The sequence below is a fragment of the Rhinolophus hipposideros genome (assembly GCF_964194185.1).
Source record: "Rhinolophus hipposideros genome assembly, chromosome: 12".
NCBI classification, from domain to species: domain Eukaryota; kingdom Metazoa; phylum Chordata; class Mammalia; order Chiroptera; family Rhinolophidae; genus Rhinolophus; species Rhinolophus hipposideros.
This window is the reverse complement of record NC_138058.1, coordinates 60,629,732-60,770,794: the sequence shown is the minus strand read 5'-3', so window position 1 is coordinate 60,770,794 and position 141,063 is coordinate 60,629,732. Positions and strand designations below refer to the sequence as shown.

Here is a 141,063-nt window from a genome sequence, read left to right as displayed (position 1 = left end):
AAGATCATGACCTTATTTGGAAGTAGGGTAGTTGTAGATGTAAGTTGTAGTTAAGATGAGGTCATACTGGAGTAGAATAGGTCCTTAATTCAATACAGCTATGTCCTTAGAAGAAGAGGAAACGGAGACAAACAGGGAGGAGACCATGTGACAATGGAGTTGAGACTGGAGTGACGCTCTTCTAAGCCAAGGAATGCCAAGCATTGGTGATGACACAGAAGCTAAGAGAAAGGCATGGAACATATTTTCCCCTATAGCCTTGGGAGAGTATGGCTCTGCCAAACACCTTGATTTCTAGACTTCTAGCTTCTAGAACTGTGAGAGAATAAATATCTGTTGTTTCAAGCCCCTAGTTTGTGGTAATTTGTTACAGTAGCCCTAGGATACTAATATAATAAGTAAATACCTTCTTCCATTAAGCTGAAATAAAGGGACTGTTAAGACAGAGGATTGTAATGGTGGCACTAAATCTTCTATTTTGAGATTTGGATCTCTGGTATAATTTGATTTAACAAGTGTAATGTAGCTTGGGACTTTCTGAAAGCTTTCTTTTCTTTGCCTCTTAATGATTCTGCTTCCTATATGTTTACTATGCAGTGTCAATGTTCCTATTCAGCCCAGTGCTGGCCCTGCGACTGGGACAGGTTTTGCATCTGTATGGGATCCACTCTCCTGGCTCCAATTTAAATCTCCATAATTTATGCAAAGGTTGCGATAATCAGCTTAACTGCATCTTCTCCCACCTCAACGGACAAAGCAGACATCAATAGAAAACATATAGGCCAAAACAATTTACATCCTGGTTAGAAAATATAAAACTTGAGATCAAAGACTCGATGCAGTAGTTTGCATTAGTTTCCAGCAGACTCGGTCCAGTTGACTCTTCTCTTACTTTAATAAACCTTCCTTCTATATTTCTACCTCACTTGTGAATCCTTCACAGCCTGCGAGCAAGCAGACACAACAGGGCCCCCAAGAAAGGTGGGAATCTCCTGGTTGGCAGAAAGACACCCAAGCTACGTGCCAGAACCCTATCCCTGCTTTGGTCAGGAGTAGACCTTGTCTTTGTATATGGCCAAGGCCTGTGGCTACAGGGCCACTCACACCAAGTTCAGAAAAGTAATTGGACTCCTAAGGAGTCTCTGACCTACCACATCATGGCAGACTCTGTTTGGGTGTTCCCCCATTTCTTCCTCAACAAATAGAGGCTCAGTTGTCAGAGAAGATAACCCTATTTCCAGCTCAGGGAGAAGCCTGATTAGTCTTCTCCAGTAATCCTATTGTTTTCACCAGGGACTGGTTTAGAGATGGGCAAGTGAGGGAAACTCTGCTGGAGAGCTTTCTGCAAATGGTCTTCTCACTCTTATTGGAGGATTCCTCTTTCCCTCTGCACATTGTTACATCTCACAATGAAGTTGGGACTATAGCAAGCTTCGCATGACCAGGAGGAAGGCCAAGGTCAAAGCTGAAATGCTGAGGATGGACAAGCATACAAGTAACGTATTTCCCCGAAAATAAGAGCGAGTCTTATATTAATTTTTGCTCCAAAAGACGCATTAGGACGTATTTTCAGGGGATGTCTTATTTTTTCATGTACAACAATCTACATTTATTCAAATACAGTCATGTCATCTTCTTCTGGAACATTGTCACAACGTACTAAATGTGTCCGTCTGGCTGACGATTTTAACTGGGGCTTATTTTCGGGGTAGGTCTTATCGCCAGGGAAACATGGTAGGAAGACCGGTTAGAAGATTTTGCAGGTGAGAGATGAGGGTGTGGTGGCCAGAGTGGTGACTGTGGAGGTGGGGAGGGCTTGCTGGATTCAGGGTGTATTTTGAAGATAGTGCCCAACGGACTTGGAGGCTGGTTGTGAAAGACAAAGATGAGTCAGGGAAGACTCAAACATTTTTAGCTTGAGTACATGGACGGGTGGTGTTGCCATTTTCTGAGATGGGAAAGGCAATGGAAGGAACAGTTTTTGGCAGGAGCAGGAGTTCAGCTTTGAGCTAGGTTTAAGTTAAGTTCGAGGTGCCACATCCAAGTGGAAAAGTTGAATAGGCAGCTAGATATGTTTGGAGTACGGGAGAGAGGTCTACGCTGGAGCTCTAAATATGAGTTGCCAGCATACAGATAGTTATAAAGACTCGAGACTAAATGAAATCACTTATAGAGCGAGTAGAGAAAAGAGAAGAGACCTGAGGCCTGAGCCCTGAGGCAACACATAGGCTGAGAAGGAGAGACCCAGTGGATAAAAAGAGAAATAACCCCCAACAAATACATAAGAAAAAACACAAACACACCAACATGTAAGGTCAACATTCAATTTTTGACTCAATCACTGTTAATAATAATAATAGCTTACCATATGCCAGGCTCTGTGCTATGGTCTGTTATCTAATTTAACCTAGTAAAATTGCATTCGCAATTGAAAAATACCAATGAAACTGGTAAGGTACCCTTACACAAACCAAAAGAAATAAAAATGAAACTCTTTAGATGGGGCTGTGGGAAAATCGATGCCCTGAAGTGTGGCTGGTGGCACTTAAGCCGGAGTGGAATCTGGCAGCAATGTAACAAGGGCTCTGAACTCAGCACAGCTTTTGACCTTATATAAGGAGGAAAAAAGTCACTATCAATAAGCATAAAACTCTGGAAATGACCCAAGTCATTGTGAAACAGGCTATGATACATTACCATGAAAGAATGGCCATTTAAGCACCAAAAATGACAAGTATGTGGGTTGTGTTGATACAGGTAAAGTGATTTGTCTTAGTGATGGCTTCCTTTTGAGGACAGAATTCCAGCCAATTAGCTTAAATACAGGAAATTTTATTCTGAGAATACAGAGGTATCTGAGGGCTCCCAAGAGCAACAGACAGACTCGAGGCTCTCAAAGGACTGGGACGTGGACCTGGAAAGTCAGGAGGGACCAGGAAACGCATCTGAAGGGTAACAATAATTATCTCCTTCACCAAACTCTAGTCAGGCTCCTCTGAGCCCTTCCTCAACGAGGCCTCAACCTTGGCCTAGAAAGACTTGAACAAACACTGACATAGTTTCTAAGGGCTCGAGGCCACCTCCTTAGGATGACCCGATAAAGCCCCTGCCTGAGAAAGCTCAAGGCTGCCCAAGGAATCCACTGTTTGCTCCAGCAAACACCTGAAGGACCCCTGGTTCCCTGTCTCTGTGGGAGGGTAGGAGACCAACTTTGATAAGTTAGTTTTCTAACTTTGTGAGTTAGTTTTACACTTGGATAAGTTTTCGGACAAAAGCCAGAAAAATTGAAGTGATACATACAAGAGACATTTATCAAATTCCTTTTTTTTCCTGTAAAATTTCTTGTACCATAATTTTAAAAATACGTTTCTGAAGAGTTAGATACGGGTATAAAGGGAGAAATGTTCAACTATCATTGGGCTGTATATGAACAAGGAATTAGACCCAAATGGTGGAGTTGGAATAGTCAGACGAACTCAAAGAAGGCTGGTTGGCAGCTAATTTGAGGCTAGTAATTCTATATTTAGAGGGAAATTGTCCCTTATCACACATTACCAATTTCTGGTTCCCACAGTCCTTTGTGAAGGACTCCTAGCTAGCTTTCTCCATGAAGCTCAGTGTTAGTTATTTTGTTAATGGAACCACAGGAGGGCCAAGACACCTGTAAGGTAATAAACAGGTATGGGGATGAGGGAGTGCAGGCCCCTAAACAAGGCATTTTCACACCTTTTCTCCTCTGCCTGGAACATGTATTCCTTCTTCTCTTTGAAATTCCTGTACATCCTTCAAAGCCCGGATCAGATGATATTTCCTATATGGAGCCACCTCTAAACCGCTAGTCAGATTTAATACCTGCCCTGAGTTCCTATGGTCCATTTGATCCTGCTATTATGGAATTTATCTATTGTTTTATAATTAATAGTGTGCACATCTGTCTTTCTTCAAGGTGAGGGAATATGCTTAGCTATCTTTGGCTCTTAAGTATCAGTACAGTGCTTGGCAAATTGTAGGTGCTCAATAAATGCTTGATGACTAAATGAACCCCGTGTGTATTCATTCATTCATTCATTCATTCCTTAATTGGTAGGTAGGGAATCAATATCAGGACTCGTTTAGTCTGGTCTTTCCTGCCCAATGCAGCACCTCTCCACTTGGAGGACAGAGAGAAAAGCAAACAGGGTTCCCTTTTATATTTCCTGAGGAGAGACTTAAAAATAAGGCAGGAGGCAGAGAATGGAATGTGGGCAGCGAAAGGAGAAAAAGGACGTCAGATTCCTGCTCTTCCATGAGCTTCTTTCTCTAGACAATCCTATCATTCTTCCTGGCTTCCCAAATTGAGTCCTGCTCTGCAACCAGATAGCTAAAAGAGATGGAACCAGAAGGAGAAGGATTCATACATTTTTCTGTTGTGGGGTCTAGCTAAAAATACACACGTACTGGTTTCCTATTGCTGCTGTAACAAGTTACCAAAACTTAGTGGCTTAAAACAACAAGAAATGATTTTCTTAGAGTTCTAGATGTCAGATGTCCAAAATGAGTTGTACATCAAGGTCGTACCTCAAAGTTGTACAACCTAAGATCAAGGTTTGCCAGGCTCCCTCCTTCTGGGGGCTGGAGGGGAGAATTCATTGCCTTTCCAGCTTTTAGAAACCATCCCATTCCTTGGCTCGGGACTCACATCGCATTGCCTTTTTTCCTCTGCTTCCGTCATCCATTCCAATCCCTGCCTCCCTCTTATGACTCTTGAGACTACATCTGGGCCCACCCAGATAATCCAGGGTCATTTTCCCAGCTCAAGATCCTTAACTTAATCACACTTGCAAAGTCCCATTTCCCTTTTGTTATTTCAGGTAAGACTCACACGTGCCAAGGACGAGCATGCAGACATCTCAGGGGGACTCTTATTCAGCGGATTACAACATGCTACAGCCGACAGTCTTCAGCAGCAGCAGCACCACCACCACCACAGAAAGCCTCCCTCTCCCAAGAGCTCTTACCTGGTCTGTCAAGCCTCCTTAATAACGGTAGCAAATCAATGACATAACTGACTCATTGATCATGTATGTAATTTAACATTGCAAGAGAAAAAATGATATGACCAAAAACCAGCCCACTGAAAACAGCGAAGAGTCAAGTGCCACTGCTGAAAAGAGGAATACGTCCACGTACGGCTCACGCTCTATCAGGGAGAGCATCATTTATCATGGGCTGGAGAATATTAAATAGAACAATAAATTTAATAATTCAGGAAATTCTAATGCATGGTGGTAATTTCAGAGATAGGAGTCTCCCTACCTGGAATTATCTTACTTGTTTACACATGTTTGTTTCCCACTGTACTCCCACATCAGAATGCCACTGCCATGAGAGCAGGAACCTGATGTGTCCTATGTCCCTAGGGTCCGGAACAAAGCTTAGAACAGAGTCAGTATCAATAAATGTCTGAATATATATATATATATATATTTTTAACTTTTATTTATTTTAAGCGTGTTTTTCCAGGACCCATCAGCTCCAAGTCAAGTAGTTGTTTCAATCTAGTTGTGGAGGGCGCAGCTCACAGTGGCCCCTGTGGGGATCGAACCAGCAACCTTGTTGTTAAGAGCACCACACTCTAACCAGTTGAGCTAACGAGCCACCTCTGAATATGTTTTTAAAAATATATACTACTAACTTTCCATGCATTAAAAAATAAATGAGAATGAAGGACCTCGCATTTGAGTTCCTCGGCACCAACAGAATTTGATTAAGTGAAAGAATAAGAAATAATTTTAATATGTAATGGGACGCGAGTTCACATTGTGAAGGGAAGAGATGTAATAGGAACAACTGTTCATGTTATTGTCCCTGCACAATTAAGAGAGCATAGCTTGATGTGAAGGTTATGAACACATACAGTGATGCCCTTCCTGTCAGGCTGGTGTGTCCCCTCGGTGTGAAATAGCCCCTCTGGCTGTGGGAGGGTGGGGCACTGCATCCCACGCCATTGCCCCGTCTGCCACCCTGACCCCTTCACATCAAGTGATCTCCTGTCCAGGAAGAGCACACCCCTGTGGCTCACATCTGGGGATGGGGTGGGGAGGTGTTGACACCACTTACTCACTTGGATGGTATTTCTGTTCTATTTCCTTTAGTTCAGTTTCTGTCTCCGCAAGCAGACCTGGCTTCCTCCCTGCAGTGGGGTTCCCAGTTCAGGAAGACGGAGTCACTGTGCCCGATGGCTTCTCCCTGAATTAAAGCATCTTGACTTCAACCATCACTGCTAGAAATGATTCTATGTTCGGCTTCTCTCACCAGCTGGACTCCTGGTCTGTGCTGTCTGGCACCACTCGCTGACACACATCAGCAACCAGACTGGTGACCACACAACTGCCCAAAGCATAACGTTTTTTTAAAAATGAGAGAGCTCTGAAATGAAAAAAAAAAAAAAGGAGGGTGATATGTGTAAGGAACACTCTCCTGTACCCAGCTAGTTTTCTTCCCTGCGAACATTTGTGTACACATGCAATTAAACACGCATGCTCCCCGCATGGCAGGCTGCCAAGTCTCCTGCTTATCTGATACCGGGCATCCTGCTCCAGCCTCTTTAGGAGACAGCGATCCACTCCTGGTCCTGATCTGGGTTCTGCCTCACCTTGTTCAACTGTGCAATAGATGCTGCAGTGTTTGCCTCTGCCTGTTCTTCCCAGGCCAGTCCAGTCCTGCCTGCTCATCCTGGCATGCCTGTTGCACTCCAGCTTGGCACAGCTTAGAGACTGTTGGCTCCAAACCAGGGCCTGTTCATCTGCCCCTCCCAAGCCCACACAAGAGAAAATGTGACCTCCCACCCCCAGCCATTCAGGGGATTGTAACACAGGGAACGTGGGCGCGGCCGTCACTGGCTCTGCTCTGGGCGAGTGTGTGAGCACTGGTCCGTACTGGCTGGCAGAGGATGGAGTCGGCCCGGCCTTGCATGGTTCGAACTGCAAGTTACCACAAGGCAGCTTTATGATGTCAAGAAGTCATGCAACCTCTTTGGGCCTCATTTTCCTCATTTATACCATAGAGATGATACCATAAAGCCTCACCATAAGGCGATGGGTGGGGGAAAAAAGAGGTCAATCTTGTAAAATGCAAGGGCGCCTGGTTGAGAAGTTAATGAAATGACTTGGATTCCCAGGCTTCTGCTGTGTGAGCCAAATCTTTGTGGTCTCAGCTGTGATTTGCTGCCCCCTGTGCAGCGTTTACTCTGGTTTAAATATTGACAGGGAGAAGTATAGGTCCTGCAGCTGGCTCAAGTTCTCAGGACAGCAGCAGTAATTCCAGGGATCTCCTCGTTACCTGGCACCCATGGTGTCTTTGGGATCCCAGGAAATTTGGCTGAAAGAATACTGAGGACACAGGGACTCACACTCTGCCTGCCCGCTTTCCCGGGGGGCTGCAGCCCTTCCCACTGGACTTGGTAAGAACTTTAGCTCATCCCATTTGAGAGCAGAGGCTGGGGGAAGGACAGGAACTAGAAGGCAAATCACACTACGTGATAACTGAAATTGCCTGATTGAAAAGTTTTACTTTAAAGCCTGTTCTCTGAGTGTCGTTGTGAGGATCAGGGTTAACACAGGAACTCGCGATAGTGCTTGGCATGGAGTATTTGTTCATGAAAGGATGCATTCGTTCCCCAAGGGTTCATTAAGCCCCTGCTATGTATTCTGGGTCCTAGGGCTACAGCAGTAAGTATGATCCATGTTGTTCCTGCCCATAGGAAGCTTATAGTTGAACAGAAATAACAGCTTGGAGCAGCACTTTAGAAGCACTGCTGTCATCATACTTTTTCTAAAACACCATCTTTTCCCAAAGACTTTAAAACACTTAAGATCTTATATGTATATTTTGGGACAGAATATTTGATCCCTTTCTCTAAAGAAGTGGTTCTCAACAGGGGTCAGTTTTGCTGCCCAGGGGACACTTGGCAATGTCTAAAGACATTTTGTTGTTGTAACCTGGAGGCCCGGGGCCTTGCTACTGGGATCTGGTGGGTGGGGGCCAGGGACGCTGCTAAACATCCTGTAAGGCACAGGACCGGCCCACAGCACAGACTCACCTGGCCTAAGGTTTCAATATGTCAAGGTGAGAAACCATGGTCCAGAGGGGACCTACTCGGTCCACACTCAGGTATTTTGGGGCAGCAAAGGGAGAAACATACCTCACCCGGACAAGTCTTAGAAACACTGGACCATCTGTGCTCTGCTCCATGACACTTGCCCGTGTTAGAGGAGGGGGCGCTGAGAAGGCTCTCAGGGCAGAGAGAATCCACCTGGGAGTCTGTTTTCAGAGGATTCAGCATTATAACTGCATTTGGTGAGTGTTATATTTGACTGATTCTCTTATAGAAATAAGTTTTCAAACAAAAAGCTCCTGGAAAAGACCTTGCATTTTTACCCTGGGGAAACCCTACCAAGACATGCAAATGAACCAAATTATATCAAGGCCACTGAACCCAAATTTTCAGTTCATTTGGTTTTCTTTCTATTTTTTTCTTCTTTTTTTAATTTATTTTTTAAAGATATATATTTTTATATATTTTTAAATATATATATTTTTATATATTTTTAAAGATATATATATAATATATATAATATATATATATAATATATATATTATTGGGAAGGGGGAACAGAACTTTATTATTGGGGAACAGTGTGTACCTCCAGGACTTTTTTCCAAGTCAAGTTGCTGTCCTTTCAATCTTAGTTGTGGAGGGTGCCATTCAGCTTCAAGTTGTTGTCCTTTCAGTCTTAGTTGTGGAGGGAGCAGCCCAGCTCCAGGTCCAGTTGCCGAGCCCACCATCCCTTGCGGGAGTCGAACGGGCAACCTTGTGGTTGACAGGATGCGCTCAACAAACTGAGCCATCCGGGAGCTCAGCGGCAGCTCAGCTCAAGGTGCTGTGTTCAATCTTAGTTGCAGTGGGAGGAGCCCACCATCCCTTGCAGGACTGGAGGAATTGAACTGGCAACCTTGTGGTTGAGAGCCCACTGGCCCATGTGGGAATCGAACCGGCAGCCTTAGGAGTTAGGAGCATGGAGCTCTAACCACCTGAGCCACCGAGCCAGGCCCCTCTTCCTTCCTTCCTTCCTTCCTTCCTTCCTTCCTTCCTTCCTTCCTTCCTTCCTTCCTTCCTTCCTTCCTTCCTTCCTTCCTTCCCTCCCTCCCTCCCTCCCTCCCTCCCTCCCTCCCTCCCTCCCTCCCTCCCTCCCTCCCTCCCTCCCTCCCTTCCTTCTTTCCTTCCTTCCTTCCTTTTTAAAGTGTTTTAAAAGGTTGTCTGGGCATAATTAATCCAATTTAACCTTTAGGGCAGCCCAGACTTCCAAAGTGACTGGGTTTTGATCTGATGGTTTTCTCACATATGTGCGGCGAAGCAATACAATTTTTGACAAACCAGAGGACGAGGAAGAGTAAGGCAAAATAAAATGAAGCTAGAAGGAGATAAAAAGAGGGAGAGAATAAGGAAGAGAAGGGGAAGAGGGAGGGAGAGGAGTGCGGGGAGAGACAGGGGGAGAGGGGGAGAGAGAGAGAGAGAGAGAGAGAGAGAGAGAGAGAGAGAGAGAGAGAGAGAGAGAGAATGAGAACACCAAAGGAATGTGTGTGTGTGTGGGGGGGGGGGGGTAACAAGCACAGAGTGGAAACAGCCAGTCTTAAGTCTCTCAGCTTCAAGAGCCCTGGTTTCCTGCTTCCACTTACCTCGTTGCCTTCTGCTTTGGCTGCGTTTGTTCCCAAGCGTCACCTTGGATTCTGGCCTTCTTCTCTTTCCTCCAGCCTCTGGGAGAGGTGGGAACTCCGGTCTCCCAGGTGGGCTCTGAAGCAGAATCCTATGTGGAAACAGCATATATCTCTGAAGGGAAGCGAGGATGTGTGTGTGAAATTCGACTATTTTGCCATTCCCACTCACCCTATCATAGTGGATTATCAGTACATACATACCGTTGTTGTTGATAAAACTTTAATATCCATTAGAGAGTACCAGACACAGGATGACTGAATCATGTCCCCATTCATGTGGGTTGGATTATGATTCAAACTATGATGTGAATCCTTTGAACTCTGTATTTCATGTCCCATTGGCTGAACTAGTTACATATTCCTTTTCTTAGAAATGAGATTTGATGTTAAAATTTGCCAACATCTGATCTGAAATGTGCAAACCATTTTTCCTAATACAGCATTTTACTTGGAACTTGCTGCAGGCCTTAAATGTGCTATTGCAGATTCTTTGACATAACCATGTCTGAGCCCGCCTGCAGATGTCATGCCTCTCTCATAAAGTCACCCGTGACAGAAGGTAACAACTTAATCAGAATCACTTGTAATACTTGTGGTTGACAGCACTTTGTGTTATATGAAGCATAATTCTTCACTCTTTTAAGAATTTTTGTTACTGGCTGATGCCAAGTGTTCTATAGCGTTTCCCTAATATACGTGTAAAGAAGAATTCCATAAAAGCTTCCTGAGATGATACTTCATTGCTCACACTTGCCCCTGACATATTGGCCTCCAGTGATGAAACTCTTCTTTACTTCAGAACTTCCTGGTATAAACTCATGTCTTGACCAAGACATTCCTTCTCTTGAATTTCTCCAACTTTGGTTTTGAGTTCAACTCTTAGAAATTCAGTGCAAGTTTCTTTTGGTTTCCCTACAGCATATTTAATAAACTCTCCATATGCCTGGCACGCAGCATGTGCTCAGTAAGCGTTCGTTAGATGGGAGAACAAGGAGGCCTTTGCAAAATGGTTGCCAATACATTATGCAACTGTCAGGCTGCAGTGTCTACTGAGGACTTTCCCTTGTTCTCTGTCTCTCATCTGGGCCTTTCCAGGACTGGGGGCTCTCTCACCAGGCCAGTTCTAAATAGGGTCATTGTGCTAGAGGAGGAAGCAGTATGGTCATCACCAGAAGCTTCCTGGGCAGCCCAGACATTCCTCAGTCAGCCAGCACATCTGCTCTGTTAGCGTTTGTCTCCAGGCCTGCAGGTCAGGCCGATTACAAGGAAGCCCAAGCTAGTGAGAGGAATGGAAATGATGGAGCCTGAAAATTCTTCACTCTTTGTTCTTCCGATGGGTGACAGGATCATTAGTCCAAATGAGATGCAGTCTCTTCCAGACTATATTTATAGTCTAATTGTCGAGCTTTTTTTCCCCTGAAGGACCTGGGATTCCTCCCTAGTCCATGGTAGTGCCAGAAGGGGAACAGAATCAAGCAGCCGCCGCAGCCATGGCAGGACACACTAGGCCCTTCTCAGAAGTTGGCATTGGTGTACCTGTGTCCAGGAGTCAAGAAATGGGGCTCCACCCAACGAGCTGTGTGACTGCAGAGGACCCTTATCCTGTCTGAATTTTGATGTTAAATAGGACGATAATCTCTATCTCATGGGAGAGTGATGCAGATGAAATGTGATAAATTGTGTAAAGCACTCTGAATTGTAAACGTGTGATACGAAGGTGTGCGTGGTGCCATAAACAATAGAAGAGCCCAGACCTCCCCCTTTACCAAGGGTCGACGCCCACTTGACCCGGACACGGCAGGCTCTATCCTACTTACGAAGTAAGTTTGTCATCACGGTCTCTCCTTTCCTCCTCTTTGGGACTGCTGTTTCCCAAACCTCAAGCTCATGCTTAATGCTCAATAAATATTTAATTGCTAATACTATTATTTGCAATTAAAATAGAGAAGTACTGATTCTGCAAACAGAAGCGATACACTGTATATTTGTCTAAATACACATATTTGCAAATAAATTGAAGAGGGGTGATCCTTAGAACATTTTTTTCATTCCCAAGTACACTTAAAAGTACATCATGTTGATATGCCTTTGTCTATCCTTTCAGTTACATATTTTTGAATTTAATAATTCTTACATAATTTGCAATTAGAGCATTTAATTAACTCTTCTCTCTTTCTGATTGGATTTTTAAAAACACTTCCCTCCCCTTCTTGTCTTTTGTCCCATTTCCCTACCTCTTACATGGAAAGAATTTTAAAATGCAAATGAAGAATTGTATTTAATCAAACATATATTTACTGGATACCCACTATACAGAACTGAAAAAGATTGAAATCTATGAGGTTTTCTTCTCCAACTCACCCCAACATAAAACTCATTACAATATACACACGGACTTGCCATTCGATACCCTGGGTCTCAGCGTTTTTAACTTCTTCTTCAACCTATTTAACACCTGCAATCCACAGTTACTGGATAATCATGTACTTTCCCTGCTTAGTAATGCATCCTTTCCCACCCTTCAATCCCTGCCAAGCTCTTTGCCTTGCAAAAGAGGATGGGCACTGACTTAAAATAATGAAGTTAAGGCTCAGCTTTGCGCTTCAAACTAAACTTTTAAAAAGTTCATAGTGAAACAACAGTCTTGAAAGCCAGGGTTTTTTGAGAAAGAAAGGGGTATTTCTTAGAAATTAAAAAACACACACACACAAAAACATATTTATGTCTGTGTATCTATTTCTATCTATCTTCGTATTCTGGATTTTTCAGAAGTCTTTAAGGATTTGGAAGTTATCAAGCTCATGGTGGCAGATACACCTTTTCCAAAATTCTTTCACTTGAAAGCTCAAATTTTACCACTGTTAATACTGTCAATTGTTTTTCTAAAGTGACAGGCTCACTTTGTTCATTTTTCAAGAAAATTCCCAAATCTGAATAACCAGTTTGTCTGTCAGTTGTACTCTTAAATGATTTTGCTTTTTTTTTTTTAACCTTTTAACCACCTTCACCCATTTCTTAAACACAAAAATGTGCAGCCAGTTCAGGTCAAATAACTGCACAATGCTTTTTCTAAAAATAACTACTATACTTCTGTATGCAGAAGTGTTTTATGTGTGAACTCTTCACTTTGCCACACATACTAAAATGAAAGATACCCAGGGATCAAGATTGAAAATGAATCATAGGCCTAAATGTAAAACACAAAACTATAAAACTTCTATAAAATAACAGGAGAAAATCTAGACGACTGGGCATGACATGACTTTTTAGATACAACACCAAAGGCACAATCCATGAAAGAAATGATTAACTGGACTTCATTAAAATTTTAAAAATCTGTTCTGAAAAAGACACTGTCAAGAGAATGAGATAAGCCACAAACTGGGAGAAAATATTTGCAAAAGACATATCTGACAAAGGATTGTTCTCCAAAATATACAAAGAATTTTAACTCAGTAATAAAAAAAAGAACACCTGATTTAAAAAATGGGCAAATAACTTAACAGCCACCTTACCATATATGTGGCAAATCAGCATATGAAAAATTTTCAGTATCACGTCATTGGGGAAATGCAAATTAAAACAATTAGATACCACTAAATATCTGTTAGAATGGCGAAAACCCAAACACACTAACACACCAAATGCTGGCAAGGATGTGAAGAAATAGGAACTCTCATTCATTGCTGGTGGAATGCAAAATGAAACAGCCTCTTTGGAAGATAGTTCGACAGTTTATACAAAACTAAACATACTCTTACCATACAATCCAGCAGTCACACTCCTTACTGTTTACCCAAATGAGTTGAAAATTTATGTCCACACAAAAACCAGCACATTGATGTTTATAGCAGTTTTATTCATAATTTCCCAAATTTGGAAGCAACCAAGATGCCTTTTAGTAGGTGAATGGATAAAACAAATTGTGGTACATCCAGACAATGGAATATTATGCGGCACCAGAAGACATGGGCTATCAAGCCATGAAAAGATATGAGGACACTTAACTGTATATTACTGAAAAAAGCCAATCTAAACAGGCTACACACTGTATGATTCCAATTACCAGATATTCTGGAAAAGGCAAAACTATGGAGACAATAAAAAGAACAGTGTTTGCTAGGGGTTAGGGTGGGATGAGAGGGATGAATATGGGAGCACAGAGAATTTTGGGGACAGTGAAACCATCTATGACACTATAATGGTGAATACATGTCATTATACATTTGTCAGAACCCATAGAAGGTACACCACCAATGTAAATATGCATTTTGGGTGATAACGATGTCAATGTAGATTGATTTTAACAAATATATCATCTGGTGTGGGATGTTGACAGTGGGGAAGGTTGTGAATATGTGGGAGCAGAAAATATGTTACCTTTTCATACTTTCCCTTCAATTTTGCTGTGAATCTAAAACTGCTCTAAAAATCTATATAAAAAGACACATGCATCGAAAACTGACAGAATTGCAAGGAGAGAAAATCTCCCCTTGTAGTTGGAAGATTTCAGTATTTCTCTCTCAATTAATTCCTAGAGCAAGTGGAAAAATCAGTAAAAATATGGAAGACACAAACAACTATCAACCAAGTTGACCTAATTGACATTTATGGCACACTACCCCAACAGCAGCAGAATACAAGTTTTTCTTCTCAAAAGCACACAATCATGGACTATAAAACAAATCTTAAAACATTTAGAAGGATTCAAGTCATGCAAAATATGTTCTCTGACTACAATGGAATTAAAATAGAAATCTATTTTATACACCTAAGATATCTGGTAAGTCTTCAAATATTTGGAAACTAGATAACATACCTCTAAATTACACACGGTTCAAAAGAAATCGAAATTGAAATTAGAAAGTATTTTGAACTGAAGATAAATGAAACAACATATCAGAATTGTTGGGATGCTACTAAACCAGTACTTATGGGGAGTTTATAGTACAAAATAATTGTATTAAAAAAGAATAAAGATGTCAAATTAATGACATCAGCCTCCACATTAAGACATTAGACAAAAAACAAATTAAACCTAAAATAAGCAAAACAAGAGAAACACAGTAATAAGTATTAGAGTGGAAATCAATGAATTAGAAAACAGAAAAGCAATAGAGAAAATCAAAGCCTCTAAAGCTAGTTTCATATTCTGAAGTCAATCAATGTAATTCATTATATTAACAAACCGAAAATTCCAATTCCTGATTCAAAAAACAAAAAAAACAACTCTCAGTGAGTCATAGTAGTAGGGAACTTCTTCAGCCTGATAAAGAGCATCTAGGACAAACCTTTAGTTAACATGAGACTGAATATGAAATACTAAATGCTTTCTTTGTATGATCAGGAACAATGTCCACTCTCACCACCTCTATTCAACATTGTACTAGAGTTCTAGCCAGTGCAGGTGAGAGAAATTACCCAGAATAAAACTACCTGTCTTTGGAGAAAACACTGTCTTCTATATAGAAGATCCAGTGGAATGTACAAAGAAGCCACTAAAACTAAAAAGTGAGTTTAACAAGTGATTTTAGCAAAATCAGTATAAAAATATAATTGAATGTTTATACATTTAATTTAAAAGTATACATTTGAATGTATAAATTAAATGTTTATACATTTAAAAGAAATTGAATTTAAAAAATTTTAAAAATTGTTACATTGTCATTTTAAAAAAAATTAAATGTAGGTTAAATCTGACAAAGACGTGAAATATCTATTTGCTGAAACCTACAAGACAATGCTGAAATGAAAAAATACATAAATAAGTGGAAACATGGATTAATGGCAAATACTAAGATCTCAAATTACTCCAAATTGATATATACCTTAAATACAATCCCAATCAAAATGTTGTATTGATAGGAACTGACCACTGATGCTATTAATTCATATGCAAAGGACCTAAAATAGCCTACCTAACATTGAAAATGAAGAACGAAGTTGGTGGACTAACACTACCTGGTTTTAAAATATTTATAAAGCCACAGTAATTAAGAGAATGTGGTACTGGTGCAAAGATACACAAATATGTACATTTCCACCAGCAATGCACAGGGGTTCCAATTTCTCTTCACATGGCCAACACTGTTATTTTCTTGTTTTTTTGGTAACAGCCTAATGGATGTGAAGTTCTCATTGTGGTTTTGATTTGCATTTCCCTAGTGATAAATGGTATTATCTTTTCATGTGCTTATTAGCCATCTGTATATATTTTTGGAGAAATGTCTATTCAAGTTCTTTACTATTAATTTTTAATTGGCTTTTCTTTTGTTGGTGAATTATAGTTCCTTATACATTCTGAATGCTGATTTCTTACATATGATTTGCGAATATTTTCTCCCATACTGTAGGTGTGGGTTGCTTTGTCACTGTTGATAGTCTTTTGATGCCAATGCTTTAATTTTTAATGAAATCCAATTTATCTGTACTTTCTTCTGTTGCGTATGCTTTTGGCATCATATCCAAAAAATCATTGTCAAATCAAATGAAATTTTCCTGTTTTCTTCTAAGAGTTTTCATATTTTTAGCTCTTGATGTTTAGATCTTTCGTCCATTTTGAGCTCATTTTTGTATATGGTCCAATTTCATTCTCTTGCATGTGGATATCAAGTTTTCCCAACATTTATTGAAAAGGCTGACCTTTTCTCATTGACTATTCTTGGCACCCTTGTCAAAAATCATCTAACCATATACACAAGGGTTTATTTCTAAGCTTTCTATTCTATTCCATTGGTTTATGTATCTGTTTTTGCCATTACCAGTTTTGATTACTATAGCTTTGTAGTATGGATTTCCTTTTCATTTTTGCAATACACACATTCTTTCTGGCTCATGTTGAGTTCTTTTAGTTCTCTTTATGAGTGTTGCCTGAAAAGACTGGCACTTTCTGCAGTGCCCAAATTTAGCCAGAACCCAGGGACACGGGAACATTCAACAAGAAGGTAAGGAAGTCATTCACACAGTGTCTGGTTTCTGGAAAAGAAAAGGCACATTCGCTAGAGTAAAACTGTATGCCTTTATTCAACGTAAAATGAGTCATTAAGATAAAGTACAGTTTGTCCATGTGCAGAAACATTATTATACATTCAATTTTGAAGAAGGTAGTTTTATACAACCAATTAAAGGAACAGTCTAAAAGTGAGAGGGTTAGACAATAGTGAGGAGGAGCTAAAAGGCAGAGTTTTATCTGTCAAAGTGCTAAGGCCTATGTGCACAAAGATTTCAAAGAGAACAAGAGCAACATAAGGTCATTCCTTCCGTTCTGATTTCTCTTGGTGCTGGTGAGTCTTAAGGTGTGATACAATGAGTCACTGAATTAAGATGGGTTCTTAAAAAATAGGTCATAGCACTTACGGCTAAGAGAAAAGTTTTTAATTTCCAGAATTTCATTTGTCATGTACTCTGGCTCTTTCATGGACTCCATATATTTCATGAATTCTCTAAGAACAAACGTGCCCTTTAATCAGTTTATTATCTATCAGAGAACAAATTGTCAGGTTCTTCCCAGCCCAGAATCCATCTTCGATGCAACAAGAGGGAAACCAAATTTGAGACTCTGGAAGAGTTTCCTTAATTTAAAACTTGTGCAGTGATTAAATAAAAGTTCAGCTGGTCACTACCGAAATCTTCAAACTGCTACTGTCTAAAAACCTAAAATGCAAAGAATTCCTGATTTAGAGACAAAGTCCAACTCCACTTCTAATCTCTAAGTATTTGGAAACATTAGACACTGGTCTTTGAAAAGAACCCAAGAAACCACACTTTATGTGTATGAAGTGTGTATGTACCACACTTTCCATAGGAAGAACCCAGGCTGTGTGTAAAATAATAGTTCTTAAGCATCTTCAGATATTTTGATAGCATTTAATACATCACTTTCTTATTGGGCTAATCTGAGTTTTCAGTATTTAAAAAGAGCGTCCATGATTAAAGTTAGTACAACTGTTGTCTGAAGTTAAATAGTGTTTATAAGCCAATGTCTACGTCACTTAACAGACATAGACAGGTACACAGACCTAAATCATGATCAGTGGCTAAGGCTGCCACTAAATTCAACAGAAAACAATTAGCCCACAAAATGTGTCAGATCAAATTCCATGTGCCACTCATGGCAATTTAACATCATGTTATCAGAACCCAAAACCTTAAAAAGAAAAATTCAGTTTATTTAAATTTATCTTAAATCCAATCATGGATTTATCTTTCTTCTCCCATAGACATTCTCTAGGTTTTGCAGTCAAGATGAAAATCAGATGTTTTTAAATACCTTGTGGCTTCTTTTGAGTTTCAAGTTACTCTTTAGAACCCACTATCTAGTCACAGCCGACCTTTGGCTCTCTTCCAGGTTGTCTGTCCTTCCTGTTACAAGGAAATCTTTCTAGGAGATTTCTTCTTTTAGATTAAGACTGAAAGTTCCATGGAGGTATAGATTCCTTAGTTTATACAGTCTCTAGAAAAGAAGCCCAATCTTCTGTTTGTCACCAAGTCCTAGGAAAATATATGATATCCACCTTTCTACTTCCCGGACAGCGATGAGGCCACATCACAGTGAAATACACCTAATGCCTCTAACTGAAAGGTGAATGTGGATATTTTTGGCATACAGAATTCCAGCTGCAAATCCAATAATCCAGGTTCAAGATAAATGGTAAGAAAAATTAATGAATAAACACTGACAAAACATAATGATTTACCCTTTTATATCTTTCTACCAGAGAATATCAAAGAATTAGGATTTAGGCCACTGAAAACGGCTCGAGTTCTGCAGAAACCTCTTTTAATTCAAGTTCACTGGTTTAGCGATAGAAAAAAAGCCGATTCTACAGTATTAGACAAAAGAACATTAATTTTATCCATTATGGAGACAAAACAGGGATACAACATCTCTTCAAGGATACACTTCTCTCTCACCAGACTACCAGATGAAGATCAAGATATGTTTTTTTTTCTTAATTCTTTTATCTTCTTTTGGGTTATTTACCCCCATTATTTGAAAGGGTTAAACATAAGATAAAGCATTTTTTACTGACATTCTGACCAGAATTAATGGAAAGGGATTGCTTTCAGCCTAATTCTGTCAATGTAGTATTACTAAGAGATTTCTTGAAATTTTTATTAACTGTAGATCTTCCAATGATGTTACCAAAAAGGTAAATTTTATTAACATGGCTCCTCAATTCCACATTGTTGTTTCAGGGGCAATGCCCTTTTTCTTCTTCATGGTTTGCCAGTGTCACCCAATGCCTCCAAACACTATTTCGTAACTCATTTACACTCAAACTTCCAACGTCTTGGGAAATACGTAGCATATATTACTCCGCAAGCTCTGAACTAGACACGTGCTGTATTACCACTTAAGCAAGACCTTTCACAACTTTACATGGATGCTTGTTTACCCGTGCAGAACCAGAACTTTAGAAAAGCACATAGGTGTTCAATAAATATTTGAATTAGTAAATAACATGATCTGTACAAAAATAGCTAGAAACATGCAAAATCTGATTCCTGACGACCATTTGTGGTCCAAAGTAGTGTCAAAACCAATGAACAGGTTTCTCAGGTTGTGATGTCAACAAAATTGGGGATTCAAGTTGAAGCTGTGTTCTGGTGTATTGCTCTCTCTCACCTGCAGCCCAACTATACCTTTAGGCTCCTGTCATTACCTGAATATGAATTTTACTTCCGGTGAGGTAGGAGGCCCATTTAAATAATGATAAATATATACCAGAAATGGGGTGGGGGAGGTCTTTGTAAATGGTCATCATGGACTGCTTCACCCACTTCAACACTTCACCTTCATTCCTATCTATAATATACAGGAATGACGAAGATGCAGATGTTCCCTGAGACTTAAGAAATTTCCTTTAGAAATAGTGTATTTTCAGTAAAGATTTAGAGTTCTGTTTTTTTGGACGGCGAAACTATCTTCACTATCTTTGGGCAACCACCGATGTTTGAGATTTCAATTTTTGAAAAATAGTAAGGTTGTCTTTTAAAAAGTATTCTATGTATCCTTATTAATTTCCAAAATATGCTATTTTTATCAGTGAAAATAACCACAGCTGAGCAATTTCAGGGAGAACTAGAATAAGTCAGTTTCATGGGTCATTAAGATACATTTTTGAAATTCTGACCTTATTTTCTTTCAGGTCATCAATAAATCTATATATTATTAATTTTTAAAGAATGGGCTATATACCTTTATTGCCAAGGACTATCCAGGTATCATTTTGCTTCATTAAGCTCATCCTAAAACCAAGTTTTTACAACCATAACGTTACTTCTCTTGGACATCAGGATTCCAGATTATCTCCTGGTATAGGACTATGGACAATTAGGCTCTTCTAACATCTGGCTCAGTCCTCATTTTCATCAATGCCCTCCCTGACACTAGGGAGATCGAAATCCAAGTCTGCCTAGCTCTTCTACTGTCCAGACCAGGGACGGAAAACTGGCTCTGAATCTCATTTCTCAGAGAGAAACTGGGAAACAGAAAAAGTGTTCTATTATCTTCATGAGATTATTTCTTCACATACCCTGGCCTGGAAGGCACTGGCAGTGAATGTCTGCTAATGAATTATTAACCACTGTGAAAAAAGGAAAACCTATTCCCCCCTGAGATATTTTCTTACCATTCTTTGTTCTACAAGCAAACAATGGGCACATGAAAAAAAAAAAGAATACACCATGGTTTTGTTTTGTTTTGTTTTACTTTCCCAGTGACTGACATTAGGTGGTTAGGAGACAAAACAGTTCAAAGGGGAAAACAGACAGACAGATTAAGAGAATTTAATTTTTACCAGAGTTCTGAAAGAAATATGTTACCCTGATTCTCATCAAATGACTCATTTTACCCCCTTCTATACAACCTGTGATAATCTTCCAGGAGTAATATAAGGCACCAACTGAGGGCCCTTAACCACACCACTCAGATATATGTTAGACCTCCAGATTCACCAAAAACTCCATGGTTTTTATTTTCACTTTAATTATCTTTTACTTAATAAAATGAAAAATAAGAATATATGAATACATACAATCTATATACATATATTTATTGCAAATACTTAAAATTCTTATGTAAAATGATTTCTCTATATTTGTGAAAAAATATGACTTTTTAAAATGGTGTTGACACCAACTTCTCTGTACATACCCTCAATTCCAACGTTAACAATTCCTTTAAAAAAGCAAAAGACACAAAAGGTTAGCATTTACCAAACCAGTCTGTACAAACCTTATAGCCAGAAGGAAAAAAAAATAGCTTGTGGTAAATAAGTCAATTTTCTTTTAAAATAAAAAATAAACTCCAAAACTATTCCCCTTATTGCATTTTTTTGGAAATAATCTGAGTGTCTTTAGAGTAACTTCCTTTGAAATCATTTGTGCCTTAACAGTGAGGTCCTACATTAAACATACCATATATGAGAAATTCAAAGTCTTTCACTGTCACTTTTTACATAGATATTAAAATATATATTACTTAAAATATATTACTGGAAAGCTATTTTTAAAATTGATCTTTAATAATTGTATCAAATGTAAAGCATTAAAAAAAATAAAGTAACCAAGAAATCTATGAAGCTCTTACTTCCAACTTTAGGAAATGTTTTACCTATTGTTTTCTTTCAACAGGCATGTAGATATTGAAACATGATAGGAAAGATCCCTGCCTATCATGTTTCTCAGAGTCTCTTTGGACTATTCTATAAATTGAGTGAAAACTACCCTGGCCAAGTTTTTTACTTAGCACATTGTTGTAAAGCAACGGGGAGACTTTTCCCTCCGAGCTGTGAAGTAAAACCTCCAGGTCATAGAGAAAACCACCCTGGCACTACTCACTGACCATGAGTTCTAGAAATAAATAGCAGTGTAATGACCAGAGAAGACCCCCTCATTTTAACAAATCATTTCATTCAAGAGTGTTTTAAAGACTCTAAGGCGGAGAAAGGCAATAATAAGCAATTAGGATAGTGACTGTCGAGTCATTAATATGTGTGAATTTATACCTTCACCTGGAAGGCGATGAGTTCTTCCCTTTATTTAAATCCAAATCAATTCCTGAAACATCTGCATCTGTGTGCCTTCCTAGCCCATGCAAATATGCTCCTCCCACACCAAGATGAATTTCACATTTGTCAGACCTTACCCTTTAAAATGTTACATGGTATACCACAGCTTCAATGTCTTGAGCACAGGAATTAAGGAATAAAAGTAGAGCAAACAACTCCAGGTTATTTGGCTTTATTTCCTATTTAATAGGATGGAGAATTTAAATTAAAATTCCTTAATATTTAAGATCCAGGGAACCTTTTCTATTGGAAAACTTAGAACATTCATAAGTGAGACTGAGATGATATATTGTTAATGCTATCTCCCCAAGGTGACCTGCAGTGGAAGGTCTCGGAAGAAGGCTCAAGAAGAATACCCTAGAGGCATAAGCATCAGGCACAACGCCTGACTAGTCACTGGAAACAGTGCAACTTAACACCATAAACATAAGCTTAGCACTTACTAGAAACATTTCAGATTGAATGGAAAGGTAATTTCGAAAACTTAAGATAAAAATTGCTTTAAAGGCATTAGAGTACCATTCTCTAATAATGTAAAGATTTCCTTCTTCCTACTGCTTCCTTTTCAAAAGGGCCAGTTCGTATTTTTTTTCCCGTTCAGCTCATAAGATTAACAACTTTCTACTTGAAACCATTGTTTTGAAACAAATCGATAAATGGATTCAATTTACTACTGACCTAAGAGAACCCAACTATTCTCTCATTTGATCAATATTTAGGCAGTGTACCTGGTTGACAATGTTTTAATGGGCAGTCACAAATGCAAAAATCTTATTAGCTATGTGTGATTTGTTAAGAAAATCTGGTGAATATTAATACTTAGAATCACCTGCAAGAGGCTGGGTCAAGATGAAGAGGCACGATATGGTTTGCTCTCTACATGGACTTGAAAAATCCCTGATGCTTTTACTCCTTTCCTGATTAGTCTGTCCATCCTCAGATTAAGGGAACCATGGAGGAGAAACTTTCTATGACAGGAAAGGTGCAAAGAAGAAAAATCACTTTAATCAATCCAAACTGGTGATTAACGTTTAGCATGGGGGCAGTTCTGCCACCCCCAACCACTTCCAGTATGCAGACCAGCCCTCAGTCCTGCCACTGAAGTGGAGAGTGTAGAAGCTGGGCATGGGAATTCTTAACCAGCAATGTCTTTTTAAGCGCCCCCTGGATTACCCAGGATACCAACAGTTTGGGAACAGACCCATGGTTTGTTTCCTACTGGTTCTTGGATGAAGAACTTAAACCTTATCGCTGGATCCTTTCAGGTTTCATGTCTCTTAGCTATGTGTGCTGGAAGAAAAAGGGAAGTTAGAAGGATATCTAACTGTCTTGGATGAAACTAGAACATAGATATTAATCCTAAATTTGCTTTGGGCCATACACACACAGAAAACCCCACAGAAAACTAAAAATAGTGAAGTAATAAGTTTCTTACAGAGCTTGAAAGCATTACAAGAGTGTATAACATAGACAATGGGAGGAGAGGGTAGCAGAATAGGAGCAAAGCAAAAATTACTGCCTACTTTCTCCTAATCTGGAATGTGACTTAATTAACAAGTGTACTCTGTTCTGCATGTTGTAAATATCACATCCTGAATATTAAGTACAACTATAAATGTACTAGGTCACAGTAGTTTTTACTTTTCACACTTGAAATTAGGAAACTTGAAATCAACATGCAAATGATGCACATTGACAATACCCAATTTTTAAATACCAAATTCTGGTAAATTATAGATTTATTTTAGTATTCTTTAACCATGACCTAATATATATACTCAAAAATTCCTTAGTCACTAGATACAGGATTGAAAACACAACAAAAAAGGAAACAAAAATAGATAAAACTTTGGGGTAATTCCTCTCCTTTCTAGATGCTCCCTTAGCCATTTATATCAGGCCTCTTTACATCAGAAATTTCTAGTACATAGGCAGCAGTAATCCAAAATAGGGGACATATTTTCTAAAACAGGGAAAGTGTATGACTTTTATTGCGTGTAGGTGTGTATTCAAAGTAATACATAATAAGATTACTCCATACCCCTCAAATGCCTGGGAGGTCAAAGCAGGTTTAACAGAGTGGGCAAATGTGGCATTAATGAGCCTTTCTACCTGCAGCAACAGCTGACTACAGAACATTAGGTAACAGTTTGGGACAGAAGAAAAAAGAGGCCACCTTGTTACTAATGTTGAAATCCTTTTCCAAAGTTCTTTATGTTCAGTTTACAAGTTTTTGCAGCTTTATCTCATTGCCCAACAAAACACTTAGTTCAAATCAACGCCATCAGTAACATTTTTCTGTTAGTTTTCTATGAGTATCTCAAAGCTGTAAGCTCCCATGAATGACTAGGTCGCTGGATATTACTTCTGACTGTTGTCCTGCCCAAGCTACGGTAACACAAGGGCCAGAGAATCATATCCATCATGGACCACCCGCACTCACTGTCTCAGGGCAGGGGAGTGAGATTAGGGAAGAGCAGGGATCCACAAACTGCAAGCAGAGTGCTTCGCAATCAGAGCTTTCAAAGTGTGAAGTATTAGCTGTGAAATTAATACCTTATTAAAAATTTGAACTTAAGAATGTTGCATCTAAGGTAAAGAGACTGAGTAAACCCTGAATCCAAATTATGCAAAGGCTGAATAATCCATATAAAGCCTACAGTCAGACGGTCAAAACAATCAGCATGAATGGTCACTTCTCATTTCTCCAGACCATTCCTTCACTCCTTCCTAGCTTCTTAGGAAAAGGCAGAAGGGAGACAAGCTTCCTTTCACCATGCATGGCATTACATTTTTCTCAGAGTCTGTGAAGTGGAACATAAATCTGAATCCAAAGTAATACATTATTACCTAAACATTTGGAAAAATGTTAGAACAAAATGTGACATATTTACATGATTTTGTAAGTGCAAACTTGTCACAAATTCACCAAGTCTTGCTTGACTCAGACTTACTATACAAGGTGCTCTTTCTCTAAAATGTAAGATCTGTACTCTGTATTCCTGATTTAATGAACATTTGTCTCTTAAGACAAGTGAAACCTTTTATCTCTGTGATTCTAAAAGAATGCAAAAAACACATCTTGTCAACCCTTCCTGTTTCCTTTCCAGTGTGTTGTTCTCTTCCCAGTCTCGTTACCGAACGACCAGGCAGGAAACACACAGTTTAGAGGGGCCAATGCAATCATCGTGGCAGAAGGCTCCACACCCCTTGCACATGATCATGGCTTTCAATCGGCAGTAACATTTCGAAGGCGTGTCCTCGATGCTGTTCTCCTCAGGAAAGGCCTGCACAGGAATAGTCTGGCCATGGCTGCCGGGATTCAGAGCTTGGCCAGCAGGGATGGTAGTGACAGTCACTGAAAAGGACATGACATCACCTACGTTGCTAGCTACCTGGCTGCAGTCAGGCATCCCTGGTACGGCCGCGTTATGGTCCATGTCAGAGGAGGTGGAGACGTTGATCATGCCCCGGTAGCTGGGCCCGACCTGGGTGGGGCTTCCATAGAGCTTTGGGGTTTGCAGTGGTGGGAGGAGGAGAGGCTGATGGGTGGGACTGTCTGCAGGGGGAAGAGCCGTGGAATTGAAAAGCTCAGGGCTGCTATGCATCGTCTTCCCTCTCGCTGCGTGAGCCATTTGCTTCTGTGCTGCCTGAATAAAATCTCTGGCTAGAGTCTTCTCATCAAATGTTTGGCCTCTAGTGAACAGATAATTCTCCTTGCTTAAAGTGGTTAGCTCGTGCACTGGTGTGTCTGCCATCACATTCTTTTTAGTTAAACAATCACTGGTGGACAGGGTTTCTCTACTGTGGGGTCCTGAACCGGCTTCACACTTGCCTGAACTCTGGGAAGCCTGGGGCTCCTGCTTCACCATGACAGATTCTTGCTCATCATCCGTGCTTTCCTCATCAGTATCTTCTTTACCACTGCTACTATCTCCGGTTACATTTTTACAGTCTGTATATCCCATTTTCAAGGCCTCATTGGGGCTATTCAGACAAAAGCGGTCTTCAGGGTTTACAGAATGGGTCCTCCTAAAGCTCTCTGAACCCCGGCCATAGGTGGAAATGTTAAGTAAGTAGTGACCTGCCATCGCAGGCTTTGATGTCCTTCTGCCAGCAAAACCCAGCATGAACCTCTGGCTTGTGGAGATGTTTTCTAACTGGAAACCTGAGTGAGTGAAGTTGAACTGGGAGGGCTGTACAAAGGACAGAACATTCTGCCTCTGCACATGAACCCTCTGGATGAGAGTCTGAAGGATCTGGTCTTGGGTTGCTTTACTTAGTCCTTCTTGGTGTTGGTGTGTGTCAATGCCAGAGTCCCTCAGCTCCTTAGCTGAAAAGAGCTGAAGGGGTCTCGGAACCTGGGGGAGATGCTTACTTTGCAAGGTTTTACCCAGCTGCTGTATTGCTGGATGAGACGGTCTCTCATGAACTTCCTCTCTGGTGCTGTTACCTGTTATGTTGGTGCTTGTGGGTGCTCCTGTCCCTATTTCCTCTTTTGCAGTCAGTGGAACAGTTTTCATTTCAGCTTTGGTGAGAGGTTTAGGCAGAATCTGCTCCATGGGCACATCTTTGCCCTGGAGCAGCTGAGTGACCAAAGGATTATTAGCCGGGATACTAGAGCTTGTCCTTGAAATGGGTCCATTTGTATTTGAAGAAGTTCCTGGAGTTTTAAGGCTAGAAGCTGCTGGCAAAGTGCTCGAGGATGGAGCCAATCCAGTAGGTGCTACAGTTACACTGACTTGGGGTATAGAAAGCTTTTCTAAAGTGGCTGCTATTAATAAAGATGTTAAAGGAGAGGATGTCATATCCAATGAAGCCCTAGCCGTTGTCTCTGCTGAGGCTGAAGGGTTTGGTGTATTTTTACTAGAACCTGCTTTGGGCTCAACTGTGCCATCAGCTGCAAAATGAACAGGTGAGGCACCTGAGATTAGAGCAGGTCCGGTTGGAGCAGAAGGAACTTTCTCCTGCCTGCACTGATTGGGCCCTTGCGGGTGGCTAAGAGAGGACACTGTGGCTGATGCCCTGGAGGGATTCAGTTTCTCATGACACAACTTCCCTAAAGCTGGTGGGGGTGCGTTAGTGTGAGCGGGCGAGGGGACACCTGTGCCTGCCCCACTGATGGCGGAGGCTGGAGGCACTGAGGGGGTTTGCTGTAGTTGTGCTCCAGAGACACGATGAGGCTGTGCTGGGCCTGTGGTCTTGCTCTCAGATTGGGGCTGAGTCTCTGAACCACAGGGTAAAAGCTCTCTCGTACCTCCCCTGCTTCCAGCTCCTGCCAGTTCCAGTGCGGGGCCCTTTCCAGGTTCACTGACTCTGTCTGAGTCTGGGTTCCCCCCTCTAGCAGTGTTCCTTTCACCACCCTCTCCTGGACCTTGGCCACCCCCTGGGCCAGGTCCTGGAATGGTCCCTCCCACGGAGGCGGCTGCAGCAGCTGCGGCTGCAGCGGCAGCTGCTGCCCTCTGTGCTTTGACCAGCTGGGCTTTTGCTTTGATGTCTGCAAGAGTTCTGGCTCCTGTTCTGTTAGGACTAGTGATGGAGACTGGAAAACGAGCCCTGGGAGAGACCTGCGATGTAGGAAACGGCATGGGGGAGATTCTGGAGACCGGGATCTGAAAAGAAGTGGGGGGGGGAAACCAACAGAGCTTAGTTTTCATTTACAAGAATAACAAAACTTCATTAACACATTTGGACAGTAGGGTGCACACTACAACACCTGTGACAAACATGGGATGTCTCTGGCTGAGAGACCAAACCATGGAGACAGCGATTCAATCAGGTTTCTAGGGTCCTTCCACCTCCTCTACTGGTGCCAAAGACTCTCCTCCCTCAGCACCCACTCTCCCCCCAAATCCTCACACCTCTTCTCCACTCTCTCCTAATGTCACAACAACGCACGGCTGCTTATTATTTAAGATACAGACCTTTCTGTGGTTACCTGCAGTTTAAAATGTGTATGTGAGAAAAGAGAAAAATACAAAGAAAGGACTGGCATATCACTACCATCTTTTACTTTTTAACTTTACTACCAAGATCCAGGGGAAAATTCTTGCTCTCTTCTGTTCTACGCACGCACGCACAGTTCAGCACATAGGCTGAATTATTTCACATTGGAGCGGCTTCTAGGTCACACTAGAAGACAGTACGTGATACACAGGTGTACCCCATTCTGCCCACCCTCATAAGGGAGGATGAATGTAACGTATATAATGTTTACTCCAATAATTCTCATCCCCAGCTAGCATTATACTTACCTGTGGAGCTTTTTAAAAATATATATGCTCTGAGTTCTACCCCAAAATTGACAAACTAGAACCTCTAGGGAAAAAAAACGCTTTTCTGAAAAGCTTCTTGTGAGATTCTGAGGCATCATCAGGTTTAAAACCATTGATTTTTCAGGTCATAAAATAATGTATCTTTAAGGAATGTGACTCTTGCTTGAAACAATACTTTGGAAGCTACTGGAGTTTTAGAACGCATCAAGGTCCAGATCCTTCCAGTAGTTGGTAGAGTTTAAAGGAGCAAATGATGTTCTAGGGCATTTAATTAAAAGAAAAACAAAATCAAGCCACTGAACACTAAGAAAATACATGTCATTTTTCTGGAACTTCTAATGAATAATAATGAAGTCCCTAGGGATTTTCATTTGCAATTGTCATTCCTCAAAAGGTGTAATCCTGAAAAAAACGATTCTGTCACTCAGATCTTAGAACCATGAGATTGTGTAACAGTTGTCAAAAAGTTCACGTATTTCACATCATGAGACACACCTATTATCTCTCTTAAAGCTGAATCTATTTTACATCCAATTGCACAGTCTTTTACAAGCTGCCCACAGTAAGAAAGAAGCAATTGTTGCCTCTTAGTAATGTCACCCAGAAGAGACCACTAACACGGGGGTGAGGGGAATCAATAAAACTAGAAAATTAAATACAAGACAATATAAGCATAGCTTTCAGGGCAATTGTACATAGGGACAAACAACCTCAAGAATAATCTTAAGAATAACAACACACCTAGCATAATAAATAATACCTATCACAATGGCTGAAAATCATTAGTAACAGGATAATCATTAAAAGTGGTTAAAATTAAGTTTTAACACTTAAAAAGAAGTTTTAGTTATTTATGTAAATAGCCCTGTTACCTGTTTATGTGGAATAAATGAGATATTATACTTTCTTTTTAAGAACACAACTACTTAAAGTTGTCTAGGCACTGACAACAATTGAACTTCCTGAGAAGCCCTACCCCTGTAAAGCAAATGAATTAAGATTCTTTTCTTTTTAAATTGTATACTGAATAGAAAATATACGTGTGTTGAAGTTTTTCATCTCCCTCTCTGTCTCTCTCTCTATATATATACACACACACACATGCACACATTATGTTATAGACATGTACACGTTATAACATATATATGCCCAATGTAATTTTTATATACATATGTATATGTGTAACATTTGTAATAAAATTCAAATTTTGTTTTTCTACTTCAATTTTGTTTACAGTAACAAATTAAGCTTTGTGCTCTTCTAAGAAAGTGGGATTTGAGATAGTATCTAAGGTAAAAAGCAACTTCTAGTAGAAAGTCTTTTGGTGGGGGATAAGAAAGAAGAAAATGTTAAATAATATTAACTTGGTCACAATGGATTTAGGTTTTCAGTGTTGAGCCTCTTTGGACAAGCTGAAAACAGATCGAATATGATGTAATTCAGCCTCTTTACAGATGAGGAATATAAATGATGGATATTAACCAGTGTCATTTATATACAGTAAAATCTAAACTGTACCTCAGCTCTCAAGTCTGGAGATAAGTTCTGATTGACATCCATTAAAGAAAGGTTTCTAACATTTCTTATAAGAATAGCAAAAATGATTATCATATAAATCAGAATCTTTGGTAAAGCATGACTAAGTATGTTAATGGTAGAAAAGTATCAAAAAAATAAGAAAAAAAGAGATTCCTAAGTGCTGAAACTATAAATCTTAAAAATAAAAAGTAATGAAGAATGTTATATTATTAGTAATAATCAAAAAGAGAAGGCACATGGTGCATGAAAAGGGTTGAGTACAAGCAACTGAATGTTTCCAAGGAACATTTCCTGATAGACCTAACTTTGGTTCATCTAAGTTTAACAAAAAAAGGGGGAAAAGTATTTCTATTTGGCTTATTTTTCTACTTATATTCTAATGTGAATGAATAAGACCTAGTGCCTGGACTCACAGTAGACACAATTGCATTAATAAATTCTATTAATAAAAAGTATCAATAAATGAATGAATGGATTGCAAACTGATATTAAGCACAGCCTAAGAATAAGCCTCTAGGTCAGAAGTAAAAATGTGTTTGGGCTCACAACTGGTTAGATGCAGTCTTTCTATACAAGATAGAAACACTGCTACAGGAATTTGAAAGATTTGACATGTAGCAATATAAAGTTAAAATGGAAGTCAATGACATAACCTAAGCAGCAGAGCTTAGCAAGGCTATTCCATCTCACCCACGTCTTTCAAGTAACCAGTGGTGACTCATGGTAGCCAGGCAAATTCCTTTAGAGGGGTGGAACTAAAGGTAGCTCTAAGACCCACAGAACATAAAATCAGTTATGGCAGTAAGAAAAGGGCCAAGCTTAATGGTAAATATCACGGCACTTGGTACAAAGATATGGTCTCTTGATCACACCAATGAATGGTCTCCTCACGTTTATCATTATACTTATTTTGTTACATGAGACAGAATATTTGCCATAACTGTCTTAAAAGACAAGAGTAGCCAACGGGGTAGGGAAGGGAGGTGGTTTACATTAGATATGCAAACACCAACAAAGACCTGTAGGAATACAATTCTAAATGGCTGTTTATTAATAATTTTATTCACAAGACCAGTTATATGCATATCAAATCTACACAACTGCTTCTGCATTAAGAAATACCACAAATTACTTGAAATTTGGTAGACATGACCAAAAATTTAGTGTTCAAGTCATCTCTTGTTTTCAGTTCTTCCTGTTCTCTTACCTTGAGAGGTGGTACTTTTCGCACCTGGATCTTGTCCCCTCTATTGAGAAAGGGCTGCGGCGAGACTGGAAATGGCTGCTGGTGCTGGCGAATCTCAGTGACACGCGGCCTTTTCTCCCAGCTCGTAGGGACCTCCTCTTGGGTGAGAGAAGACTTCCTCTTGAGGCTTTCTGGGCTGTGATCAACCAGAGTTGATGAAGCCTCTTTCATAGCGGTCTCCTGTGGACCTGCTTCTATGATGGGCTTCATTATTGATTTCTCCACTCCAGGACTCTTGGATTTGCTTGGAGATGTAACTAAAGCCTCTTGTCTCTCATTTTTGTTATGATTAGAAGCTGTAGTGAGATGACTCTTTTTCTCAGGCTCCTGTTCAGCAGAGGCAATGGGCTTCTGCTCTGACACATGCTCATCCTTTGGGCACTTGATGGGAAGAACGCTGCTAAGCTCATATGTATCGCTAGCTGAGGAAAGGAGGGGCTCCGTGGATTTCGAGTTTGGATACACCTTATCTTGGCTTTCTTGCTCTTCTTTTCTGACTGGTGATGGCATACACACTACTTCATCTTTAGACTCTAACTGGGGCATTACTGGGACTATACTGACAGGAGAGGCCTCTGAAGGAAGCATGGATTTTGGTTGCTCTGCTGGGCTTTTCTTTACTTTGGGATCGCTGGGTGAAGCTGTCAACTTCTTTGAATCCTCAAGGCTCAGGCCAGAACTAAAAGTGGAAGAAAGAAATATTCTAGATGAGAAATGGCACGTTATTGAAGGCATTATGAGATAATGGTATATGGCAAAGCCTTGAAGAACCTGACACATAGTAGGTATCCTTCATATATTGTTTTCACTATTATTATTTTTATTGTTATTATTATTAGTGAAGGTTCTGGAGCCAAAGTGCCTGGATTCAAATCCTGGCTCTGATACTGACTAGCCACATGAGATCCTAAATGACTAGCCTTCTGTATCTCAGTTTCTTCAATTGCACACTGAAGTAATCACTTCATAGTGTTGCTATGATAATTAACTAAGTTAATGCATGGAAAGTATTTAGAACAGTACCTAGCCTGTAATAAAAGTGCAATAATGCTAATTATTATTATTACTTCCTGTTATAAATAGGCCACACAGTCTAGAGATATGCATCACAGACTACCCACAAGGGAAGTGAAAGAAGGCTAAGACCCACGCCCCCTGAGATCGTGGGTGTGGACTACAATCAGCTCTGCTCTGCAGTACCTGTGGAAATCTAAGGGACCCAAGAAATCTAAGGGACCGTGAGGAGACAGTAGGAGACTTGGCTGTCAGTGCTCTGCAGAGGTTGAGAATTACAACTCTGATATTCAGAAAAGCCTGTTTAAGTTTCACATGGTAGAGCTCTAAACTTCTGGGATCGAGGGCCTCTGAGCTCTTCTTGAGCGAAGGTCGACTGGGACTTCCCTAGTGCAGCATGGCTAAGAGCTAAGCTAATCTGCAGGATCACTAGAGACTCCTCTTCATGTTTTACAATTTTGTGTAACAGGCAAAAACAAGATAGCTTTCTTTGGGGCCTTCAAATAATCAGTACTGCACCTGAGAGGGAAAGGCTAAGGATGAAACTGGATAGTAATCAAAAACAATCCATCTATAAAAATCTGGCAAAAAGTAAGAGCTGAAAAATGAAGGACCCACGAACTAATCAGGAGGGCATGAACAGTGTTTATGAAATAGGTGGTGTCTGTGATTATGGTCTAAATGTATACACACTATTTCTGTAGAAGAACTCAAAGCTCACACCAAGAATATAGAAAAATCAGTGTATGAGACTCTTAATCTCCACAGGAATCACCTCCTCAATGATCACGAAGTCAATGGACACTAGTTGGAGCTAAGGAAGAGGGCCAATAGTTCTCAAGTTGTGGTTATCGAGTCTCCTTAAGGGCTGCCATTAGGTATGCAGAAAAAGGGAGGGAGACTAACAAACAAGTAAGCCTCTGGGTGTTCAATCCTCTTTCAAACAGTACAGCTCCACTGTCACCTATTTAAATATCCCCCATAAGATTTCCTTTGGATTTTTTGTTAGAAAAAAACTGATTTAAACTACAGCCCCTTGAGAACAGGATTGATATCTTCTTTCAGCTATGTACATCTCCCAGAGTGTTTTCTACAGAGAAGAGGCTGTTTTAATGACACGTTAGATAGAACGGTCCACATTACAGAACTCTAGGATTCCTTGGTGATTCTGGTAAGTTATCGTATTGTGGGATAATTAACTACCGTAAAAAAATATACCAGGTGTGATCAAACAATATGATGAATGTTTAAATTTTTTAAAAAATGTAATACAGTGAAAGACACATAGATATTAATCCCCCTCAAGATACTCTTCCTCGCTTCAAACACACTTATCCCATCCTTCTTGCCACTTTCTGAAGCAGTTCTGGAAGTCCTCTTTCGTGAGTGTCTTTTGTTGCGCTGTCATGGCTGCCTCAATGTCCTGAATGGATTCAAAACATTTACCTTTCATGGTCATTTTGACTTTGGGAAGAACCAGAAGTCATACGGTGCCAGATCCGGTGAATAAGGTGGATGAGGACACACCGCAATGTTTTTATTTGACAGAAATTGCTGCACCAGAAATGATATGTGACATGGAGTGTTGTCATGATGGAGAATGATTTCGGGTACACTTTAAAACACACCTTCTCTCAACCATACCTCACACTCAACTGACTGCACCCGACAAGTTGAAACTTGTCACACACTGTCACTAAGGTTTGACGCACCATTTCCCGTATTGAAGATCCCTGTCTTTCCTTTGGGTAGCACTCGGCAGCAGCATTCACTGTATTTTTTGATCACAACAGAAAGGCTCCGTGTCACACATCACTTCTGGATCAGCAATTTCTGTTAAATAAAAACATTACGGTGTGTCCTCATCCACCTTGTTCACCAGATCTGGTATTGTGGACTTCTGGCTCTTTCCCAAAGTCAAAATGATTCAGGACATCAAGACAGCCACGGCAGTGAAACCGAAGACACTCACAAAAGAGACTTCCAGAACTGTTTCAGAAAGTGGTAAGCATGAAGGCATAAGTGTGTGTGAAGCAAGTATTTTGAGGGGGATTAATGGCAATGTGTCTTTTACTGTAATAATTTTTAAAATTTAAATATCCACTGTATTTTTTGATCACACCTCGTACAGAACTTCAGTATTCTTATATCTTATAGTTACTGGAAGAAGAGCCAGTCAATCTATTCAAAGAAAGGGACTCTAATTCAAGATAATGAAATCTTTTTTTTTTCCCTAAAGAAACCATCCCACCCACAATGGTAAAGTGTTAAGAATCAAGATTATAAGTAATCCAATTCTGTGTACCTGAGATACATAAAAAGAAAAAATTTTCTCAGTGAAGACTAATTGGTTAAAAAAAAATAAAAAAGGAAATCGGTGAAAAAATAGAATGGAAAACATGACATACTGGATTTTCTCAAAAGGCAGTAAGATGACACACCACATGACATGTAGGAATTAACATGTGATTTATAGAACCGATCTTGATATTACCTCTGACCATAGTAGCTTTCAAAGAATTGTTCTTTCCATGGCTCTACTTTTTTCTCCTTCTCAATCTCTTGTCGAATTCTCACCTGCATCTCAGGTGTAAACTCACCTACAATATAACCCCCCAAAAAACAAAAAGGATATTCAATAGAAATATGCTGTTTGCAACTTTTAACTATTTGTAAATCATGAAAGACTCGTGAAGGAGTCAGAATACTACCCTGTGAAAACAGAAATTTCCCCCAATTCCTCACTCTAAAAAGGGAGTACCACAGCGCCCTTAGGTGAAATAAAAAGACTTGCACACCACTCCATGCAGTTTTAGTGCTCACTGAGGTCCACTGGGCCTCTTTTTTGGGCTTTCCTAGTACAGCACCTCCCTCCTGCTCTAAACCTTATATTCCATACAGATTTCTTGTATCACTAACCTTGAATAAGTAATTGCTTTCCACTGGAAAAATACTCATGAGCTTTCAATAAATAATGCCACTAGGCATTTTATTATTTTAAAGCTGTTTCTCCAAGGCAACTTGTGTTTTAGGCCTTTTCTCTATACCTGCATAATGAACAGCTGTGGCCCTGATTAAAGGCATTTGAAGTTCCAGTAAAAACATAGGGAGTTATTTTGGAGTTGTCAGTTTTCTAAGTTTCCAAAAATTGTACCAGTCTAGTGCCCTAGCAACACGGAACTCAACATGCCAAAGACCCAGCTGCTCTGAATATGCCATTTATTTGCATATACTACCAACCACCTGAATCCTTCCCACTCCATCAGCAGAGAACAGTCAATGTGCTTGGTAGGCCATCTTCAAACTTGCGGCTCAGAAAGGTCACTCCCTTTTATGCTCTAATACCCAGGACACCAGGGAGTAAGAGGTGGAAATGGCAGACCTGAAGTTTAAGACCTCCTGGGAGTAAGAAGAGGAAAAGGAAAAGTTTTAGAGGACAGTGGAAATCAGTCCTGGGTATATGACAAGAAAAGGAGGAATTTGGCGGTCAGAATCCAATCCAGAACTTCTGCTCTTTTGTTGAGTGTACCGTGCATAACAGAATGAGGAATAAAAAGTACCAAACTCTGTTCACAGTGCAGTGTTCAAAGATTTTGCTACTCATAAAATATAATCAATCACATGACTATAGGTATAGCAGTGACTGCTTTTATATATATGTATATGTGTGTGTACATATACATATATATCACTAATGCTGAAAATAATCAAGGTATCTTTGTTGATAATACCTGCTTAAAAACAGTGGGGAGTTGAAGAGCATAAATCCTTTACCAAATTAATCTTCAAGAAAGGTAATGGTGATGCATGTGTTAAATGGTAATGGTAATGCATGTATTAAAGTGCATGTGTGATTTCAATTCTTTTGGAAAAAAAGGGATCTCTGCTCAAGGAAATCTTTAAGAAAGAGAAAGGACCAAAGTAATCAGCAAAAGATCCCTTCTACAAAGAATTTGTTTTAAAACAAAAATACGAAGGGAAAAGTGAACAATTGCAGCGAACAATATAGATATGAAGTAACTGGTCAATGAACTCTAATTGCAAATGATCTGACAAGCAGTAAGCAATGAATAGTATTCCTAATGTTCCCCTTATAAAGGTACTTATTTTGAAGCTCCTCACACTTGTTTGCAGCTATTCCTTGGCGTACCTTTATATGACTTTTCAAGTGTTAGTCTATTCCATGTGTACTGAAAAACAAATGTAACATAAGAAATCAAAATAATACAGCCAGTGGTTTTAATAATGGCTGCATGTTAGAATCACTTGGTGGAACTTAAAAAAATAACCACTGAAGCTTGGGCACCATCCTAGATCAATGAAAACAAACTCATGAGAATGGGACCTGGATGTCAGTAGTTCTAAAAACACTACAGGTGATTAAATGAGCAGCCAGGGTTAAGAAGCGCTAATAGTGATTGAGACTACATGCTGTGCAAATGCGATCAATAATTTTTTTATGGTTTATAATTTACCGTCAGTAAATTTGCTAGATCACAAGAAGAAACATGGCATACATGGCAAACCAGTGACCAGTCAGCAATTCTCAGTCATAATCTATATTTATTAAAACGCCCTGACTGCCATTGAACTATACACTTCAAATGGGTAAATTTTACAGTGCATAAAACATTTCTCAATAAAGCTGTTTTTTCAAAAAGTTCTCAGTGATTGTTTTCACTGTTAGTTTTATTGAGGTTGGGGAGTAATAAAGAGGTTAGTTATCTCACTGTTTACCAAACCATAATTCATAGCACCATAAAAATAACTCTAATTCTATATTCTGCTTATTAGGGAACTTATTGAAATTTCAATTCCTAGACATTAACCTAGAATTACTGAATCAGAAGCTTTAGGAATAGGGCCTAAACGTATTTATTTTTTAGCTTCCCAGATGACTTTAATCCCTAAATAAACATATTGTTGGCCTCCGTCTGGAGCCAAGCCCGGTTCTCACACTCCGGATGAAAAGTCCAGCAGTGTGTTTCACACAGGACAGCTAGGCAGCATCCTGTCCTTTGCCTTCCAAGAGAGTTCAAATGCCCAAGAAGGCGCAGGGGTCCTCAGAGTGGCTCCAAGTGGACACAAATGCGAGGAGACATAAGGGAGAACCCTTACCTTCTGAGAGTCTTTCCTTCCAGCCTTGTGCTGCTGAAGTGAAGAATTCATTGTTAAGGGCTGAGCCATTTAACTTCATCAGACCATCAGGACCAACCTGGGTCAAATAAGCCAAAGAAAACTTACAAAGAAAGCCAAATATATCATGTGGAATATGACTTTCTTTTTAGAAAAGAATGTATGTACATTATTTAATTTATAGAAACGTGACTTTATCATACCATGCTGCTTATTACGGACACCTCTATTTTATAATGTAATTTTTTTCTAAAGAATTACTTTTCTATACACGTCTTTTCCTTTCTTCCTTTCCTTTTAATTCCATTCCAATTGATTAATTATACTCAAAAAATCATCTGCAGACAAATAAATACATAAGTAAAAGGTTTTCTACTGAGAGGTTTATTATTTGTTTATAAAACTGACCAAGTTACATACACTGCTCTGAATCTTACTTGGCTCATGTAATACATTGTGTAAGTCTCTCCAAGTCAACTGGCATAATTTTAGTTCCCTTATAATAGCTGCCTATTACTTCATTGCATAATGTGCGTCAATTCATTTACTAATTTCCTAATCATAAGCATACACTTTGTTTCCAATGCTTTCCCACAGTCAACAAAGTTGCAATATGCACTCTGGTAAAATGAAATTATTAGTGCTTTTATCTCTATGGGATTGGTTCTGAGAGCAAAGAAATATTTGTGTGTAATTAGATATTTTCTAAAAAGGCTAAAACAATTCACATTTCTACTAGAAATTTATGAGCATACCTTTAACCCTGCAAACAATAGATGTTCATATATTATTTAAAGTTTGCCAATCTACTGGATTTGAAATGGTAAGAATTTCCCTTTATCCTGACTACTAGAGTTTTGTGCATCTTTTTGCATGTTTACTGAATATTTGCCATTTTGCAAAACGCCAATTCCTATCATTTGCTTATTTTTCTATGAAGTTGCTCAGCTGTATTATCAATCTGTGAGAATCCTTTATATTATTCATAGTAAAACTGTTTACATGTCAAATATATTTCATCCAATCTGTCTATTGATTTGTGATGTCATGAAGTCTCGCCAAAATGTTTTGGGTTTTTATTAAACTTTTTTGAAAAATTATTTATTTTAAGTGTGTTTTTCCAGGACCCATCGGTTCCAAGTCAAGTAGTTTTTTCAATCTAGTTGGGGAGAGTGCAGCTCACAGTGGCCCATGTGGGGATCGAACTGGCAACCTTGTCATTAAGCGCAGCACGCTCTAACCAACTGAGCTAAATAGCCACCCCGCAAAAATGTTTTAAGATTCTTCTTTGTAATAAGAGATTTTGGATTTTCTGTTTTGGTTTAAAACCACAAAATCTTATTTAAGGACATAAAACACAAGATCTGAAAAAACCTGGATGCAGAAACTTAATAAAATCACCATTCTTCCCAAAGTTAGTATCTACATTCCTATCAGAATCCATCTGCAGATTTTTTATTAATAAAATGATCTTAATGTTCATATGAAAAAAATTTAAAAATTGAGAGAGCGAACTGCCTTTACAATTGCACCTATAAAATACATACTGTAAAGGAATGAATAGAATATATAACAAAGATAGTATTTCAAACTGCAAGAAAAAGATGATTATATAAATATATAGGGCTGGAACAAGTGGCTATCCAGTACAAAATAAAGTTGAATCCCAATTTCAGGGCAATTCAAAAAATGCTAGATGGATCAAAAACCTAAATGTATGTTTTAAGTCAAAAAAAGTATTTTAAAGAAAATTTAGGTAACTACTAGGACATCCTGGGGATTGAGGAACTCTTCTCAACCCACATTATTTTCTAAATCTACCTGGGCCAACATTATTTTCCCCTGGCTCTAGAGGAGAAATTGGTAAACATTTTTTGTTCAGAGACAGACAACAAATATCTTAGGTTTTGCAGGCCATACGGCCTCTGTTGCAAGTATTTAACTTGAACATTGTAGCACGAAAGAAGCTACAGACCATATGTAAGCTAATAAGACTGCTGCTTGCCAATAAAACTTTATTTACAAAAATCAGGCAGTGGACTGAAATCAGCCAGAGGGCTTGAATTTGTTTAGAGAATTAACAGAGGGGTAACAGATTTCCCAATGAACACAGGTCATCCAATCTGTTTGAATATTCCAGTGATGCACAAGTCACTCCATTCCAGTTTAACAGCTCCAATTGTTTTCTAAAAAAAGTTATTTTAACCCCATATCTGCTTTCTGGGGAAACAAAGAAGTTATCCTCTTCTATATGATAGGCCTTCAAACAGATCTAAAGAAAGGTGTTTTAATCCACTCCCATCCCTTATTCTTTTCTCTGGTCTACATAATGTGTTTCTACTGTTCATTGCTGGGCACTCCATATACTTCCAATATGCTTTTGAATGTTTCATTCTAGTAATAACCAGAATTCTTTATAAACACTCCCAATTTCATCTGACAGTGAAGTTGTATTTATTTCATTTGAACTCCATACTCTCCATACATAAGGACAGTATTTCTAAGAGGACTGTGGGCTCCCTCCATAATAACCGGAAAAGAGAGGCCAAGTAACCTCCTATTAAGAATACCCCATAGCGGATGGGTGGCTCAGTTGATTAGAGCAAGGGCTCTGGGAAACAGGGCTGCCAGTTCGATTCCCACATGGGCCATTGAGCTGCGCCCTCCGCAACTAGAATGAAGTCAATCAGCTGCTGCTGAACTCCTGGATGGCTCAGTTGGTTGGAGCGCATCCTCTTAACCACAAAGTTGCCGGTTCAACTTTGCAAGAGATGAGGGGCTGTGACCCTGAAACTAACAATAGCAACTGGACTTGGAGCTGAGCTGCGCCGTCCACAACTAAGATCGAAAGGACAACTTGAGTTGGATGGAGCTGATGAGTCCTGGGAAAAACACACTACTGTTCCCCAATTAAAAAAAAAAGTCCTAGAAATACACACTGTTCCCCAATAAAGTCCTGTTCCCCTTTCCCAATAAAATCTTAAAAAAAAAAAAAAGAATAACCTCTCTATGAGAAGTCGAATAGATAATTTCTAAGGTCCCTTTTAATTCTAAAATTAGATGTGGCAATCCCTCCTGAGAGGTGAGGAACATTAGTCAAGACAGGTCTGAGGAACCTATACTACAGGCCTACCCACAGGCCCTCAGTTAGGTCCTATGTCATTATTACCAACCTAATAACCTGAGTCTTTTAAAAAGATGAGAGCAATCCCTAACAAGAAGTGTTCTAAACACTGCCAAAATATCAGTCTCTTAACTTGTTGTATACAAGAACTGGGCATCCAAAGACTAATTTCTCCGAGAAGTGATAAATCACGTGGGGAAAGCAGTCGCTGGAAAGGGTCAGTTTTACTTCTTTGTCCACATGGCTTATGGTGTACCTGACTTATTTGGACACCCTGGAAATGGAATATGACTGGCTTCCACACGTGCTGATTCACAGCCCTATAAAACTGACAGCAATATAGTGTAGTAGAAAGATGATTTTCAGAGTTAGAAGATTTGGTTTTGACTTTATTGTCAATTAGCTATAATGATTTGTGTAGCTTACTTATTCTCCATTAATCTTACCATAAACTAGGGAATATATTTAGCATTCTTACTGTAAACTAGGAAAAACAACTCTCTCTAATGTAGTTTCTAGGATGAGAGGTGGGCGGGGGGCTATCAGATTACTTAGAACATAGTAGGTTTTTGGAAATAATGAATAAAGAAAAAAATCGCAGACTTGAATAAACCTTAGAAAGTCACAATGGTCCTATGTTCCTCTTACAGAGGAGGAAATAGAAAATCGGGGGCGCGGGTGGGGGTACTTGCTCGTCACTCTTTGCTTGATGAAAGCCTCAGTCTCATACCTTTATCTTATTCCTGACCAAGCTAAAATCTCTCTGGCCCCCGCCTAGATTCTTCCCAAACCTTTGGTATTTCTTCTAGCTACCTGTTTTTAAAAAAGAACATAACTTATATTGAATTTTTTAAGTTCTTTATTATGAAAGCAAAATTTAACCAAAGAATGAATCACCTCAAAAAAATCCATTCTAAAACCCCTCTTTAATGTCTTAAACAATTCTTCCACCTAACTGTATTTACACTGTGGATACCTACATCTAATGTGACAGCTAGACAATTTTAGTCTAATCTTGACATTCTGACAAGAATTTTTTTCCTTTATAAGCCTTATAGGGCTAACCTATTAAGAACACTTACATAAAAATATTCTTATTTCTTGTTTAGTACCTTTGATACCACTTCTTTATAGGTACACATAAAAAGCTATTTAAAAAGTCTTAAGGAGTTCTAAAGGGGATGAGTGAAGGCAGCTTCAGAAGGGTTATAAAAATACTTGGCTTGAAATCCCGTACCTGTCGATCCACCTCTGGAAGTAGTGAAAGCAGTCGCTGTTGGCAATCTCCAGGAAGAACTGAAAAGGTGTGTTTGTTGATCAGTGCGCGAAGATTTGTATTAACCAGAATGGAGTCTGGTGTCTCAACATCAATTTCAGCACATTTCGTCCTTTTCATCTGTCCTATAAAAATATGAAAGAAAATTATTTAGGCCTCCTTCACATTCCTGTTTGTATCTAAACTACAGCTTGCTCTGTACTGCAAAAATACCCCGCAGTTATAAGTACTTTAAGTATCACATTGTGAAGAAGGTAACACTTAAGGTTCTTAGAAATTTCTTCTCAGACTAACAAAGGAAGTTTTGTTCATTCATAAAGGATAAAAGAATACACTTTATCTTCTGTGCAAAAATAGAACAAGGTCTGTGAATGTGAACTATTTGCAACACTAAAAGTGCATTTTGTGTCTGAGACTTCATTATTTCCCAAATAGAATTGAGGAAGTTTATGATAAATGACACATACACAAAATTTGACTGAAAAAAAAAAAGAAAAACGCAAATATATATATAAATCATACTGAGACCCTGTTTCTCTTCCCATGAGAAATTTTTTCATCAATCTGAATTTGCATTACCTAAAAATGTTATGACTGAATAGCTTAGCAGTTTCAGGAAATCTGTTCATAATTAGAAGGTTAAAGTCTTTCAAAAGACTGACAGATTTGAGTACACAAAGCTTTAAAATGTAAATGGAAAAAATATATATAAAAATAGAAGACTAACTCGGAAAAAAGATTTGCAAGCCACAAGAAAAAGATCACTATTCTTCATATTAGAAGTGAATTTATAAATCAATATGGAAAAGACAAATGTCACCAAGAGAAAAATGAGCAAAGGGAATTAACAGGCAATTCATAGTGGACTAACCAAAACAGATGCTAACGTGTTAATATTTAAAGAAATACCAGTTAAACCAATGATCATTTTTTTTGTCTATCAAAATGGCAAATATTGTAATATAGTGATGGGACGATGTAGGGAAAAAGCAAAACCAACTTTCAAATACTGCTGGGGGGCTTAAGTTAATATACTCTTATTAGAGGAAAATTTAACAATATACAGGAAAATTCTAATGTGCATAGGAATCTAGGACCCAGAAATTCTACATTTATAAATATTTGCACAAAGCGACACAATCCTAGATGTTGATAACCTCTGGCTACAGGCCAAACAAAAAGTACAAACAAAAGTAATCTCTCTTAAGAGGAAAGAATTTCCCTTAAATTAAACCCATAGAATGCCTACAAAATAAAATCCAGCACTATCTCACAAAGATTACCCTGACAAAGTAGAAGGCATGCCACCATGACAAAGTCAACAGAAACCAGACAGAAAAGATTAAGACCTAGAACTGCTGCTATCACTGAAACTGTCACATATATAGAATACAGAATAGCTATGTATAAAATGATGAAAGAAATAAAGTGTAATCATAAAGATGAGGAAAATTAGAAATAAAAACAAAGACTAAAAAAATGAGACTTCTACAAATGTAGAATAAAAATTGTTGAAATCAAATACTATGAATGGATTAAAGAGCAGTTCACACACTGTCAAAAGAGAAATTTTAACCTGGAACAGCCAAACAATTTATCCAGAATATAGGAAAGACAGATAAGATTAAATATTTTAAGAGCTTAAGCAGAAACATGAATCACAGAATGAGAAGATTTAATATATGCTTGATTGAAGACCCAGGAGGAGGAAAAACAGAGGATGGAAAAAGGGTATATTTAAAGAATTGATAGTACTACGTTTACCAGAACTGATGAAAATTATAAACCTAAAGATGTAGAAACATAACATATTCCAAGCAAGACAAAAAGAAATGCATGCTTAGACCTAGTTTAGTAAAACTGCTTATGAAAGACCAAGATAATAGCTTGAAAGTATCCATAAGGAAAGATTTCATTAAAAGGAACACAAAATAACAGCAAACTTCTGAACAACAAGGAAATCCAGAACAAAGTGTTCAATAATTATAAAATGTTGAGAGAAAACAACCATCAACTACTAATGATATGTACACCAAATTCTCCTTCAAACATAAACATGAAACAAAGACTTCTATAGAGATAAGCAAAAATTGAGAGCATTTACTACCAAGAGACCGGCTCTAAACAAAGTTCTTTAAAAATTATAATACAGGAAAAAAAAATCATTACAGAAAGATGGGCTGGGATATAATGGAGAAAGGTAGATAAATCTACATCAACATTGTTATATAAAACAATAGTATTGTAGTGTCTGATTTGTGAGATTAAAAACAAAGAACAAAAATGTCTGACAATATTATTTAAGTCCAGAAAAGATCAGTGCTAAGTTGTTATAAAGTACTCCTGGTATTCCAGAAAAAAATCAAGATGGTTACTTTTTTGCTAAGAGAGTAGATCTTAAAAGTTCTCAGCATTAGGAAAAAAATTTGTTTATGTGAGGTGATGAATGTTAACTAAATTTATTGTGGTGATCATTTCACACTATATACATATATATCAAATTATCATATGTACACTTAAAACTAATAAAATGTTACATGTACATTACAAATCAATAAAACTGGGGTGAGGGTTACTTTTAAGAATTAAACATGCATGATACCATCTAAAGAATCAACTCTAAAAGAATAGGAATAGAGGCAGCCAGACAGCTCAGTTGGTTAGAGCACAAGCTGTCAATAAGGTTGCCAGTTCAATTCCCACATGGGATGGAGGGCTGTGCCCTCTGCCACTAAACATTGAAAACAACAACTGGACTTGGAGTTGAGTTGCGCCCTCCACAACTAGATTGAAGGACAATGACTTGGAGCTGATGGGCCTTAGAGAAACGTACTGTTCCCCAATATTCCGCAATAAAATTTTAAAAAAATAATAAAAGAATAGGAATAGAATGTATACCAAACTCATCAGAGAGAAAAAAGGAAGAGGTAATTAAAATGGACATACCAAAAAGCTCAGTCAAGTAAAAGAAAAAAAATTTAACTGGAAAAATAAAAGGAAACAAGAAAAACAAGCAAGACAAAAATCAACAAATAACAAGACTGTAGAAATTAGTTCAAATAGATTAACAATTACAATAAATGTAAGTGGATAAAACTCACCAAATAAAAGAGATTGTCATATTAAATTTAAAATTTTTAAATTTTTTTTAGCTAGTTATATGCTCTGTAAAGAGATATACCAAAAGCAAAAGGAACTACAAATGAACAAAGATATACCAGGCAAAAACTACCAATAGGAAATCTGGTATACCTTTATTAATATCAAATGAAAACCACTTTAAGTAAAAAACCTATTCATTGATTAATAAGGTAAATAATGACAAAGCGTTCAATTCACCAGGAAGATTTTAAACATGAAAATATCTAATATAATATAGCTTCAAAATATGTGAAATAAAAACTGACAGAACAGGGAGAACTGGACAAAGACACTATTAGGATAGATTTCAAAACATCTCTGTCAATTATTAATAAATCAAGTACACCAAAAGCAGCCCAAAAAAGAAGAAAAAAAGCTCGTCTATTTTTCAGATTGACAAGTTTGATCCAATAAACACAGAATTTTGTGTTTTACAATTAGAGTAAACTTATAAAATTCATTACTATGATTCCAAAAAAGGATCTCAGTAAATTTAAATTAGTAGTAATAACAACAATGACCAATAACAGCCGCAGTAAACACTTATATAATACGGGCTTTCTGAGAGCCAGGCACTAAACACTACCATTTACTAACTCAATTATTTTTCACACAACCCAATGAAGTAGGAAACCATTTCAAAGATAAAGAAAGTGATGTCCAGGTATGGTAAGTAACTTGCTCAACATTACACTATAAAGTTCAAGGGTGGGAATTTGAACCCAGACATGTGGCTTCAGAATATGCTATTTCTCCTACACTACCAGGGTTGCCAAAAAAATGTACACATATTAAGAGATGTTATCTATCTATTACTTTTTGAAGTTGAATTGAATTATGGTAGCAATGTGTATGTAGTAGGACATTTGCTCAAAAGATGGCGTTGATCAAATGAATGCAAGCGTCATTCATTGTATTACAATTTTAATACAGTTTTTTCCTTTCTTAAAGTATGTATACATTTTTTTCTGGCACCCTCTATGTACAGGCACAGGTATCATATAGTGAGTGCATGATCTCTGATCTTAAGGTATTTAAAAGTTCAACAAAAACACAAAAATCCCTATATATGTGGATATTTTAAAAGTAAACTTCAAAATAACTTCTGGGACAAAGGAGAAATCACAAGAAAAATTTTTTTTTAATTTTTCAAACCAAATGATAATAAAAACAATACCTGAAAGATAAAGATAAAGGTGGTCCTTATTGGAATAATAACAAAATATATAAAATGAAAAGTAAAGGTTTCTACATTTAAATCCTGGCTTCCTATCAAAAATGGCATTTTTTTATTTGAAGAAATGAAATCACACTATACGCACTAATTGTATTTTGTTTTTTCTTTCACTGAATATCTTGATCATCTTTCCTACCTATCACCTACAAATCCACCTCTAAATCTTTAAAAAGTTACACCATATTCCAAGTATGGACCATGATTCACTTACTGGACACCCAGTGATAAGCACATAGGTGGTCACCAGTTTTTTATTTGTATGAACAATGCTGCAATGGCTCTATAAGGCCCAAAAGCAACCTCCTAGTTTCCCTTTGCCATATAATGGACAGCATGGGAGTGGCAGGATTCCAAGAATAGTTTTTACTATTTTTGCAATTATGGTGTACCTTCACATCTGAATGAAACTTAGTTAAATGTTAACTTAAGTGAAACTGAGAAGCAGTTGTAAATTATTGTGATCAAATAGTGCCCTGAAGATACTTTTACAAGCCTGAAAGAGGCTCATTTTTTAGAAAAATTTAAGTCCTCTTATTCTGGTAAAGTTAACCTTTCCTTTTTTTTAGTTTGGGTTGCCTTATTCTATTATATTATACTTGGAATCAGAGCTCTGTTTACCCTTCTGACTGAATCTGGGATGTAAAAATATATGACATACTATTGATTTTACTGAAGTTAAAACAAATTATACCAATGTTAACTAAAATAATTTCACGTAAATTATCTAATTTAGCTTTATCTTAACTTATGTTTTACCAGAAATGTACAGCTTCTTCTTTGTTTTGAAAATATTCATTGTAGCAAAACGTTGTAAAAATGCCCATATTGTTTCCTTTAATCCTTATTTGCATGAAAGCAAGTGAACTTTCATTTACTTTTTGGCCATTAAGTCAAGTCAAACTTAAATACAGCATGTCTCTCTCTTTTTTTTTTTTTTTTTTAAAGATTTTATTGGGGAAGGGGAACAGGACTTTATTGGGGAACAGTGTGTACTTCCAGGCCTTTTTTTTTTTTCCAAGTCAAGTTGTTGTCCTTTCAATCTTAGTTGGGGAGGGTGCCGTTCAGCTTTAACTTGTCCTTTCAGTCTTAGTTGTGGAGGGCGCAGCTCAGCTCCACGTCCAGTTGCCCTTGCTAGTTGCAGGGGACGCAGCCCACCATCCCTTGCGGAGTCAAACCGGCAACCTTGTGGTTGAGATGGCGCATTCCAACCAACTGAGCCATCCGGGAGCTCAGTGGCAGCTCAGCTCAAGGTGCTGTGTTCAATCTTAGCTGCAGGGTGCGGAGCCCACCATCCCTTGCGGGAATCGAGGAATTGAACTGGCAACCTTGTGGTTGAGCCCACTGGCCCAAGTGGGAATCGAACCAGCAGCCTTCGGAGTTAGGAGCAGGGAGCTCTAACCGCCTGAACCACAGGGCCGGCCCTTGCCTTCTTTTTAATAGTTAATTTTTCCTAGTTTTGTATGAAAGCTGGAAATTCTCAGTACGTAATTGCTTGATTTTGTACATCCACATTTCAACTTTAATTAAATGACGAGACTAAAATTGTGACTTTAACTGAATCGAAATCGAATACAGGCTCCAAAAGGAAGAAACTCTGTTCATCACCATGTCTCTTAAGTCCTAAACCTGTGCCTGGCACATTAGTGCACCGTCTACAAGTATTTGTTTAATAAATGAATATTTTTAATCTTTGGCAGTGAAACTGATCATCAAAGAGCATATTCAGTGTATGGCACATACTGTCTCTAACAAAAAATACACCAACTTATAATCCTACCTAGAATCAAACCAGAAAGTTGTCTGAAAATATTATGAGTTCTAGTCTCAAACTTAATAGTTTGGAAGGGTCTGGAATATTTATATATGTGTATATATATATATGCATATGTATTTATATATATTTATGTATGTGTGTATATATTTACGTATATATGTATGTGCATAAATACACATACACACACGAGCATATTCATGTTTCTTAACACCAATTATGTACTTTCAGTCTGGAATCTGTAGCTTTCAATTTTATGGAAATTTTCTTATTTATCTTATCATTTACATTATCAATTACCTTATCATGTTATAAAACAGAAATATTCAATTACTCTTTTTATTTCTGATAGTCTTACTATTTAAGACATTGAACAGCCTAGATTAGTATTCCAATTTTCTTATCTTCTCTCTCCTTTTGAAAATCTCCTTTGACCTATGCTCTGGCAAATTTCTTCACCTTTAACTTTTTGTATTTCTGTTACAAATTTTTATTACTGCTACAACATGGTATTTAATACCCTAGAGCTGTTTTCTGATTTTTAAAATAGCATTCTGTTCTTTCATGGGTGCAATATCATCTTTTATTTCCTTCTGTGCATATCATAGTTTTAAAAGTCATTTGTTTTAAATTTTCTCACTTATGTTTTTCTCACTGAATTGTCTCTGTTTCTTCGGAGTCTGTATTTTAGATTTTGTCTCTCATGATGGGGGTTTTCTTCAAAGGTGATCCTTAATAATCATGAGTAAAACACAGGCACTTAAAAAAGCTGACTGGAAATTTTGGGTGCATGGGTGGGTCTTATAGACTGATGAGCTCCAAGAAGTGTGATTAAGATGATCTCTGTTTAGTTGGTAATCTATAAATTTGCCTGCAGCCTTTTTTGAAGTTATTCAATTTCTTTAGGTCCCAATCCACCAATCTCCTGCTGGAGCACAGATGGGGAGGAGGAAGGCAGTGGTGGTGGTACAAATATGCCTCATTACCAGCATCCTGGAAGCCGAGCAGGAGAATCACTGTTCAGTATTTGTATTCTACTTGATTTCCCTAATTTCAGTACATTGCCTCATTGCCTGCCCTCAGCGACACGTGTGGTATCTCTGAATTTGAAATCTGTATGGTTTTATTTTATTTCAAAATAAACTTCCTGTCTCTTTCTAAGGTAAGCCATCACACTGCTTATTAACTTTCAGAGAAGGTTCTTCTTTTCAATCCTATGCCTCACCCTTCTCTGCTATGATACATAATATCACCAATTCTGGAAACTTTCTGGTATTCTGCAGCCTTAGCTAGCTTGCTTATTACTGGCATCTGCTCCTTAGCTCTGTGAAAAACTCCATCCAGTTTTCATCTTTCAAAATGGTTGACACTGCCTGCCCATCTGCTGTCTCCTTGTTTTTTTCACCCTTGTAGATTTACTCTTTTGTGTTTCCATATTCTCATTTTAGTGGGATTCATATGGAGCAGGAAAAGACTCAGTTTACCATGTTTAATTATAAGCCCTCCTACCTTTCTGTACACAGTAAGAAATGAAATGTAAATAATGCTGGACAAAGCAACCTATTGTCAGAAAAAGAAATAAACCACAAAATGGCTGATAACAGATCTTATTCTGAAATAAAGTTTGATAAGAACAGAGCAGAAAGAACAGGAAGATAGTCAAGACCTCATAGGTGAACAGGAAGTAACAAGCCAGGCAGCTGATGAATTTCAGACATAGAGTTGCTAAATTAAGGCATGAGAATTGAAGTCTTTGTAAATTAACTTACTTGTGTGAAGTCTGTCAGACCTTTGGAATGACTTCTTCCCCGAGCCTAGCAAAGGATTTTCCACTTTAACTGAAGAAGAAAAGCTTGAGTTTGAGTTCTGAGAGCTGCTTGACTGTCCATCTGATTGTTTTCCTTCCCATATTGCTAGGGGAAAAATATATAAAAGACTGGTGACATTGAGGTTATAGATAGAAATCAATCAAGTCACTGAACACTAACTAAACGGAGTCATGTATGAAGCAACGTGACCTTGCAAATGTGCTTTAAAACTGAGAATTAAGACTCAAAAAGTAAAATAAAATCCCTTTCTTCCTTCTAGCACATTATTTGCTTCTGGTGGTAAATTTCCTTCTGAACAAAAATGCAAAGTTCTTCAAGACACAGTTTAAATCTGGCAGGCCCATACAATCAGCTGGTATCAAAATGAATTGTGTAATAAAACACAAACTGTATCTAGACCAGTTTAGGTAAAAAAAAACAAAAACACAAGCAACTACAACAACAAAAATCCAAAGGTCTGTACATATGTCCAGGAAACTCACAGGTAACACATATTCTAAGGAAAACATTTATTTATTTATTTTTAAGGAGGGTGCAGCTCACAGTGGTCCGTGCCAGGATTCAACCGGCAACCTTGGTGTCATCAGCACCATGCTCTAACCAACTGAGCAACCGGTCACCCCCAAAACCTTTTATTTTTAAAGAAGAGAATTGGTGAAGAGTTCAGTTTGAGCATCTTTTGGAAACATCACCTTTCTGAGGTTACTGATTAGAGGCTTCCAAGTATTAGATAAGACATCTTGGAAGTTAGTCATTGATCTCACTCTAACACACAAATCCCACTGATGTATTTTTTAATAACTGCATGATTATCCTTGTACATATTTTCCATTTACCCTGGAAGGATTTATATTGATAATTTGGCAGTACAAGGATTATGTAAGTAAATATAATAATTGAAAAATAAATTATATAGAATAAAAATTGGAAAGCCAACATAAAAATTCTGTAAAAACACTTCCAGTGAAAAGACACCCAGTCTGCCTACCAGGTTTGACAGTTACAGAGTCACTGGCTGCTTTGACAGTCTTCAGAGAGAGATGCTGGTTGGAGGAGATGGACATGGTTGGCCTGCATTGCTGCTGCTGCTTCTTCTGCTGTTGCTGTTTTAGAGCCTATAAAGAGAAAACTGATTATAAGAAACGAAACAAATCAGTTTTTAGAAATAACAAAAATATGACTTCTTTTTAAGTGGCAAAGAGCATGCTGATCATCCAGTTTCTTTGAAATCTACCAAAGTAAACAACAACCTATATTAAAGCAATTAAACACAAGGCCTCAATGACCCTTAAAGAGTTTGGATATTTTTTGCCAGTATTATTCCGTTATAAAATATAAAAAAGTGATTAACATTTTTTAGAACTTAAAAATCACCAGTATGCCACGTACTTCTCATACTTGTAGTAGCATAGAATTCAATGTTTTTGGTCATTTCTAAAAATAGAATTGTAGACCCTGAACTAAGAAGAGTCCCGTTTGCATCAACTCTATGCAGAAATGTAAAATTTTAGCTTATGCATGTTTTAGAGCTGTTACATTTGAACAAAAGGTTGTAAATCACTACTTGAGTTTGAGAATGTGTAAGATTTGGCCCAATGATCAAATCTCAGCAATTTACAGCAATGCAGTAAACAGAAGGAAAGTAAGATTAGCAAATACTGGTTCTAAGAATAATGTGGTTCCTTCTGGCTATTTCAGAATATTTTTATTACTGTGATGTTCTTAGTGTACAGAATACACTATACTAAACTATTTAGAATGAACAGAAAGACAAATAACATCCTAGATTTTAATCATGAAGATACACGAAGGCAATTTTTTAACGCAAGGTTTAAGGGGGGAAAAAAGACAAAGAAACTAAGAAAGTGAAGCTACATTTCAGGAAAAAGTTGAAAATTTAGGACCTTGCTAAATGGTCAGTGTAAGCTTCAACCTTCAAGACCATTGTGCAGAAATAACTGGCTACTCGTTTCCCATGCTGCTTCACAGTCTAGTTTTCTCCTGCTTCATATTCATACCTATCTCTGGCTCTGCTGTAAAAGCACAGTGGGAACATCTGATCTCCTTCATGTAAGAGATTCATGGAGAAAAGAAGTGAGACAGTCAGGTGCCTGGCTTACATTCCCTACATTTATAATGGGAGAGGCAGAAGCACAGTGTATAAAAAAATGTCAGTGTTGTCTGATCATCGATTACAGCTTCTCTCTCATTCTTTACAATCAGAACAGAAAATGGGCTTCCTGGTAGCAGCCACTAGTATAATATTTATTCCTTGTTACTCCCAGTATTTAAGTTAACGCAAAATTTCCACAGAACCATTTGATTTCACCTATTTCTGCTGTGATCATGTAACTTCAGACACATGATGGAAACAGAATAACTTATAGCCTCTCTATTTAAGAATTGTACATACTGTTTTCCCTCCCTCAGTGTTTTAGAAACCTATTCCTAATCCTATTTTAAAATTTAAAAACAACAATAAGCCTTCACTGTGGTAAAGAATAACTTATATGGAAGTAATTTTCTTCACCTAATAAAACTATGAAAAAGACGGTGGAGACAAGGCCTTACTTTACATACTAATAATTTATACAATTTTCCATACTGGTGTTCCCTATAGAAAATACAACATTTGACTCCTGGAATTACAGGGGTATAATACAGGAGTGGTGTACATGTCATGAATTAGCTAACAAGGTTCAAGAAAATACTTGCCTTTTCCCTGTGGAAAAGAAGCATCTTATACTTCTTAAAATCTTTCAAAAAGCTTACAGGATACCAAGGCAGGCAGTAATTAATGATATCAAATTGCTAGACATCTCTTTAAAAAAGCACTTTTGGTTTAAATATTTTAAGATCTACATATTTTTTAAAATTTTAATTAGATAATACATGAATACATTCTACCATTTAAATCAAACATAAAGCTAAACTCTCGTTTGACCACCACTCAGTCTTGGTCTCCAATCCTCAGAAGTTAACCACAGTCATCAACTTACTGGTCCTTAATAAGCCTTTTTTTACATTTATGTGTGTTCTGTATATACATATTCATGTTTATGTTAAAAATATAATAGTCTTATAAGTATGTATATTTTTTATTAATGGTATGAATGACCTACATGCCATAATACAACTTAATTTTAACAATTCAACGTTATAGTGTGATGTTTCCATGTTTATACATATAGAACAACCTCTTTATAAAGTCAACTTTTATATAAAATTTGTGTAGTTGTCCAGCATTTGGATTGCCATTGTTTAGTAAGGAGTTCCCTAACTGATATATATAGGCTACTCGCAAATTTTTGCTATTACAAACTTCAACACAAATATTTTTCTGTGTATTTATATGTTTTTCTAACATTAGTTCCAAAATGTTCAAATGCTTAGTCGTGAGGTATGGGCATTTAAAATTTTAATAGATATTACAAAATTTCTCCCCAAAGTAACAATTTATATTCCACAAGCAAACTAACAGTATCCATTTCCTACACACTTGCCAGTACTTGATATAATTAAAATTTTTACACTAATTTGAGGATAAAAGTAGTCTATTATTTAATGTTTCCTTAATTACTAGTGAGTTTATATTTACTGACCATTTGCATTTCAAAACAATCAAAAGCTAATTATTTGAAAAGCTCAATAAAATAGACAAACCATTAGCAAGTAGCAACAGGAAAGAAGAAGATACATTATAAATGAACAACACTGGAGACAAAAAGACTTAAAAGAATACTATGTACAACTTTATACCAAACTTTTTTAAAAATTGGGTTTAATAGATCATTTTCTAAGTAAACTAAACTTCCAAAATTGGCTCAAAAAGCAGAAAATCAAAAGAAAACAGTAAAAGTAGATAAAACAAAAGTGAAGTGCTAGGAAAACAATTTTAAAAGGTGAGATTTACAGAACTTTCAAGGAAAAGATAATTTCTACAAATTTTTCCAAGAATCTAGACAAATATAGAGCTACGCAATTTATTTTACGATGCTAGAACAATCCTGATTCCAAAATTGTACATAGATATTATTAAAAATGAACAAGAAGACAAAAACAAACAAACAGAAAAATCCAAGCTAAAAATCTTGAAAAAGAAAATTCCATACATGTTTAAAAATATGTAGTTCATTTTAGAGAGCTAACTATAGATTAATATTAGAAAATCTAACCATGGAATTCTGTAGCTTTAAAGAGAAAAGCTTCTTGATCACCTCAATAAATACTGAATGAAAACAAACTTGGAAAATTCAACACCTATTCATAATTTAAAAAACATACAAAAATCTCTTAGCAAATTAGGAACAAATTAAAATATGATAAAGAGAATCTACCACAAACCTTTAACTTGGAGGTACATAAATTATTAAATCTAAATTGGGAAACTGCATGAAATTTCTCCTCAAAAGGACATAATGTCCTTTCAAGAAATTTTGAACGGCTGCCAGAGTCATGCATTTTTAACGCAGGAGATTATACTTCTGATAAACAGACTAGTATGATTACCTGCTTTAGTGCCTTCTTGCTGTGCTTCTGTGATGGAGAAATGACTTTACCTGCTGGAATGGTGGGTGATGGGCAGCCTGACTGGGGAGAGGATGGCTGTGACAGTCTAGACGATACTAGGAGGGAAAAAAATGACAATGAAAAATTTTGTTATCAGAGTTGATATCTAGCACCATTCCTTCCCCAATCATATGCTGCTACCTGTATTAAGAACTGTGACCAAACACTTTTGGGAAGGATCTTCTTTTTGGAGTTCTATGGCAAACAGCCTCCCTTTTCAGTTTATTTCCTCAGAAAGCTCTAGTGAAGGATGATAGGATGGGGAAGGGACGGGTGTTAGTATTCATTACTTTTCAGTCTTAAATTTTTCAATAGAATTGATTGAAGAAGCAGGAAGCAGAATATAAACCGTTAGTCATCAAATTAGATAAAACTTAGAAAAGATTCTAGAGTCCACTGGCCAGTGCGTATGTTCCTAAGGTAAATCCAAAGGACAACATGATTCAGTAGAACCCTGCACTGAGAGCACAGGTCCCAGTTTCGCCTAACTTTAAAATGAAGGCAATAAAGCCATTCCACCTCAAAACCTCTACCATAGCTTTAATACATATATTCCTTCATCTCTGAAATCAATAGTTTTAGGCCTGCTAGTTTGAGAGGGCACTATGAGGATTTCTCCAACGGAAGCAACGTAGGTGACAAAAAGTAACCACTCTCTGCTTCATCACTAGCTGTTTCCTACCCCAGAGCTTAGCTGAACCTTTGTCTTATGTAAATGAGGGTCTTCCCCTTTAGGACCTAAACGTCTCCTAATCGAGAGCAACTGCTCTTCATCTTCTATAAAATGCAAGTGTATTATTTATGATAAAAGATAAAGAAACTGCTGATTCAGACCTTTTAATAAAAATAATAATCACTACTGCTAGTGATGACTTTGAAAAGTACGTATGTGTTTACTAACGCCTTCTCCTTTCCTAGCAGTTGGACTAAAAAGGCTTGGATAGCAAACTGGCATCCTGTGGTACGACTAAAAAGCTTTAAGATACCATAGGAAGTATGTTGGTAGGTAGATAGCTACCTAACATGAAATGCAGAAGCATGGTTCATTGGAACACACAAGTTTTGTAATACAGCATTTCAATTGACTCTTAAGATGTCCTAAGAAAGGAATACATAGTAGATAACACTTAAAGAGGACAAGAGCAGACAATAGTTAAGATGACTTATCTATGTATCTTTAGCTTTCTATCCCAACCCTTATGATATGGTTTATATGTGGAAAAGAACTGACATATAGTAAGTGTGATATTAAATAAGTTCCTTGTAATATATCATACAAAAATAAAGTTGGATAATTCTGAGATGGTTGCAACAAAAAGAAACCATATCCTCTACAGTTAGATGTTGAACAATTTTTTTTAAATAACAGCTTTACTGAGATTTACATACCAGCCAATTCACCTAATGTGTAAAATCCAATGGCTTTTAATATATTTGCAAAGTTGTGCAAGCATTACCACAATATTCATCACCCACCGAAAAAAACCCTATACCAGTTAGCCATCATTCATTCCTCTTTCCCCTAATCCGTGTTTGTAGTCCTAGGCAATCACTAATCTACTCTCTGTCTCTATGCATTTGTCTATTCTGGACATTTCATATAAATGGAATCATACAATATGTGCTCCTTTGTGACTAGCTTTTTACAGTTAGCATATTTTGAAGGTGTATCCATTTTAAGCATGTATCCATACTTCATTCCTTTTTATCATCAGATACTAGTCCATTGTATGCATATGCCACATTTTGCTTCTTCATTTAGCTGGCGGACATTGATTGGGTTGTTTCCACTTTTTGGCCACTAACAATAATATGGGGCCGGCCCGGTGGCTCAGGCGCTTAGAGCTCCATGCTCCTAACTCTGAAGGCTGCCGGTTCGATTCCCACATGGGCCAGTGGGCTCTCAACCACAAGGTTGCTGGTTCAACTCCTAGAGTCCCGCAAGGGATGGTGGGCTCTGCCCCCTGCAACTAAGATTGACCACAGCACCTTGAGCTGAGCTGCCTCCCGGATGGCTCAGTTGGTTGGAGCACAGGCTCTCAACCACAAGGCTGCTAGTTCAATTCCTCGAGTCCCATAAGTGATGGTGGGCAGCGGCCCCTGCAACTAAGATTGAACACAGCACCTTGAACTGAGCTGCTGCTGAGCTCCAGGATGGCTCAGTTGGTTGGAGTGCGTCCTTTCAACTACAAGGTTGTCGGTTCAACTCCCGCAAGGGATGGTGGGCTGTGCCCCCTGTAACTAGAAATGGCAACTAGAAATGGCAACTGGACCTGGAGCTGAGCTGCGCCTCCACAGGTAAGACTGAAAGGACAACTTGAAGCTGAACAACACCCTCCACAACTAAGATTGAAAGGACAACTTGACTTGGAAAAAAAGGCCTGGAAGTACACACTTTTCCCCAATAAAGTCCTATTCCCCTTCCCCAATAAAATCCTAAAAAAAAAAAAAAAAAAAATAATGGTATCAAAAGCATCAGTTAGTGGAATTTTTTGTTGGATATGTTTTCAATTCTCCTGGATTCATATTTAAAGTGTGGAACTGCAGGGTCTTACAGTAACTGTTTAATTTTTTGAGAAACTATTAAACTGTTCTCCAAAATGGCCAAATCATTTGCACAATTCCACCAGGAATGTGTAAGACTTCTAATTTCTACACATCCTTGCCAACACTTGTTATTGTGTTTTTTATTTGACCAATGTCTTTTTTAAATGTCATAATGCAAATAGTTAAAAACTATTAATATTTAACTGTTTATTTTCTTTGTTAATAGTTTGCATAAATTTGAGAATATACATTTCCTCACCTGCCTCAAATACTGCCTGAAAATAAACAGAAAACCAACCAACCAAAATAACTCCATTAGAGAATAAAAAAATTCTACTTTGCAGCCTAGAAAAGAGACATAGAGCTATCCTAATTACCAGGGGAAACTGTTTGGAATGTTTTCCCTTATGGCAAAAGCCCTTTCTAACAAATAAAACCATAAACATATCTCAAAGCCAATTTAACTAAATCATGAAGATTCCAGGACCCACCAGAGAAGAACATCTCCCAGAGCTGACTTAATGCCAACTGATAATGGTCTTGTAACTTCTACGAAACTTTATTAAACTTTGTTCTAACTTTTAAATATTAAAGGCTCAGAACTATAAACGGCAAACAAGATTTAAAAACACGTTGAGAAACTTTTAGTGGCTTACTCTGTCTTCAAACACACATAATTTTATTAATTACAGCAACCAAGAATTACATATCTTCTATGTGCCCAGCAATCTGTGCTAGGTTCACTTGAACAGGATTTCACTGAACTCTCATAAATACCCTCTAAGGTGGGTTATATATTTCTATCCCCACCAAACTTCTCTAATTCTACCTTCTGAGATAACCAAATAAAATGGTTGGGTTGACATCCTTACTGGTATTTTTCTACACAAATAAAAATATGAAAAGATTTTTGACCACGTATTTATAAATTTTAAATATATGCTTTCACATGAATGTGATGATATCTAAATTTTACGTATTAAGGAAATTTAATTAGTTTGCTAAAGGGCACACAGCTAGTAAGGGGCGCAGATTGAAACCTGGTATACTTGCAGAATGAGTAGGTACCTGTAGTGGGCTGAGTGGTGGCCACCAAAAAGTTACGTTGGTCTCCTAATCCCCAGAATCTATGAATGACAGGTTATTTGGGAAAAGGGTCTTGGCAGATGTGATAACTTAAGGATCTTGAGATGGGAAGATCATCTTGGATTATCCCAGTGGGTCCTAAATCCAGTGACAAGGGTCCTTAGACACACAGAGAAGACGGACACGGGAGAAGGTGATGTGAAAACAGGCGGAGACTGGAGTGATATGGCCACAAAGCAAGTAAGTCAGAAGCCACCAGCAGCCAGAAAATACAAACAACAGATTTGTCCCCTAGAGGCTCTGTAGAGGGTGCAGCCCCGCTGACATCTTGACTTCGGAGCTGGCCCCAGAACTGTGAGAAATGAAATTTCTATTGTTTTAGGGTACCCAGTTTGTGGTAATTTGTTACAGCAGACTCATAAAATTAATACAGTACCTAAAAACTGATTTTCTGTTTTAAAGTATCATTATCAACTCATAGATGTTTACATCCTTGAAATGTTTAAATCAAAAGCAATTATTACAAATAAGCCACTCAAATTGTTCCCTTTTGGGATAGTGGGAGCTCCTTCAAGTTGTAAACCATCTTTGGGACGTGCCTCCAGCAGTATCTGACTACTCCCATGCTATGTGGCCCAGAAAGAGTCTCTGGCCAATCTTGCATATTTTGTTGCCCAGAATTGGATCAGCTATAATACTTTTCCAAGGAGCACTGATACCTTTTAATTGGAAATGGTAATAAGATACCACACCCTGCAGACTCGTGCTGATCACTGCTACTGGGGTAGCTGGTTCTAGGGCTTTTCAATGGTTACAAGTCTCTTTTTAAAGGAGAAAAATAAATGTATGCATAGATAGGAAATTCAAACTAAGATTGCAGGAATGTCACTTAACTTTTCCGATTTTATATTGCTATCATGTTTCTTCTTCCCTGATTAACATTAACTATTAACTTGCTATTATATAGTTTCAAAAACCCACACCAATATAATAGTTGAAAATAAGACTATTGATTGCAGTTTAAGATTTTCTTTGTGTCTGGTCTCCCATACCTAAGATACATATCTCACAGTAACTTACCTATGTGATTATGCAACAAATTTTATGTATACCTGAGTTTGCTTTCAGTTGTTTTGTATTTCTAAAAAGTACGTCTTAAAAATTTAATTATTTTAATTATGGAAAGCTATAAAAAAAGTTACTTTCATGTAAGGTCAGCTCCCTCCCTTGTCTACACCCCTTTATTACCTCTCTTCCTCTATAGGAAATGAATTATATTATTGTTTTCTTACTTGTATTTTTATTTTCGTGAAAATACAAGTACATACATTTTAATTCTTTACTCACCTTTTAAGCAAAAAATCACGTACTATAAACTACCAACTTGATTTTTGTTAAACTTAATATAATTAATATATTCTGGGGAATATCCTATAACAGAATATAGAGGGCTTCTACATTCCTTTTTAACAGCTGCATAGAATTCCACTGTGCAGATGTATCATAATTTCTTCAACCAGACTTTGATAAGTATTTTGGTCCTTTCTGGTCTTTTGCTCTTCTTACTGCAGTGTCTTAACCAGTGATTATTACGGTGTTGGACCAAGAATACCACCACCACTACCTAAATTCTGATGGAAATGGAAATTACTGGGTCTCAGCCCAGACCTACTGAATCAGACTCCGATTTCTGGCCCAAAAATCTTCATCATAAGCTCTCCAGGTGACACTGAAGCACGCTCGAGTTTGAGAAACATTGGTCTTAAGCCTTTCTATGCTCTTTTGTATTGTTGACAGTGTATCTGAGGATTGATTCTTACAAGTGGGTTTGCTAAGTCAAAAGATAAAAGCATGCTTCAAGAAACCAGAGAAAAGTTTCACCATTCTCAGGTTTTAAAATGAATTTATGCCACGTTTTCCTTTAGTACCTGGTTTCAAGTTTTATGTTATATCTTTAATTTGTTTGGACTTTATCCTGTAGTATGGTGTGAGAAATCCACTTTCATCTTTTTGGCTATTCAGTTGTTCCAACACCTTTGCACACACCATACACAAAGGTCAGAGTTTTTGTTGTTGATGTAGTTATTGCAAATGTGTTCTCTTTTTTCATTGATTACTATTCTTATATTTGGTGACCATTTGCCATAAGCTAAAATTACATCCTGCTACTTTACTAAATTCCCTTCTTCATCAATTTTTATCTGTTGATTCTTTTGAGTTTGTCAGATACATAATAATATCATCTACACACAGAGGTAGTTTTCACTGTTCTTGTCAATTACTGTTTCAACTGCTTTCTCTTGCTTACTTTTGTTGAAATAAACACCACTAACATAGTATTATACAGGTATGCCTCGGGGATATTGCAGGTTCAGTTCCAGATCACGGCAATAAAGTGAGTTGCACGAATTTTTTTGGTTTCCCAGTACACATAAAAGTTATTATTTACACTGTAGTCTATTAAGTGTGCAACATTATTTTTAAACAAACAATATACATACCTTAATTAAAAATACTTTATTGCTAAAGAATGCTAACCATCATCTGAACCTTCAGCGAGTCGTAATCTTTTTGCTGGTGGAGGGTCTTGACTGGGTGTTGATGGCTATTGACTGATCAGGGTGGTAGTTGCTGAAGGTTGGGGTGGCCGTGGCAATTTCTTAAAATAAGACAACAGTGAAGTGTGATGCATCAATTGACTCTTCTTTCCATGAACAAGTTCTCTGGAGCATGTAATGGTGTTTGACAGTATTTTACTCACAGAACTTCTTCCAGAATTGGACTCACTCCTCTCAAACCCTATTGCTGCTTTATCAATTAAGTTTATGTAATATTCTAAGTGCTTTGTTGTCATTTCAACAATCTTCACAGTATCTTCACTAGGAGTAGATTCCACCTCAAGAAATCGCTTTCTTTGCTTATTTCTTTGCTATAAGAAGCAACTCCTCATCCATTGAAGTTTTACCGTAAGATTGCAGCAGCTCAGTCACATCTTCAGGCTCCACTTTAGCTCTCTTGCTATTGCCACCAAATGTGTAAATTACTTCCTCCACTGAAGTCTTGAATCCCCAGTCATCTATGAGAGCTGGAATCAACTTCTTCCAAACTCCTATCAAGGTCGGTATTTTGACCTCTTCCCACATATTACTAATATTCTTAATGGCATCTAGAATGGTGAATCCTTTCTTTCCAGAAGGTTTTCAATTCACTTTGCCCAGATCCATCAGAGCAATCACCATCTATGGGAGATACAGCCTTACAAAATGTATTTCTTAAATAATAGGACATGAAAGTTGACATTACTCCTTGATCGTGGGCTGCAGAATGGATGTTGTTAGCAGGCATGAAAACAACACTCGTCTCGTTATACATCTCCATCAGAGCTCTTGGGCGACCAGGTACACTGCCAATACGCAGTAATATTTTGAAAGGAAACTTTTTTCTGAGCAGTAGGTCTCAACAGTGGGCTTAAAATATTCAGTGAACTATGCTGCAAACAGATGTGCTGTCATCAGGCTTTGCTGTTCCACTGACAGAGCACGAGCAGAGAACGCTGAGCATCACCCTGAAGGACCCTCGGATTTTCAGAACAGTAAGTGGGCACTGGCTTCAAGTTCAAGTCACCAGCTGCACGAGCCCCTAACATGAGCCAAGTCAGTCTGTCCTTTGACACGAGGCACTGACTTCTGTCTAGTTATGAAAGCCCTAGATGGCACCTTCTTCCAATAGAAGGCTGTTGTGTCTACACTGCAAACCTGTTGTTCAGTGTAGCCCCCTTCATTAATGACCTTACCTACAGCTTCTGGAGGACGTGGGGCAGATTCCACACCAGCACTTGCTGCTTCACCTTGTGTCTTGATGTTACAGAGTTGACTTCTTTCCTTAAACCTCATGCACCAACCTCAACTAGCTTCAGACTTCTCTTCTGCAGCGTCCTCACCTCTCTCAGCCTTCACATAATAGAAGGTAGGGCCTTGCTCTGGATTAGGCTTTGGCTTAAGGGAATGTTGTGGCTGGTTTGATCTTCTTTCCAGGCCACTGAAACTTGCTCCGTATCAGCAATAAAGCTGTTTGACTTTCTTATCATTCATATGTTCACTGGAATAGCACATTTCATTTCCTTCACAAACTTTTCCTTTGTGTTCTCAACTTGGCTGTCTGTTTGGTGCAAGAGATCTAGCTTTTGGCCTACTATCTTGGCTACTGACATGCCTTCCTCACTAAACTTAAACGTTTCTAACTTTTGATTTAAAGCGAGAGATGTGAGACTGTTCCTTTCACTCAATCACTTAAAGTCACCACAGAGTTACTAACTGGCCTAATTTTAACATCACTGTGTCTCAGGGAATAGGGAGGCTCGAGGAGAGGGAGAGAGGTGGGAATGGCCAGTGGGTGGAGTAGTCAGGACACACACAACATTTTATCAACTAAGTTTGCCATCTTACCTGGACACAGTTCTTGGTGTCCAAAAACAATTACAACAATAACATCACAGATCGCCATAACAAGTATAATGGTAATGATAAAGTTTGAAACACTGAGAATTACCAAAATGTGACTCAGAGAGCAAATGCTGTTGGAAAAAATGGTGCTAACAGACTTGCTTGACACAAGCAAGTCTATAAATTTGTAAAAAAAAAAACCAAAACACAACGCAGTATCTGTGAAGCCCAATAAAATGAAGCCCAATAAAATGAGGTACGCTGTATAAGAACTGAGATAGTAGAATGGAAATGACTTCTTTCAACCTATATACAGTAGTGAGTAGAAAAACAAATCAAAGACGCTAGTATATTAACTCATACTAAATGGACAACAGAATAAGACCAACAGAAAGCGGTCTATAAACAAAAACCTTGTTCCTCTTGGTAGGTGGCTATGAAAATTTGAGTCAACAGAGTTGCTATTCTCTGATCCACATGACATATCTTAATTTCCTCAAGAAATAACTTGGTAGGTATATTCCTACCACCTGAAATAATGGAGATCAGCACTAAATAACAATCTGATTCCAACTTCTTTCCCTTCTTCCCCCCACAAATCCCCTCTTCCAGCCAAACTTTTCTTACAATTGCTTCCTGAAAACACTGTACACACATTTCTAACTTCTTGCCTTTATATGTTTTCTTTCCATGATATATCCTATCATCACTAGAAGTTATACTCTCAAGGAAAGGATAGTATATTAAAATTTTCTACAGCTCATACAATACTTACTAACCCAGATAAAGTTAATTACTCTCTTCTCTAGTGATGGTATATTATGATAAACACCTGTTATTTATGAAGTTATTTTCTAATTATCTGCTTGTGTTTCTATACCTGTAGATTATGGGTGGGGCCCACACCTTACATTATGGGTGGGCCTACACCTCCCATTATGGGGAGGCCCACACCTTACTCAAACTGGCTTCCCAAATACCTGGCAAATAGTATATACTGAAGAAAGACTAACTAGCAAATAGTTTAAATAGAGATGTTTCCTTGGCTTTGTAAATAAATGAATGGCCTAAACCAGGGGTGTCAAAACTGCGGCCCACGGGCCAACTGCGGTCCACAATCCATTGTTAATTGGCCCGCAGCAAACTCCAAAAATATATTTAATTTACTTAAATAAACCAGGCGAGGCAATACATACTTCACCTCGAGTGAGTGGCCCGGATGTTTGTGTATTTTACTGTATACGGCCATGGTGAAAAATGTTGAAAAAAGTTTTGATACCCCTGGAAAACTTCTCAAGATTATATCCTGATCTACTGGTCTTCCAATGTGAGCTGCTCAACAGATTAAAAGCACTCATTTAAAAACATAATCTGATTAGAAACAAAAATGCTTGCTTTCATATAAACAGATAGCAACGAAAGATTAACAAATTATGGTCAAAAGATCAGCAGTTACTTATTATTTAATTTTTTAAAAAGTCACCCCAAAAAACAAAGAGCAATCTAGTCAAGAAATGACTTTTTTTTTCTTTTTTATTAAATTTATTGGGGTGACAATTGTTAGTAAATTTACATAGATTTCAGGTGTACAATTCTGTATTACATCGTCTATAAATCCCATTGTGTGTTCACCACCCAGAGTCAGTTCTCCTTCCATCACCATATATTTGATCCCCTTTACCCTCATCACCCACCCCCCATCCCCCTACCCTCTGGTAACCACTAAATTATTGTCTGTGTCAAGAAATGACTTTAAAAAAAAAAAAAAAGCTTAAAATTGTTTTCAGAAAAATATTTAAAACAAATTTTATAACTTGTATTCATTAAAGCCAGTTTTACATAGTTTACTGAAGTAGTTTCAGGTTGTTGGATATTTATGTACCACCCACTGAATATGTATATTCAGAAGGTACTACTCTTCAGATATATTATACTACTGAGAATTTTAAATTTCAACGGTTGATTATTATATTGAACAAGTCAAAAGCGTATGTATTATTCATATTAGATACATTTGAATTTAAAGCTTTAGTAAATAGTCATTGACAACGTTTTATTTTGTCCTGAAAACATTCAATAAGTCCCTCTAAAGTATTAGAGAGACTGCCAGAAATAATGGAGCAGTAATATCAAAATTAAAAATTAGCTTTATATAGTTGAAGGATTAACAATTAAAATACTGGTAACTTAAGTTTCAAAAATTGCTTTAATCTTCAAAAATAGTAATCATTCTCTTAAAGGAGAATTCTTATTTTTCCGGACAGTCTTTCTTTAGAGGAATTTCATTTCCAAAAGTAACAGACTGTTTTAGTTCTAAGTCCCTTCTTCCCAGAGCAAGTGCAATCTACTCCAAACTGGGCAGACTGTGGCTCTTGATATTCAGACAGTCCCCTCATGAAAGATGGAGAGGCCAGAGCTGAACCGTCCTTTGCTTCTGGGTACCCTAACTATACAAGTCTAACAGCGCACTGTCTTCAATACGTGACAGAGCTAAAGCCTCCAACTCACCTACCAGCCACCACAGAGAGAAGAGAACTTCTCTCCCAAAGGTCTCTCCCCACATAAATTTGCCTAAAGGATTTTTTCTCCTCGGCATACTTTTTAAACAGATGTTTCTATACAGAATCACCTCCTTCCAACTTCACATACATATACATAAATGACATTAGTGGGCATGGGGTCTGTGGCAGTCCACGTAACTCCAAACACAGTATGTATCAAAGGTCCTGATTTAAAGTAGTTTCTGAACAAGCAGTAAAATTAACATTACATCATGTTCCTGGAAAGAATTAATAATTCCTCATAGATGCAAAGGTTTATTTCAGATAATTAACTTTTTTCTTAAGACACTTTAAAAGCAGACCAAAATTTAACAAACTTTTCACTATCAGAAGATAAAAAGAATACTGTAGTTGCTTTATGCAGCAATATTTGTATTTCATTTGGGGGGAAAAGGCAGACAATCACTTAGCTATGTTCCTACTAAAAAAAATAAAATAAAGCAACAGAAAGTGTTGATTTTAATCATTTTTCTGGAGTTATTTCACCTTACCTTGGCTTGGAATTCCAAAAAGCTCTTCTCTGAACATTGTTTCCTGTCTGCAAATTAGGAACCCAAACTACAAACTTCTAAGTTTTTCCACTTTACATGGATATCAATAAACTAGTTTTAATATTGGACTGAATTTCAAAGTTCTGTTCTCTGTTCCTATTTGGCTGAAAAGTATACCTATAACTAGATACTTTCTATCGATTTTCAACTACTGAAGTATCAGTTTTGCTGTCAAGGCTCTTTATTTTTGTACATAAAAGGAAGTGGGTTTTGATACTATCTCAGTGTTCTTCCTGTCTTACAATGCATTCGAAATAAAGTGATGTCAGATTGAGAGTAAAGACCCAAAATAAGAAAAAGGACTCGGCACAATATTGGTTTGCTTTACCTTTATTTGTAATGCACCTGATTTAGAACTGCTTTGCTGCATGCTGCTATCACTACTACCAATTTTCTACTTCAATTTGCACTGGAGTATAAAAACATTGATAAATGTATAATATTTAGCTAAAAATGTACATAATCTATGCCATATGAATGACCCATGAATGAGAGAAGCACATTCTGTGAGACTAAATCATTCTTCATTATTGGTAGGTCAGCATTTATCCATTTCTTAATATCAGAGCTGCTAGAGTAAACATGAATTGTGTGTGACATGTACACCTCTCACCTCCAAATAACCATGTGACAGCTACTACTCAAAACTGCTACTGTAGAATATGTGGCTATTGAAAAGTAAAGACCTCCAAACACCATGATTTTGTTTCCAGTTTATGAGTCTGGTCTCCTTTAATATTGATTTCCCTGTTCCCAGCCACATTCATAATTTATGAATATTGCTATTTCTCTAGCCTGATGACTTGGCTTGGTTCCTAATCTTAGATCAACAATTTCCAAATTTAAAAAGAAAAATTTAAACTGGGGAGATAGAGAGAGACAGAGCCCTTAACATGTTTGGCTGCACCCGCCCAGAAAATGTCCTTAGTGCACACAGGAATACAAGCCCCTGGCCCACACCTCCTTTCACTACTGACAGGGATTACTCTAAAAATAGGTATCAGAATATTAGTCAGAGGTCTTGACTTTGTCTTGAGATCTGGGTTGCTCTCCAACTGGTTGTGATCTTAAAGCTAAAATCCTCACAATCACAAAATTTGGCCAAATTGCACATGTAGTCACACCACCAGAGAACACAGATGATGCCACCAATTATCTCAATTCTCTTCAGGAGTAGCACACACATTAACACAAGGAGGATAGTGAATAAGGTTATTTTTCTGATACAGTTCTATTATCAGTAGTTCTAAAGGCACTTAAAATTAACGAGTCAAGTATTCTAACAAATATGACCTTAGCTTCTAGATCCAAAGACAGCTCACCTAAAACTCAAACCTAAGAGGATATCCAAGCTAGGGAAACTCTTGGATGTCTATTTTGTTCTGGAAAATCAGTCCAGAGCAAAAAACCTTTGCATCAGTCCTTATAAAGGAACCATCATGAATTGGCTGAAAACCTGTCTTGCCATGTACGGCTATTTGGGTAAAAACAATTCGACCTCTTCAAGACTTTGACAAGAAGCAACAGATAAATTAGTAAGAATAGGAGCTAAAATGTATCCTTAGGTGGAAAATCCACCCCAGGGAAGCTACAGCAACAAAGACATTATTCTTCATAGAAAGGTTTTCCGGTAAGATATGGAGCGGACATCAAGGAGGGCATGAGAGCAAAGCCCAGCAGATTGAATGCAGTCTGCTTGTAGAAATGACAAGCATTGCTCGTAGAAATGACAAGCATTCTTTTCCTAGTAAGGAGAGAGTTGTTAAGAGTAGCAAGTGCTGAAATTTTAGGTGAGAGGATTTAAGAGGCAAAGAAAATCCGAGTGAGCCATGTCGTCCAATATCGTAGCCACTAGCCAGATGTGGCTATTCAAATTTAAGTTAAAATCCAGTTAAAGCTTTCGTTCCTTGGTCACACTAGCCATTTCAAGTGCTCAGCAGACACATGCAGCCAGTGGCGGCTGTGTTGGGTTGGACAGCACACATACAGAACGTTTCCATGACTGCAGCCATTCTGTTAGACAGTACTGATCTAGAGGACGAGCGAAAAGAGACCGACTGACGTGGAGCTTGGAAAGGAGACGTCCTAACACGGGCACTTGTCCTACAGTGCTCAGTACTTTATTCAGGGATCAGGTGGATTTACCTTTCCTTTTCCACCTGCTCTTTTTTCCCTCCTTGTTGCTGCCACCATCACTGCTGCTGCTGCTGTTCTCAGAACTCTGGGAATCTGACTGACCATCACTGCTTTCTTCTGAACCTTCTGATAGCTCTTTCACCCCATCCGGCACATCTTTCTGAAAATGCAGGCATCCAATTAGGATTAGTCATCACCATCAGCAAATAGCAATTCAATCTCTGACATGCATTGTTGTAACTTAATTGTGCTGATTAATTTTTAGTATTACAGGATTCAGTAGCAGAACCAGCAATATTTTCTGAATTCCTGTCATCTCTCTTCTTTGGCTCAAATTAGCCAATGTTTCCATCTATGGCCAAAGGCAAAAATTTTTACATGACAATCGCAGGCAGGCACAACACAGAGGCTTAATTTAGACAAAAACTGGGTATAGGTAAGGCCAAGTAAATGATTAACTGTTCAGGATAAAAAAAATTATATAATAATTTTGTAAACCATGTATACACATCCGTCATCCATGTAAAATATATATGAATTTGTATGTACGTTAGTACCATTACGTACTGTGAATTCAATTAAGAGTCTGGATAGAGATAGTGCATTATTTGAATCTAATTGGTTCCTGAATATTGGTTAGTAAGTAGCAAAAACCACATATAAAAGAAATCTTTTTTTTTTTAATCACATGAATCTTTGGTTTCTGAACTGGATAGTGAGGATATTAGTCAGAAAGGATACCTGTATCAGCATAGTATGTAAGAGAGATAATAGGACAGCTGCAAGATCAAGAACGAGGAAATTAAGACTTTCGGGTTTAAATTCTGGCTTTTCAACTGTGTAGCCTTGATCAAAGTCTTAAACTCTCATGCCTCAGTTTCCCTGTCTATGAGGATAATAGTACCTACCTTAAAAGATCACTCTGAAATAAAATGAGTTAATAAATGTAAAATGCTTAAAATAGTGCCTGGCATATGGTAAGAGCCCAACAAATATTAGCTACTATGTATTTATGTAATATATTAAAACATACACATATAAATAAACACATTAATGACTGTTATTTCTAAGTTACAAAATTATGGATGGTTCTTTTTCTTCTCAATGTATTTTTTATCTCCCCACATAATTTATTTCTATTATCAGATAAAAATTTAATTCTGACATGTGACCCTCCTACTTATAACTGGCACTCATAGCCAAGATAGTAAACTCTGATCCAGGAAGGAACTGTTCTTTTCCACTTATGTTTATATCCTAGTGCCATTTCTTATGTTATACACTTTCTTAAAATACATATCCCATATTTTTCTATTCCTTCCTTCAAAATGCAGGACAACTTTTATAGAGTTAGTTGCCAGCCAGACCTCTTGACCTGTAAGTTCAACAAGTATTTTAAATCCAAATGTAACTAACTTCTTAAACTTGTGATCCCTCCAGGATCAACTTGCTCATGCCCTGAATTTTGGAATCATTTTACGCTTTCTTTCACTCACTCCAAATAGTATATATTTTAGTTCTCTAATGTCCCTTGCCTCCATCTCTTTAACTACACTCGTATTTCAAGCCAATCATCTCTTCCAAACAACCATAACTATCTCTTTGACAAGTCTTCCTGCTTTACTCTTAAACCTGTCCTACTTAATTATCTTCCTAAACACGATTTGACCATGCTCTTCTCCTAAAAAACCTCTGCCATCTCCTCAACACACACATTCTCTGCCTCTGTCTCTGTCTCTCTCTTTCCCCCCTTTTTTCCTTCCTCCCTCTCTCCCTTTCTCTCTAATTGGTCAGTTAGGTTTTCAAAAGCCTCCAAAAGTTTGATGTTGACCTAATGTTTACCCCCCTTGACTCCTTACCACACTAGCCCACACAGAGATTATGGTCTAATCGCTCCAATTTACTCTACTTGCAAATTCATTCTGAATCCTTCCATTGGTGCCTTTGCTTAATCGATTCCCTTGTTTTGGAAAGCCCTTCTTCACATTACTTATCTGCTCAAATTTTATAAGTTTGAAAAACAAACACAAAAACTTTCTAGATCTCATTATTCAAAATCAATCTTTCTTTCTCTATACTATTGCAGTACTTTATAGTACAGTACTTTATAATACAGTATGTTCTGTCACTGTGCAATTATTTTAATAACTATGTGAGCTTCAAGGATTCAGGGACTACATTTATCCTTTATAGCCTCTGTAGTATCCAGCATCTAATACATGTTATTGACAATGTGAAAAGTCTAGAACAGCCAAAACCTAAAAGAAATGCAGAAAGCTCCATGTGGGACTATAGCCTTGTAACCCTAGGAACAAAGTATATAAAAAGGAGGCATTATGGGTAAGTTAGATCTTTTTAATGTTAGTGAGCTACACACAACCACTGAGCATAGTGATGACTACAGCTCAAAGCTAAAAAGGTAAGAAGGACCGAGTCCCACATACACATGGGCATAGTTACTGCATGCCAAGCATTAAGTCTCCTGCTGATAAATTTCCTTTGTGAAACAAGCCCTCTTCTCAATGTATCTGGCTTCAGCAGCCTCAACCTCAACGTCACATTAAGGGTGCTCAGGAACCTAAGAGATGAATACATTCGGCAACAGAATCATCCATGTATAGACACATGGGCCAAGCCAAACCAAGTCAGCCAAATCAAGATTAACTGAAGGACCCCTGCTTTAGTGCCTCAGTCTCTTTGCTCTTCAGACTTACAGCCTGCAGAATAGGGGTGGGGTGGGATGGGGTGGGTGGGGGTAGTGACGTCACGTACAATGAGGAGAAAGCCTGCCTGAGAAAGAAGCCAAAAGTGGCCAAAGCTGGTAACATCTGTTATCAACTGTTAACCATTCCTGGTCACACGATTTAAGCTCCTGGATCTAGGCAGAGTTTCCTAGAATTTTCGGATGTGTGAACCAATAAATTCTGTTTTACTCAAGCTCATCTAAATTGGTTCTCCTGTTTGTGACTGAAAAAACACTGATATGTCAAGGTACCTTCTCGGTGCAGGAATTAGAAGTTGGCAAATTTGCTATGGTAAAAAGAACACAGGCTTGGGAATTCAGTCAGATCTGGGTTCAGATTCTGTTCTGATATTATTTGGCCAACACTGGATAAGAAAGCCAATCTTCTGAACTTCAGCTTTCTCATTTATAGCAAGGGAATAATAACCACAATTCTGAGTTGTAACAATTCTGAATTAAATGAGAAAGTAATATGAAGCATCAGGGCTGTATTGCTCCTTGGTAACACTCAGTATTATTCAAATTTATGTGGCCCTTGAAAAAGTTACTGGAAGTCATTTTCATTTCATCCTTTCAAGATAATTTATCATAAAGAACAAAACATAAATTTACTTTTCTGATCTACTTACAGATGGTTACAGATTAGTTAAAAAATGTATTAAATACAGGGTTGAAAATATTCTTTCTTCCTGAAAATAAGCTCTTCAAGAACAGAATTTTGTCTCTATGATGCAAGTATTATTTATATGTAGTCACTTCATGTTTTTACTTTTTCAATGAGTCCCTAACAAAAATATTTACCTTCAAAGTATATACTCCCATTCTACCAGGAACCTTATAGAAGATGCCCTCTTCACCTCGCGAGTTTGTGTGCAGCATTGCATTCAGGCATGCAAGAGGGGAAGTCCCGCTGCAAGAAAAGAAACGGAAGACCAACACAAGGATTAGCTTCTGTTTCTGAATATCCAATGTAACACTGACTTAAGATATAATTAACTAGTCAACACCCATTTAACATAAACACATTTTATAAACTATAAGTCTATCAATCCACAGAGAGACTGCCATGGATGTAGAATTCATTCCCATATGTCTAAAGAAAAAATAGTTCTTTAATTTTCTTAATCCTCATCTAGTGTGAAACATTTAAGCCAAGAAAAACTTTTATCTCACAGAAGTATCACAAATATATGGCATAAAGATTCTATTTCACTTACAACTTTGTCAGTTATATCTCAATGAAGCCGAAATTTTTTTAAAAGACTATTTCATTTAGTGCAAGCTTTAAATGTCCAGAAGTAAAACAGCTGGAAAGCACACACATAGATTCAAATAAAAACCATTAAGAATCTCCTTGCCTATTGCTGCACCAGATTAAATCTGATTTGTGAAACGAATACATTTCCAAGGTTTCTTGTTTGTGTTTTTGCTTTTTAATTTTTTTTGCTGTGACATAACTGACATATAGTTTCAGGTGCAATATAATGATTCTATACAGAGGGTTCCAAAAAAAACGTATACACATTTTAAAGGAAAACTGTATTAAAATTGCAATACTCAATATATACCAATAACAAAAGATGAATACAAGTCACGTTTGACTTCTGCAATAATAAGAAGTGCTCAAAGTGGTTACCATCAGCGTCCAGACACTTCTGATTATGGCGAACTATTGCTTGAGCAACGTTGACCAAAATGTCCACTTATGTATATATATAGTTTTTTGGCACCCCCCCATATTTGTATACACTGCGATGATCTCTTGTATTTAGACCTATCATGAGATCACTTAAAAGTAAGCTTTGGAATATTTATCTTCTATGTAACAACTTAGTTAAATGTTTACTAATTCTAACATGCATTTACCATCTTTTTCAGAGTTTCAGGTACATAATAAATTTCCTTTAAAATATATTATTTTCCCTTCTAATTTTAATCAGATTTCATTTTCCTATCATCTTGTACTTATCTAACAAAATAAATCGTAATGGAAAGGGCGATGCGTGGCATCCTTAAGTTTGTTTTAAAAAGTTTCTCAGAATATCTGAGGGCCGAGGCAGTTATGTGTGCATTTCCGCTCTTCTCCCTGCTAGTTCGCTGCTGGTTATTAGTAACCCTAATAGGCTTACAGAAGAGGCTACTAGTCTATCTTGTCTATTCTCAAAGATAAGAGTTCCCTGTGGGGAAGCAGGGCCATGCGTCCACTGTCCTTTGTGGACGTGCTGAGGGTCAAAAACTAGAAAGAAGATGGAGGACAACAAAGAAAATAAAGAAAAGCCTTTTGCTGATGAAAGTTTTGAGTGTCTCCACGTTGATTTTCATAGTTACGTTTATCTAATTTGGTTATTTCCACGTTAAAAATACACACAATGTAATTCTAGTCAGAATCACTAAGTTTTTATCAAGAAGATATATAAAAATTGCCAAGAAATCTGGACGGATAAGGATAATGGGAGAACAACTTAAGAAGGTATTAAAAGGCACCCTACGCCACTATTAAAGCAGTGTGCTTCTGGAACAGGATAAATAAACAAATGCAGAAAGAGATCATAATAAGGTACTATTTCTGTGTTGTAGGAAGAAGACGGCATCATGACAGTCATCTGTGGTTTGACTACCTGGCATCTGTTCCCTCTTCTTCTGGAAACAGTACCTAAAATTTCCTGTGAAAGGTTATCCCTCTCCCACCCTCACTCATGTAGTTGACAGGGAATTGATCCTATGCTCATCACAGGTATAAATCCAAACTGTTAAAGCACCATTTCCTGGTTGCAAAAGCCCATCAGCATTTCTGTATGCACCCCACTCCCCATCTCCACAGATTCAGGAATAGACACATGACCTGATTAATCCAGGCCGACAATCTAAGCTGCTATTTACTTGGGCATTTGGGAAAAGAAACTTGCTCTCCAGGGAAGCTTCAGAAAGACTCTTCCTCTGAGTCAGTATGAAGAAGTCATGCCTAAAACGTTTAGTCATCATGTGATCGTGAGGGAATTATCTGGAACTGGAGTGGAACAACACACAGGACAGACTGAGGAAGACCTAGGCAGGGATTATAGTGAAAAATTCAACACCCAAAAAGGCAGAACTGAGAAAAGAGGAAAACAGAAATGTGTTTTTTAGCAGTATTACTTTTGCTACTGTATCAAGCCTTGCCTTAAGCCAATCTTACCTTTGGAATTTTTTGGAGGTTTTAAGTCACAAGAATCGAAAGAGTCCTAAATAAAATAACTTATTTAATAAGTAGTGTTGACCTATCATGTTGTACATCTGGGGAAAATAATCCTCACAATATATACAAAAACAGAGCCAAATGGATTAAAACCAAAAATGTAAACAGTAAAAGGCATTAAAAGAAAATAGCATAACCTACAGGATACAGAAACCTGTATCTCTGTTCTACACGAGAGAAAAACCTAACAATCAAAACCAAAACAAACTGAATAAAAATTTTTATACAGGAAATAAATATAATCAACAAGATTATAAAAGTATACGAAGCTGGAATAGGTAAGTGCAAGACAAATGGCAGACAAAAAAATTAATAGTCCTTAAGACAGATTCTTTTAGGAAAACATAGGAACCAAGTAGAAAAAATGAATAAAGAATATGAACAAATGATCATAAAACATGCAATGTAAATAGCCAATTGCACACCAAAAAAAGAAGCCCAAATGTAATAGTAGTCGAAGGAAAACAAATTAAATCAAGATACCATTGGTTAGACTGGGAAAAATCATATGGATTCAAGTCTTAGCAGTATTGTACTACAGTTATGTAAGATGTTACCACCAGAGGGAGCTAGGTAAGGTATATTCATAGGGTTATTTTTACAATTTCCTGTGAGCCTATAATTACTTTAAAAAAAAAAAAAAGGAGCTACTAAGATCTATTGATGGTAAGGTTCTAGGCAAATGGACACTCTTACAGACTGTTGGTGGGGCTGAAAACTGCTACCTTCCCCCAGTCCATCCCCCTATTTCTCAGTTCTGCCTTAGGAAAGTAACATGGAAGTATCCATTAAAATAAAAATATACATACGAGTATTAGGGGCCACTGGTATGACAATCCCACTTTAATCTATCCTACAAAAATAAGGCCACAGGACTTAGGGACATATATGCAAGGATAAACTACAGCATTGTTAAAAGTGTCAAAGCACTGAAAGTGACCTCAAAATCCATTAATGAGGGAATGGTTGACTATATGTTAGTAAATTAACCAACAGGATATGAATCAATAACAGCTACATTAATAGTAAAGGGAATGTTAAATTCCAGGAAACAACTTTGTTTAGCCCTCACAACAATCCTTTGAGACAAGCAAAATTACTACACAATTTTTACCAAAAACAAACAAAGTAATGTATAGAGGTGTTGGGTGAGCTGTTCAAGAGTGAATTAGTAAATGGTAAAGCCAAGATTCCAGTAAGAAAACAAAAAAAAAAAAAAAAAAAAGAAGCAGAACAGGAGAGAGACTGCCTTTTAAAAAAAACATAGAACCAAGTGAAAAAATGTGCTATAATCTTTAGTTCAATAACCTATCTGGGTAGAAGTCTGCCCCCAATTAATGGTATTCAATTTCAACATTAAGTATCCACCCTGGTTATGCCAAAAACCTAGGTCTGTGGCTCCAAAGAGGAAAGCTTTCTTAGCTCGGACTCTAAAAGGGGAGAGAAACAAAGGAACAAATAACCACAGAACACTGTAATTCAATCAGTGCTATTAATATAGATATAGGTCAATAACCCCTGACCCAAAACACTGCAGGACAAATGCTTCAGACATAAAAATCTTTTGGGTTTTAAAAAGGTAACACAAGGGGCCGGCCCGGTGGCTCAGGCGGTTAGAGCTCCATGCTCCTAACTCCAAAGGCTGCCGGTTCGATTCCCACATGGGCCAGTGGGCTCTCAACAAAAAAAAAAAAAAAAAAAAAGGTAACACAATACGCCATATATGATGTAATACCACCAGAAAAGTTTACAGGCAGCATTCCATAATCAAACACAATGAAACATGGATATTCACACAAAGTGAGATAAAGATTACATATGGTTTCATGTCAGTTCAAAAGAAGTGTTGTCAAATTAGTTTTGGTAACAAATGCATGGAAAAAACTTTTTCACACATTTTGCATTTGGGAATTACGTAATCGAGGCTGCAGACCTGTATATGTTATATGCTGTAAGTCAGAAAGAGAGAAACAATCTGGTCTAGGGTTTAGTACCTAGAATCAAAACAAAACAAATTAAAAAAAACCCAACCCAAACCAAACCAAACCAATAAAACCCTTAAAAGTAAAACCCATAAAATGAAAGTAAATGGCACACACGTCTGGTGAAAAGATGTGGTAAAAGAAATACAGACACCATCATAGTATCTCCTTGCAAATCTGGGTATAATTTTCCTTTGAAGGCAGTAAGAAAGTTTTGAAAAACCCACAAGATATACGGAACATGGTACTGTTTAAAACAAAAACTTAGATTTCATTTCAGGAAAATATAAAAAGTCAGAGAGTCCTGACAGTTTAATTTTATAAATAATGAATCAATGGCAGAGAAGAAATATACGATACACTGCCCATAATGGAAGGAATATAGCTCAAGGGAAGTAACTCCAGAATTATATAATAAATGAACAACTTGAAGGAATAGGCATCTTCTGCATGAATTAAGCAAACCCTGGTACTGAGGACATCAATACCAATGTAAAGTCAAGTACAGTTGACCCTTGAACGATGCAGGGGTTAGAGGCACCAAACACCCCACGCAGTCAAAAATCCACGTGTAACTTGACTCCCCAAAACTTAAGTTGTCCCTTGGTACATGTGGGGGATTGATTCCAGGGCCCTTGTGGGTACCAAAATCCCCTATATAAAATGGTGTAGATAAATGTATATACAGTTAGCCTTCCACATCCGCAGAATGCCATCCCAACCGTGGATGGAAAACAGTACAGATATTTATTGAAAAAAATCCACTTTTAAGTGGCTTGTGCAGTTCAAACCCATGCTGTTCGAGGGTCAGTTGTTCTTGGAATACATCCTTACATAACTGTGGCTATGTTATATCATTTTAATGTGCATTTATCGCTTTATGTTTTTTTGCCAATGACTTATTACTTGCTGTTTATTTTATATTTATTTTAGACTATGGAAATATATTAGATAAAAATCAAATTCGAGCTATTTTCCTATTCGAGTTCAAAATGGGTCATAAAGCAGCAGAGACAACTCGCAACATCAACAATGCATTTGGACCAGGAACTGCTAACGAACATATAGTACAGCGGTGATTCAAGAAGTTTTGCAAAGGAGACGAGAGCCTTGAAAATGAGAAGCGTAGTGGCCAGCCATCGGAAGGTGACAATGACCAATTAAGAGCAATCATCGAAGCTGATCCTCTTAGAAAAGTTGCCAAAGTCAACATTGACCATTCTACGGTCGTTCGGCATTTGAAACAAACTGGAAAGGTAAAAACTCGGTAAGTGGGTGCCTCATGAGCTGACTGCAAACCAAAAAAAAAAAAAAAAAAAATCATCATTTTGAAGTGTCATCTTCTCTCATTCTACACAACAACAAACTATTTCTCAATTGGATTTTGACGTGCGACGAAAAGTAGATTTTACAAAACCAGCGATGCCCAGCTCAGTGGTTGGACCGAAAAGCTCTAAAGCACTTCCCAAAGCCAAACTTGCACCAAGAAAAAGTCATGATCACTCTTTGGTGGTCTGCTGCCGGTCTGATCCACAACAGCTTTCTGAATCCCGGCGAAATCATTGCATCTGAGAAGTACGCTCAGCAAATCGATCAGCAGCACTGAAAACTGTAGTGCCTGCAGCCAGCACTGGTCAACAGAAAGGAAGGGCCCAATTCTTCTCCACGACAGTACCTGACTGCACAGCGCACAACCAACGCTTCAAAAGATGAACGAATTGGGCTACGAAGTTTTGCCTCATCCGCCATATTCACCTGACCTCTCACCAACTGACTACCACTTCTTCAAGCATCTCGACAACTTTTCGCAGGGAAAACGCGTCCACAACAAGCAGGATGCGAAAAATGCTTTCCAAGAGTTCACTGAATCCCGAGGCATGGATTTTTATGCTACAGGAATTCACAACTTATTTCTCGCCAGCAAAAATGTGTTGATTGTAATGGTTCCTATTTTGATTAATAAAGATGTGGGTGGAGCCTGGTTATAGTGGCTTAAAATTCAGTTCAAAACCACAATTACTTTTGCACCAACCTAATAATATGGAATAATTTCTGACACCCAAACCAGCTGAAAGAACACCTCAAAAGATTACATAACTTTCACGAGACAATGCAGCTTCTAATTTTTCTTGTCCATGCTCAAGAGAACTAAGATGAAGAAGTGGCGAGGGTTGGGGGGGGCAGGGTGCTCTTTTAAGGAAAGGAACAAGTTCAGCACTCTAATTTTATGCTGAGTCTATCTCGGAAGGAAATATACTCCGATGTTTCATACACAAGGCCCAAGAAGAGAAGTAACTCCGGTCATATTGCCAATAGCCTGATTCAGTTCCCTCTGTAGTAAAAATGCGTAGTTCCTTAGCTGTAGCTAGTAGGGTAGGGCTAAAAGACCTGATGTCTATAATTACACACTGCACAGGTGAAGCAAATACAGTAAATCATGAAAGGAGACTCTCACTGTGTGGCCAAAAGAGCTAGGTTTATGTATTTATACCAATCTGAATTCAGATCTGATTAAAGCCAAGCGTCATTTTAAACACCCTTAACCTTAATTTTCTCACCTCCAAATGATTTTTTCAATCTCTATTTCAAAATGGAGTTAATATCACCTACTTGTCACAGAGATTCAGTAACTGTGGTAGTGACCTTAACAACTTGCTCCCCTACTCTACCCTCGTGGTGTTCCAACATTCCCTACCTCAAGCAGTAGAGTTCACCCGCAGCCCCATCAACGCCCCACTCTGAAACCAGAGTGACAAAAAAAATCATGACACCTCTGCCCAGATTAAACTTCATCCATGATATCAGAATGTATTTTAGCATAAAGTCCAGAGTTATCAACGTGATCTCAGCACGCCTATCCTCCCACACCCTCTCTGACCCAGCCTTCTTTCCATTGTGTAACTTACATTTCTTCTGACTTCTGGACCTTTGCACTAGCTACTCTGTTTCCCCAATAATAAGACCTAGCCGGACAATGAGCTCTAATGCGTCTTTTGGAGCAAAAATTAAAAATTAAAAAATTAAAACCGGGTATAATATAATACCAGGTCTTATATTAATTTTTGCTCCAAAAGACGCATTAGAGCTCAGGTCTTATTTTGGGGGAAACACAGTAATGCTTCTCTTGCAATGATAACCATCACCTTTTCTCCTCGCAAGCTCCAATTCACTCCTCAGATTTCAGCTTTAATGTCTCTTGTCAGAGGAAGTCACCCCAATGCTGTATAGAAACCAATACTTCTCCCAAATACATTTAACTATGTATGTTGTAATTTAAAAAATTTTAATTTAACATGACTCCATTGTGGGCCAGCAGATTCAATGACGTGCGATTTAATTTAAGCTCTCCAGGAAGCAGATTCTCTCTTCTCTTCTATATTTGAACCCAAAAGCAGAAAGGTTCTATGACCTACAAGCGTAATCTTGAAAATATAATGGGTGAGCCTGATGAAAATGGAAGATGAAGGAAGTAGAGATGAGATACTTACTGATCAAACTGCTAGAATACCTGGATCAAGTTTTGCCTGTGTTTTTTTTTTTCAACTTATATTACATGAATAATTTCCTTCAATGTGTAAGCCAATTTATAGTGCATTTCCTGTTATTTAAAATATCTTAACTGACACAAAAAACACCTACGTTAAAGCATTCAAAATGACAGACAGGGAAACAAAAGAAAGGTATAGGAGAATATTCCAAGGTAACAACTCTCTTCCACCAATGAGAAAATATTACATTTATGAATAATAATGATAATGTAAAAGCCTTATTAACATAAACATCATTCAAGCCTACGCTCCAACTGCAGAGGCTAAAGATGAAATTGAAAGCTTTTATACAAGTATACAAGAAACTGATCACACATCAAAATAAGACATGTTGATAATTATAAGTGACTGGAACACAAAAGGAGGAAATAATGCAGAATCAAATGTTGGAAAGTTTGGACTACAGGTTAGAAATGAGGCAGGAGATTGGCTCGTAGATTTCTGCACAGCCAACAACTTGTCCATTGTAAACACAAGCTTCAAACAACTGAACAGACAATTGTATACATGGACATCACGAAATGGCCAATATAGAAATCAAATGGACTATGTAATGTGAGGCAGGGGATGTATTCTCGCTCCTAAAACAAGAGCAGGAGCAGAATGTATTATGGACCACAAACTGTTAATATTGAACATTAAAGTAAAGCTGAAGAAGAGCACCAAAAGAATCATAGCACCAAAATATACAGTAAATAACATTCCCGATGGATTTAAAGTCTACGTAAAAAACAGATTTGCACTGATAAACTTAATTGACCAAGAACCAGAAGAATTGTAGACTGAAACTAGAAACATTATTAGGGAAGAATGAGAAAACAATGCAGGAAGTAAAAAGGAAAAAAAAAAGTCAAGATAGATGATAGAAGAAACACTGAAAGTTGTTAGGAGAGAGACAAAAGTAAAAAGTGACAAAAAAGCAGGGTTAGAATCCTGAACGCAAACTATCAAGTAGAGATAAAGAGAACTATCCCAAGTCAATGTAAACAAACAGAAAAGAACAAAAAAGGAAAACAAGAGATCTTTGCCAGACTATTGAAGAAATAAAAGGGAATTAATTTCTACCTTATATGTTGCAAGAAAAGCTGGATAGTCAAGCCGGATTCAGAAAAGGATGAGATCTAATTGTGAGCATTCCCTGGATATTGCAGTGCCCCCAAGAATTTCCAAAGACATTAGTCTGCTTTGAGACTACAGCAAAGCCTGTGACTGTGTAGATCATGAAAAGCTATGGGCAGCTCTGAAAGAAATGGGTGTGGCGTCAGCACTTGATGGTCCTCCTGCGTAACCTGTATTGTGGACAGGAAGCCACTGTCAGGACAGACTATGAAGTGACAGTAGGATTTCCTGTAGCCAGAGTTTTAGACAAGGGTGCATTTTATTTCCCTACTTGTTTAATAATGCATACACAGGACATATACGGAAAAACTGAGCTAGACTCAGAAAAGGGTGGAGAGAAAATTGGTGGAAGAAATATCAATAACTTAAGATATGCAGATGACACCATCTTACCGGCAGAAAGGAACAATGATTTGAGACAAGATCAGTGCGTTCAGGGTTTGGCTGTAGACAGTAACAATGATTTGAAACAACTTCTGATGAGAGCAGAAGAAAGTGCCAAAGCAAGACTGCATCTGAACATCAAGACAAGTCATGAGTACAGAGGAAATCCACAAGTTTCACACACACACCGAGGACACTGAGAGTGTTAAAGAGTTTGCTCACCATGGTTCAGACATCAAGTCAAATGGAGACCGCAGCCAAGAAACAAAGAGAAGGCTGAGACTCAGGCAGTTAGCAATGGAAAAAATAGGAAGAAAGATGACCCAGAACAAAGATACGTCATTACATATCAAGGCTAAGATTACCCACACCCTCATATTCCCAATTAGTATGCATGGATACAAAAGTAGGACAGTGAAGAAGGCTGATAGGAAAAAAATGGATTCACCTGAAATATAATGTTGGAGGAGAGCCTTATGGAACACTGGACTTCCAGAAAGATGAATCAATTCCGCCTAAAATATCAACGGAGGCAAAAATGACAAACCTGAAACTGTCCTACTTGGGGCACATCACGAGAGGGCAGGGTTCTTCAGAAAAGACAATAATGCTGGGAAAATAAAAGGCAGCAGGAAGAGAGGAAGACCAAACATGAGATGGACTGACTCCATAAAAGAAGCCACAGGCGTGAGCCTACAGGAGCTGAGCAGGGCTGTGAGGACAGGACACTATGGACATCCTTCAATGACAGGGTTACCAGAAGTCATAGCCAACTCAACAGCACATAACAAGAAAAGGTATGGTGCTATTCAAAACTGCACAGATTAACTTAAGCACTCAAATACTCAGAAATATGTATCTTAATTTTTTTCTAAATCTTAAACTTCCAAGGATTAAAAAACAAGCCAAGATCTACGCATGAAAAGCAAAAGTGGCAGATTAAATTACTGTTTGTAATTCATCATTTACTCTCTCCCTATTACCTTGCTGTACATAGAGTACATGAAATACATTTTGCTGCCCAACACTGATGCTAGGCTTGGCCACAAGACTAGATTTGGTCAGTGAAATGAGAACAGACGTGACAGAAAGAGGTTAAAGTGTGCCTGCATATTTAGCTTACACCTGAGACTGCCCACTAATTCCAGAACAGAGAAAAACCCATAGCCTAGAATCAAGCCTAGGCAATAATAACTGAACCCCAGCAAATTTGAAGACACAAGGAAGAAAAGTAACTATGTGTTGTTGTAAGCCACTGAAATTTTGAGATTGTTATGCAGCAAAACTGACCAATAACAAGAAGCCCTGTATAATGCAGGAACATCTGCTTTCTTAGCGATACTCAATACCAAAAGACAATAAACAAAGTTGTTAAGAAGAGTTAACAAAAGTATTTATATTCAGTCAAGATGTCATTCAAAGAAGCAACAGAAGACATTATTAAGCCCATTAAGAACTCAGGGAAAAGATCACCCGTGAACTTAAATCCAGGCAACAAAGAAATGCACCAAAATAAACAATTCAGGAATGGAGGAAACGGTATAAAGGGGAGAGAAAAGCAGACAGTTGCAATTATGGTTATACATATGTAAATGTTTTCCATTCTTTGCAACTTTCATTTTAAAAATGACAACACACCTTCAGAATTTTTCTATTTTCTTTTACTTCTACTTCAGAGATCGTTTAGGAATATCCTAAATGAAGTGTATTAATATACTTCAGTGAAACAAACTGAAGCATATCAATTTTCTTAGTTTCTTCAATTCAATGCAATAAACAACAGTTATTCTTAGCTAGTGAATTTCAGAATTTTCCCCCCACTGTATATTTTTTCATTATTAATTTTTTTTGGGGGGGGGGTATCAGGTATCACTTTTACAAAAATATTAAACAGGCCAAAAATATATGAATTATCAAAACAACGTAACTTCTGAAACAGAGTAAGGCTCTTTTTCAAAATCACTTTCTTTGTCCCAGGCCATGCTATTAAGAACAGAACAAACACTAGAACAGCAGGTAAGAAACTATTCAGATTGAAGTGAACGACATCCACTCTAAGAGAAAAGACACAATGAATAACAAGGTACGAGAAGAAAAAGAGTCGGTCGCAGATGCCCACATATACAAAGAAAAGGGATACCTATATGTGACATTCAGACATCAAGGGACAAGCGGAAGATGAAGGTGGGAGGATCTAGTGGTTTTAGAATTGAGTGTATTTCGATCATATCACCAAAATTTTTAATCATTTCAATTATATGGTAATAACTTCAGGAGAAAAAATTAGGTTTACAGTTAAAGAGTATCAATATAAAAGCAATCATGACATTTTGATAACTTGAAAGTCTGTTATATTGAAGTATGTTTTCAAATAGAAATACAAAGGTTTTTTTGCAAACCTGTAATAGAATAACTTATGGGTTAAAATTTATCTTTAATCTAAAGTATATTTGACAAACAATTCATTTTACCTCAAATGTGTTTACATACCCATGCTAAAGATTTCTCTTAATGATGTTTGTACAGGGATTAAACTGCTGTTTATTCTCGAACAACAAAAGATTATAGTAGAAAACAATAACCCATAGAATAAGAATCTGAGTTATACTGATATAAATGAACAAATCAATGAATGAAGGAGAATTCTTTGCAGTAGAATTGCAACTAAGAAATACAGATGAAATGTGGGATTAGAAAATCACCATTATGTGGCAACCACATTTCAAGCAACTATTTTCAATGGATGCTGTGGCAGACATACTCTAAAATGACCCCCAGTTAGCCTCACTTCTTGGTACTCACACCCTGTGCAATCCCCTCCCCTTGAGTGTGGGTGGGACCTGTGACTTGCTTCTAACTAATAAAATACAGCAAAGGTAATAGGATGTCACTTCAGTGACTGTTACAAAAGAGCTCAGTGTCTTTGAGAGGTGACTCTCCCTTGCTGGCTTTGAGAAAGCATGTAGGCAGGGAGACCCAGGGTAGCCTCTAGCCAACAGCCAGCTGGGAACTGAGGCCCTTCAGCCTGAGAAGGCCCCAGGATGTGAATCCTGCCACAACCACTTGGGCTTCAAAGTGGAGCCTTCTCCAATTAAGCCTTCAGATAAGAACCCAACCCTGGCCAACAACTTGACTGCAGCCTTGCAGAAGACCCAGTAAAGCCATGCCCCGATTCCTGACACACAGAAACTGAGATAATACACGTGTGTTGTTTAAAGCTGCTAAATTTGTGGTAACATAGGTAAGCAACTAATAATGACATGCTAAAACTAGTGGGCAAAGGTACAATGAGAAATGAGGTATCTACATATTATCAAAATATCTACCCCCACAAGATACTATTTTTTTTTAAAGATTTTATTGGGGAAAGGGAACAGGACTGTATTGGGGAACAGTGTGTATTCCCAGGACTTTTCTTGGGGAACAGTGTTTTTTCCCAGGACCCATCAGCTCCAAGTCAAGTTGTTGTCCTTTCAATCTTAGTTGTGGAGGGCGCAGCTCAGCTCTAAGTCCAGTCGCCGTTGTTGCAGGGGGCGCAGCCCACCATCCCTTGAGGGAGTTGAACCGGCAACCTTGCCACCAAGAACATGCAATCTAACCCACTGAGCAATCCGGCTACCTGGGAGCTCAGCAGTAGCTCACTGTCTTCATTCTAGTTGCAGAGGACGCAGCCCACTGGCCCATGTGGGAATCGAACCAGCAGCCCTGTTGCCCAGAGCTCACGCTCTAACCAACTGAGCCACCTGTCCGCCCCCACAAGATACTTATTAATTACAAAAAAATTATACCTTTACAGTAGAGAAACTTGGCAGACATCACATAAACCAAGGAATAAAACTTACCTACACCAATAATGGGACAAATTGAAATCAGTGTCTCCTGATTATGATGTAATGAAAATGACTACTTCCAGGACATTCCTGCCAAAAATGCACAACCTGAATCTAATCAGAAGAAAACATCAGACGTATCCAAATTGAGGGACAGTCTACCAAACAGCTGGCCTGCATGCTTTAAAAATGTCAAGGTCGTGAAAGACAAAGACTAAAGAATGCTTTCACATTAAAGACATAAAGACACATGAAAGCTGAATGCAAATGAACCTGTGAACCTGGATTAGGACATTAGCAAAAGAATTACCAAATTTGAAAAAGTCTGTTAATTAGGTAGTAATGTTGTATCAATGTTAATATTCTGATTTTGAAAGTTACACTGTGGTTATGTAAAAGAATGTAGTTGCCTTTAGAAAATACTCCAGAGTGTTTAAAGATGAATAGGGCATCATGTCTACAATTTATTCTCAGACATTTCAGAAATACAAACTAGGTAGATACGTAGATAGGTAGGGAGGTAGAATGATAAAGTATATAAAATGTTGACATTTGGGGAATCTAGATAAAAGTTATAAAAATTCTTTATACTACTTTTGCAACTTTTCTTAGTCTGAAATTAGTAAGTCAAATAAATAAAATAAAAAACAAGACATGTGCTATATATGAGAAGTCTATAAAAATATGGACCAATGAAAAACGATGAAGTACTGATAAATGCAACAATGTAGATTAACCTCCAAAGACCACACATTATGTGACTCCATTTATATAAAATGTCCAATCTACAGAGACAGAAAGTAGATTAGGGGCTGGCAGTACCGTATTTCCCTGAAAATAAGACCTATCAGGTAGCCAGACCATCAGCTCTAATGCGTCTTTGGGAGCAAAAATTAATACAAGACCCGGTCCTACTTTAATATAAGACCAGGTATAATATAATGCCAGGTCTTATATAAGACTGGGTCTTACATGAGATATGATATGGTATGGTACGGTACGATACGATACGATACAGGGTCTTGTATAATATATATTATAAATATATATTAATTTTTGCTCCAAAAGATGCATTAGAGCTGATAGTCCGGCTAGGTCTTATTTTCGGGGAAACGGGGTAGGAACAAATATTAACTGCGTACAGGTATGAGGCATCTTATTTTAGAACAGAAATGTTCTAAAATTACATTATGGTAATGATTGCACAACTCAGTAAATTTAACAAAAATCACTGAATTGTACATTTAAAATGGATGAATTTTATGGTATATAAATTATACCTCAATAAAGTCGCATTTTAAAAATTATAATGTGAGTGGGAAAGCAGCAGCACCAGATCCAAGATGGCGGCCAGCAGGAGGCTGATGAAGGAGCTTGAAGAAATCCGCAAATGTGGAATGAAAAACTTCCGTAACATCCAGGTTGATGAAGCTAATTTATTGACTTGGCAAGGGCTTATTGTTCCTGATAACCCTCCATATGATAAGGGGGCCTTCAGAATCGAAATCAACTTTCCAGCAGAGTACCCATTCAAACCACCGAAGATCACATTTAAAACAAAGATCTATCACCCCAACATTGATGAAAAGGGGCAGGTCTGTCTGCCAGTAATTAGTGCTGAAAACTGGAAGCCAGCAACCAAAACCGACCAAGTAATCCAGTCCCTCATAGCACTGGTGAACGACCCCCAGCCCGAGCACCCGCTTCGGGCTGACCTAGCTGAAGAATACTCTAAGGACCATAAAAAATTCTGTAAGAATGCTGAAGAGTTTACAAAGAAATATGGGGAAAAGCGACCTGTGGACTAAATTCTGCCGCGATTGATTCCAGCAAGTGTGAGCAGAGACCCAGAGCAGTGCAGACACCCCGCAAAGCAGGACTCTGTGGAAAATTGACATGTGCCACCGCCTGGCGTTTGCTTGTGGCAGTTACTAACTTTCTACAGTTTTCTTAATCAAAAGTGGTTTAGGTAACCTATAAAAGGATTAAAAACTTAAAAAAAAAAATTATAATGTGAGAAAGAAGCTAACTTGGTTTATCATCCATTGAACATTTACAGTGGAGCTATCATGTAGCAGGAGAGTGGTAAGTGCTGGTGATAAGAAAAAACTAAGTAGAGGGCGGCCGGATGGCTCAGTTGGTTAGAGCGTGAGCTCTCAACAACAAGGTTGCCAGTTGGACTTCTGCATGGGATGCTGGGCTGCGCCCCCTGCAACTAGACTGAAAACAGCAACTGGACTTGGAGCTGAGCTGCGCCCTCCACAACTAAGAGTGAAAGGACAACTTGACTTGAAGCTAATGGGTCCTGGGGGGAAAAAAACACACTGTTCCCCAATAAAGTCCTGTTCTCTCCCAGTAACATTTTTTTTTAAAAGTGGAAGTTTCTTTCCATAAGCACGTCCTTATATTTTAATGTAAAAATAACTGAACTGAGACTGAGCAAAGTCAAATGATATGGTCTCTTTATTTCCTAGTGCATACACACACACTGCAGTATCATTTAATTTACGATTTACATTTTCCACCAGAGAGATAAAGCAAATTAGTACAAATTTTAAATGTGTAGTAATACAAAAGCTTTAGCCACATTTGCAATTTTGCTATCAATCAAGAACTGAACAAAATCAGAAACTTAGATTTAGAACTCGCTGTTTTCTACTTTGTCAGTGACTAATCCCTATGGATTACACGGATATATTCAACTGTAAACACAGTAGCACTCGCAGCAAAATGTTAATTCTTAATGTTTTCTAATTTTGTACTTTTCTTGAAAGAAGAGATCGCTTCCAAAAAATAACTGGTAAGTTTTCTCATGCCTAATTTCTCCATTGAAAGTCTTGACATTTTCACTATTGATTTACTTCATTTTTAGTTTCTGGAGCTTGAAGATACAAATTAAAAATGTAAGTAAAGACTGCAACAGTTTTCATAAATATACAAGGCCCAGAAACTCTCAGTAAAAATCTTTAGTTTGTTTTATCTTGTCTATAGCCCTCCTAATTCTAAGGATCCTTGCTGGTAGTCTTGAAGAATTTATTCATTTGTTATACCAATTCTGTATCATCATATTGTAGACAAAAATTAATAAAAATTCGCATTCTTATCTTTCACTTCTACAACCTTCTATCACTGCCTAGATTTTAAATTTAACAGGGCAAAATAAACATGTACTACCTTCCACAAAAATTTAATGCAGTACCTCTGCTCATTCCCCCTACCTTAGGTAAATGTTCAAATCATTTCCTACTAATAGAAACATGATGATTGTTCCTTCCCACAGTAGATTAAAAATGCGCCCTACTCAGATAAAAACAAAATCCTATATTTTTATTGTGGAACAGATAATATAAAATTTACCAACATAACCATTTCAAAGTATACAGTTCACTTACACTTAAGTACATTCACATTGTTACACAAACAAGCTCCAGAACTCTTCTTATCTTACAAAACTGAAACTCTATATCCATTAATCAACTCCTCATTTCCCCCCTACACCCAGCCCTGGCAACCACCTTTCTACTTTCTGACTCTATAAATATGACTACTCTAGGTCCCTGATATAATTGGCATCATGCAGTATTTGTCCTCTTGTGTCTGGTTTATTTCACTTAGTATAATATCTTCAAAGTTCATCCATGTTGTAGCATTTTTAGAATTACCTTCTTTTTAAAGACTGAATATTATTCCATTGAATGTATATGCCACATTTTGTTTATTTATTCATCTATCAATGGACGTTTGGATTGTTTCCATCTTTTGCCTATTGTGAATAATGCTGCTATGAACGTTGGTGTATTCAAGTCCCTTCTTTCAATTCTTTTATGTATACATCCAAAAGTAGAACTGCTGAGTCAAATAAAATCCTACAACTTTTAAACATTCTTTTTTTTTTTTTAACTTTTATTTATTTTAAGTGTGTTTTTCCAGGACCCATCAGCTCTAAGTCAAGTAGTTGTTTCAATCTAGTTGTGGAGGGCGCAGCTCACAGTGTCCCATGTGGGGATCGAACTGGCAACCTTGGTGTTAAGAGCACCGAGCGCTTACCAACTGAGCTAACCAGCTGCCCCTAACATTCTTTATCTTACTCTCAGTTTACACAACCATCTTTCTGGTACAAACACCTGCAGACAAGAATCATGTAAGTCCACAGGTTGCCAAGGAGCTTCATAGGTCATCTAGTCCATTATATTCCTTTCTGAAACATCATAAACCCGTAATTATCCAGTCTTTCGCAGAAGCATATAATGTGGTGGAGACTCACTATGTCCTCAAGCATTTCCAATTATTCATCAATTCTTCCTTAAGTTAAGCCAAGTATGTCTTCCTGTAAATCCTATAACTCCTGATTCTATGCTGGAAATCAGATGTTATCATGGTGGGAAAATCTGGGAGGATCTTTTCCTTCCTCTTTGTGATTTTTCTGTACTGTTTCAATTTTCCAAATGACCTTGCAATAAATTATCTTTGTAAATGGAAAAACAAAAAGTTGATTATTTCTTCATTATTCCATATGCCAGCCCTTCAACTACTTTAAGACTCTTCATGAAACCCTGAAGTCCACTACAGTTTTTCAGACTTTTGGTCTCTCCTCACCGGCATCCCCTCCTGCAACCAATTTAAAGAACTTTAATATAATAAACTTTTACAGTCCATCCTCAAAATTCACCAGTATCCTCAAATATTTATTACCCCCATTTCAAGTCTTTGATAAGAAGCTTTACGGGACTTTACCAGTCTAATTTATTTAATCCTAGAGATATTCCCTCTTGCCATAGATTACCCTGTCTATCTCTACTTTAATCCAAATCTCTTCTTCATTTTTCTGTACACCCTCCTACAGAATAGTCTTGTCAAAACTATGTCTTAATCAGCTTCCCTACCCCTGACTGAACTATTATAACTCTATGTTTATCCTTCAAAGCTCAATCCCTTGAATTTTAATAGAATTAAATAACAGACTCAGACTTTCAAGGTTAAAAGAAATGTAGTCATCTAGTTCCCCAAACAGATGCTTGGATGCCCTATTTTCAGGTCAATGTAAATGTAAAAAGATAATAAACTCATAAGAATATTTCACATTATACATAATACATATACTACAAAAACATACGCGCACACACACCCACACATTGTAATCATTATCCACAAACTAATAATTTGGCACTAAATAACTTGAAAATCAAGAACTGTATTTATGGCATGCTTACCTGAAAGCACACAGAACAAAACTGAATGCAACGGCACCCTTATGTTTGAAAACAGTGAGTTTATGAATCACTAAATTAATAAATAGACTTGGTACGCCTTAAATTCACTGAACATTTTTGTATTATTATAAAATTTTGAAAACCTTTTGCTTGCTGTTCCTTGGTCAGATTACCTGCAATTCTTCCAACAGTAAATCCAGCAGGGTTAACAACTATCTACTTTTTTAAAAGAAGTAACATAAATGTGGATTTTAAATGCAAAAAGTAACAGCTAGCTGACTCATCCATACTTTAGGGAAATAGTCTCTTCAAACTGTTTTCCTCCACAAGCATACCATGAAACAAATGGGAGTGAAACCACTGGAAAAGAGAAAAGAGGGTGTGAAAGGAAATTGCTAAACAAGCATTTTTGGAGAAACCCAGCTGGGACCCCAAAATGAGAGGTGTGGATTAAGAGACCAGCACAAGGGTACAAAACAAGTAAGAGAGTAACCTAGGAATAGCCTGGAGAGGGAGGTCATAGCAACAAAAAAAGATTCTTTGGAAGATCTGCTTGTATACTCTCTCTGTCCTCTTAATACTTCACCATAAATTTTCACTCTATCTTCCCATTATTATCTTTTTCCCCCACTATTGTATTTTTAAAAGCATAGTGTGCCCACTCCCAGTAAGATATGAGCAAAACCTCTGAAAGGGGGATAAAAACCCAGTCCGGTGATTCTGTTTTATTTTAAAGTAAACATATGATACAACAAAGTTTAGTTTTATTTAGATTAGATAATGACAAACTCTTGGTATATACTAGAAGGACCTTGGAGAACACTGTTAACTTCTCACCTAAAGAAAAACACAAAATAGTTCATTAACAGCCTTACCCAATTTCCTGATCCTACTCAAAAGTGAAGCAACAGAAGCAGCACTTATGTTCTGGAGTCAGACAGATGTGGGTTCAAAAGTTTTATCTCCAGAGGTGGCCAGCTGGCTCAGTTGGTTAGAGCGCAGTGCTCATGACACTGGGGTTGCTGGTTCAATTCCCACATGGGCCAGTATGAGCTGCGCCCTCCACAACTAGATTGAAAACAATGACTTGACTTGCAGCTGATGGGTCTGGAAATACACACTGTTCCCCAATATTCCTCAATAAAAAATATTTTTTTTAAATAGTTTTATCTCTAACTAGCTATACAACTTCTCACTGCTTCAATGTCTTTATCTATGAAATAAAGATTTCAGAGGGTTTATTTAAGATTAACTAGATCATATGCATAAAGTACTTGAATCCTACCTTAGTCCATGGCCATTTCCACTGTTTGTTTACTAACAGCATCTTGTTTTTCAATCTTATGAGAAACAAGTAATAAAAAGAAAAAGTAGGGCCGGTTCAGGCAGTTGGAGCTCCGCGCTCTTAATGCCGAAGGCTTCCAGTTTGATTCCCACATGGCCCAGTGGGCTCTCAACCACGAGGTTGCCGGTTCGATTCCTTGACTCCTACAAGGGATAGTGAGCTGTGCCCCCTGCAAGGGCAACTGGACCTGGAGCTGAGCTGTGCCTTCCACAACTAAGACTGAAAGGACAACACCTTAACTTGGAAAGAGTCCTGGAAGTACACACTGTTCCCCAATCAAGTCCTGTTCCCCTTCCTGCCCCCCAAGAAAAAAAAATGGACACATACCTCCACACAAACTTAAAAAAAGAAAAAGAAAAAGTAGCCTTTAAGAAACATAATGTTTCTAAGAAAGGTTAGTCTGTAACTATTGCATATAAATAAATATCAACTGCCTTTATTTCAGCTGATGACGATGCTAACACTTCTTCACTGGCTGGGCCAAGTGTCTACACAGCACGGACCTCTGAACTAAAGAGGTATCCACGGCTGCATATGAGGACATAGTATTGGGGGTAAAAGAAGTATTAGTGTGTGAAAGAGAAAGGAAAAACAGAATACTTGTCAATATAAGCTATGGACATAGTTCTGAAAGAGCTGGAGAGGGAATAAAACGCAAAAGATTTAAGTACATCAAAAAATCAGACTTTGTTGTAATTTTATATCTTTGTCCTACTTGGTATTTCTTGTTCATTTAGAAATATAGTTTATACATCTAAACAGCAAAGCTATTTATTACAATTATTTTCTGCTTTTGAACAAGAGCTCAGTCTTGACATAGACACTTATGTCGAGATTCAGAGTTTTGAAGGAGTCAACTGATTCTTTCATTTGAACAATTCCTGGCATTTTCCAACTCACAGAAGTAACTTAGAGTTATGGTAAAGCTTATATAATTAAATGGCTTTGACTGTGAGTTATCTTACCTCAAGCAGCAAAAGGAAAGACTAAAATAGTCAAGGCAAGGCGACACCAGCAAGTGGGATCAGACCACAGGAGCAGCGCAACTCAGGAAGCCTCTTTGTCTTGTGGGCCTGAGCCAACCAGTCCCCTCCCAGAGAGGCTGAGCAGCCCAGTGGCATAAGCTGGGAGGGGTCCCGTCACAAGCACTGGTCCCAGGAAGCCTCCCTGGTCCCATAGGCTGGAGACTCCCTTTTCTCCACACCTAGAGGCCTAAGGCAGCTTGGCCTCTGGAAACTCCGTCCACCCCCTCAGAAAGCAGCAGCAGAGATCACTGGGAGCCTCTGTGTCACTAGACAAAATAAGAAGACCAAAACAGCACAGCAAAGGCGCTGAAAATTAAACTGTTATTTAACCACGGTCCACCAAAGGAGTCCAAGACTCACATGGTAAACCCGAGTAGTGTGAATGCTGGCTTAAATAAAAGATTTAAACTTAACAGAACTCACCATTTCCTAACATGATAGCTAAAACATCCAGGATTCAATAGAAAAACCACCCATCATACCAAGAACCAGGAAAATCACAACCTAAATGAGAAAACACAATCAACTGACACCAACACTAAGAAAGATGTTGAAACTGTAAGACAAGAATTTTAACACAGTTGTCATAAAAATGCTTCAATGAGCACTGATAAATTATCTTGAAACAAATGAAAATATAGCAAGTATTAGCCAAGAAACAGAAGTTATCACAAACGAACAGAAATTATAGAACTGAAAAATACATTAAGAAATGTAAAAACTTGCTAGATGGACTCAGTAACAGAACAGAGATGACAGAGGATACAATCAATGACCTTAAAGGCAGATCAATACAATTTACCCAGTGTGAACAACAGAGAGAAAATAACACTGAAAAAAATTAACAGAACCTCAGGAAGGTAGGAGATAATAACAAAAGATTCAAAGTGCAAGAAGGAAAGGCAACAGAAAGAGTATTCAAGGAATTAAAGGCTGCAAGTTTCTCTTACTTGAAAAATATACATATGCTAGAAACTCAGTAAATCTAAATGGATAAACTCCAAGAAGTCCACACACCAAGACACATAATTAAATTTCTGAACACTAACTACAAAAAACAGTCCTGAAAGGAGTCAGAGAGAAACAGCACATTACCTATAGGGAAATACTAATTCAAAAAACAGCGTATTTCTCATCTGAAACCATGGCAACCAGCAGGAAATGGCACATTTTACAAGTGCTGAACGACAGCAAATGTCAGCTCACACATTTCCAACCCCTTAAATGTTTTCATTATTAATCTGCAGTATACTAGGTATCCGAATTGTAGTAAGTCAAATGATAACTTAATGAAACTAAATGTAGATTGAGTATCTACAATTATGACCAAATGATTACAAACTGCAAGAACAAAAAAAGTACATGCAATAAACATTTACATCGCAATGTCACTCTTACTTAGTTTCTAGGCTAATTATTTAGTTTTATAAAGTAAAACTAAGGTAAGTTCAATTAAGCTTGTAAAAGAGTACTTTATAATTGTATATTTCTTTAGAATAAAATAATACTTCTTACCTTCTGGAGTTGGAATGCACCCCAAGAAAATGAAAGGAGGGAAAAAAAAAGAGCTTTTAATTTTTCTTTACAAAGCACTGATAAAGCCACAAAACAAACTCTCCCTTTCCCTCCCAGTAATAGCCACAATTCTTCAAATTAGAACCCTCTCCACTTTGCTACACAAAACATTAATTTCTTTGGAATTTACAAGTTAGTCCAAAATATTACTGTGTCTAATAATACACAATTAAATTTAGCTAAGTAATCTAAACTATTTCAGATAACAGTTGTAGTGTCCTAACTATGTGGCAGAGTAAAACTATTCTATCCCTTTAGAGTTAAATGTGGATACAATGAGTATTCCCCATTCTTCAATATTCTTCCCATGCATTTCAATTTCAAGGAGCCATCATAAAGCCGTCAGCTATAGATGCTAAGGTTTAGTAGCTTCCCTTTGATCCATAATGGAACTCACTGTGACGCTGAATAACAATGGATAGGAATATTCTTTTCTGTCAATACCTAAGCATTTTGATTTTTCATTAGTCCTTTTTGACATCCCTACAAGGTTTGCGGGCTTGAAAGCAGACTGCAACTAGCAGTAAAGAAAACACAGGCCGAACTCAAAGGTATCAGTCAACCTTCGATACATGTGGTATCAATTTAATAATGTTCTTCATTCTTAAAGTGAGTTCTTGTTAATGAAATCACCTCAAAGAGATTCAGCTTGGCAAACAGTCAAACGATCTACTCTGCAGGAGATAACGATTTCTGCTGAAAAATAGAGAATGTTGAGTTTATTTCCCTTGCTATATATCTTTATGTAAGAAGTGGGGGGGAAATGAGGTAATGGGATTTGTTTAGGGTATGAGGTGAGCTAAAACAAACTTAAGTAAATATATTAACTAGTCAGGTGCAATGGAGACTCCTCCAAAGAAGTAAAATTTCAACCTGGCAAATGTTTATTAAGCATGATTTTTGCTAGATGGTTCCCAGAATTCTTTACAATTCCAACTCTAAAGGAGCTTGCTTGGGATACAAGACTGAAACGTAAGAAAAACTCCTTGCTAGGTAACAATTTTGAGCTCTGCAGAATAACAATATAAAGATCTATTTAAAAGGTCTGTTAGGATAACTGCTTTAAAAATGTACTGGCCCTTTCAGAAGCTAAGGTATTATAATGGCTGTGGTTTTCATTTCAAATTCTTCCAGAAAGCAATGTACAGTTAGAAAGCAACTAACCTAATATTGTCATATGTCAGTGCATGATATAGTTTGACTTGAAGAATAATAGAGCATATACACAATTAGAGGGTAGGGAGAACTATGGATGTACAGGCGGTATGATAGATTAAAAAGAGCAAAACCAGAAGTAGTAAGCCTCGGTTTCTAGTTTCACTGAGCGAGTTGTATGACACTGGCCAAGCCGCACTCTCTATGGGCCTTAATTCTGACAATAAAAAGAGATGTGAGTATAATATCCCAATTATCTTTTGCAGCTATAACATTCTATGAATGAAATCATGTGACTGGCTTAGAAAGGGGGTTGGGAAGGGAGGACAGGATGAGGAATGCAGAAGAGATCACCCCGGGGGATCCTGTGCATCAGGAGCATCAGGTTGTACCAGAACTAAATTTCAGTTGCAAGGAATGCGTGTCTAAGTCATCTGTTTGTCCCCAAATCTGCTAGTACTGCTATATAGCTAGCATGTAAAGCTTCCTTTCCAGGTCTTTCTCCATAAAGAACCAATGCTTTTAAATACTTCTCGACTTCTTTCACAAGTAACAAATAACTAATGATCAACCTAATTGAAAAGCTAAGCAATTGGCTACACTCACTTATAACTATATAACTTAATGTCCCACACCAATCTAATGGTGTAAAAGATTCAAATTCATGACTCACAAAAATTACTTATTATTATATATCATGGACCCTTGGGACCACTCATGAATGGACTAATTCAGAAAATAATCTATGGATGATACATTCATGAACACCAAGAATCTTCCTGATTTCTCTTCCCTCCTCTACTCATGAGTGGAAAGACAAGAAAAACTAGTGAGAGGATAGGATGTCGGGAAATTAATACTTTGCTATTTTCTCTAATTTTCTAAAAACTCTCTTTCCGTATTAGCTGTTCATTAGAAAAGTCAAGCCAATACAGGTATTAGGATGAGCAAAGAAGGTTAAGAAAAGGTCCTCAGCCAGGGAGAAGGAAACACTTGAACACAATGGCTACTTGGAAGAAAGGCTTGGAGTCCTACACTTAATTCTGTGAAAGCACATTTGTAAACATTAATAGCAGCCGCAGCTGATGAAGAGAAAAAATCTGCTGTACAAGAGATGAAGGATAGAAGTAGTGATGAGTTGTTGGTAATAGTAAAGGATTAGCAGGAAACGGTCTCAGACTATACATACAGTAAGTACTTGATTTATGTACTATTCTGTGTGTGTGTGTGTTTATCAATAGCATGTATGCTTAATGTCTATGTTTAGTGGCTTTATTTTTTATAATAAGCCACAATATCCAAATTGCACACAAATAATCTCTTGAGTTCTTATATGTTAGATACACACTAGAATGTTGGAAGTAAAATTCCTGAAGTTTACTTCTGGGGTAGGAGGACTATTTATAATTTATGCGGGAGGATACATACTTTTGTTTTAATTTAGAATTTTCCAAAAGTAAACATTTATATTTAAAAAACTGTCTTTAGCACCTAACTCAAACCTAGACTTGTAACATATGTGAAAGTATATTATCACGGGAAAAAAGAGGATTATTATGTTCTATTACACACCAGGAAGTAGGCACTCATTGATGTCCAAAACAGGTATTAGATAATAATCTCTGAAAATAGATGCCTATTCTACAGCTCCAGATCACTGTTACCTTTTAATTGCTGTCTTCACATTTATAACAAAACCACTCCCCACAACTGATACCTCCTCACCCCTCGTGAGGTTCAATTTTTGAACCCACAATATATGCTCGATGAATCCTTTATTAATCCACCCCTTCAATTTACCAGTTTCATTCCTCAGTTCTTCCTCTGTATGATGTACGGCAGCTGTTCAATAAGGAAGCCTAGAATTCATTATTTCCTCCTTCCTGTCGCCTCCCACAAATAATCCATCAGCAAGTCCTGAAACGTGTATTTCAACTCTGTCTATCCTCTCCAGCGCTACTTACTTTCACCCTAATCCAAACCACCAGATTTTGCCTAATCTACTAAAACAACCTCTTTATTAGTCTCTTAAGCCCTTCCACTCCTGGCTGCTGCAGTCCATTCTTCATGTATTACATTTACCTAAATATATATATTTACCTCAAACATAAATCAGACTATATATCATCTTGTAATTATCTGAAGGAAACGTTTGAGGTATGTGCATTATTTCCCTTTGAGGACTGACTACACATTTGGACAGAGCAATGCTTAACCATTTAACCACGCCAATGGATTTACACTGGTTTGTTGTATTCTATTTGCATTCACTTACTCATTTGGTAGAAAAACCAGGCTCTAATCATGGAACTAGTCAACAGTGAGGTTCTAAACACCTAGTAATAAAAGACCTGTGTTAGATGGCCTCCATCAGATCATTTGTGATACCATCTCCCCTACTGGAACTTAAAATTGACTGGAAAACAAAGGTTACACCAAAATCTAGAATTCTATTCTAAGCCAAAGAAAAACACAAATGGTTCTGACTTGAAATTTGTGGATTAATCATGGAAAGTTCCACGAATTTAAAACACAATCCAATTTCATGATTTAAAACTGACTAGGACTTCCAGTGCTGGCGAAGGCAGAAGAAGCCCACAACGGCCTTTCTCTGGCTAGTTACAATGAAAAGCTGTGGGCAAAAATACAAAAAGTCACTTACCATGCAAAAATCTGTACACAAATGTTCATACTACTATTATTCATAATAGCCAAGAAGTGGAAACAACCCAAATGTCCATCAATGAGTAAATGGATAAACAAAATGTGACGTATGCATATGAGAGAATATTATTCAGCAATAAAGAATGAAGTACTGATAAATGCCACAACATAAATGAACCTTCAAATCATTACACTGTGCCAAAGAAGCCGGTCACAAAAGACCACATATATGATTCCAATCCAAAATTTGCAAATCCATGGAGACAGAAAATACACTACACTAGTGGTTGCCTAGGGCTGGGGCCTGCGGGAGCGTGGCAAGGAAGGGGAGTGATAGCTAATGGGTACAAGGTTTCTTTCTGGGGTGATGAAAATGTTTTGGGTGAATTTGCTAAATAAAACCACTGCATGCTTTAAAAGGGTCACTTTTATGATATGTGAATGACCGGTCAATTTTTAAAAAGTGACTACGTAGGGGTGCCAGTTAGCTCAGTTTGGTTAGAGCATGGTGCTGGCAGCACCAAGGTTGCCGGTTCGATCGCCACATGGGCCACTATGAGCTGCGCCTTCCTTAAAAAAATAAATAAATAAAAATGAAAAAGTATCTACCTAAAACACTTAAAATTAAGAAAGCTAGCTCCTTGGGAAGTCAAAACCTGATTCGTACAGGGGTATGTAGTAAAGACCTAAAGACAGGTATGGCCTCTGCCCTTGGCTTTTAGGAGCTAATCCCTAGGCCCCACTGGGGCCTTAGGCCAGCCAGGTAGTATCACTGTAATAGAGTGTGGGTGCTTTGAGCCATACAAATAAGATTATTTATGGTGAGGGCTGTGTCACAATGTATCAGTTGACCTCTAGAGAGGTTAGACACTGGAAACTGAGACGAGCCATGTGGGTACTGAATCATGCCTACACGTGGACCCCCAATAAAATCTCTGGACAACGAGGCTCAACTGGGCTACCTTGGCTGGCAAAATTCTACGCATATTAGAACACACTGATGCTGATAAGTAACACTGTCCTAAGTCACAGGAAGAGGATCCCTAGAAGCTGTTTGGCACTTTACTTTGACTCAGCCCAGTGTGTCTCTTCCCTTGTCTAATTGTAATCTGTACCCTTTTCCTGTATCCTTCCCATAACCATGAGTATAAGAGTTTTCAGTGAATTTCCAAGTACTTGGAGCAAATTATTGAGCCTTGAGAGTAGCCTTGGGAACCCCTGAATAATGCAGTTGGTCTAGTAAGTGAGGGTGGTCATGTGAACTGTTCCCTTTAATTTCACAGTTGGCTAAACTCTCACACAGTGAGTTTTCTGGGTTTATCTCTCACCACTTTGACTAAAGAGTAGGCCCTAGTTAAGGAGGTATATTACTATAGGGGATAGATAAAATTATGTGAAAAGCCTTCTTTTTAATCAGAAGACAGGGAAGAAAAGACACTGCAGGCTGAGGGGCAGGGGGATGTCCAGAAAGAGAGCTGAAGAAAAGAATCCCCTAATTCCCACACAAAGCCTGGACTCATCCCTAAACTGTGAATACTTGGGACATTCCCAGCCAACACAGCAAAAGCTTTGAGAACTGAACCACTGGTTCCATCTCAGACTAACCGTGAGTGGCACGTGCATGGAATAGATCCAAAACAGCAGAGCAAAAGCCTTGAAAACTAAACTGATTAATGATCCAACACCTACATGAGGCAGACCATGTCCTCTGAGAACAACTGGGTTGCCTACTTTAAAAGAACAATCGCCATTCTCCAGGGAAAAGACAATCAACAGTTGCCAATCCTGAGATTACCTAAGTGGTGGACTTATCAAACAAAAACTTTAAAGCATTCATTATTACTACATGAGGTAAAGATAAGTGAACTTAAAATTAATGGAAAGATAGAAGGTTTGGGCAGAAAAATAAAAATTATACAAAAGGAACAAAACAAGAATTCTGGAATTAAAAGATGTAACATCAGAAATTTTAAAAAAATTCACTGGGCAGGCTCAATAGCTGAATATAGAAGACAGAGAAAAGAGTCATGAATGTGACGAAAGAGCAACAGAAATTATCCATTCTGAAATCTGGACAGAAAAAGTGGGGGGGAAAATGAGCAGAGACTTGGGGAACTGTGGTAAAATACTTGGAGGTAATCATGTCATTAGAAGGAAAGACTGTGGTAAAGAAAAAATATTTGAAGAATGGCTGAAAATTTGCCAAATTTGGCAAAAGACATAAAGGTACAAAATTCCAGAAGCTCAATGTAATGCTAAACAGATCAAACACAAAGAAAATCACACCTAGACACATCAAATATCAAACTACTGAAAATTAAACAAAGATATTATCTTGAAAGAAGTCAGAAAAAACAAAGCATTACTTCTATGAAAACAATGACTCAAATGACCATGGATTTCTCATTATAAACCATGGAGGTCAGAAGGCAGTGAAGTGACATTTTTTAAGTACCAAAAGAAAAGAACCATCAACACAGACTTCAATATCCAGCAAACAAAGAAAAAAAAGAAATCCTTCAAAATGAAGGCACACAAAGACATTCTCAGAAGAGGGAAAACAGAGAATTCATCAACAGCAGACATGCTCTATAAGAAATACTAAAAGGAAAGTTTTTCAGGATGAAGGAAAATGATACTAGAGGGAAATGTGGAACTTAGGAAAAAAAGGAAGAACAAAAGAAATGGTAAACATCTGGGTAAATACTGTTAGTCTTTGAACCATTTATGACTGAAATCAAAATTTAATGACATTGTCTGGTGGGGAATTCCATGTATGAGATGTAACGCCTGTGACAACTATAGAAATAAAGGATGAGAAAAGGGCTAAAATGGTTCTTAAGGCTTCTACATTTTATTTAAGGTGGTAAAATATTAACTCTAAGAAGGCAACAAAAGGTTTGGATGTATACTATAAACTCTAAAGCAACCACTTAAAAAACAAAGAGATATAGCCAAAAAGTCAAAAAAATAAAATATACTGCAAAACTCAAACAGTTCAAAAGAAGGCAGTAGAGAGGGTATGGTGAAATAAAAAATAAGAACAGAAAATAAAATGGTAGACTAAAGTTAATCATGTCAATGATTCTCAAATTGGATTTTTAAAACTATATACTATCTATAAAAACCCCACTATAAACATAAAGACATACAGTGTTTTCCCGAAAATAAGACCAGGTCTTTTATTAATTTTTGCTCCAAAAGACGCATTAGGACTTATGTTCAAGGGATGTGATTCTAAAAAATCATGTTAGGGCTTATTTTCTGGTTAGGTCTTACTTTTGGGGAAACATGGTAGATAAAAGATTGCTCAATGTGCTATGGGTGGAAAATCTTAGATCCTTTACAGGGAACAGCAGTGTATCAGTTTGGCTGGGGTGCAGACAGAAAGAAATCAAGCAAACAAAAGTATGTAGGACCAATGATCTCAGTTATTCTACGAAATAACAACTAAAGGCTTCTGTGCCAGTTATCAATTTGACTTTTAGTTCTAAATCCAGCTTTCTTTGCCTTTCTCTGTGACAGCAGAGCTGGACCCTACAATACTTCTCCTTTGCCAACTGGCTCAAAATTAAGTTTTGTTAGTAGAGTGCCACTGCAGAAAGGGGGCAGGCGGGAGAGGGGACTTTTCTTTCCAGTTTTAGTGTGCTCTTGCCTGCTTGCTCTTGTGGCATACACACCCAGCAAAGTGAGGGACTCAAAGTGAGGGACTCAGTGGCACTCACCCTTCAGCAAGGTTCAGCAGAACGCATGTGGGTAGCTTCCCAGAAAATTCTGCTGGTGCCTGAGCTGGAACCCCAGTGACTTGGACAGGCGCCCAGCAAGAGGCTTTCCAGCAAGTTCTTCTAGTACCCAAGAGGCGGTTTCCTATGTGACCCCAGGCTACATACAGCACCAGTAATTTTGTAATCCACTGGACCACAGCCCAACCTTCTCCATGGAAATCTGAATCACAACCTAGGGACATGGAGGGGCCTCCCTGAAAGCTGGTTGTGGCAAAATATACATAACATACAAGTTACCATTTTAACCATTTTTAAGTGTACAATTCAGTGGCATTAAGGACATTCACAATGTTAGGCAATCATCACCACTATCCATCTCCAGAACTTTTTCATCATCCCCGAAACACTCTGTACCAATTAAAAACTAAGTCCCTATTATACCCCTACTCTCAGCCCCTGGTAACCTCTATTCCACTTTCTGTGAGTTTCTATAAGTTTGCCTTTCTAAGTATCTCATATAAGTGGCATTGTACAATATTTGTTCTTTTGTGTCTGGCTTATTTCACTTAGCATGTTTTTAAGGCTCATCCATGTAGCACATATCAGAATTTCATTGCTTCTTAAAGCTGAATAATTCCATTGAATGTATATATCACATTTTATTTACCCACTCAACTGTTGATGGACATTTGGGCTGTTTCCACTTAAATATATTGTAAAATAAAACATCTAGTATGGAATAATCAAAATTAAGCAAGTTTCTTCAAAATGAGAGAGAGCAGAGCTGGAAAACTACAAAGGGAAAAGGAAAAGCCATGTATTGAGGACTGAGAAATAAAAACAACACTGTAGAAAGCAGCACATCCTCAATAAGCACAGTATCGATTTCATTCCGTAATCTGTCTAAAAACTTTAAAGACTGTAAGACGACCATAGCTAACAAGTAGGTTTTCAATACCTATCATCTGCCCAGCACTATAAGGAGGGTGGGAGGGGAAGAACAGACAATGTCACTGCCCTTGTGGACCCAGCTTAATATAAGCTATAGTGAAGTTGTATGACTTTGTTTTTAGGATCACAAAAATGTTTAATTTTAATCCTTAAGTGCTATGAAGAAAGGACACAGAACACTATAATAAACTAAAAAAGGAAAATGTGATGTAGACCGGCAAGTGTCAAAATTCTCTGAAAAAGACATATTCAAACTGACACCTGATAAATAAGAATTAAGAGGGAAAACATATTTCTTGCTAAGAGGTCAGCATGTAAAAACGCTGAGGTGAGAAGCATCCTCCCTACATATTTGGAAACTGACAAACCAAAAATAATACTTAAATCTATGAGAATGGACAAAAGTGCATGTAAGCTTGAGAGATGGTAATGAAAAAAAACTGTGAAGGAAAGCGTAGAGAGGAAAGAAGGAAAGCAGCAGTGTTTGTGGACATGTCAGGTAACAAAAAAGTTTCAAGAAGGAAGTAGTAGTCAGAAGTGTTAAATAATGCTGAGAAGTAAGAGTGGCAAGAACTAAAAGTCCTGAGGAGTTGACTAAATACAAGACACTGGTGACTAAGAAAAAACTGCCTTGTGGTCATGTAATTGCATCACCACCACAATGTACTTTAACCAAGAATAGCTACTCGTAAACTGTTGTCACTAAGTGAAGCCAGAAGCTATTTTTCACGACTCTACTCTACCGTCTTTTTATTACAAGTTCTTCCTTTTCTTCCTTCTATCCTTTATTTATTTACTATTCTTGCCTGCTCCCCAGAAATGATAATGACAAGTTTAAAGTCACAGAGCCTTATTATGTTAGAGCTGGATGATAAATCCTACAATTGGCATTTTGACCTAAGGGACAGATGGAGTCTGATCTCTTTATACCAGATTTCCTGGCCTATTTCTCCAGTATGTATCAAGTCTAATTTTATGAAAAGGAATGAAATCTCTAGCTCATTCCTATTCAATAAGACCTAATAGTGTTAATTAAAGGATATTAGGATATCTTAGCAGAATCTGTTCCTCTCAGTCACAATAATCATTATCCTTTTGTCCTGTAGACTTGTAAAAATTGATCTGTGATGAAATGGGAATTATGCTTTATTTTTAATCTAATTCAAATAAAAGTTTACAATTATATCATCAATAAATCTTTTAAATAATTAACAAAAATATGTTTAAAAGCTAATACTTTAAATGCATTTTAATGTTGTAATTTACAAATGTTCACACAATTTTTCAGGGACATTCACTATATAAAGTGTGATATACCAATTTATACTTCACTGTTTCACATTATTAAAGCGAACTTAATTCAGTCCCAGCCTACTGATATATGGCCATAAATCAAAACAAAACTTTATTAAACTGAGTTAGCAAAGAAAGGCCAATAAAAAATCTCAAATTGAATTTCATGTTAAAGAAAAGAAAATGAGAATTAAAACTTAGCACATGCAATAACTGTTTATCAAAAAATATGCTGTCCCTTTACGAATATATCAGCCTATTTCTCAATAGGAACACTACTGATATCTGAGCTGAAGAATTCTTCAATGTGAAGGACTGTCCAACACAATGCAAGACATTTAGCATCCCTGCAACCTGCTCATTAAATGCCATAGTGTGCCCTCCTTTCTAGTCATTGTGACAATGAAAAACAACCCCCCAAAATTCTGAACATTTTTCCTAAGGGTGTTACACAATACTACCCCCAGTTGAGAACTAGTAGCAGTTTGAAAGCACCGCAACCTTTTCCTATCTTAATGAAAATATCCCAAATGCAGACTCCCAGATTTCTGCCTTAACATAATTGAATATAGTTTTAACATTCTTGATGACAAAGGGTCTCTTGATTATGAACAGTGACTATTACATGCTATCGTAATATCATAAGGCTTTTAGGAATTACAGTGTATTTTGTCCTTGGTCCTATATTAGTTGACCCAGGCTGCTGTATATTTGAACATAATAAAACTATTGTTTTAATATATACTCTTTATATATCTTTTTCCATTTTATTCTTTTTAGCTAAGGTTATTTCTTCCTTGACTGTCTACTTCTAGCACCACTCCCCCTGCACTAGAGTACTTTTTATCTGCTAATGACCAAGCTTATTAAGTCAAAGGCCTGAATTGATAGATGAAGGCTTGAAGATGGCTCCAGGCCTTCCTAAGAATTAAAGTGCATGGGTGTGGAGATAGCTACCTTCTAAGAAGTTTTTTCAACTTACTTTTGTTTTTGTAACTGTACTATAACTGAATACTCCAAAGATCTGACAACTGGATAAATCAGAAATTAACAGTGCAGTTATTACTAAATAATCAATCCTTAGGATTAAAGTACACTGCTGTATACTATAAAATACTCAAATGAAGTTTATAATTACTAATAATATTTAAATAACTCACCTGATTTCTTTTAGTCCTTCTCTCTGGATAACTTGAAGAATTTCTTTATGACTCATAGGTGTATTGGGGTATTTTTCTAAGACCTGAGAAACAAGTATATAATAATAAATTATTTCTTCTTATTGTAAGTTCTTCTTATAATTATATATGTAATTATATTTCTTATTCTTATAACTATATTAATTTCATCCAGCAAATACATATCCAGAGACAAGACTTTTCATCCCTTATATTCTGGGGTAATAAGAAAAGTGGGAAATTAATGAAATGTAAACAGAATCTTCTCTCCTTTAGTCACAAACAAGTCAAATCCTGAAGCAGAACTAGATGGAAAAGATTAATAACTGAACTATTCATTATTAGTGCATAACATGAAATTGTTTACTTTCTGCTTCCACCCCTACATCCCATGCCTACCTGTGGATCTACCGTAAGCACCGTAAAGAGCATTGATCTTCACACTTCCAACAAAGCCTAGAACAGCATGGATGCTCAAAAATTCTAAATCAAAATGAAGTAAGCAGTTTATCCTGTCTCTCCCGCTGAACATGTATAACTAAAAACCTGGACAGAAGGAATGCAGAGCTACCTGAAGACTCTGAGAACGGTAGCAGCTAGCTGAGGAGAACACCACTAGACGTACTACAGATGCAACAGTGAGTTCCCTAGTGTTGACTCCTCTGGGACCACTCAGCCTAAAGTCAGTGACAGTCCAAACTCAGAACTGCACACTGAGTGCAGGCAGAAATGCCCCAAGAGAAGTCATCTCTTTTTTGATCGGAGGAGCAGTAAAGTGGGGGGAGATCCTCTGGGGCTTTTCCCCCTTTCTCTTGGCCCCTGTCCCCAAGCAATACAAAGGCAGAAGCTGTGACATTGATGATCTCAGCAAAGTCTAGACAGGGACCTAAACCTCCAAGAAAGAGGTTCCCTTCTGGCCCCACAAGTGTGAAGGAAATCCCCATGGTTTATATTCTTTCTCAACCATCCTTCAGTAAAGGCAGATGCAGTTGTGTAAGTGTGTGGCAACAGAGAAATGACAAGCCCAGTTGTCTAAGTCACATGATAAGGGAGAAGGGTCTCTTGAAGCCAGAAAGTACCAAGGAACTTGCAAAGAGAAAGGAGCTAAAGAAAGTGATAACAAGAAGTTCTACAAACACTCCTGGGGTCACCTCAGGGCTATGCATATGTGGGTCTGACCCTAAACATACTATGTATTGTGTTCCCAAATTAGCCATCAGGTGGCACACATGCAGGACATATAGGAAACGGCTCAGCAAAGACTATGAAAATCAGACGTTGAAATTTTAGTGCACAGAAGGTAGATAGAAACGTGATCTGAACCTAACAAGGTCAAAGCCCTGCTTAAGAAATCCTCCCATCCCTAAAAAAAAAAAAAAAAAATTTTTAACATTCTCCATAGGATTTAAAAAAGACAGAGTATCATAACATCAAAGTATTTAATATACAATCCAAAATTACCTGACATATGAGAAACCAGGAAAATCTCAATAATTCACAAAGGAAAAGACAACCTACACACAAGCCAAAGATGGCACAGATGTTGGAATTATCAGAAAAAACTTTAAATCCACTATGACCATGCTTCCAGAAATCAGAAAAAATCTTCTTAAATAAGAAAAGTTTCAGCATATAAATAAGATTATTATTTTGTGTGTGTAAAACAAAATTATGGGACTAAATAATACAATAACCAAAATGTCCTTGAGGAGCACAAGTGCAGAATGGAAATAACAGAGGAAAGAAGAAGTGAACTTGTAGATAGGACAATAGAAATTATCCAATCCAATGAACAGAAAAAATTGATAGAAAATATAAATGAACAATCATATAAATAACTCTGGTCTAGCATTCACGTCATCAAAAGGTCTAGCATTCACGTCATCAGATCCCAAAAGGAGAGGAGAAAGAGAAGAGCACAGAAAAGACATTTGAAGAAACAGCAGCAGCAAACTTCCCAAATTTGGTGAAAGACATACACTTACAATTTCAGGAAGGTCAATGAATCTCAAACAACATAAAGTCATAGAAATCCATACCCAGATATATCACAGCCAACTAACTACTGAAAACAAAAGATGACAACAACAAAAACTTTTGAAAGCAGCCAAGGAAAAACAACATCCCATTTAGAACAACAATTCAAGTGGCTATGGCTTTCTAATCAGAAATCATGGAAGGCAGAGGCAGTGGGAGAACAGGTTCAAGTGCTGAAAGAAAAGGACTATCAATCCCAAATTCCTATCCAGCAAAAATATCTTTCAAGAATGAAGCAGAAATCAAGACATTCTCAGATAAAGAAAAACTAAGGGTATGTGCCACTAGCAAATGTGTTTAAAATAATTTCTTTTAAGTCAATTCTGGTTTCCTTTTTTTTTGGAAAGAGAACCGATGACATTTTAACTTAACTTTAGGTTTCCACTTTTTTTTAAGATCCAAATTTTAGGCAGAAACTCTTATACCTAAATAGCTTCCCATTCTTACCATTTAAAAAATAAAATTTGGCAATTAAAAGATGCCAGTGAAAGCTAAAATTGAACCAATTCTCAAGAATCTATAGGAAACCAACAAAAGAATATTAACTAATATTGCAAGTTAGTAACAGCAGATACAGGACTTGTGTAATAGAAATCATTAAAGTCAGATATTCTAGATCAGCCATTCAAGTGCCACAATATATCAGCAACTACCACTTATGAAGAAGGTATAAACAAGTGCTACTCTGTTTCCCCAAAAATAAGACCTAGCCAGACCATCAGGTCTAACGCGTCTTTTGGAGCAAAAATTAAGATGCGGTCTTATATTATAAGAGACCTGGTCCTATATTATATTAAAATAAGATTAGGTCTTATATTAATTTTTGCTCCAAAAGACACATTAGAGCTGATGGTCCGGCTAGGTCTTATTTTCAGGTAAACACGGTATCTATACATCCTCTATCAGTTCAGGAGCCTTATAAGGGAAGCATTACGTCCATCTGAAAAGTGGGATAACTAATGCTCAGTAAGTAAATTTCCAAACATAATACTGCAAGAGAAGTGGTAGGCAGGATTCAAACTCAGGGCTATCTTGCACCACTGCAGCACACTACGTCCTGTGTCCGCTATAGAGAAATCCAACAAATATGTTTGTCATCTTCCTTGATCTCTCTGCTACATCTGACAATGGTATTAACCTTCCCTCCCGAGACATTGCTCTTCTCAGACTTACTTTTTTCCAAAATGTTCCTTCTTACTCTTCTTTGTGTTTTTCTATGCCCATTCCTTAAATATTTTACAAGCACCAATTTGCAGCTTTTGCTTTTCACTCCAAGAACTCTCCCTGAATAACATCGTCTATTCCCAAACCTTCACTCTCCCCTATTTTGATAAATGAAAGCGACAGCACAGTCTGCATATAACTGTCTTTCAAATTAAATACCAACACCACTGGATGTTCCATAAGCATCTCAAACTTAACATGTCCAAAATTTAACTTATTATTACTTTTATCCATCTTAAGGCCCATTCAGAACACTAGGCCTTTATCATCTACACTCATATGCCAAAAATGTGTAAAATTACTGAAAATGAAGAAAAATATGCCACGGACATGAACAGATATTCATAAAAGAGTTAACACAACTGGATAAAAACCAAATGAAAAGGCATTTGCATCCTGAAATATTTAGAGACGAAATTGTATGATGTATGGATTTGTTTCAAAATTATACAGGAAGAAATTTGGATAGGGGTTTAAATATAGTGAGATTGGCTATAAGTTGATAATTATAGAAGCTAGATGATCGGTACAAAGATATTCATTATAGTGTCTACTTTTATGTACACATTCAGTATCTCATAATAAAAATTTATGGGGGAAAAAGAAACAGAATGTTTGACTTTACTAACAATCAAATACGAAAGTCACATTTCAATGCTTTTTTCCTCTGCTAATTTGGATAGCAAAACCTTGGCAACAATAAATGACTCCATGTAATGAATATGTACACATAATACAGTACTTAAACAACAGAGAATTTAAGAAAATATTGTTACTCAATAAAGAAAAAAAAATTAGAGGCTACTTATCCAATAGTAGGATAGTAAAGAAACTGGTATTATCTACACTATTGAATGTTACACAGCCATAAATGATAAGAGAACATGACTTGCAGGGCAGGTGGGGGAGGTTTGACCTCTCTCAGCCTCCCTCAAAACTAGGTAAGGAATAGAAGTTCTGGACAACAGAAAATGAGGGGGAATGATAATTCCAACAGCCCAGATCTGCAAAGGGCAGAGGCATATCCCTCTTTGGCCCTTTCTTCACGCTGCTTGTTTTGAAAATAGAGGAGGTGACAAGCCATTCTGAACCATACAAGTAAGGGCATATCCTAAGAATGATGGACTGACTGTACCTCCAGATTGTTGCATGAAGGAGAAATAAATTTCTCAATCATTTAAGTAACTGCTGTATACAGCCAAATCTATACCTAATATGACTCACTTTGTCTAGTCACATGACAGCAAGTGATCTTAAAACTTAAATTACATTATTCCTCTGGTTTTAAGCTCCCTATCACTTTTTTAAAATTAACTAAAATTCAAGTAAAATCTGGATTCCTTCATACAGTTTAAAAGATTCTACAAGAAACTGTGTCTCACTTTTCTCACATTACCTTGCCTTTCCTTAAACATAACACATTCATTCCAAATTCAGGGGCTTTGTACTTGGCTCCCTCCTCCTGCAATGCTTTTCCCCAGAAAAATCACTTGACTCTCCTTTCATTTCCACAGATACTCTTAACCACTCTAAAATATACTCATACACTCACAAGTACTACCACCCCTAACTGCAAAAGTTTTATACCTTTCCTTTAATTCCTACATATTGATAACTGCCTTATGGTTTACAAACATTGCAAAGGCATTCTATTTCTTTTGATCCTCACAACAACCTCAAGACAGAGCACGGCATAGGATTAGTTTATGTCTATTTTACCAGGAAGGAAAGTAACACTCAGAGAAGTTATCCAGCATAGCCTGAGCTTAGATGGCAGAATTCTTAATTCCCCAGACTGAAGAGGGTAATAATAAAGCTTTATATAAAGCAAAGAGTTCAATGAAGAAAAATTTTTCTTTCGTTAACTAAAATATACATTGGAATGATGAAAATTATGCCTCTGCTGAATGATGGGTAGGTTATTACTTGTTGAGGCAGAAAAACAGGATTGCAGAAAAACAGGATTGCAGAAATGCCACTTGCTATTTTCATTAAGAGGGGGATGGGACCATCAAGCATAAAAATCAGATAGAGACCTTTTTCGCAGTCTCTTTTGATATGTGACAAAACTAGCTTAATGAAAATGTCAGCCCCCATGTATGTCTATAATTAAATCAATACCTTAAGACATGGGTTCCTGGCCCTGTCTTTGATAATGAGTAAGAACATAAAACTGAAAAACAAGATCCTAGTGGGGCCTAGTCCTGAGTATTTCTCAAACTGTGTTTCTCAAACTCTAGTGTTAATTAGGCTAATATTCTACCAACTTCCAATGATATTTCATGGTATTCCACATACAAATTGATTCTAGGTGCTGAGTTGAACGTATATACAGTCACAAACACCATATATACAGCAAAAAGGATTTCCCCTTTTTGACAATACATGACATATATGACATATATGAATATATGACAATACATAATCATTCTAGAAAATTTAGAATATACAACAAAAAGGTTTTGTTTAATTGTATGCATGGGGGATTCTGCCATGAAAGAACAGGATTTAACTTTTGGCACGTTCTTTTCCAACATTTTGCACCGTTGAGATTCTTCTGCATATACCACTAGTTTGTATATCATAAGCCCTTTTTGCAAATCTTAAGACATTTATTATAATACGTTTCATAGCAGCATAATACTCCACTGAATGTATATACACATATACATTTACATACATACATACACACACATACACATGCATCCTAAATCACTTAAGCCATTTCCTATGGCTGCACATTCAGATTGAATAAAGAGGTAATATATCGCGACATTTATCAACACATGCTTAGAGTGAGATAGGTCTTAATTTTATTCCTGCCTCTACCATTAGCTCTGTAACTTTGTAAAGTTAATCTCTGAGCCTCAGTTTCATCAGTAAAAGGAAAATAAGAACAATATCTATAATCAATGGAGTGGCCACGAATATTAAACAGACTATTTTATCTTGAGCTGCTTAGAATTTGGGGATGTAGTAAATTAAATTCTCTATAAACATATGCTATTTTCTTTTTTTTTTAACTTTAGCAAATGCCACCAAGTGTTTCTGATCATTTTTAAAGTTTTACAACAAGTAGAATTGCTACATAAAGCTCTTTTTAATATACAATACTACCAAAGTGCTTTCCACTAGGTGTATAGGAGTTTCACTCTACCGTTAACCAGCATTTATATATCATTTTTTAAATACTTGGTAATTATTTTTAAAATATATATATAACAATTTAAATTTTTTTATCTACTGAGGTTAAATATTTTATGTCATTACACACTTATATTTCTTTCTGAATGACCCTGACACAAGACAGTAAGTTACTTGATCTAAACAAAAATCAAATTTAAAAGTAAAATTACAAAATGTAATGACTACATCACCAAAAAATCTGAACACCAGAAATATACTGTTTTTATTCCATTACAAAAAGTAGTAGTTTAATGATTTGCCAGATAAAATCACAACTGGACCTAAACAAAATTTGTTTTTTCCCAACAAGTTAAAAGAGTGAAAAATGTACAACTCATTGGCAAAAACAGAAAACTGCATTGAAAGCATTGGTATAGATATAAATGATCTCTGTATTTAGTTGCTACTTCAGGCATGTTCAGTTCCAACATAAAACTTGCCCTCAAACAATCCCTTTGGTTGCTGGAAAGAAACATATTGCCACTGGACTCGCAGAGGAACTCTGATGCTACAATATCTGCTTGGGGAAAGTGGAAAGATATAGAGGTTTTTGTAAAACATACTGAAAAACACTGACTGGAGTTGATATAATAAAAAACACTGTGCAATAAATGTTGTGCTGTCCCTAGTCAGAAAATCAGAAAGGATTTCTAGGGAAACTGATACAATCATCCACCTAGCAATTAAATTTCATTCTGCTACTATCATTAGGGAATTGTGAATTACTAAAATGTATGACACAAATATAAATGGTACAAATGAGGGATCTGTTTGATTTTCTTAAATGGCATCAAGTGCTTAGAACAAATATTCTACAGTCCATACCAACATATAATGATGCCTGACTGAGACTCAGTTTGGGTGCTCTCTGTCAAGGCTGGGAATGTAATCAAGCGGTTTCAGTAGAAAAAACATTTTTAATTGATGCAAAATATGAAAGTGTTTCAAAGTGTAGGTGTAGAGGTCAAATAACCTGCATCTAATCGCTCTAAGAGATAACAAAAGTGACTAAAAGCTTTAAAGCCCGATCCCTCATGCCCCCCTGGGGAGGGTCATAACACCCTCACAGACAGGGACATTAAGTAGAACATTTTGCCATATTCTTAACCCAAGTGACTGAGGTTACCACCTAGGTAACTTTTGTTATTATTAACCAACTGTATATATAAAAATCTTTGCCACTTCACATTTCTATTATCATCCTCATCTAAAATGTTCCCAGGGGGACGAAAAATACAAAAGATAGCCTACTTTTCTCAGGCTACCTGCCCTTTGATTTTCCCACTATTTTAATCCCAAATAGTTAATAATGCCCTATACTAAAATTTGGGCCAGTAACCTGATCCAACTGTTACAAGGTTTCCCACCAGGATTCCAATCTAATTGTTTTAGTAAACACTGATGAGAACTACCTGCACTCATTTAAGTGCTGAAAAAGAGTGATAGTCTATCATTCCTTATTCATTTATAGGCTAGAATCCTTCTTTAAAAAAAAAAATGCTTTCCTCTATGTATTATTTGGTTACCTGAAGTACACACAATTTCACATAGAAAAAAGCAAGATAAGTACTTAATTCTGACCTATTCCCTAATTTTCAGAATAATTAGTTGGTTTTACTAGTATGCTCCAAAGATGAAACTGATTTTTTTGTTTATTTGAAGTAACAGGAGGAATATTATGGATACCATTTTATGGAATACCATTATGGATCTTAATACATTTTTGTGCTTTAATTACTACATTTCCTCACTTATAAACTGGTTATTCATGACCATTGTCCACTTTTTTACATACAACTTGTTTGAGCTCTATTTTTCATATTAAATATATTAAAACCTTTAATGTCACATTTACTACAAACATTTTTCCAGTTTAGTCTTCATTGTTTTCATTACTGTTTTTTTCCATAGGTTTTTATTAATTTTATGTATAACTAGTCTTTTTATTTCTTTTACTGTGTCTACATTTAGGTGTACTTCCCCTCCCTTCAATTGCTTAATATTTTTCCATCTTTTCATTCTCATTTGACTCTTTTAATTCACTAATTTTTAATAAAAAAATGTTCACAGACAGAATGAGAGAAATGTGGAAAGACACACTAAAGAAACCCAAGAGAAAAAAAAATGGAGAAAAACAAAATGGCCACAGATATTTCTGAGCAAAAATACTGTATTACAATACTATTACTGTATTGCATTCCTGTTACATTGTTTTACCACAGGTTTCATGTAAGTGGAAAGACTAGTTTTATGAAACATTTAGCTTCCTTTAACCACAAGAGGGCAGTCTTTATCAAACAAAATAATCCACTGGAACTGTTCATGGAACTACATGACACAAGATTTAGAAACACCTTTACCACAATCTGGGTAACTGCTCAGAAAGTTACAAGCAACACTACACAGAATTAAAGCTTGATAATGTAAACTGATTTTTAAACCATGCTTAATATATCTGTTTACGTATAAATTCCCACATCCAGCTAATAAAAAGGATATAAAAATTATGCTTTCTGAGTACACACAAATAATCTAGATAGCCCCTAAGATTTGAGTTTGATTCTAGCCTAAATGACAGCAGTATTTCAATTACTGCTGCACTTATGAGTTCATTCCAGATATCCACAGATATGTAGAAGTTTGTGTGATCCAGATGATTTTACTTTACATTTAAAATGTACAGATAAAACATGGCAATCTTTATAGATTTATTTCAGTATTATATGGCTTATTTACTGCCCAAGAGCTTTATTTAGGGTAACCGATGTCACAGCAGTGAATGAGGTCACCCAGGAAATATGCAGAATGAGAAGTGATGAGAGCCTATGCTACAGAACCAATACACCAATGTTTAGGAGTCAGAGAAGCAAAACTAGCAAATACACTAAGGAGTGGCCAAAGAAACTGGAAGAAAATCAGAAGAACGTGGTGCCTCAGAAAAGACAAAAGCATTCTAATAAGGATGAAGTGGTCACAATGTCAAAACTCCCTAGAAGTTGCGATAACTTCAAAATCCACTATATATAGCAACAAGGAGCTCCTTAATTAGCTTTACAAGTTCAGATTCCACTTAATCAGGAGGTAAGAAATCAAACTTGAGGGGGTTTAGCACTGAATGGGAGGTCCAGAGGTAGCAACAGGCAGCTAAAATAACTCCCTCTAGAACAGTGAAGGAAATGTGGAGTCAAAGAATAACTGCTTTGTCATTGAACGTGAACAAGTTTCACTGGACCAGGACAAAAGGAGACAGAAGTATCCTTAGCTGTCCCAACTCTCCCCATCCCACCATGAGAGGCAAACAGATTCAGATACAGTTTGACAAGTCCCTCGTTATCCAAACTTGCACTAATGTGACACTCGGAAACACAACGAATTCAGAGGATGCAGTATCCCTCACCTGCCAAACTCACTATACAAAGCGTGAGTTCAGGAGCTGAACAGGTAATAACAAGGAATACACGGACTCGAGAAGAAATAATAGAGCCAAATATGCGAAAAGCAAAGAGGGAAGAGGACCTTACCTGGGTGTCTGGCAGTATCTGTTGATCACTACCTCTGTCCTGAGATGCACTCCTCTCTCTGTTCAGCTTCTGTGACACCAGACTCTCCTGGTTTCCCTCCTACCTCTCCACCAGCAACTATTCATTCTCCTCAATCTTTTAATGTTGATCTTCCTCAGCATTCTATTCTTGTCTCAGTTTCTGTTCTCCTTGGCCATTTTATCCTCCCATGGTTTCAAAAATAATTATGCTCCTACAGCAGCCCTCTCTATACACCCCAGCAGTGCTTATCACACTGTATTTATGATAATTACATTTTAAGTCATCTGTCCTGCCCACTGGCACGTAGGCTCCAGGAGGGCTGGGACCATCTGCCTTGCTCACCTCGGATCCCTAGTGCCTATGTAAGGTCGGTCTAACCCATGAGATGCTGACTGATGGAATTACCAACAAGGCTTTGTATACAAGAGTAAAAATGCCTCTTTAAAAAAAAAAAAAAAACAAGAAAGATGAAAGATGGATGCAACTGTAAATAAGTTTGTAGATTTGGGGGCAGAAACTTGAATGTAAGAAGTGAGAATATTTAAATATAAATCTATACAGAGAGGCAGCTACAGAAAACCATAGAAGATTAGAGTTGGCTCAGTGAGCCCGGGGTAGTTTTACCTCAATTCTGAACAGCTCTATCAAGTCATTCTGATACAGTCCATTCCCAGCTTAGATTCTTTTCACCTGAGTATCCAAGAAGTCCGGATGTTATACAGACTCCCCAGTTCAAGCAACAACAAAAAGTTCTCAAAACCTGGTTTTCCCCAAACTCTGAAGAATTACTAATAACAGCGAATACTTATCCAGCATTTAAGTGCCAGCTACTGTTCTAAGTGCTTTGTGTATATTAGTTCATTTAATCTTTACAATAAACCTATGAGGTAGATACTACTATGGCATCTTCTCAGATGTGAAAACTGAAGCACAGAGAAAATAAGAAACTTGACCAGGGTCACATCAGCTAATGAGTACTGGAAAACAAGACTCTGCTCCTAAGCATTATGCTATACGCCCTCTGCCCCGGCCGCACATCCATACTTCTCCGAAACTTAGCTTACTTTAATCAACATTTACTAAGTATTTCTTAACTGCCAAAAACTGGGTTACATAGGTGAGGAAGAAAAAAGCCCTGTGGTTCCCAACTAGGGTAGAGAGAGTGGGGGAAGGGAAAAACGGACAACCATGAGAGAGAAAATATTTTGAAAGATACAATGAACTATAGAAACAAAGATAAAGAATATTTAATTCTTCCTATAAAAATTATATAATATTCCAAACACAGAGGACACTACAAAATAATAAAACACTTATGTACCAACTAAAAAGCTTTGTCAAATCCGCAAATGGAAATGAAGGAACTTTCTGAAAAAAACAGAACTGTCCTATACCTTGACTAGGGCAATGGTTACAAAGGAGTACACATCTGTCAAAACGAATTCAGCTGTACACTTAAAATGTATGCACTGTGTTACATGGAAAATACACCTCAGGAAATCTGGCATTACCTAAATAAGTTCAAAAGACATTAAAGCAAAATGAAGGAATAGTGGGAAAATCCTGAAATTCAAACGCAAACACAAATTAAGGTAAAAAAGAAATTTGAAAATGGGTTACGATGGAACTTATGATTTGGATTAAATTCAACTTATTCATATCTGAGATTTAGGCTGTTTTAATACCTGAAATGACCAAAACACCGAGGCAGGGAGGTGATAGCCAACAGAAAGGGTTGGGGAGTAACGGGTGTGTAAGGAGCAGAAAGAATAAAGTTCTATGCTTGCAAAAATAAACGAATGAATGAATGAATCCTTAGGAAAAAAGATATTGCACCCGCTGTATCCATCAAACAAAACTAAAAATAGGATGCCAAGAAATAGTGGACAATATATAGCAGGTCCCTGCATTTAGGGAAGTTAGCATTCTAATGGTAGAAACAGACAATAAATATGTATGTAAAAATTTTTTTTTCAGACAGCAGTAAGTGCAGTGAACAAGATAAAAAAGGGTGATACAGTTGACAATGAATGAGAAGAAAGACAATTCTTAGTAAGGCCTCAATGACAACCCAAAATTTAAGCTGAGAAGAGCGTGACAAGTTGCCAGGCAGGGTAACAAGAGTAGGCTTAATAAGCCAGCTGTGTAAGGACTAAACTAGAGCAGGCTGTGTCCTACAGCACACTCCCCCTGCCAGCCTCCGCCTTTGGCACGCAGCTCTCTGTATCAGACATAACTTCCCTAACTTCATTCTGTACCTCAAAGTCTGTCATCTAACAAAATAGCAACAATTTTCAAAAATGGTAATATTCAGGGGCGCCCAATGGCTCAGTTGGTTAGAGCGTGAGCTCTCAACAACAAGGTCGCAGGTTCAATTACCACATGGGATGGTGGGCTGAGCCCCCTGCAACTAAAGATTGAAAATGGCGACTGAACTTGGAGCTGAGCTGCGCCTTCCACAACTAGATTGAAGGACAACGGCTTGGAGTTGATGGGCCCTGGAGAAACACTGTTCCCCAATATTCCCCAATAAAATAAAATAAAATAAGTGGTAATATTCAATCTTTCATGGGTTCAGTAAGACAGGCACTTACACGCTACACAGCTGGAACAGTTAACCGATACACCTTTCTGGAAAGCAATTTGGTAACATGCAACTTGAAGGGCCTTTCAAAGACATCCTCTTACCCAACAACTTTTCTTCCAGCAATCTATAAAAGCAAAATAACAGAAGTACCTACAGGATCTAGGCACAAAGGTGTTCGCTGAAGTATTATTTCTAACAGTTATAAAATTAAACAATCAAAATTCCCAATATGAAGATAGTATCATGTTTCCCTGAAAATAAGACCTAACCAGAAAATAAGCCATAGCATGATTTTTCAGGATGCTCGTAATATAAAATAAGCCTTACTTTGTCTTTTGGAGCAAAAATTAACATAAGACCTGGTCTTATTTTCAGGAAAATACGGTAGGGCTTATTTCATATTACGAGCATCCTGAAAAATCATGGTATGGCTTATTTTCTGGTTAGGTCTTATTTTTGGGGAAACATGGTAAATCAATTCCCCTCCCAAAGAGATCTTTAGTTCAAGAGCAAAGCAGAAACCATAGGTCTCTTTATCTTTATGGCCCTTCAATTAGACAATACCTGAAACACAGGGGGAAACCATATGTTACTTCTAAATTGAAAATGATATATTAATATGCTGGTATTAAAGATATCTTTAAGCAGAGTTTTCAATGATAAGGACATGTTTATGATCTACAAAGAACAACATGCAAAAATGAATACATAATAAGATTTCAATTAAGTAAAAAAATAACCAGGAGGCAGCGGGTTAGTTCAGTTGCTTAGAGCGTGGTGCTCTTAACAAGGTTGCCGGTTGGATCCCCACATGGGCCACTATGAGCTGCACCCTCCACAACAAGATTGAAACAACTACTTGACTTGGAGCTGATGGGTCCTGGAAAAACACACTTAAAATAATTTTTTTAAAGTTAAAAAATAACCAGAGAGAAGGATTAAAAATAAATGTCAAAATGTTGATGGTATTACCATAGATCAAAAATATTAACTTATAATCTGCCCATAGGATACACAATGGCCTTCAGGATTCCACAAACCCCTATGGAATTATGTGTTTGTATCTTTTTCCGGAGAGAAGATCCACTGCTTTCATCAAATTCCAAAAGGGAACTCTGACTCCAAAATAACTAAGAATACTCCTCTATCTGGCAAAATTAGGATTAACTTTTTTTCCTTCTTCTTTGTACTTTTGTTTTTAAACTTTCCACAGTGCACATTATTAGCCAGATAATCAAGAGAGGAAAAGCTGGGAATTACTAAGTGTCCACAGTTCACAAAAATAAGTGATTAACCCTTCACAGAAAAGTTAAAGGACCCGCTTATTGAGACACTTCTTAAAATATTTCTATCAGCTCGAAACATACAGTTTTCATTTATTTTAATAACACTTCAAATTTGCCCGATTTTGGCCACACAGGAGATCAAGAGTTCATACCAGGTCCAGCCAACAGAGGAGAAGGAATGGGAGTAGAAAACCTATGCTGATAGTGCTACTCTACAAATACAATAATGTGTTACTATCACAAAAAAATTTCAAAAAAATAGATTCTACATCTAAACTAAAAAGTAGGTTGCAAATTCTAGGGTTGTTTGGCCATCTCTTATAAAAATTTCCAATAAAATGAAGTGGGCTACACCATCCACTAAAAAAAAAAAAAAGGAGCTGGTATAGCAATCTTAGATCCTAATTAAAGTCAGGGTGCATTGCTCATCCCAACCTTCCCTCCACTACAATTCTCATTTATGATTACAATACAGAAATGAGTATATCAATAATAAAATCAGTAAGGTTGATTTCGAACATATATCAAACCAAACTTTAATTAAACTCTTCAAAAATTTTACATTTTTTCTCAATCACACTAACGGAACGGTTAGAAAAACTGCCTATTTACTAAGAAACCTCAGCAATTACAAAAACCATAGAGTTCAAACTTGTGTTCTTACTGTAATGCAATAAAACCATACAAAAAATATGTCTTTAAAATTGTTTTTAATCTTCACCCCCCAAAAATCTTGAACCAAGAAGGAAATCACAACTATAATATTTAGAGACAAGAGGAATAAATGAAAGGTCTAATGATGGAGAAAAGGGAAGGAATTTTATTATTTGTAGATGTGTTTCTCTTATTCTCTTAAATTACTTGATTTTTTGCCATATTTAATTGATTTCAAAAACTATCTCAGCGGGGGCCGGCCCCAGGCCCCGTGGCTCAGGCAGTTGGAGCTCCCTGCTCCTAACGCCAAAGGCTGCCAGTTCGATTCCCACATAGGCCAGTGGGCTCTCAACCACAAGGTTGCCAGTTCGACTCCCACAAGGGATGGTGGGCTGTGCCCCCTGCAACTAACACCAGCAACTGGACCTGGAGCTGAGCTGCGCCCTTCTCAACTAAGATTGAAAGGACAACAACTTGACTTGGAAAAAGTCCTGAAAGTACACTGTTCCCCAATAAAGTCCTGTTCCCCTTCCCCAATAAAATCTTTAAAAAAAAAAAAGCTATCTGAGCATCTTCTATAGTTCCAAAACAAGTCACCTGAAACACCCACATTTACTCTATTATGCTCAACCTATCTTCACAGATTCAATTCCACTAATTCAATCCCAATGTCTCTCAAAAATGATTCTCATGGTAATAATGTACCTATTCTCAGTTAACAAGCTCTTCTCTCCCTAGACCCATATCAATATTTAACCTTTTTTAATGGGTACAGACCCCCCCTTGAGAGTCTGTTGACAGCTATGAATACTCTTCTCAGGAAAGACAACTGTCATTTTTATGGTTAGTTTCTGTGGGTCCACAGACCCCATGACGCCTAAGGTAGATTTGTGTTTTACCAACTTGCTTATGATTCAACATTCTTCTAGTTAAAAGGCCCTGCTTTTCTTCTGGAGATCCACCCAGCTCCTCCATTCTCAATCCATACAATGGGAACCAACACCAGCAATAAAGTATGAAGTCCATTAGCACTTTCCAACCTCCTGTCCACAGTAATTGGTTTAGAAATGGGCAGAAGACTCAAACTAAGGTTAAAGGAGCAGAATAACAGGTAGAAGACATTTTTCTTCCCAGCAGCTACTGGACTTAAATTTGTATGATGTAAGATGGAAGCTAACAGTTTCCTAACACCCCAAAGACAAACAAAAGGAGAGAAACAAAATCGTCATAATGCCTTCATTTAAACACTGAATGCAACCACACCTGAAGCTCTTCCTCCAGATTTTTCAGTGACAAACCAGTAAATTCCCTTTTCTTCCTCCTACCACTTTCGCATAGATTTTCTACCACTTTCAAAACAGTCCTGAGATACAGCCCATTTCTCTATCAAGATTAAGAACTCCTGAAGGAGATGACAAATCTATACAGGTGACCCTTGAAAAACACAGGGGTTAGGGGCACAGATTCGGAGCAGTCAAAAATCCCCGTATAACTTTGATTCCCCAGAAACTTAACTAGGGTAGGCCCTTTGCATCTGCAGATTCAACCAACCTCGGATGGGAAACAGTATTTTTGACCCGCAGTTTGGGGATCTGAAGTTGGGAATGCAAACAGTTTTCAGTCTGTGATTGGTTGAATCCACAGACGCAAAATCTGCAGATACAAAGGGCCAACTGTATTTACTGAAAAGAAAACCGTATATAAGTGGACCTGTGAAGTTCAAACCCATGTAGTTCAAGGTCAACTGTATTCTGAACCCATGCACATGGGTTTATGACAGTAGACGGGCAATAATTAGAGCCTATTTACTCACAAAAAGCTTTTAATCATACTAAAAAAAAGTCGTATGATTTTTTTATTTAAGCTTTTTAAATTACTGAACTACATATATGATGAAATATTCCCAGAAACCAGCCAAAGCAATGCCCTGAAGCTACCAAGACAAAGTTGTCTCAGGACTGTAGTTCCCAGCTGCCAGACAGAATCTGGACTTCCCATCCTTGCTCAAAAGAACCAAGTTCAGAGAAAATTTCACCTCTTCCAAGAAGTCAGCTCACATTCTCAATGATACCCTTCCTACTCAACTACAGTAGGTACTTAAAATGAGCAATTTCAGCAGTTAATTATATGTTGTTTTTTTATCATTCCTAGTTCTTTTAGTCTCTTACTTTTGTCTCCATATAGTGAAATGCACTTATTCGTTGAGACAAATAGTCAAGGTTTAATCATAAGAGAACTAGAAGGAGATCTTCTGAAGAGGACAAATAACCAGGTAGTCCCTCCTTAGATTTTCTAGATTTCACCTTTCTTTTAGGAGAAAACTCAGTTTTCTCACTGTGATTAACACTGCCACTAGAGCTCCCCAGAAGTACGATTTCTATTTAAAAGTCAAAAGTGAATTAAAAGACCCTTTTTCTGCCCTTGCATAGTTTAAAAGACAGAAAGAAAGAAAAACTGCAAGCACTGTAAAAAGAGAACTTTACTAAATAGTAAAGGAAAGTTGCACAATAGAAGGAAAAGACAACTTGCACTCAGTGTATATGCACCGATTTCTAAATCTCATCATAAGCTTCTAATACCAATACTCTCTGCTTTAGCTTCTGCCCTTCCTAACGCTGCTGGCTGACAGGTCTAGTGAGCTGCACTCGAGTTTACACAAAAAGTAAGAGGCATCCATTCCTCCCAATCAGTAAGCAGTTTTATCCTCAAGGTCAGGGACCATGTTAAGTATTCATGACTCTACACACTAAAGCAAGGATAAGTAGGAGGACACACTGGCAAGGCATAATGCTGCAGTATCAATGGCAACTGGCACTGGCTGGTAGGATTGTGGGTGATATTCTTCCTTTTTACCCTCCCTGCATTTTCTATCATGCTCATGTTACTTTGATCCAGATATGTGGTTTCATTTATATGTAGTCAAATTTTGTCTTTTATGGATTCTGCTTTTGTCAAGTATGCTTCCCAAAGAAGGACACAAAACCCAGAGCAATATGAAGAAAAATACTACCAAATGTGACTACATAAAAATGAAAAAGTTGGTACTACATATATACACATGTATACCCATAAACAAAATCTAAAGAAAATATGCCACTGGAACTGTTCATGGAACTACATGACACAAGGTTTAGAAACACCTTCATGACAATCTGGGTAAGTACTTAGAATAGTTACAAGCAACACTACACAGAATTAAAGTATGATAATATAAACTGATTTTTAAAGCATGCTTAATATATCCGTTTATGTATAGATTCCCACACCCAGCTAATAAAAAGGATACAAAAACTATGCTTTCTGAGTACTCACAAATAATCTAGATAGCCCCTAAGATTTGAGTTTGACTCTGGCCTAAATAACAGTATTTCAACTACTGCTGCACTTATGAGTTCATTCCAGATATCCACAGATATGTACAAGTCTGTGTGATCCAGATGACTTTACATTTAAAATGTACAGATAAAACATGGCAGTCTTTATAGATTTATTTGAACTGCAAACATATACATTACACAGCCCTACATCAGCTGTCCCACCTACCACAAAGCTAATATTCACCTTACTGACATCTAGTTCTTTGGCTTCATTTTTTACATTAAAAATGTCAACTCCTTGTGGTATATATACACAATGGAATACTATTCGGCGTTAAGGAAAGATGATATAGGAGCATTTGTGACAACATGGATGGATCTTGAGAGTATAATGCTAAGTGAAATAAGTCAGACAGAAAAAGCAGAGAACCATATGATTTCACTGATATGTGGTATATAAACCAAAAACAACAAAAGAACAAGACAAACAAATGAGAAAGAAAAACTCATAGACACAGACAATAATTTAGTGGTTACCAGAGGGTAAGGGGGTGGGGAGTGTGTGATGAGGATAAGGGGGATCAAATATATGGTGATGGAAGGAGAACTGACTCTGGGTGATGAACACACAATGGGATTTATAGATGATGTAATACAGAATTGTACACCTGAAATCTATGTAAATTTACTAACAATTGTCACCCCAATAATAATTTAAAAAAATGTCAACTCTTCTGTAAGTTGTTTTGGTGTACAATATGTAACAGATATTTATACATCCCCCCCCACCTTACGATGAGTAGGTTTCTAAACACTACCTGTATACGGAATTCTTAAATAAATTTGACTGTCTCTGGACTACCACCTCTATACTATTCCCCAGTCTTGTCTAGTCCTAAAATCATGCCATGTTGCTTTAATCATTGTATTTTTGCAATACATTTTAATATCTAGTAATATAAGTTATGTCTTTTTTAAAAGGTTTCACTTCTCTTTTAAAATGTATTTTTAGTCGAACCCAGATGAACTTTTGATTTCTTTTGCCAAAGTAGAATTACTTTACGTTTATAAATTTACTTGACAAGGACTGAAATCTTCATCATATTGATTCTTCCCATCCAAGTATACAAACTGGCTCTTTTCAATTTTTCAAGTCTTTTTCAGGAATTTTATTATTTTCTTCTCCTAGATCCTTCATATTTCAGAGGGCTTAGAGCTTTCTTCACCTAGATCCTGCACACTTCTTATTCAACTTATTCCTAGGTATTTTATATTTTTCATTATATTTTCTGTTAACTATTGGTGTATAGAAACTCCATGGATATTTTTTATTTACTTTAACAATCACCTTTCTGAACTCTATCCGAAACCTCTAACAGGTTTTTAGTTGCTTCTTTTGGGATTCTAAATAAGCAATCACAATATATGCAAATAGCAATACTTTGTCTCTTCCTTTAATGTTCATACCTCATTTTTCATGCAGAACTACATTTGCTACAACTTCTGAAACAATGCTAAATAAAAGGAGCAACAGCAAGTTTTTGTATTATATTTCTAATTCTTTCATATACGGGGGTGCCAAAAAAAGTACACATTTTAAGAGATGTTATCTATGTATTACTTTTCGAAGTTGAATTGAATTACAGTAGCAATATGCAGTATGACGTTCACTCAAAAGATGGCATTAATTGGGGCAGTCGGATGGCTCAGTTGGTTAGAGCACAAGCTTCCGAACAACAGAGTTGCGGTTCGATTCCCACATGGGCCAGTGAGCTGTGCCCTCCACAACTAGACTGAAGGACAACGACTTGACTTGAAGCTGATGGGCCCTGGAGAAACACACTGTTCCCCAATGTTCCCCAATAAAAATTTTAAAAAATAAAAATTAAAAATTAAAAAAAAGTAAGCAGTAGAAATAAACATTAGAGCAGAAATCGTTAAAGCTGAAAACATGAAATTACAGAGAAAATTAACAAAACCAAAAGCTGCTTCTAAAAAATATCAATAAATTCAATAAAGACACAAATTACTGATATCAGAAGTGAAAGAGAGGATATCACTACAGATCCCATGCACATTAAAAGGATAATAAAGGAAAATTATGAAGAACTCTAATTTGATAATCCACAAATGTCACAACCCAAATGAAATAGACCAATTCCTTGAAAGACACAATCTGTCAAAACTCAACAAGAAGAAATAGATAATATGAATAGGCCTGTATCTATTTAAAAAATGAATCAATAATTAATAATCTTCCAAAACAGCAACAGGCCCAGACAGGTTCCCTGGTAAATTCTATCAAACATTTAAGGCAGAAATTATACCAATTCTCTATAATCTCTTCCAGATGACAGAAGCAGAAGAAATACATCCTAACTCATTCTGAGGCCAACCATACCCTAATACCAGAATCTGCCAGAGACATTACAAGAAAACTACAGATCAGTATCTCTCATTAAAATAGATGCAAAAAAATACTAGCAAATAGAATCCAACAAAGTAAATGGTAGCAGGCAGACTAGGGAAGACCAGAATTCAAAGTACCACAAAACTGGCAGTGAGTTTAGCAATTTTTCCCCTCTAGTGTCTCTCAATCTGAACTCAACACAGCCCAAAACCTGGAAATGGACATCAGTTTGGCTTGAGTTCCATTAGGACAGGAGTCTCCCAATGTTCAGAAACAGCAGAAATTTCCCCATTTTCTTTCTGGATGTTTAATTTTCCTTATTCTCTCATACCTCAAACCCCAAGTAATCCTGCAGCCACAAGAGCCCAGAGTAAGCAGGTGCCTAAAATTCTGAAGGAGGGAAACCGCCTGCAATCAGAGGAGCTAAGGTTCCAAGAGATGAGATAAAACCTCTTTGCTGTCTTTACCTCTCTGGTCTCCTGCTGTTTGGCCTGAGGAGGGCATAGTAGTAGGAAGTACACAGCAGAGTGGGATAAATAAAGCCCCAAATTTCTGGCCAAAAACGTGAAAGGGGGGAGCGCCAGGGAATCAGAAAATAGTAGGAAGACTGCAGACAAAAACCTCAGCAGAGTGATCCCTTCAAGTTGCTTATGAATTCTTTGGCTAACGTACAGCTGATATGGCAAATAGTTTGGCAATTTCTTAAGAAGTTAAACATACAGTTAACATATGACTTAGCAATTCCACTCCTGGATATATACCAAAAAAATTAAAAACACATGTTGAAAAAGTACATGAAATGTTTATAGCAGCATTATTCACAACAACCAAAAAGTGGAAACCACCCACATATCCATCAACTGACGAATGGATAAATAAAAAGTGGTATATCCATACAATGGAATATTATTCAGCCATAAAAAGGATACATGCTACAATATGAATTTTGAAAACATTATACTAAGTGAATGAAGCCAGGCACAAAAGGGCACATGCTGTATGATTCCATTTATAATAACTGTCCTGATAGGCAAATCCACAGATACAGAAAATAGATTAATGGTTCCCAGAGGCTGGGGGATGAAGGGAGAATGGGGGGGGGGGGTGGCTGCTAATAATAATAAAGGTAAGAGTAAACATGAAGACTGAAAACAGAAAAATTAATGAAACCAAAACTGGTTCTTTCAATCGATGAATAAATTTGATAAACTTGGGCCGGCCCAGTGGCGCAGGCGGTTAGAGCTCCATGCTCCTAACTCTGAAGGCTGCCGGTTCGATTCCCACATGGGCCAGTGGGCTCTCAACAACCAAAAAAAAAAAAAAAAAAAAAAATTGATAAACTTCTAACAAGAGCGACAATGGGTAAAAAATACAAATTACCAATATTGGGAATAAAGAGGGGATATCACTATAGATTCTACAAACAACAAGGGAATACTACAAACAACTCAATGGACATAAAGTCAACAACTTGAATCAAATGTACCAATTCCTGGAAAATCACAAACTGCTAAAACTCTAAAACTTACCCAAAGAGAACATAAGTAACCTGAACAGTTCTATGACTATACAAGAAATTGAATTCATAGCTGAAAAGCTCACACGAAAAAAAGCCCCCAGCCCAGAATATTTCACTGGTAAATTCTAACATGTAAAGAAGAAATAACATGAGCTCTACATACAGTCAGTTGTCACCATTCATAATTGTCATGTTCTGTGAAGTCACCATCAACACAAATTAGCAAATACGACACAAACACTTATAGAGGAAATATAGTTAGGTTCCTGCAAGCCTTTGTGGTCAGATTATTGTCAACTGATCAATAGACAACCTTGTTTTTTATGTGTTTCTGTTCAAAGGTATCTTATTTAATACATATTATTAATTCATTAACATTGAACTCATGGCCAAAACACTGTAACTCACATCTAATCAAAGCTTATGTAACACAGGTATTTTCTCCAAAAGGCACCTCAGTTTTCCTGCACTAAGAATACCAGACAGCACTTCAGCGCAGCACTACGGGGGCATTTTAAACAACAAGCACCAACAAAAACGCAAAAACATAGCACTAAATGGGTGACAAAAAAATGGGTCTCAACTTGTTTCCACTTGAGAACTGAAACAAGAAGGCAGAGCATCACCTTGTTTGTTCTCAGCAGGGACCTCAGCTGGGAGTGTCTGCATCAGGTGATCAAATTTTTGGTCACTCTGCACATGTCCATGAATGACCGCAAAAGTGTCATGAGTATTGATTTGGGCTTAAGAGTAAATTTTAGCAAGTAGGTGAATTCACAAATACTGAACCCACGAATTAGGACCAAAGTTCACGAATAATGAGGACTGGCTGTAATCTCTTTCAGGAAACAGAATAGGAAGGAAACTTCCAACTCATTTTTGTGAGGCCAGCATTATCCTGATATCAAAACCCAGACACAGTACAAGAGAACTACAGATTAATATCCTTCATGAACATAACCGTGAATGTCCTCAACAAAATATTAGCAAGTCTAGCAATATATAAAAAGTGTACTATACCACAACCAAGTGAGATTTGCCCCCAGGATGCAAGGCCAATTCAAAATATGAAAACCAATGTCATCCACCACATCAACAGTCTAAAAATTAAAATCAAACCATCACATCAAACGATGCAGAAAAAGCTTTTGACAAAATTCAACATCTAGGGCCGGCCCAGTGGCTCAGGCGGTTGGAACTCCATACTCCTAACTCTAAAGTCTGCCAGTTCGATTCCCACTTGGGCCAGTGGGCTCTCAACCACAAGGTTGCCGGTTCAACCTCCGCAAGGGATGGTGGGCTCTGCCCCCTGCAACTAGCAACAGCAACTGGACCTGGAGCTGAGCTGCACCTTCCACAACTAAGACTGAAAGGACAACTTGAAGCTGAACAGCACCCTCCACAACTAAGATTGAAAGGACAACAAATTGACTTGGAAAAAAATCCTGGAATTACATACTGTTCCCCAATAAAGTCCTGTACCCCTTCCCCAATAAAATCTTTAAAAAAAAAAAAAATTCAACATCTATTCATGACAATGGAATTTCTTCAACCTAATTTTAAAAAAACTAGAAATAAAAAGGAACTTCTACAACATAATAAGTGTTGACAAAAAACCTACAGCTAATGTCCTTAATGATGAAAAGACTGAGCTTTCCCCTATAATCAGGAAGAACATATCTGCAAAACACATCTAGTAAAGGACTTGCATTTAGAACACAAAGAATTCTCAAAACTCAATAGCAAGAAAACAACCAACCAAGCAAACGACTTGAACACTTCACCAAAGAGGACATACAGGGGTGGCCGGTTAGCTCAGTTGGTTACAGTGCGGTGCTAGTAGCAACAAGGTTGCCAGTTCGATCCCCGCCTGGGCCAGTGAGCTGTGCCCTCCTTAGAGAAAAAAAAAAAAGAGGATATTCAGGAGGCAGGTAAGGCATAAAAAGATGTTCAACAATAGAAGCCATTAATTAAAATCACAATGACAAACCACTACTCACCTACTAGAATGGCTAAAACGCTGATAATACCAAGAGCTAGCAAGGATGAAGAGCAACTGGATTTCATAAATATTGCTGGTGGGAATGCAAAATGATACACAGCCACTCTGAAACTTTGCAGTTTCCTGTTAGTTAAACATAATGTTTACCTCATTACCCAACAATCCCACTCCTGGGTATTTACCCTAGAGAAATGAAAACTCATGTTCAAAGGAAAAGCTGCCCACAAATGTTTACTGCAGCTCCATTCTTAATTGCCAAAAATAGAAACAACCTACATCTTCTTTAACAGTGAATAAATTATTACACATTGGTACGATGAACTACTCAGCAATAGAAAAGAACTATTTATACACAAAATAATGTGGATGAATCTCAAAGGCATTTTGCTGTATTAAAAAAATCAGTCTCAAAAGGTTATATTCTATATGATTCGATTTATATGACATTCTCAGAAAGACAAAAACACAATGACGAAGAACTTATCAGTGGCTGCCAAGATTTGGGGCAAGTGGAGGGTGACTACAGCAGGACAGAATGAGCGTTTTCTGGAGTCTACCTGACTATGTTGTTGGTTACATGTGTTAAATTCACACAACTCTGTAACAAAAAGGTCAATTTTTGCTGCATGTTAATTTTTAAAATAAAAAATATTTAAATCCAAAATATTGGGATGAGGTACCAGGTGCATGTGTACACGTAAGTAGGGAAAAAAAGTCACTACAGCTTAAAATGCTCGTTTTAAGTTATCAGTTTTTGTTAACAATATGAGTGGGCATTTATGACAATAACCACATAATGGAATATCATCAGCCATTCAAAATGGGTTATTAGCAAAACTGGAAAATGACACATAAAAATACTTTAATACATAAAAAAGCAGATTAGAAACCGAGAGAAAAAGATTAATTACAACTACATAGAAAACTGTATCAAACACTAGAAGGAAATATCCCAAAATGTTAAGGTATATTGTGTCCAATGGTAGTGATTTCTTTCCTTTATTTTCCAAGTTAATTTAAATATTATTTCTACACTTTAAATAATTCATGAAACTTTTGTGAAATGAAGGAAACCTATGCTACATATTAATATAACTAAAATATATTTATTCTAAATCTCAACATTAATAGATCAAAAATAATACATTAATCCTAACTTAGGACCAAAGTTCACAAGGACTAAAGTGAAGGAAATCTAGAAACTGTAAAACCTCTCTAGGTCATTAATAAGAAAGAGGACTGACAAGAATGTTTGATTAGATATTAAGAAAACATCTTAAAATGATACAAAGTACACTGAAGCCATTCACAAATTACAGTGAATTCAAATTACAAATATGTTCATACAACTTTTAAGATTAGCATTAAAGCATAAAACTTGAATACCTTCACAACTTTCAGAACCCCTTGAATTAATATACAAATTCCTGGTGGGAAGTCCACAAAAAACCTAGTCTGAGAAAAATTTTCATTAAGCCTTTGTCATTTGCTACCTCTTGTCTGCCAGAAAACAGACCTAACACCTACAAAGCAAATCCAATACTAAATGAAAGACTGGGAAAGTTGTCCTTGCCCCCCATCTGTTCTCAAGGTGGCTTTTATATCACAAACCTGTAATAGATAGGTTTCTCCTAGTAAAATGTCCTTAATTTTTCATCATAAATAAATACATCAATACTTAATGGTGTTTTCACAAAGAGCATCACGGAATCCAGGGCCACAACGGTGGACAACTCCAGGAAGCAGTAATCATATGACACACAGGAATGGTTCCTGCCTAGAGTTGTGCCACACACAGCCCTGACTGATTCTGTCATCTGAACTAACCTGAAGACCAGCAATACAGAGGACGGTGGTGTAGAAAGAACTGCAGTACAGGAATTAAAAGAAAACTCAACATGGGCTAGAAAAACTGGGGAAAGCCTCTCACTTTCTTTTTTCCCTTCAACAATGGTAGGATTTTGTTGTGTTGAAGAGCATTCCAGAACCTCCTGTATGTCTGAAGACTTCAGAAGATGGGCAGAATTTAAGGCTTCTGTTGGACAGCTGTGAGACAAGTGTAGGTAGAGAAGGTATGAAAAATTTAAATGACATGAAAAAAAAAATGGGGAAAAAACAAAACAAACACACCCCCCTTCCCATCCTTTTAATTCAGAGTCCTACTCTAACTTTCATAACGTCTCTATAGCTAGACTCTTTAACCCTCTACAATAAATCCCATGAATGGCCCAAGATACTTAAAACAGAGATACAATGTTATCTCCAGCATAAAAACTCTAGAATAAAAATCTGGCCCCTAGAATAAAAATACTAACAGCCCGAATTTAGTAACTCCCCACATTTTGGCCCCAACCTACCTTTTCTGGCCTTATTTTTCACTACACTTCACAATACTCAAAGGTAAATTAGCCATGGATCAAACCTACTAGGCATTTTTCAGTCTTCCCTCTCTTCAGCTCTTCTCTGCCTGGAATACCTTTACCCAAACCCATCATCCCTTAATACCCAGGACAAACCTTTAAGACCAAACCTGACACAGTCTCCCTCCAGCAAACTTTAGCATTACTACTAGTTTGCTATTATACAGGCTCAACAACACAGATTTATTTTGTGATTATGTTTTATTATGAAACTTAGGTGAAAAACACACCAATTTATCTCACAGTTTCTGTGTGTAAGGATTCTGGACATGGGTTAACTGGGTCTTCTGCTTAGGGTCTCCCTAGGCTGAGATCAAAGTGTCCACTGGGACTGTTGAAGAGTCTGAGGCCTGGGCTTCTTTTCCAAGCTTACCACCAAGCTTACTTACTTGTTGTTGGCAGGTTTCAGTCCCTTTCTGTTTTCTTGCTGCCTCCAGCAGTCACCCAGCTCCTAGACTGCCTGCCATTCCTTCCACATAACCTTCTCCATCGGCAGTTCACGAGGTCTAAGTCAAGAGAGTGGGATTTTGTGCAATCTCCTGAAGCAGGAAATGGATCTTTCAGTAGATTCCCAAACCTATTCATAGCTACTTTAAGTCTCTGTGTGATTACACATTGACCTTTGGAACAGTGGTGTCCCTGAGGTAAAAACGCTTCCCGTTAGAAATGTCTCAAACCTCTGCAATTCTGGGCAAAGAAATAACATCTTCACAACATATAGTTTTCCCACTCAGAAACATAAAATGATCTACATTTATTCATTTTTCAGTAATATTAACAATGCTCACAACTTAAAGAACTTTTCATACATTCTCACCTAATTATCTAAGATTCCAAATGGTGAGTTGTACTATTTTCTCCATTTTAGAGCGGGGGAGCCTGAGAAAGCTTACACAGTGTGAGTCCCCACAACTGCAAAGGAGGTTCTTAGACCAAGGCAGCAGCACCACTGGGAACTTGTTAGAAATGCAGAATTTCTAGCTACACTGCAAACCTACTGAATAAAAATCTACACTATAATGTAGATTTATAAAGTCTCCAGATGATTCTCATACGTATTGTTTGAGCACTGGTTTAACTAACTTGTCCAACCTGAAACAATAAATGGTAGAGCCAAGATCAAATCCAGATTGTTAAAGTTATTCCCAAGTTGCTATTAAAAATAGCCCTTTTTCTAAGGGGGATCAAATATATGGTGATGGAAGGAGAACTGACTCTGGGTGGTGAACACACAATGGGATTTATAGATGATGTAATACAGAATTATACACCTGAAATCTATGTAATTTCACTAACAATTGTCACCCCAATAAATTTTTTTTAAAAAGTTAAAAAATAAATAAATAAATAAAAATAAAAAATGAAAAAAATAGTCCTTTTACCTCCCATTATGTCTTTCATGGGTAATCAATGATATACATAAAAAAAATTTTCTATTATCTTTTGTAATCCATCTCATTGTTACATCTCTCACACATACATATTACATGCGCGCGCACACACACATATACCCAATAAAAGAGATGTTCGTTCCTAACACATTAATATATTTCATGGGTATCATAGTTTAAACTTAAAAAATTTGTCAGAACCACTCACATCATATAGAAAACTAATCACTACAAATCAATAGCAATACATTTAAATTTTTGTTACCATTTAGAAATAAGTCACTAACACCAATAAGCACTTTATTTGAAACTGAATATGGCTAAACCAGCTACTGAATAATTCAGTTATCAGTGGGTTAAAGATTCAAGATGATTTGGGCCATTGCAAGCAGTGAACTTCAATGAAAGCCCACTCTAAACATGGTATCAACTGCTAAATGTCAGTAAACCAAAGCATTATCAAATGAAAAGTCTGTAACAACATTTTTTTTTACCAAAAGATGGATCGAATTAACTTAGAAGTCACTATAATTAATATGGTTTACAGTGTTCCCTGATGACCCAACACGTGTAGGCAGCATTAACCAATTTTAGTTTTGTCAAGCAAGGTCAGAGTAAGAACTATGACAGAAATTTCCCAATGTCCAAATGTAAATCAAAGGGTTTCTGGTGTGTCTTGGAATAATTTTCTTTCACAAACAAAAGAGATACTCAACCAGTTTTCCTGGGAAACACTTAATACAACTAACTTTATTCAAATAGTGCTCTTGAAAGTGAGAACAGTGTCTTCTCTTTTACCCTTTTACCTCCAATAAAAAAAGGTTAAAAAAAATTAACACTCGTGCAAGAAACTGAGTTAAGCTCTGCAAGTAGAAACATTTTTTAAAAGAAAAGTCTCTGCCTTCAAGAAGCATAGTTTTACTAATATATAAACTGTATTTCTAGTCCACAATAAAATATGTATTTTATTTAGGTAAGATATACCTTCAAGGCTAAACATTTTTTAAAAGCACCCAATTTATAATCCTTAAGTGGGAAAAGCTTTTCTTAATAGGACTCAAAACCTAGAAAAGCACAAAAGGTAAAATTAAAGATTGATAAATTTGTTTACATTAACATGAAGAATGTCAGAGCAGCAAAAAAAACCTGCATAAATTACATCAAAGACAAAAATGGGAACAGATCTGCAACATATATGACACGGGGCTAGTAGCTTCCTTAATCTAGAAAGCAATCTTAGAAATTAGTACTGTGTTTCCCCAAAAATAAGACCTAGCCGGACAATCAGCTCTAATGCGTCTTTTGGAGCAAAAATTAATATAGTAAAATAAGACTGGGTCTTATATAATGTAAGACCAAGTCTAATATAATATAATACAATATAATACTGGGTCTAATATAACATAATATAATATAATACCAGGTCTTATATTAATTTTTGCTCCAAAAGACGCATTAGAGCTGATTTTCCGGCTAGGTCTTATTTTTGGGGAAACAAAGTATAAAAGAGACCACGAAGCAAAAAAAAAAAGACAAGAAAAAAAGATGTGGACAAGTTCTGTGAAAACTATAGAAACAGTAAGTCTAAGAAGTTACTTTACACCTGCACTAATTGTAGCCACAAGACAAACGTGGCTACTTGCACTTAATTAAAATTGAATAAAATTCAAAATTCAGTTCCTTAGTCACACTAGCCACATTTCAAGTGCTCAATAGCTACATGTGACTCGTGGCTACTATATACATGTGACAGCACAGACACAGAACATTTCCAACAAGTTCTACTGAACAAAACAACAAAATAAATGTTTTGCTAATATATCAAAATGGCAAAGAGTAAAGAATGATTATTCCTTGGATTACAAAGAAAAGTGGGGGGGAGGGGACAAGAAATTTAAAATTTTTGGAGGGGAATATAAATTGGCAAAAACTCAAGTTTACAAACTCTTTTATCTTAACTATTCCATTCACACAAATGCATATGCACACACAATGTACATGCATACATATATCCCAAGATGTATATATTGAAGTATTTGTTACAAAAGGGGAAAAAAACTATAAATAGTCTATCTCAAATAATCAAGGACTTTTTAAATGACGGTACATCCAAAAACAATGGCATGTTTAGAAACCATTTCAAAGAATGAGGCAGATAAGTAATGGCATTAAAAAGGCATCCATGATATTCATGAAGAAAGCAAGTCTCAGAACTGTATATGAAATTTACAGGTATACATGTTTATGCATATTTCCACATAGAAGTTAAAAATCCAGAAAGCTATATTCAAACTATCAACTATAGTTAATTTCAGGATGATAACTCTCAATATTTTCAATATTTCAGTATGGAGACTTTCACTTAATCAGTTTTCATCCAAGATTAACTCTTTACATACTTTTGTTCTACTTGTTTTTTAAAGTATTGAGCCTAAGTAACTTTAATAAACTCAATTAAAGTTTAAAACAAGTAATACTATTATTGTTAAGTCATATTTAAAGAATTTAAAAACTTAGTGCATTCAAATAAATACCTTTTAAAAACATTCAAAACATGATAAATCAAAGTGTACTGAAAATACTAAATTGCACAATACTATTAAACTATGAGAATGGTCTCTGAGATCTGGGAAGAAAGAATACAGAACATTCAGAGATCTTTTGTAAAAAGGACAAAAATAGGTTTTAGCAAACCCTACTTGGTCAGTTCCTTGTACTTAATTTTCCATATACCGACCTCCTTCCAGACAGTTTTTGTAGTGAATACATAATAAACTTTTACCGACAGTAAAATTGCACAGCTTTTTAAGAGTGGATAGATTCTGTGGATGATGAAACCGCAAGGACTTCTGCAAATCTGATTTATTTTCTCGGCTCCTGTAAGAATTCTAGGAGATGCTGCAGCAGCAACAACAGCAGCAGCACCTTTCAGAGAAATGTTTAACTTGCATTCAAAAAAAGATTTTGATTTTTTTCCTTCAACAAGAGGTTTTGGGGCTCTCAAGATAGGAACATAAAAACAGAACAGAAGGAAAGATCAACTGAAAATAATAATACAAAATTCAAGAAGCAAAACAGAGGGTAATTTTACTTCGTTTTCATCACCAGAAGGAAGATCACTCAAGAAAAAGTGTTACATAAAATCACCTAGCACAAGGGGCAGCAGGGCGGCTCAGTTGGTTGGAGCGCCAGCTCTCAAAAAGGTTGCTGGCTCGATTCCCGCATGGGATGGTGGGCTGCACCCCCGCAACTAAAGACTGAGAACTGGACTTGGAGCTGAGCTGCGCCCTCCACAACTGGATTGAAGGACAACGACTTGGAGCTGATGGGCCCTGGAGAAACACACTGTTCCCCAACATTTCCCAATAACATTTATTTAAAAAGTTTTTTTAATTTAAAAAAAAGTAAAAATCCATTGGTTGAAAAAATATTTTTTTAAAAAATCACCTAGCACAAACAGACTTGCAGATAGCCAATTTCATAAATGTGTCAAATGTCTTATAATTGTATGTCAATTATACTTCAATAAAGCTGAAATGAAAAATAGATGTAAATATGCAGCTATTGTTTTGAAAATTGTGAATCAGAGCAGTTCCTCAATTTTTAACCCATGTCCCTTACAATGCTTTCTCACTCTATCTTTTTATGTACTCCATAAACGAAAAGGATTTTACCCAGTTTTACTTTCTATAGTCTGTATTACAAAAACAATAGATTTAATATGTTTTTTCAAAACGCACTCTCTCCTGGAGAATCTACTACAACTACAAATATAAGACAAATACGGACTTAAAAGGACCCTAGCCTGGTAAATATGTATCAAAGCAGCCATAATCAGGCCTGGCCATACTCTTAGCCTTATTTTTTATTTATTTATTTTTTTTAAGGAGGGCGCAGCTCACAGTGGCCCATGCCGGGATCGAACCGGCAACCTTGGGGCTGCCAGCACCACGCTCTGATTCACTGAGCTAACAGGCCACCCTCCTAGCCTTATTTTTTAAGAAAAAAGAATTACTCATGGTAAATTAAGAGTATTGAAAAATCCTAATATTAATATTATCTATTTTTTGCTAAAAAGTGTATTTTGTTAAGATGATTTTCTAAACTTTCTAATCATATATTTTTATACTTTTAAGCAATTATTTTCCATTTTCTATACTTCTTATATAAAAGTAATTAGCCTATGAGTGTTACTCCTTTAATAGAAATTTTCTCTCTTCCATCTTATTCCCCAAAGTTAAAAAACTAGGTAAACGACAAAAATAAAAAACTATATACATTCAAAATAATATTAACCTGTAAGTGAAATCTATATAGATACCATCTAAAAACAAGGAAACCACTTTTTCGTCAGTCTGCAAAACATATACTAAAGGTCTATACACAGACTGCTGTGCTCCTCACCTCTAACACCCATACTTGACTTATACTTTGACCACTTTACTCCCAAAAGATACCCAAAGGTACCTGTAGTGGCCAATCTCTGAGGTCTATGTCTCTGTTCCTTCCACCTACAATCACAACAAACCTGTCCTGTTAGGACCTTTGTTCCTCTTAATGCTTCCCTAGTTGTAGTGGGTGACAGGAGAAAAGTCAAAAAGGAAACAGGATCAACAAGATTGTAATATTTCGAAAGCTCTGCTTTGCAAAAACAGCTAAATTCCTCAGGGATGTCATCAAGTATTTAGATGATACACTGGTTTTTGTTTTGTTTTTTAAGAATAAGTATAACTTTGAACATTAGGATTAAATGTAATGGTTCTCAATATTTCTGGCTTACTAGAAATTTTTCTATTTCAATTGCACCAAACACTATACATACTACATACAGATCTCTCATCCAAATCATTTCATCACAACTATCATTGCCACCACTGAAATTTAAAACATGTGAGACTGCTATCTAAATACTTGAATAATGCTTTTAATAACTAGCATATTTACATAGGACGAATATAAGTAAGATCATCAAGGAAACTCCATTATCCCTCTCTCTGGTGTTCTTAGTTATTGGAACCGTCTATGCATTTAATCAGACTTTTGGCATAATTTTACTATTACATAATAATTATGAATCTTATTATTTTGCTTTTTCAGATTGTTCACAGCAACCTTACATCCATCCATGAAGCTCTCTCACATACACTTGCACACACCATATCATATTATGTATATATACATATATAATTGATTAATTTTATTTATCTGTTACTGTATTATTAGTCAGAAATACAATGCCATTTTAATAATGCTCCCTATGGGGGGAGGGAGATGAGGGTAAGGGGGATCAAATATATGGTGATGGAAGGTGAACTGACTCTGGGTGGTGAACACACAATGGGATTTATAGTTGATGTAATACAGAATTGTACACCTGAAATTATGTAATTTCATTAACAATTGTCACCCCAATAAATAAATTTAAATTTAAAAAAATAATAATAATAATGCTCCCTAAAACAGGATAGCTCTACAATGCAGGTACCAAAAACAATAAGAAGCAAGATATTGCCTGTATTCATAAATAATTTTATTATTTCCTTGCTGAAAATGAAACTGTTCCTATAACATCAGACCTTAATGCCTATCAAATAAGTTTAAGACTTACTTCTCATTCTCTTGAGCTTATAAATATATGCACCTTTTCTTACCTTAGGTCAAAGTTACTTCCATTTGTCAAATCACTAATTTTGTGATCCTACTATTCTACAGTCTGAAATATTAAAGATTTACTTTTACTTATTTCTCCTACATTTACTTCTATTCCTCCTACAAACAAATCTTTTGAACACTGAAGTTTAATTCCTCACTTTATAGATAAAACAAACCAAAAAGGGGAGGGTATTTTCTAGATTTTGGCTACTAGAAAAAGAAAAAAGTTTTAGTGTTACCATTCTCTTTCTAAAATTCACTTTTACTTAGACTAAGGCTTTATACATTAGCCAGAATCAAATAAAAATACCAAGCCAATAATACACTGATTCCACTCAGAACTCTTGATTAAACTAGTCTTTTCATCTTTAAAATACTATTCTTCACATAGCTAGCTAGGGCATGAAATGTTTATTATAAATGAGCAAATATACTTATAATAGGAAAATCTAAATAGTAAATGCACACAAATTTTTCCTATTTGTCACAATCTCCCAATGATTAGACTATTTTATCCAAAAAGATCCAAATTCAAAAAAGAACTCTTAACAGTCTAGACACTTAAAACTAATGAACATAATTAGGGTTGGGGTCACCTTACCTATAATTAATATTTACCATCCTTCTTTTAATAAAAGGAAGGTCTTTAGAAATTCATCAATTAGAAGCAAAGTTTTCTGTGAAGAGGCAATCTCCCAACCACCAAAAAAAATATTTCTAGAGTTTTATCTTTTACAGGGAAACTACCAGCAGTCACAATTAAGATATACTGCAAGTGAAAACACTCAGTAAATAAAACATGCTTTTATAGTTACTTTTTCGTATTTCCAACTAAAACAGAAATACAAGATTAAGGCTCATCGACCCCCGCTAGCGCATAAAGTTTCCAAAACAAATGCACAAGACTGAACAAACACTAGGAACCAGATGGAGGAAATAAAAAAAGACAGGACAGTAACGTACCAAATGTTAACAGATGAAGCTCTGAAGGGTGAAAAACGTGATTTTTTATTTTCTTCTTTATACGTTTCTACAATCTTCCAAATTGTCCCACAGTGAACATTGATTACTTTCATATTCAGGAAAATCTCATTTTAAAAATAAACCATACATCATATAATAAAGGTGCATTTAGAATGGCTCTCCATGTTGTACAAGTATTACTGACCTTATTCACTATTATAGATAATGCCGCCACACCCTCTCACTTTACAACACTAACATGATGCTGTTTTGTGTCATTTTCTGCTGCACCCTCAACGATGGAATGAACTTTACTTTCCCCTAACGTTTAACTTCTACACATATACACGCTTTTCATTCTTCCATAAAACAAAGTTCTCAATAATCCTAAATAGTCCATTGTTCAACACCTACCTCTAAATTTCGTTATACCAAAATTAGAAAGAAAGAAAAAAAGATGGTTTTACCCACTAAGTACAACTTCGTGAGGCCACCATCACTTTACGGAAAAGTCAAGGCCGGGTAAACTACACGTCCCACCATGCATTGCTGCCTTGTTCAGAGTAGGTCTCTACGGAAACAGAAAAAAAAAAAAATTCTACAAGTCCCACCTGTTACTTCGTTTCTAAACACCTCCTGCACTTTCAGCTCCAACAGCAAACAAAAACAAGAGCCTCGTGACCTCACGTCCGATCTTGGAGCCCAGACCAGCAGGGAGCCCGAGGTCAAGCGGCTCGTCTGCTCTAGCGGGTAAATCCTACCAAGCTCCGGCGCCCCTTCTTCCTGGGGCTGGGTGCACGCACAAGCCTTCTCCTGTCTGCGTCCAATGGGGGCTCTTCAGCCGCACAAGGGCGCAGAACCAGTTACCGTGTAAGCACGGCCGACTTTCCCATGCTGGGGCGGGGGCTACCACCGAGTGAGGGTGAAAGCGACCTGACCCCCAGAGGCGGCTTCAAAACACCTGGAGGACTCGTCGCAGACGCAGGGAGAAGCCACAGCCCCGAGGAGACCCTCTTCCGTCGGGCGCCTCCATTCCCACAGGGATCACAACCCCGACACTAACCGCCGCCTTCCCCGCGCGGTTTTGTGCCCCCTCCACGGGGTCGCTGGGCCAATGACCTCCCTTCCCCGGCGACTGTCGGGCGGCAAAAGAACGATATCCTCCCGGCCTTCCCCTGCGCTCCCTCCCCCTTACCGTCTTGGCGGCCTCCGCCCAGGTCCTGCCCTTCTTCCTACGGCCCTTTTCCCTCATGTCGGGTCTTGAACTGACTGGGAGGCTCCCGTGTCCGTGCTCCGGCCGCCCTCCCTGCCTGCTCTGCCCTGCGCTGCTTTTCCCGCGGTGCCGGGAAAGGTGGGAGAAAGGGGAAGTCAGGCCGGAGGAGCACCCAAACAGAGGAAGCGGCGGGGGTGTTGCGCGGGGGGGTTCTATGGGGCGGCCGGTCCTCCTGCTGCCGTTGCCACTGCTACCGCCGCTGCCATATTGGGTCCTTACTGTACAGGCAGCCGAAACGGTCACGTGACCGCTCCCGCGCGGCCGTCACTACTGTACGCAGCCGGCCTCGTGGACGAGCGCGCGCGCGTCCTCGCCGCGCGCCCGCGCGCGCAGCTGGAAGAATAGCGAGCCGGCGGTCCGCGGCGCCTCGCCACGCCCCCGCCCTTCCGCTCTCAGCCTTTTCTTGGGAGCATGCGCGTGAGGGCGGTCCGACGCTCCTACCCCGAAAATCTGCCTGCGGAAGCGGAACTCGATCCATCCCGGAAGGCTTATTAAGCTGATACGGACCGCGTGCGAGGCGCCGCCGTGGCTATGGAGACTCGGCACACGTAGACACGCTCTTCCCTCCAGGCGCGACCCTCTCTGCTGTCTCTTGCAGTAAACCTCATACTAGTGTTTTTTCATATGTCCATGTTCATTTTTGCAAAAGTTATCTTTTTAATTTGCGACAGTTCTCGTCTACCTAATGGATGAGGCAATTTGAGATTCAATGACTTACCAAATTCGTGAGTCTAGGATGTAGAGAAACCAAAAGTCAGATAGATTGTCAGCTCAGAATGCCTCTCAAACTTAGGTGACCTATTTTTAAAGCCATCAATAACTACATTGATGTTTTCACATGTGAATCGTACATATCATTGTACGTATCATTGGGTACACAAATGGTGTCTCTTTTATCTTGGTGAACTCAGTCCCGGCACAGTGCCTGCACCTATCAGGGCTCAGTAAATATTGCTGAAGGATTCACCTACATCTGCGGTCCCAAACCATTATTTGTAGTGTCCATAACAGCCTCTTGAAAGATCCAGAATGGGTCATCTGCGATCGCATTATCCATGTCTTTCTACTTTGCAAAGTAAGAAGAATGTGTAACAACGCCTACTGATCTCCCAAATCCATCTGCTTTCAGAAGCTTCTTCCGGTCTAGTAAACATAACTATTCTAAAATAGGACAAAGTTTGGCTGCCTCTTGGGAGGAAAAACAGGTGAGAGCAATACTTGAAGTTCATGGATGGGTTTCAAAAGTTCATGGGCCTCTTAAAATTATGGGCAATATTTTGTGTGTGTGGTGCATTTTCTGAAGAGTCATAACTTTTCCTCAATTTTTC

The 141,063-nt window shown here is 37.4% G+C and overlaps 2 protein-coding genes across 3 annotated transcripts; one reads left to right on the top strand and one right to left on the bottom strand.

Annotated features, from left to right (window-relative positions):
- Positions 1-20,474: 20,474 nt before the first annotated feature.
- Positions 20,475-139,963, bottom strand: ASXL2 (ASXL transcriptional regulator 2). Of its 2 annotated transcripts, XM_081068223.1 has the most exons (12): positions 139,658-139,963; positions 104,255-104,337; positions 70,855-70,963; positions 67,320-67,470; positions 53,928-54,043; positions 50,407-50,533; positions 49,359-49,502; positions 41,402-41,565; positions 37,023-37,119; positions 34,399-34,504; positions 30,852-31,569; positions 20,475-27,442 (listed from the first exon to the last, which is right to left on the bottom strand). In XM_081068223.1, the coding sequence occupies exons 1-12, from the start codon at positions 139,712-139,714 to the stop codon at positions 24,965-24,967; spliced, it is 4,350 nt and encodes a 1,449-aa protein (XP_080924349.1). In that variant the 5' UTR covers positions 139,715-139,963; the 3' UTR covers positions 20,475-24,964. The 2 variants fall into 2 exon arrangements, with proteins under 2 accessions (XP_080924349.1, XP_080924348.1); XM_081068222.1 differs by lacking the exon at positions 104,255-104,337 and having other exon boundaries at positions 139,658-139,798.
- LOC308505631 (ubiquitin-conjugating enzyme E2 L3-like) lies at positions 85,474-86,088 on the top strand. The gene has a single exon (XM_081068224.1). It carries the CDS (start codon positions 85,495-85,497, stop codon positions 85,957-85,959), a length of 465 nt encoding a protein of 154 aa, XP_080924350.1. The 5' UTR covers positions 85,474-85,494; the 3' UTR covers positions 85,960-86,088.
- Positions 139,964-141,063: the final 1,100 nt, after the last annotated feature.

Bases quoted from the DNA above. Each gene is read 5' to 3' on its own strand.
- LOC308505631 (XM_081068224.1), top strand. From the start codon at position 85,495: ATGGCGGCCAGCAGGAGGCTGATGAAGGAGCTTGAAGAAATCCGCAAA.
- ASXL2 (XM_081068223.1), bottom strand. From the start codon at position 139,714: ATGAGGGAAAAGGGCCGTAGGAAGAAGGGCAGGACCTGGGCGGAGGCC. The intron at 41,566-49,358 runs GTAAGTTAATTT...ATATTTTTATAG, and splicing joins GTCTGACAGACTTCACACAA to GACAGATGAAAAGGACGAAA. The intron at 37,120-41,401 runs GTACGGGATTTC...TATTTGACCCAG, and splicing joins TTCCAGAGGTGGATCGACAG to GTTGGTCCTGATGGTCTGAT.